The 142,393-nt window shown below is 48.7% G+C and overlaps 3 protein-coding genes and 1 long non-coding RNA gene across 4 annotated transcripts; 2 read left to right on the forward strand and 2 right to left on the reverse strand.

The window, feature by feature from the left end:
• Positions 1-26,481: 26,481 nt before the first annotated feature.
• Positions 26,482-70,883, forward strand: TTC12 (tetratricopeptide repeat domain 12). The gene is made up of 20 exons (XM_022559158.2): positions 26,482-26,640; positions 27,200-27,221; positions 27,843-27,920; positions 28,771-28,892; positions 33,193-33,252; positions 37,513-37,584; positions 41,623-41,683; positions 42,116-42,304; positions 43,516-43,585; positions 44,328-44,416; positions 49,481-49,649; positions 54,108-54,200; positions 55,271-55,331; positions 56,120-56,257; positions 56,715-56,813; positions 57,286-57,354; positions 65,184-65,285; positions 66,616-66,715; positions 67,573-67,798; positions 68,824-70,883. Exons 1-20 carry the CDS (start codon positions 26,494-26,496, stop codon positions 68,897-68,899), a joined length of 2,043 nt encoding a protein of 680 aa, XP_022414866.2. The 5' UTR covers positions 26,482-26,493; the 3' UTR covers positions 68,900-70,883.
• A 4,153-nt stretch (positions 70,884-75,036) lies between these two features.
• LOC111166925 (uncharacterized) lies at positions 75,037-87,692 on the reverse strand. The gene is made up of 5 exons (XR_016393930.1): positions 87,367-87,692; positions 87,118-87,169; positions 86,118-86,197; positions 85,160-85,283; positions 75,037-83,370 (listed from the first exon to the last, which is right to left on the reverse strand). It is a non-coding gene; the product is annotated as an uncharacterized LOC111166925 (long non-coding RNA).
• ANKK1 (ankyrin repeat and kinase domain containing 1) lies at positions 87,682-101,152 on the forward strand. Its single transcript, XM_089915542.1, has 8 exons — positions 87,682-87,962; positions 93,726-94,053; positions 95,470-95,621; positions 95,873-95,922; positions 96,546-96,701; positions 97,395-97,513; positions 98,147-98,183; positions 99,096-101,152. The coding sequence occupies exons 1-8, from the start codon at positions 87,781-87,783 to the stop codon at positions 100,307-100,309; spliced, it is 2,238 nt and encodes a 745-aa protein (XP_089771668.1). The 5' UTR covers positions 87,682-87,780; the 3' UTR covers positions 100,310-101,152.
• Positions 101,153-109,906: 8,754 nt separating this feature from the next.
• Positions 109,907-123,933, reverse strand: DRD2 (dopamine receptor D2). The gene is made up of 7 exons (XM_022559127.2): positions 123,540-123,933; positions 118,438-118,547; positions 117,240-117,376; positions 115,889-116,079; positions 114,900-114,986; positions 112,967-113,294; positions 109,907-111,254 (listed from the first exon to the last, which is right to left on the reverse strand). The coding sequence occupies exons 1-7, from the start codon at positions 123,822-123,824 to the stop codon at positions 111,061-111,063; spliced, it is 1,332 nt and encodes a 443-aa protein (XP_022414835.1). The 5' UTR covers positions 123,825-123,933; the 3' UTR covers positions 109,907-111,060.
• Positions 123,934-142,393: the final 18,460 nt, after the last annotated feature.

Raw genomic sequence — 142,393 nt, forward strand, 5'->3', positions numbered from 1 at the left:
AAAGGGGATATCGGCCGTGGGGAGAGATAAATTAGGAGTTTGGGATTAACATATGCACACCATTATATACAAAATAGGTAAACTAGTACCTACTGTATAGCATAGGGAACTGTACTCCATATCTTGTAATAAACAGTAATGGAAAAGAATCTGAAAAAGAATATACGTGTGTGTGTACATGTGTGTGTGTATAACTGAATCACTTTGCTATACACTTGAAACTAACACCACATTGGAAATCAGCTATACTTCAATTAAAATTTTTTTAATTAAATTTTTAAAAAAAACCTAACAAGTAAAAGAAAAGGGGGGTGGAGTGGGCGTCACATGTGATACTCTGGTGGGCTCAAGCAGAACCAGCATTATAGGGAACCTGGCTTTACAAACCAGAGGAACACTACTGTCTCAGAGTAGCCCTAGAAGTGGACAGTCAGGTCCTTAATAGAGGCTGGGCAGCCACTCCTCAGGCACGAGGAGAGGAGATTGAGGCATCAGAGGCACAGATGATTCTGTTCAAATTCTCAATTCCTTTGATAGCAGTGACTCTGTGCTCCTGCCACCACTGAATGTGGAGGAAGCAAATTGTCAACGTGATCACAGCCATCGTTCGAATTCACCTTTGGGGATAGACAGTTAAGTTCCAGATGGAGCAGAGGGGCTGGAGCCAGGAGGAGCCAGGGCTCTCAGGAGGGTTGAGACTTTCCAAGACAAGTTTCACCTGGCATTTTACCAGGACCTGCCTCCACCCCAAAGATGCTCCAAGCTCGACCACACTCCAAGAAAAAAGACTGTGGCATTTTCATTTACTCATTTGTTCAGTATTTATTAAGGTCGGATATTTATTGAGCACCTACTATGTGTCAGGCACTGAGCTGGGTACTGGAGGTACCGATAATGTCCCTGACCTGATGGCAAAGAGCCTGGCACAGTGGAAAGATCATGGACTCCAGAGACCAACATACCTTACATTGGACTGGAGGCTCTGGTATGTCCATGCTGTGTGAGCATGGGCAAAGTACTTAACCTCTCTGAGTATGTTTTGCTTATATCTATAAAATGAGAATTCCTACCTCATAGAAGTATTTGCAATTTAAAAGAGGCCTTGCAGTTGGCATGTGATACAGCAGTGTTAGCATTTACATTAGTCTGGGTTCTTAGCTACAAGCAACTAAAGCTGATTCTGGTGGATTAACCTCAAACAGGATTTTACAAAAGGAGACTGAATGGCTCACACCATTGTGGGAGGCCTGGAGAACAGGGCTTTAGACCAAGCTTCCAAAAGCAATGCCTGTGACGAAATTGCAGAGCTGGCCTGATGAGAAATCTGCCACTACCCACTCTCCCCTAAGCAATGCCACACCCAGGTCAGGCACCTGACCTTCAGCTGCTACCATCTGCCCCCCCCTCACCCCCACCTCCAAGAGAAAGCCAACGCCTCTGTACTCTCTGCAAGAAAAATGGCAGAACTTCTCTCCTCATGCTGTTCTCATCTCCAGACTGGGTCTCACACCCGTGAGTCTGGTCACAGGGCTCTGGGTCTCACCTACGACCAGTTGGTAGCCACAAAGAAGCCTGGGGGATGAGTTCTCAGGCTTCAACTTTTGGGCGGGTTAGGACTCAGAAGGCTAGACCTTCCTCCAATAGAGCAAGGATGCTCGACAAGTGCCTGGCAACCTGAACATGACAAATGTCCACTGGAGTCCCTTACCCAGGCTATTCACCAAATACACACCCAGCCTCTTTTTTTTTTTTTTTTTTTTTTTTTTTTTTTTGCGGCACGCGGTCCTCTCACCGCTGTGGCCTCTCCCGCTGCGGAGCACAGGCTCCGGACACGCAGGATCAGCGGCCATGGCTCACGGGCCCAGCGGCTCCGCGGCACGTGGGATCTTCCCGGACCTGGGCACGAACCCGTGTCCCCTGCATCAGCAGGCGGACTCTCAACCACTGCTCCACCAGGGAAGCCCCACACCCAGCCTCTTGCCAGTCCTGGGAACTCCTGGTGGAGATGCCCCCAACTCCCAAAGCTTCCCTGCCTCACACTGCAACCCTGACACACCAAGGAACCATGGAGATCCTTTGTGTGCATCGCATCTATGTACACGTGGCCCCCATCTCCAGCACAAGGGAGAGTCTCAAGCAGGAGGTTTGAGAAGGGCTGGGGACCCTGAGGTTCCCGGGAATGCCCAGATGAGCAGGCTGGTCAAACTGGGAAGGTGCTGGGACGGGAGCAGTATGGGCTAAGGCTGCCACCAAGTGGCCATCCTGAGAACCACAGGAGGACCAGCCTTCCCTCCAACCCCGCTGCCCAGACAGAAAACCCCACCTCCCTTGGGGCATGGGAAAGGAGCCCTTCTCCTCCCCTCCGCTCCTGAACCGTCTAAACCCACGAACTCCGAAGGAGATAATGACATCCAACATTGGTTTGGTACCCTGAAGTGTACAACATGCTTTCATGCAGCAATAATAATTACAAGACAATATTATTGTTGTAGTAGCCATCATAACTGAGGGCTTACTATATGTCATAAACTTTAAAATATCATCTCTTGATCCTCACAACAAATCTGTAGCAAACAAATGTATCTGCCCAGCTGGCTTTCATTTTCCTTCCTTCTCTCAACGGCACCTTTTTTGGGATGGGGGCCAGAGTCAGAGGGAGGATTCCCCTCCTGCTCTCAGAACTTTCATTGAAACTACTGGCAAAAAGAAACTCTGTTCTCACTGAACCCATGAGAAAAGGTGCCACCTGAGGAGAAAGCTTGCCCGAGATGGAAACCAAAGCACAAGAAGCACAGCGAATCTCAGTGACATGTGAGCACCCTGGATCCAGCCGTACCTGAAAGAGTCCTGGACTTTTCCATTCCACGAACCAATATATTCCCCTGTACTTAAGTCTAAGTAAACATTTTTTTTTACTCTAAACCAAAAGAATTCTATTAATTCCTATTTAATAAAAGAAATCAGCATGTGGAAGTAGGGTGTTGTAACAGATCCCAAAATAAGGAATTGTCAAAGGCAAGGTAGTGAGGGACATTTATTCAACTCCATGTGCTACTCTGTTCTAGGTCCTGGATATCAAGTAGGCACCGGGACAGATAAGATCCATGCTCTCCTGAGCCAACTTTCTAGTGGGGAACTCCACAATAAACAAATTAGACAACAGCAGCTGGTAATACATGCCACCCAGAGAACTATAATGGGGTGATATGACAGAGTAGGACCAGGTGAGAACTTTAGATTGGATGGTCAGAGGATGTCGTGATGGAAATGCTTTCTGTCCACTTGGTTACTGTTTCGCAGAACTCCCTTCTATATATAGTTCCAATGAGAGTTGGCCAAAAGAAGAACTTGTATGAGATTTGAAGGCAGAAGTGATGCAGTGTTCATTGCTTTGTTGAGGACTTTTTGCCATCAGCTGCAGGGATGGGCAAATGCAGAGAGGCTGGGCGAGTTCATCACGTCTTTGCTCTTCTCCAGTCAAGTCCAGCTGACCGTCGGTGTCCTTCTGATCAACCACAGCCTCAAGCCCATTGCCTGACACTTGGCTGTAGAATACACAAAGGTAATAGCCTCCCTTTGACCTCTCTATGAACACCTCCTTCACAGACCCACAGACGTGGTGGCTTGTATTAGAGAGGTGGTAGCAGTAATGGAAAGCGAACGGGTTTAACATCTGCTCCGGAGGTGGACTTGCTAGGACTTTCTGGCGGAGAGAAAGAGAGGAATCGGGATGACTCCTAGGCTTTTGCCTTAAGCAAGAGGGTGGATGTTTGGGGCCATTTTCTGAGATAGGAGGGAGCATATCTAAGGAAATAAGAGTTCTATTTTGGACATTGTGGTACACTGAAAAAAAAACAGCCATGATATTTTATTTGATTGAAAAAAATGGCTGCAGATTCTCCCAGTCATAATCACAAACTTACACAGAAGTTACGAAGAACTTTCTCTTTACTGCAGCATTTGAAGGTAAGCTTCTGACCCGTGCCCCACTATCCTCACATATTTTACTACTTCCTACAATCAAGGACTTTCCCTCCCTTACCTTGCCACAATCAAAACAGAAATCAAGAGACGAATATTGATACAATACTACTATTTAATCTGCAGTCTTTATTCAAATTTCCCCAGTTGTCTCAATAATGATCTTTATGGCAAAAAAATAATAATAATTTTGGTGTGTCTACCATTCACTCCAGAAACACACATCTCATTTAGTTTCCTGCTTCTCTAGTCTCCTTCAATCCGGAATATTCAACCTTTATTGTTTGCCATGATCTTGACATTTTTTAAACTATAAATTTATTGATTGATTGATGGCTGCGTTGGGACCTCGTTGCTGTACGCGGCTTTCTCTAGCTGCAGCAAGCGGGGGCTACTCTTTGTTGCAGTGCGTGGGCTTCTCATTGCGGTGGCTTCTCTTGTTGCGGAGCATGGGCTCTAGGCACACGGGCTTCAGTAGTTTCAGCACGCAGGCTCAGTAGTTGTGGCACGCGGGCTTTAGAGTGCAGGCTCAGTAGTTGTGGCGCACGGGCTTAATTGCTCTGTGGCATGTGGAATCTTCCTGGACCAGGGCTCGAACCCGTGTCCCCTGCATTGGCAGGTGGATTCTTAACCACTGCACCACCAGGGAAGTCTGATCTTGACATTTTTGAAGAGTACAGTCCGTTTCTCTTGCAGAATGTCTCCTGATTTTGGTTTGTCTGAAATTTTCTCACAATTAAATTCAGGCAGTCCCTCTGACAGGAACATCACAGAGGAGGTAATTGGTTTTCTCGTTGTACACTATAAGGTGACACACGATTTCCATTCTCCTGTATCTGATGGTATCCACTTTGATCACTGGGTTAAGAGGGTGTCTGCCAGGATCCTCCACTGCAAAGTTCCTCTTCTCGCCTTTGTAATTGATAAGCATCCACTCATCCTGGTGGTTAATATCATTAATTGAGGGCTTAATATGTGGAGAGGTACTTTAAACAGTTGTAAATATCCCATGCCCCATCAAACTTTCTATAGGTTTATCCTTTATCTGTATCCATGTAGACTAATGGTTTTCTTTTTTTTTTCAGCAAATTGTTGCTCTCATTATTTATTCTGATGCTCCCTTGTCTGGGAGGGCATTCAAGCTAGCTTCTGTATCAGTTTTTACAAGATCCCATCATTTTTTGAGTACCTCATTGCTTTCTGGAAAAAAACGTTCCTGGATCATCTTGTACTTTCTCCACCTGAGAATGGGAAGCAGCCATTTCTCCAAGGAACCCTGGTTCCAAGGTCTGTAGGCAAGAGGTGCTGCTGTTCCCAGGCCTTCTCAGCAGACACACGCGCATGCTCGCGTACACACACGCACACAGATGCCTTCCTCTCACTTCTCCAGCGCCACCTCCGCATGTGGACGTCCTCCTTACCCTGCTTGGAATGTAACGTCCCTCACCAGGCCACACCGATCCCCACCACACCCTCTTCACTCAGCACAAGCTCTGATACCCTGCACTGGCCCATTCCTCTGTCAGATGCCCTTGACCTCACTTAGGCTCTGACACCCCAGGCCAGGCCACTTCCCGCAAGCAGCAGGGACCCTACTTCTCCATCCGACTTCTGCTCTCACACTGTCAGGTGATGCCCCAACCTGGGGTGGATGCCCTTTGCGTGCCACTGGTGCCATACCTTCTTCATTCGAAGGCTGATTCCCTACTTCTGGCTGCTTCTTCCCAGGAATGCCTTCCTCACAACTGCTGGGGCTCAGACACCTTTCTCTGAGCCACTGCAATGGGTCTACCTCTAATGGCTTCAGCAATGAAGTGTTCAGGAAGGGAGGGTAAAGGGTAAAAGCCCTTTGGAAGTTTCCAGAATGTTGCTTTGCTAGAGAAATTTCAAGTCCAGAAAAAATAAAGGCTTGTGATTGCTGAAGCCCTAGGCCAATTCTAGATTTCCCAGCCCCAGCCCCAGCCCTGCCCCACCGTACCAATGGCAAATGAGCTACTAATGTTCACAGACCCCAGGAAGGAAAAGTCCTCTGATGCCCTTCCCAGATGAGGTCAAGGTGCAGAGTTGACAAGGGATAGCTTTCCACGGGGTGTGACTGGGGGCTTGTTGAGGAATGTACTGCATTCCCCAGGAAGGGATGACGTCACATTCCCGAACTGCAGGGTGGGATATAGTGTGTGGACCAGTGACCACAGTGGGGTCACACGTTATCAATGAGGATTTTCAGTTGCAGTTACCCGATGACTTTCCGATCATTGTGACACACCAGGCACACAGGGCTGATGACATTTATTATTTAGCTACAGGTTGTGTGACCATGAGGACTCACACCTGGACCTGACCAAAGGGTGCATACATCACTCAGAGAGCCCTGACCTGGGGCTAAACCCAGAAGTAGTTGGCTTTGGACCATCTTCCTTTGGGCAGAAGTGAATGAGTTGGTGTCTAGTGGTATAAGGGGGAGCATTTTTAAAATTACTACTTGGGAAGAAAGACGTGTAGAGTGCTGGGTAGACAAATGATGAACTCTAGTGGAATTGTTTCTCCTGCTCAGCATCTGTTTCCCTTTCTTATCATAACAACACCCTGGTTTCTTTTGGGGGAATTCACCCTTCCTCACTTTCTGTCTGTATGGATTGGGTAGTGGACCGTGGCTCTGGGGATGGCCATGTAACCCTGGCCTGGCCAGTCAGCATGTTCCATTCCTGACCTCATGATTATTCAGGTGTGGACAAGTTACCCAATCAAGCCACTGAGAGACAATTCTGGGTTTTGTTTTGTTTTTCTGGAATGATGCCAACAGAGAAAAGCAGGGCCAAAATGGGAACATAACCTAAGCCTTAATGATGTCATTTGAGACCTAGAATCTTATCATGACCAAAGACAGAGTTTTCATTTATGAGCCAGTAAATTCCTTATTTAATTTGAGTTCTAAATGGATTTCTGTTACTTTCGTTAAAAGAGTCCTAAGGCAAATTCTTTGGGGAGCAATTTTTACAGTATTTTACAGATGAGGAAACTGAGACCCAGAGAAGCTGAGTATTTGCCACAGGTCACATAGATGACGTGATGGTTAGTCTTATGTGTCAACTTGGCTGGGCCACAGTGCCCGGTTAGCCTAATGCTAATCTAGGTGTGGCTGTGAAGATATTTTGTAGATGCGGTTAACATCTATATTCAGTTGGCTTTTAGTAAAGGAGAGTCCCTTCATCCCATCAGTTGAAAGTCCTTTGAGCAAAAATAGAAGTTTCCTGAAGAAGAAAAATTTCTGCCCCCAAATGGCAACATCCACTTCTACATGAATTTGCAGCCTGCCGGCCTGGACGTGAACTTGCAAACCCCCAGTTGTGTGAACCAATTCCTTAAAGCAATACCTATCTATCTATCTATCTAATCTGTAATCATATCTATATTTATATCTATATCTACCTCCTATTGGTTCTATTTCTCTGGAGAGCCCTGATACAGATGGTAAGTGGCAGAACTGGAACTTGAATCCAGATCCATTTGACTCTAATTCTAGTGCTCTTTACTTCTCACGATTAAAGCTGCTTAAGAGAAACAGTCATGTGGGAATGTAGATTGATACAGCCACTATGGAGAACAGTATGGAGGTTCCTTAAAAAACTAAAAATAGAACTACCATATGACCCAGCAATCCCACTACTGGGCATATACCCTGAGAAAACCATAATTCAAAAAGACACATGCACCCCAATGTTCATTGCAGCTCTATTTACATTAGCCAGGTCATGGAAGCAACCTAAACGCCCATCGACAGATGAATGGATAAAGGAGATGTGGTACATATATACAATGGAATATTACTCGGCCATAAAAAGGAACGAAATTGGGTCATTTGTAGAGGTGTGGATGGATCTAGAGACTGTCATACAGAGTGAAGTAAGTCAGAAAGAGAAGAACAGATATCGTCTATTAACGCATATATGTAGAATCTAGAAAAATGGTACAGGTGAACCGGTTTGCAGGGCAGAAATAGAGACACCGATGTAGAGAACAAACATATGGACACCAAGAGGGGAAAGTGGTGGGAGCGGGTGGTGTGATGAATTGGGAGATTGGGATTGACATGTATACACTGATATGTATAAAATAAGTAACTAATAAGAAACTGCTGTATAAAAAATTAAAAAATAAAATTAAAAAAAATAAAAACAGTCATACATATGTATATGGATACCTACATGTAACCTATTGATACAGGATGCTGAAAGTATGCTAATAATCTCACATCTTTATCTCCATCCCCAACTTTTCTTCCAGAGCCCACATGTGAATAGACAGCTCTTTTCCCCAGCACCCTGAACTCAACCCATCAAAGCTCCTTGTTATCCCTTCCTTCATCTCTCCTCCTCTTCCTCTTCCTCTGTTCCCACTTGCAGAGGAGGACATGGTCATCCACTCGCTTCCCTAAATTCCATAGCTGGCATCATCCCCAAATCCTTCCTCCTCTCCCTTCCTACTTCCAATGAGTCAATGTTCTCTACTGATTTGCCCTACTAAACATCTCTTGTATGCATTTCCTCCCCTCCGTCCATACAACCATAGACCTAGTTAGGCCCTCGTCACCTCCCGAATATGCTTCTGCAATTGTATGTACTTCCTTCCCCACAAGCAAAGGCCTGGAGGCTCAGCACCGGCTGCAGGACTAAGTCGGGAGGTGAGAGTTGAGTAAAGGACATGAGTGTGTGTCTACGGAGTCATCTCCACGGGAAAGCGCCCAATCCGAGGCTCTGGATATGCTCTGAGGTAGCAAGGCAGAGAAGGACAGTGAGGGTGTGCAGGCCACGAGGCCCAGAGCCAGCCGGAGGATAGACTCAGGAGGAAGAACCCAGGGCTGAAGAGCCTGGGTCATTTCTCTGCCCACAGTGAGGGAGCCGCACCTCGGTCCGATCCTTCCTGCACAGCAACAACTATCTTTCTCCAGCGCAGACCTGGGGCTGACTTGCTCAGAAGAGGCCAGTTGTTCCCCTCCACCTACAGGATAAAAGCTAAGTCCTTAGACTGGTTGCATCTGGCCTCCCTCTCTGCCTTCACAGAGAACAACCCACCCTTGCACTGCACGCTCCTGCAAGACTGAAGTGCTCGTGGTTTCCGGGCGATGCCGCACTCTCACACGTCCGCCCTTCACACCTGCTCTCCACTCTGCCCACAGGGCCTGGTTCACCTGGCACATTTCTGCTTCTCTTTCCTCCCCTGCGCTTGTGTTGCACACTGTGCAAATCTCCACTGAATCATCCGTCCCACTGCACCTTAACTGCCTGCAGGTCTCGGAGGTTTGTGCAAAAGACTACAAGCTCCTGTCCTCTCATCACTGTCTTCACACCGCTGCCCGATCCCCATGCCAGAGAGGCTGTTCAGTGTGCGTTTGTTGAATGGATGAATGAATGGATGGGTGAGCTGGAAATTGGGAGGAGAGACTGGTTTGGGCTAGTTCTATAAATTAGATTTACAGAACAATTGCAAAGATAGTACAGAGAATTCCTGTAAAACAGAATAGGTTTACCAAAACTAGAGAATTAGCATCGGTACGATGCTACTAACTAAACTACAGGCTTCATTTTTGTTTGTTTGGTTTTTGTTTTGTTTTGTTTAGTTTTTTTGGACAGGAGATTTAGTCAAATCATAAATACAGATATCAGTTCCACTCCTGGTTCTTAATCCCAAAGAATTCTCATATAAAGGCCCACAAATGAGGATGTACATTGAAACATTCTTTGTCATGCCAAGACAGAAACAGGCTTCATTTAGATTACACCGGTTTTTCTACCAACATCCTTTTTCAGCACTAGGATCTCATCCAGGGACCATCTTACACTTAGCCATTTTATCTCTGTAGTCTCCTCCAGTCTGGGCAGTTTCTCAGTCTTTCCTTATTTTTCATAACCTTGACGTTTGAAAAGTACCTTTTGGTTATTTTGTAGAATGTCCCTGAATTTGGGTTGTCTGTTGTTTCCTCATGGTTAGACCAGGGTTATGGATTTGGGGCGAAGAATGTCACAGAGGTAAAGTGACTTTCTCATCGCATCAGGAGTGCACAACATCTGACTTATCTACTGGTCGTGTTGACATTTGTCAGTTGGGTAAGGTGGTGTCTACAGGCTTCTCCACTGTGGAGTCACTATTTTCCCTTTCCTGGTGCTGTTCTTTAGAAGTGAATCACTTAGTCCAGTGGATACTCAAGGGGAAAGGAATTGAGTTCTATCCCTGGAGGGGTAGTATTTACATTTATTATTTGGAATTCTTCTATAATGAAGATTTGTAGGACAGGAATTTGAAACTTTATTTTTGCTATGACACCACTGTTAGTCAAGTGAAGCCTACAGACTCCTTCTCAGAATAGCATTTTTAAATTTAACTTTTTTATTTTAAAAATAAAACATACAGGGCTTCCCTGGTGGCGCAGTGGTTGGGAGTCCGCCGGCTGATGCAGGGGACACGGGCTCGTCCGGGAGGGTCCCGCGTGCCGCAGAGCGGCTGGGCCCGTGGGCCATGTCTGCTGAGCCTGCGCGTCCGGAGCCTGTGCTCCGCAGCGGGAGAGGCCACGGCGGTGAGAGGCCCGCGTACCGCAAAAAAATAAATAAATAATAAATAAAAATAAAATACAACATACAACATTACAAAGGAAAAGAATTATACTGAAATACAACTATCAAAATATTTTGTAAATGAATGTGTGGTATGTTAATACATGTGTTTGTTTATTAACACATCAAAACACAAGTTCTAGCAGCATGTCTAATAACTAATTTCAAATTGTTGCTGAGCATAAATGATGACACACTACTGCTAATACCACTGAGATTTGCTGCCTATATTAACAATGAAAGGGGTACTACTTCAGTGACAGGTGTGTAAAAACAAAGGTATGATTATTTCCCAAACAAGTTCACAGGCCCCAGAATTCTATCCATGGACCCCGGACCCTAGGTTTAAAACTCCTGGATTAGGAGGGTCCCAGACCTCAGAGATTTCTTGGACTGTGCAAAATGAGGTGGAAAGTACCTGTGCAGGTGGTAAAAAGTAAAAGTGACTTCACCTTCTCTGGTAATAAATGACAGGCAAAACAATCCATTTGTCACAGGTTTATTTATCAAACCATTTACCATCTTTTAGATTGGAAAAAATTAACACTCAGTGCTGGTGAGGATGTTGCAAAACTGGCACTCTCCTACATTACCGATGGTAGGGCTAATGTGCACAAATTTGCCCAACCCCACTGAGAAGCAATTTGTAAATACCAACAGCCATGAAAAGATTCAACATCTTGATTGAGGAACCCACTTCTGAGAAGCTACCCTAAGAAATTCATCCTAGCTATGTAAAAAGATGATTTAGAGATGCGTGTTGCAGCAAAGTTTACATCAGCAAACAATATTAGCAGCAAGTAAAGATCTAAAATGATGGCAAGTAGGTAGGCGAAGTGCAGTGCATGGATACGTGGAACGCACTGCAGAGATTAAATGATTGTTACTAAAACGATACATAACATGGGACAGCCTTATGAGAGGCAAGAGCTATATCGATCCCCTCTGAGCCTCAGTTGTCTTTTCTATTAAGAGGGGGATAATAATACCATCTCGTAAGATTGTTATATGGGTTCATGAGATGACACTTAAAGCCCCTAATAAAGGGCTTAGGACATCGTGGGTGATCAGAATGTATCAGCTATTATTATGGTGATATTGTGCTATATCAATAAAGTGAAATACATAATCATATGCAAGCATGGTTACATCGATGCCCAAAAATGCAGAAAAAAATTAAAAAGGAAATATATCAAAATGTTAATAGTGATGGTGTCAGGATAAAGAGAGATCATGAATGATTTTCTGTTTTTCTCTACTTTCTGTTTCTATGGTGTGCTTTTAATATGCTATTAAATTGTTAAGACAAAAAGAAGCAAAGGTGTTTGCTAGAAATACATATTCGCCTTTCATAACAATCAACATAGAGTAAGTCACTCTGGAGCCCTATATTTCTCTGCATCCTCTTGTCTCCAAAACCTTGGAGGCAAAGAAAATCGCCCTGCACAAATTGGGTGTATCTATAATTTCTAAGTGGTGCAAATCAGCCCTAGGTGAAAGTACCCCAAATAAATGACGAATAAATGTTAAACATTCACTACAGCCTAAATCGTTGACATCATTTAATTTCCTACCCAGAGAAGGAACCTCCCCACGGCAGGAGCGGTAGCAGCAATAGAAGGAGCCTAGCCGAATACGTGGCAATATTAGGTGCTCAACAAACATCAAATAAATGCCTGAACAGGGGCTGACTGCTCAGGAGTTCCTCTGCTTTCTCTACCACCGCATTTGTCCAGGAGCAGCCAGTCTGTCCACACGGTGGCAGTGCCGCTCCACACTAGGTAGAGACGGGCCGACACACTTTCCATCTGGCACTCAACTCCCCTTCCCTTTTCAGGCAGAGATGTCCCACGAGCCACAGAAAAGGCTCCAAAGAAGGACACTGTTGGAGTCACCCTCTCTTTCTTAACGGAGTGGGAGACATGGCCCTCTGGCTACAGAAAACATGCATCCATCACCTGTGGAGGGTTGGACCAGCCTGTGAAGCACCTGGAGTACCCTGTCCCGAGGTTTATACATCCATGAGACAGAGCTAGGGCCTGAGGCTTCCGGGGTGGTCCTTGTGATACAAGTTTAAAACAGCTCTCCAGGGACTTCCCTGGGGGTCCAGTGGTTAGGACTCTGTGCTTCCACTGCTGGGGGTATGGGTTCAGTCTCTGGTCAGGGAACTAAGAGCCTGCAAGCAGCAAAGCGCCGCCAAAAAACCCCCCCAAAAACAGCTCTCCAGGGGAGGCTGATACCTGGGAGTGTAGTGAGACAGGATAGTATGAGTTGGGGGCCACTCAGACCAGGTTTCACATCTTGGCTCAGCCTCTGGCAAACCACACAACCTCCCTGGCTGCATTTCTTGTCTGTGAAATGGAAATAGGAATTGTATGGCTATTGAGAGATTGAAGTTCGATAATGCCTACAAAGGATTGAGTGAGATGCCTGGCACATTGCAGCTCAGCGAGTTAGTTACTATCGTCACTGTTGTAATTGCTGTTGTTAGTAACTGTGATGTCATTAATTGTGCATAGAAATCCCAAAGAAGACTCTTGCTCCCTATGGGCACACAGACTAAATCTGTGACTAGATCCTGAAATGATTTCTTCATCTATAATAAGGTGGGAACTGAGAGAGCAAAGCGTGTCCAAGAGGCAAGAATTTTAGCTGTTTTTCAAATAAAGGGCATAAGTTTGAGGGAAAAAAATCAAATGTGATTTTTGAATTCTCTTTAGGGAGGGAAGAGACAAAGAAACCAAGTGAATTGGTTACTTGAAGCCAAAGTAACCAAGTGAATTGTAGTCCCAGCACACATGGTGTTGGGGTTGCCCAACAGACATCTTTGTGGTCTGTCTGGTTCCTGGCTCCAGGCTGACCTTGTCTGCAACTTTTCTATCCAGTGGGCAAATGTACAATTCCTTTTATTCCTCACGCATTTGTCCTCAGGAAAAGAATTTTTTTTCTTCCTTATTTCTCCTAAGTTTATAAATTATGATTGATGAGAAAAGGCAAACAGCTAGAATTATTTACACAAAAGGAGAGCAGAGTAAAAGAGAGGAGAACCAGCTTAAATGATCTCCAAGTCCAGGTTTATTACACAGTGGAAAGTGACTAAATGTTCTCCAACTTTTTACTGAGGACATAAAGAAAAAGTAAAATTTAAGTACCACGCGAGGGATTTAGGTAGGATGAAAATAGCAGGTTCTCTAGGGGGAATATATTTGAAATGTGTCACACACATTTTAAGTCTGTTTTCCTGAATATTGGCAGACATTGACACTTAAAATATAAATCACAGTGATCATAATCTATGTATGTTCATGCACAAGGTCCCTAGATTTTGTCATTGTAGCAAGTGAAGAACAATGGTCTGAGTGGGCCTATTAGACATGAAGGGCTATGTTATGCTGTGTAACAAGCAGGTCCAAAATGTTTGCCAATCACAAGAAAAGTCTATTGCTCACTTGAGCTGCATGTCCATCAAAGGTAGATGGGCAGCTATGGTCCATGTCCTTTCACTCAGGGACTCAGGCAGACACAGACTCCACCAGACAGACTCCACCCTCTAGTTGCGGGGCAGGGGATAGGGCTGGCTATGTATGGTGAGTCACACTCTGGCCCCTAAAGGCTTCTGCCCATTTCATTTCTTCCCACCATGGCACTGAACAAAGCAAGTCACCTGGCCACAGGGAGGTGAGATCCTACTGTGTGCCTGAAAGGAGGAAAACTGGCATCTTCGTGGACAGTTTATCACCACCCAGCCTTACTAGGACTTCTGACTTTAAAGTGATCAATCTGTCAAGTATGAAGTTTACCCTAAGATGTATTTTGTGACTGCCGCAATGTTTGTCCTCTGGATGGACTTCTCCGGGAAGCCTGGGGTAGGGAAACTATAAGCACTTGTAATCCTTTTCCATCTAGAATAACTTAGATTTGAACCTTCCTCCATGCAGAGCAAGAGATTAACTCACTTCCACAACACATCTTTTCTTTTAGGCTCCAACTAAGTGCCAGGTGCTGGGGAAATTAAGACAAGATAAAAAAAAAATCCCTTCTCTCAAGAGATTCATAGTCTAGTTATCCTGTTGGATTTATCAGGATGGGGCTTAGAGTGAAGTGTGGGCTTGACAGACATCCATGTAGGAGTCATTAGGATGGAAATGACTTCGAAGATGCCACGAGTGTCTGTGCCTGCTGAGCCCTGTTATTCCAGCCTGACCTTAGAGCACACACATCTGCCCCCTCTCTTGTATCCCTCCTGCTCAGGTATCTCGCCCTGAGCCTGGGCTCTTCCTGGGCTCTTCCCTTGTCTCTTCCCTGCTTCACACTCTTCCTGTGGCTTCCCTCCTTGATACCCTGTGCCCTGCCCACACCTCTGGGCTCATCTCTTACCACTCCCGCCTTGAGCTTTTCTATTTTCTCACACACAGCACAGTGTTTCCTGACTCCAAACTTCTGCTCAGTCTGTTGCCTGTGCCTGGAGCACTGTGCAGACTCCCAGCTTCCGCATTAACTGTGCCGATTCCTATTTCTAAGGGAACTGGCCTGACACCACTTCCTCCTCCTTACTTCTTCCTTAAGTGCTAGACTGTCACTGTCCTTATCACATGGTTCTATAAGAATTTGTTTATGGGTAAACAACAAGGTCCTACTGCATATCACAGAGAACTACATTCAATATCCTACCATAATGGATAAACCATAATGGAAAAGAGTATATAAAAAAAAGAATAGAGGGCTTCCCTGGTGGCGCAGTGGTTGAGAGTCCGCCTGCCGATGCGGGGGGCACGGGTTTGTGCCCCGGTCCGGGAAGATCCCAGGAGCGGCTGGGCCCGTGAGCCATGGCCGCTGAGCCTGTGCGTCCGGAGCCTGTGCTCCGCAACGGGAGAGGCCACAACAGTGAGAGGCCCGCGTACCACAAAAAAAAAAAAAAAAAAGAATGTATATATGTATAACTGAATGACTTTGCTGTGCAGCAGAAATTAACACAACATCGTAAATCAACTATACTTCAATTAAAAAATATTGAAAAAAGAAGAATTTGTTTATGCATCTATCTTCCTCACTGGGCTGTGTGAGGACTGGAGCTGGGCCCCTGACTTATAGTATGGTATCTGGTTAAAGCAAATACTCCAACAATATTTGTTGATATTACTGTGGCAGAGAATTATGGTGAGATGATCAGCGAAAGACATTCAGGCATAAAAACGTCCTATATTAGGATAGTATTCTGCGTGTGGGTGTGTGTGTGGGGGGGCTATAAAATGGAAATATGACTGAAGAGAAAAAAATAACTTCTAACTACAAAAATAACTTCTGACATAAAACATTATTCATGTGCTTTTTAATTGTGTGATCTCAGTGTCAAATTTCTCTGGTGTTTAGAGTCCTTCGGACAAAAGTTATTTACAATTGACATGTTTATTTTAAAATATCAATATTTCTATTTTTATGCATAACATCATTTGGACTATTTGGAAGGACTTATCACCAAAAAAAATTGATATCAACTTTAAAACAGTTAGTTGAATAAATGAATAGCGTCTTCCATATCAGTTAACATTAGGTTTGGCTGGGAGTGACCGAAAACCCAACATAGCAGTGATTCTAACAAGATAGAAGTCTTTAGATTCCCAGAACCTGATGTATTGTTGGGGTTAAACAGCTTTCCTATACAGAAATATGGAGTTAGGTAGTCCAAAATCCAGTATGGTAACTCCATGATCATTAGAACACAGGCTCCTTCTACCTGTGGCTTTCCATCCTCAATATACTGCTTCTACTTCATGGTCCAAAATGGCTGAGCCAGCTCCAGCCATTGTGTCCACATTCCAACCAACAAGAAATAAAGGTAAGAAGAAGGGAATCCTTTTTTAGGACACGTCCTAGAAGTAGCACCCACCACTTCTGCTTATATTTAATTGGACTGTCATGTGTAAGGAAATAGTCATATGTAAGGAAAGCTGGGAAATACAGTCTATTCTAGGTGCCTGTGCTTTGCTAAAACTTGGAAAATCTGAAGAAGAGGAGAGTAACTATTAAAGAACAATTAATATATTCAACATCTCCACTTGAATAACTCACAGGCATCTTGAACTGAATATAAATCTGAACTCATCACCTTTCTCCACACCTGATTCTCCTCCAATATTCTCCATCTCAGCCAACAGAGAGCCCTATTCTGGCTCAAGCCAGAAACCTAATGTCATTGTTAATATTTCCCTGCTGTCAAATCCCTCTCCAAAATACATGGCACATTCATCTAATCCTCTCTATTCCCTCTACCAATACACGCTGTTGACAATCTCTAACTTCTCTCCCAGTGTCCCCCTGGCCTCGTTCCAGATCATTCTCCACATTGCAGCCAAAATGATTTTCTAAAAAGAAAACTCTGAGCATGTCACCCCTCTCCTAGAACCCCTCAAAAGCTGCCTGTGGCACTTAGGAGAGAGACCCAGAACTTTTCAAAGGCCCTGTGTGATCTGGGCCTGGCTTCATCTTGCACTACTTACTTTTGCTCTCTAAGCCGCAGCCGAGCTTGGCTTCCTGTTGGTTCCTTGTCCTTGCCAGGCTCCTTCCTGACTGCCCATCCTGCCCCCTCTGCTTCCACTTCCCTCTCCAGCTGGTCAATGCCCACTCATCCCTTAAGTCTCAGTGTAAACGTCACGTCCTCAGGGAATATCTCCAAGGTTTGAGACTCAGCTTTCATGGTACCCTTTGCTACTTTTGTTTTTCACCCTTTACTTCCTAGAGCACTTACCACAGTGAGAATTTAAGTGATTATTTGTTTATTGACCTTTAATCCCCTTACGTGACAAGCTCTTTGGGTCTGGTGACTGGATACTCGTGATGGTTAATTTTATGGATCACTGGCCCAAAGCGTGCTCAGATATTTGTTTAAATATTATTCTGGGTTTGTCTGTGTGTCTGGATGAGATTAACATTTGAATCCATAGCCTGAGTAAAGCAGATCTCTCTCCCCACTGTGGGTGGGCCTCATCCAATCAGGTGAAGGCCTGAATAGAATTCTTTCTCTCTGCCTGACTGTAGTAGCAGGAACATTGGTCTCCTGCTTTTGCACTCAGACTTGGACTGGAACTTACACCATCATCAGCTCTCCTGGTTCTCAGGCCCTTGGACTTGGACTAGAGCTCACACTATTGGCTCCTTGGGTCTCCAGCTTGCCAACTGTAGCTGGTGCACTTCTCAGCCTCCATAATCATGTGAGCCAACTCCTTACAATAAATCAATCTCTCTCTCTCTCTCTCTCTCTCTCTCTCTATGTGTCCATTGTCTCATTCTGCTCTAAATGCTATGATTCCCTGGATAATAACCATCACTTACCCCTACTGACTAGGTGCCTGGAACCTTAACCGTAAATCTTATGAGAAAGTGCCATTTCTCCATTTTTTATATAAAGGAGAACTCTGAAGATCAGAGAGATCACATAACTCTCCTCTCCGAAGGTCTCGCGTACACTAATAAGTAAAATCGGATTCACACCCAAGCCTGCCTCTCCCAAGTACGCTGCAGACCTTCCCTCTTCCGGGCCAGGGATATTAAGCTAATGCAAGTGACACACCCTCCAACCCCAGAAAACAAAGAAGCCAAAACCTGGCGCTGATTTAGGGATCAGCGCAGGTCACTCGTGCTTCTTTTGCTCCCCCCAGCTTCCCCGGTCCCCAGCGGGCTTCCCACGCCCCAGGTCGGCCTTGAACTTGGCTGCGCGCTCCGGAACTAGAACGCAGGGCACGTCAGAGCACGGGGCTAAGTCCGCCCCTGGCCCTTTGGCGCCGCCCCTCCTCAGCCTAGGTCGGTCACCGCCCGCCCACAACCGCCATTTCCTGTCCAGCTCTGGGCGCTTCAGGTCAGTGCAGCGGGGAGGCCCGGGGTCTGCCCTGGTGCTGGTCCTGATCTGGCCGTCAGAGCCAAGCAGAGGACGCTGGTTTGGGCCCTGGCGGATGGGACGGTATCAGCTGAGGGCCGCGGGGACCTCCACGGCGGGCACTCAGCCGGTGGACGCTCTGGAGCGGTTGCCCGGGCAACGGTGCCGCCGGCCCCGCCCCTCTGCGCCGGCCGGGGAGGGGGCATTTGGGGCGAGCGGGTCTTCTGGCTCCAGGCGGGGCGCAGGCTCCTTCCCGGTGAAAGTGGATACCGTCGGATGCCTTGGGCATCACCGTGCCCTGGCCTTCTCGTCCCGTCGTGGGTTCGCTGCCTGGGCATGGCGCGCCCTTAGACCCTGGCCTGGGAGCAGAGGGCTTGGCGCCTGCCCGCGGGAGTTCTGAGCCTGCCTTCTGCCTCTCCTAACCTTGGGCAAGTCAACTCACTTGACTAGGCCTCAGTTCCACGGGAGCCTGAATTGTTAAGAGCTGGAAAGAAACCTAGCGATCATTTAGTTAAGCCAGAGGTCCCCAGCCCTGTTTTATAGATAAGGATGTCTTGCAGTAACCACTCATTGCCAACCTGGTGCTTTAAATTAATCCCCAGATAGCCCTCTGTTTTTTTAAATTTATTTATTTATTTATTTTTGGCTGTGTTGGGTCTTCGTTTCTGTGCGAGGGCTTTCTCCAGTTGTGGCAAGCGGGGGCCACTCTTCATCGCGGTGTGCGGGCCTCTTACTATCGCGGCCTCTCTTGTTGCGGAGCACAGGCTCCAGACAGGCAGGCTCAGTAATTGTGGCTCAGGGGCCCAGTTGCTCCGCGGCATGTGGGATCCTCCCAGACCAGGCCTCAAACCCGCGTCCCCTGCATTCGCAGGCAGATTCTCAACCACTGCACCACCAGGGAAGCCCCAGCCCTCTGTTTGTATTATAGTTTCCATAGGACGAATGAGGCCTCTGAGGGTCAGAGAGGCTGTGTCTTTAGCTGAGGTAGCACAGCTTATAACTGGTGGAATCTCAGAGAGATCAAATAACTCACAGCTTGTTCCTGGCAGATTTCAAATTTCCAGTTAAAGGTGCCTTATTTGGCTACACTGTTATTAAACCTAGCTGTAAATCAGAATCACCTGGAGGGTGTTTAAAACTATACATTCCAGGGTACTCTCTCAGGCTTACTAACTGAGGGGCTCTGGGCTAAGGCTGAAGAATCTTATGCTAAACCAGTTTTTGGATGATTCTTGTGGTCTGTGGGTGGACCTTTGAGAACCACTGGCTGTAGCATGAGGCCTTTCACTCAAAAACAACAGAGTGGTGATCCAGCTAAAGTACTTGGAGAGGAGAAGAGAGGCTGGCGTGCAGGGCTGTCAAGTTCGAATCCCTCCATGCAATTTGTAGCTTCTCTTCACTCCTCAGAAATAAGCCAGAGGCTTATATTTTAAATAGTTTGGACATTTAGATGTAAATTGTCCCATTTTTGGTTACCTGTCACACAGCCAGGTCCAAAGCTTCTGGCTGGGCCAGCCTGTCATGATCGAAGTCAAGCGTTAGTGTCCTTCTTCATCTCTGGTGGCCTGTCAACTGCTCTCCACCTGGCCGCCTTCAAGCCGGGCCCCTGACTCACAGCAGCTGATGTTGGCTTCGTAGGGACATTTTGCAGAGCACTTTCCCCATTGAGGGAGGCTGGCAGCTTTCCAGAAATATCGCCGCACATAATGAGGGTCCCTTGGCCTTAACAGCAGTCAGAGTGTAATAGATCACCCTGCTTGTTATTCATGACTTTTATAAACACAAATCCATCTTGAAAATAATTACCTGGCTCTTAGTTTTAGAAGGCTAATCAGCCTGACAAATTCTGTTTAGAGTTTTATTATTATTAATTTTCATCATTTATGCTGCCTCCCTCAGGGATTCTGGCTCACAATGGCTGACTATCAAGAGGAAGACTTGCAGAAATTTCTTAAAAATGTAGATGAAATCAGTAAGTACCAGTAAATCATATACTAATTAAATTTTACTTTAGGGAGGTGGAGTTGTTAAAGAGAGATGATTACTCTAAGTTAGTTCATGGGTTGCCTGACAGGTTTATGACTCTTAAGGAAAAAAATGTTCTTGAGATTAAACAGAAGGGGTATTGAGAAGCAAGTAATATTGGAGCCTGGGGGTAATATTTTTTGGCTGTTAATTGGTATCAGAGAAGCTGCTAACATTCTGATTGAATTCAGGCTGACAGCTCTTCCTTGTATTTTCTCCCCTTCTGTGTAGAATCAGGTCAAAAGGAGCTTCTATTTCCCCATCACCAATGAGCCTACTGTTCCCTTGGAGAAGATCACTCAGGAGCCCCACTGATCGGTCTGAAATCCCTCTTGTTTTAGGGGAGAGCCGTTCCTGGTTTTGAGCTGCAGAGGCAAAGTCAGAAGGCTTTCCCTCAGGGTCCATCATATTACATAGATGGCTGCTGGTTGTCATACTCCTGTCTCTCTTCCTCTAGGCAGGAAGACCCTTCTTCAACTTAGACAGGTGGAATCTCAAAGGACATACTCTGACCACACAGATCACACACAGGAGATTCCAAAGCACTCAGTCCCTGCTCAGACTTCAGGGAGCTTGTTTGAGGATAGAGACAAGAATATCAGCAGTGAAACAAACCTTACATATCAAATAGAAATATATTGAAGTTGCTGCTTCTCACAGGCTGTATGGGTCCAAAGAATAAAATGGTTTTAAAAATAGTTCAGGCAACTTCATAGATGGTACATCCTTAGGGTGTTCTTTGGGTTTGTCATGGGCTTCTTCTCCTTGGCCCATCCCCCAAATGTTGTTCTGGCCTGGCCCGCTGCTCGCCTTTCTCTTCAGGTGATCGAGCCCAAGCACGTGGTTTTAGCTACCACCCTTATGATGACCCCACATCTCAATTGCTACCAGCCACTTTTTTTTTTTTTTTGCGGTACGTGGGCCTCCCACTGCTGTGGCCTCTCCCGCTGCGGAGCACAGGCTCCGGACTCGCAGGCTCAGCGGCCATGGCTCACGGGCCCAGCCGCTCCGCGGCATGTGGGATCCTCCCGGACCAGGGCACAAACCCGTGTCCCCTGCATCGGCAGGCAGACTCCCAACCACTGCGCCACCAGGGAAGCCCACCAGCCACTTTTTTTGAGCCTCAGCCTCTATGCCAACTGTCACACCCATTGTATCCCTCAAGCACCATGAACTTAATATGTCCGAAGGTTAGTTGATCATCTCTTTCTCTGTCCCCTCCCAGTGCCAAATAAAACCTTCTTCTCCTACTCTCCCATTCATTCTAGTCTCACTTGGTGGCACTGCTGTCCCCAGATTTACAAGTCACATTGGCCTCCTCTCACCTCTCAGCCCTTAATTTAATCAACCCTCAGGTTTGCCTTCTCCCTCCAGCTCCCACCTCTGCAACCTCCCTTTGTTCTGGTTCTCTTATCCAGACGATTTCAACAACCCCCTGATTGTTTTTCCCCGGCCTTCAGGCTTACACTCCCCACAGGGTAATGTATCTAAAATGCAAATCTGACCCAGCCACTTCTCTGCTTGCATTCTCCCCGCAGTCCCAATAAATTTCATGCTCTCATCAGGACCTAAGTCCTCCTGTGACCTAGGCCTTACCTCTCACCTCCCCCTACCTCACACTTGAGCTACAGACTGCTTCCGGTTCCCCACACACCCCCTGACCCTTCTTCCTCTGCCTGCTGCCTTTGTCCTTCCCTCTGCCTCCCGGTCTTTCTTTACCTGGCTAACATTCATTCGTACCCCAAGTTCATTTCCATATCATTTATATCAGTGCCGTCTGATAGAGCTTTCTGTGATGATAGAAATGTTCTATAATCTGCACTGTCCACTGTGGTAACCAGTGACCACAAGTGGCTATCGAGGGTTTGAAATGTGGCTAGTGCTACTAAAGAAGTGAATTTCTCTATTTCATTTATAAGTAATTTAAATTTATATAGCCACATGTGTATAGATTCTATACATTCATTTCTTGGGCTCTTGCTGTGTACTGAGCATTGCTAGACCCTGGAGAATACAGTAACAATGAATAAGAATTACTTTCCTTCATGGTACCTACAGTCCGGTGGGGAAAACAGATATTAAACAAGTGATTTCAAGGGTGATGTATGCTACAAAGAGAGATTGGTAAAATGCAAGAGACTCTAACTCAGATTAGGGAGTTGTCTGATGGGCTGCTGTAACAAAATATCACAGACTGGGGGGCTTAGGCAACAGAAATTAATTTTTGTCACAGTCCTGGAGATCAGAAGTCCAAGATCAAGGTATTAGGTTTAGTTTCTCCTGAGCCCTCTCTCCCTGGCTTGCAGACAACCCCCTTCTTACTGTGTCCTCACATGGTCTTTTTTCTGTGTGTGCACATCCCTGGTGTTTCTTCCTCCTCTTATACGGACATCAATCCAATTGGTTTAGGGCCCCACCCTTATGACCTCATTTATCCTTCATGACCTCTTTAAAAGCTCTGTCTCCAAATACAGTCACACTGAAGGGATTAGGGCTCCAACATATGAATTGGGGAAGAGGGGCACAATTCAGCCCACAAATAAAGGCTTCCCTAAAGGATGAGATTTAAGCACAAATCTGAAGTCTGAGTAGGAGTTGGCCACTGGAGAGAGGGTAGGGGAGTATTCTAAATGGGGAGAAAGTACGTAGGAAAGATGGAAGTTAAGAGCAAGTGTGGTACTTTTGAGAAACGGAAAGATTAAAAAGCTCAGTATAGCTGGAGAGAATAGATCAAGGAGAGAAGGGTCCCATCTGAGTCCAGAAAGGCCAGATCAGGAAAGACCTTGGAAGCCACGGTAAGGAATTCGTGTTTATCCTGAGAGCAATGGGAATCCTTTGGAGGGTTTACTCAGAGCAGAAACATGGTCAGATTTACACCTTAGAAAAGTCACTCTGGCAGTGGTACACTGGAGGGGAGAAGCAAACAGGTGCTGAGAGCCAGCTAGGAGGCTGTTACAGTGCTCCAGGGAGAAGAGACTGTGGCTGGAATGGACACAAGTAGACAGATTGGAGACATAATTCAGAGCTTACTTGACAGGCTTTAGTGTTGATGGCTGTGAAGGTGGAGGGAGAACGAAGGCTTAAGGATGAGCCTGAGAGTCTTGATTGAATGACAAGTGGATGGTTGGACCATCTGCTGAGATAGGGGCATTTGAAGGAGGAACAGTCTGGGGAGAAAGAGGATAGGCAGATGAGTAAGGCATCCCAGTGAAGATGTTCAGAAGGCAGTTGGCTTTGTAAGTCTGAGCCTAAGAGAGAGAGAGAGTGGCTGGGGAGGTCAACTTAGGAGGCAGTGGCATCTGCATGGTATTTGGAGCCGTAGGAGGGAACAGGAATTCCTGGGAAAGGTGTAGAAAAAGAGAAGAGGACTCGGGCAGAGAGTCTACAGAGAAAAATTCAAAAAAATCTATAAATAAATTATTAAAGTAAAGAAGGAAATCGAGCAAGGTTTTTGGATACGAGATTAATGTATAAAATTCAGTTGCATTCTTATATACTTCCTATATACCAGCAACACTTCATTTACAATACCAAAATAAATCCCTCAAAATATATGCAAGACCTTTATGGGGAAGGTTATAAAATTTAATTGAAAGAGCTCCCAGTGGTCAAAACTAGAACAATTTGAGCAAGAAAGCAAACAGTATTGGATTATAGCCCAAAGTATAAAATAAATATCCATGAGTCTATATGGATATAAATAAACGATGAATAGATAAATAAGTAAATAAATATGTAAGGCAAATCTCCCATACAGAAGAATTTCAAACAATTTATGTAGATATTCCTGCCTCTAGAAGGTAGAGCATAACTCTCCGCCCCTGAAAGTGAGATACATTCACTGACTTGCTTCCAAAGAGTACAGCACAGGAAAAGAGGGGAAAAGGTAACTTTAAGATAGAAAAAGCTGACAAACTCTTCCTTAGGTGGTCAAGGTTAACAGCATGATAAATCATATTGATAACGTGTACCCTTAATATGTGCTATGGTCTTCCTCCCAAAATCTTGAGAACCTCAGTCTGACTGTGACAGTAACATCAGGTAAACCCAAACTGAAAACTATTCTACAAAAAATACCTGACCAGTAATTCTCAAAACTGTCAAGGAAAACAAGGAAGGTCTGAGAAATTGTCATGGCTCAGAGAATTATAAGGAGACATGACTAAATGTAATGTGATATCCTAGATGGTATCCTGGAGCGGAAAAAGGATATTACAGAGATATTAATGAAATTAGAATAAAGTTCAGAGTTTAGTGAATAAAAATTTTAATTGAAAGACGTAAAATATCTAAATAAGTGGAGACGTATTTTATCATGGATGGGAAGACACATTTGGGAAGGAAATCTTTTCTTCTCAAATTATCCTCTACATTCAACACAATTTAGATCAAAATCCCAAAAATGTTTTGTTTAGAGTTCAACAAGCTGATTCCAGAGTTCACACAGAAGAGCAAAGGGCCAAGAATTAATCCAGAAAATTTTGCAGGAAAATAAGAAGGTGGGATCTCCCTATCAGATGTTCAAGACTCATTATAAAGCTGTAGTAATTATGCATGGAAGGTTTGGTGCTGAAAAAGATTTCATCCAGTAGAATGGAATAAAGAGCCTAGAGCAGGTTCACGCATGTAACAGGGATGGCACAACACATCGGTGGGAAGGCAGGGACTCGTCAACAAATGGTGCTCGTGCCCTATGCAAAGTCAGCTCCAGGGGTCTTCCCTGGTGGTCCAGTGGTTAAGACTCTGCACTTCCACTGCAGGGGGCACGGTTGCAATCCCTGGTCTGGGTATTAAGATCCCCCATGCCAGGCTGTGCGGCAAAAAAAAAAAAGCTCCAGGTGGATTAAATACCCTAATGAGAAAAACAGAACGTTAAAACATACAGAAGACATATAAGAGTATATTTGTAAACCTAATATACACAAAAGGCATAAAGCATAACGGGAAATATTGGTACATTTAACACATAGAAAATTTCTTCAACAAAAGCTTCCATAAAAACAGATAAAAAGACAAACCATACACAAGGAGATGTTCACAAATACATATCAGTCCAGAATATATACAGAAATCATAAGAAAAAGACAAACAACCCAATAGAAAATCGGCCAAGGATAGGAGCAGGCAGTTGACATAAAAGGAAATCCAAATGGCCTACAAACCAATGAAAAGATGCCCGATCCCAGTCATGTTCAGGAAAATGCAAATGAAAACATTGAGGAGATAAATGCATTATAGTGGCAACAACTTAGAAGTTTGACAACAAGTGTTAACTAGGATGTGGAGGCATGGGAACTCTTGTCACAGCTTATAGGAATAAACCTTGATACAGCCGTAACCTGAGGAATATGTCACATGTGTGCATGGGGAAATATGTACACAGATATTCGATTCGTCATTTATTCACTAGCAAAAAATTTTAAAACACCTGGATGTCCATCAATAAGGGAATGGATTACCTATCGTATATATAGTGATTAAAATAAATCAACTGCAACCATTAGTATCAAGAACAAATCTCTAAAGCATATTAGGAGAAAAAACTAGGTTGCAAAAGAACGCACATTTTGTAAAAACCATTCATTTAAGATGTTTAAATACACACATATACACAAATTCTCTAGTAGGTGAATAGGTTCTGGGGATCTAATATACAGCATGGTGACTATTGTTAACAGTACTGTACTATACACTTTAAAGTTGCTGAGAAAGTAGATCTTAAATGTGCTCACCACACACAAAAAATGAAATTATATGAGGATATGGGTGTGTTAACTAACCTTGGTGTGGGAATCATTTCTCAGTGTATACGTGTATCAAATCACCATGTTGTACATCTTAAACTTACACAATGTCATGTGTCAATTATATCTCGGTAAAGCTGGAAAAATAAAAGTCCTTCCCCATGAAATTTTCTACACCACCTTTTAAGTGAATGGAGTCTTTCTTTTTGAAGACCTTGCTTGAATGATTCACCTGATTTCTCCTCTAGCCAATTTAATTCAGGAGATGAATTCTGATGACCCAGTCGTACAAGAGAAAGCTGTTCTCGAGACAGAAAAGAGACTGAAGTTTACAGAGGAAGACCAAGAGGAGGACGAGTGCAGGACCACCGTGAACAAGACCATGATCAGTCCTCCACAAGCTCACACAAAGGTGCCCTTTCCCTATGGTGGAGTTATCTAAGTAGACAGAGTGAGAAGGTCTGCATAAAGCAGAGGAAGTAGTGGTTTAATCTCAGCTGCCTGGTGAGGCTGAAATAGCCTTTTGATTTTTAGATTCACTTACATTTATTTTCCACAAGGAAGTATAAACTCTGATTTCTTTTCTCGATCTTTCTGGGCCCTCCTTAAACAACCCTTTGGGTTTGTTTTAATTTGGCCTCTCTACCCACTGAACTTGTGACCATTTCTAAGCCGCTAAGGTAATATATTCTACTAATTCATATTTCCAGCTCATACAGCCACAGCGGCGGTCCCTTGACCTGCTCGCCCTTGTTTCTGCAGATGTAGCCCCATAACAATTGTGCCCATAACTAGATCTCCTGATTTACAGCAAGCCCCCTGAATTTTGAGCCTTTCAGTATGGATGGTTAAAGGAAATGACCCTACTCCCCGCTTGTAATTGATCTGCCTTCTTGCTTTGTATATGTATAAATGAGGGAGTGGTTTTTGAAATTTGTGTCTTTGTTTTTATGATAACCTGTGCCCTGCAGAATACAGATGAAATAAACGCAGGTAAGGACAGCATCTCTCTTTCCAATGTGTATTATTCCTTTAGGATCAGTGTTTATTGATTGTAGCTTCCAGACACTTAAATTATAGCCTCTGGGCTTACAAACAACCCATGAACAAAAACCTACTGATCATTCAATTCTGTTACTAGTAGTCAGAGGGGACAGTACTCAGAGGGTTTTTCCTACCTTCTCCTGGCCAGTCTTTTTGGAAACTGAATTCAGTTATTCTGTTTCATCCAATTTACTCTTAGCTGCTTAAAGGGATCCAGAGAGTTTCTCAGTTGCTCAGCTCAGAAGCTCATTATGCTAAGTGGAACAAAAAAGTCTGTCTTCAAAGAAAAACTCTTTTAAAAGGCATAATTCAAATTTGAAGCACAGACATAGTCACCATGTATAATAATACATCACACAGATTACCATTTACTGTCAAATTAAGAAAATGTCATTTTAGTTGTCTCCAAATCTGTGTGTGTGTGCGTGCACGCGTACATGTGCCTACATGTGAATGCATGAAAAGTGTGGCTCTAAAACTCTAAAGTAGCTTTTTTCTGAATTTGAGCTAAAGAACTGATTATAGTATTTGGATTTTTCTTTTTAATATTTGAAATTACGCTGTTGTCAGAGGCCTTCTTGGCATCTGTGGAGAAGGATGCAAAAGAACGTGCCAAAAGAAGAAGGGAAAACAAAGTCTTAGCAGATGGTAATTGTCAGTCTTTTCACTTTTCAATAGCCAGGGTGATTTGTGCTAGAAAGAGCAAGGAAGTCTCTATGCTAATGTCTGAGGACATCAAGATTCCCAGTGGGTGGGTTCATGATGGGTCTGAGGCAGTGGGACGTGGCCAGGCAGAAACTAGTCTGTCTCTTGTTCCCACAGGAGCAAGCAGGGAGTCAGACACAGCCGTGAGTCAGCCTCCACAGTCAGACCTTTCTAAAGCACATGGATGGATTTAGCTGCACTAAGTGATGCTTGGAACGTAGGGAGGGATGGGAGTGAGGTACTACTGTCCAGCCTGAGGCACAGATGAAGGAATGAAAAAGAAAAATGAAACAAGCAAACAAAGCTGGGAGAAGGGAGAGGGGAAATAAAGGAAAAGAAAGAACTGGGGTTGTGTGTGTGGTGAGGAAGATACACATGACAGAAGAATGCTTTCAGCACTTATTTTATACCACTCAGTGGTATGTGTGCTGCAGATCTGAACGATTCCGTATTTGCTAGAAAATTAGTTGTTTGAATCTCTTTATGAGACGTTTGAATCTCTTTATGAGACGTTTGAATGTGTAGACTTGCCCTTTGTGGCAAGTTTGGGGTGTTCTGAGCCTTGAGGCAGAAACATTTACTTGTTCTGAGAAGCTGCTTAGAAGACTTCGGGTAGATTGAGAGGACAGAAACCGACCTGGAATTATCTGCAGAGAGAAGTAAGTGACAGACCCCCTTTGGATGCATGGAAGCTCTGACCTTCAAAGTAGAGTTGGAAAATCAGGACAGTGAAGTCTGAAAGAATTTTCCAGTGTGTGGGGAGAGCTCACCCGTATAACTTCTATTCTCACAGCCCTAAAAGAAAAGGGGAATGAAGCATTTGTCAAAGGTGATTATGAAACAGCCATCCTGTGCTACAGTGAGGGTTTGGAGAAGCTGAAGGACATGAAAGTACTGTACACCAACCGAGCCCAGGTGAGTGATCCAAGGATGTGTCCACGGGCTTTCCTCAGGGAACAGTGGCCACTAACCTTGTGAAAACAGAGAAAGATGAGACCAGACGGCGCCAGTGTTGTGTTCGTAACTGTGTAATGGCTGGCTCTGGTCGGGTTGGGGGTGGGAGCTGACTTGTATGGAGCATTTGCCAATTTCCATGGTGTAGATACTTACACTGTGGTTCAATTTCAAGCTACCAACTTGGAATCATTGAAGGAGAACTTGGGAACAGCTACACATAACCAGTTCTCTCCATAGTAGAAGTCAGCTCCAGCACATCACTGATGGTACCCAGGCACTTTCCCTCGTGTATAGACAAGAAATCTAGTGGAATGAGACAGTCTATGAGACCTTGGAATTCTGCCACCACTGAAGTTGTTCAGCTTCTTTTTTTGATGCCAGTCTACACTCCTAAGGGTTACTCTCCTGTTAATTTCTCACCCATCGTTTCAATCCCTCCTTGATTAAGCTTCTGTGACTGGGGTATACTGGAGAGCTAATGGGCCTAGAGCCAATTTCTCAGAAATTTTGAGTTTCTGAAATCCCTCATACCTCCGTTTCATATCACAGACGAGCTCAGATTCCTGGAACACCAGGTAAAAACCATCACCCAGATGTTTATTATCTACTACTTAATGAAGGGCAAAATTAATAGTTCTCAGTTGAAGCAAAAATGTCACCTGTGACCTTATCTTTGAAAAGTACTTGAGTTTGTGCATGGAAGAGCTCTCTGCCGCTCAGGCCTGAAAAATTGGCAGATTCGTGGACATGATTATCCAATGATCAGGATATGTCAGCAGGACCTGGGTGAGATGAACTTGACACCATGTCATTTACAAGAGGGAGAGATTCATCGGCTCCAATTTCTATAACTCAAGATTAAGAAGATCCTGCTGTGGCATGTTGAGGGAGAGTGCAAGAAACAGGACGTTAGCAGTCCAGAAAGGCTGGGCAGTGACAGTGACTTAATGATAAATAAATCCAAGCACAACATAAGCTCATTAGTTCAGCAGTTTGGATAAATCGGACTCGAGCTGAGGTGTCATTTACCTAGCCCCATTTGTGGAGAAAAATTGTAATAAAGAAGAGAATCAGTAAATAAAATGGCCAGAGGTTGATTTCGCCATGTACTTCTTATCCCCCTAACAAGATTATAAACTTTTTGAAGGTAAAAACTGCCATATACTTTTCCCCCTAATGCTTTACTTATAACAGATGTTCAATAAATCCTTGTTAAGTTACATAACACTGGGTGGAGGCACAATAAGTCCATTTAAGGGAATGGCGTTTCTGTTGACACATCAAAAGGAACATTTAAATGCAAACAATTAATAGAATAATCATAGTTCCTTTTTATTTATCACCAAATTTGGTCTCCAGAACATTTACCTACTGATGCTTCTTCAGTCTTGTTACTCTGACGTTATTTGAAAGCTGTAAAATTGAGTTGCCTTTAAAATGTTATGTAATTCAGACTTATACTAATTCAGATGGTCTATACCCTGATTCATCTAAATTAGTTACATTTTTACTATACTCAAGTTGAAGCAGCACTTTGATTAGTTCTGGAGAATCACATTAAGAATGACTGTGGATAAAAATAAGTAAATGCAATGAAAAGCTTTGGGAAGGCAATTCCTCCCACTTTTCCCAAAGAGAAAGCTTATTCAGAGACAAATAAATGCAAAATGTGCTGCCTGGTGTTGAGAATCATTTGAACCGTTGACTATTTTTAAAATGCCTCCCTGTTTGCACGCAGTGTTAGAAAACACTAAATAAGGACCCTGTGAACTGAGGGTCGCTGCTTGCTGGAGAGAAAACCTACCCTTTCATCACCGTGTTTTTCTCCTGGAGCTAATGTTATGATCAATAAATTGCTGGTGTAATTTAGATAAATCAGGAGTTTAATTGCCATTTGGAAAAGTCATTCTTTTTAAAATGTGGAAAAACAAAAGAGAACAGGGAATTTATAGGGTGTTGGGTCCAAGCTTTAAAAAAAGAAAAAGAAAGAAAAGTGAAAGGCTCTGTAGAAAAATTGTTGAAGCCCATATAGAATTTTTCAGAGTCTGTATCCTGAATAACAGTGTCGTGAAATTATGACTACGGTTGTCTAGAAGGATGTTCGTTTCTTCCTCACATCCTCTGACTTTCTAATGAAACCCCACACCCGGAGGAAAGGGTGGTGCTTTATAGAACAGAGGGCTCAAAGAGGCGTTGCCTTCAATTAGTACTGAAGCCCTGTTAATGAAAGCACTGCATAGCAGCTTCCTATGTATTGGTGTGAAGAGCTGCCCGGCAGAAATCCCATTAGCTGGCTGTTGCCTGCTCACTCCTCACTTTGGTTGAATGCTTAGATTTCTCATGAATTATAACACTAACCTCATATTTGGCCTGTCCATGTAAATATCTCATCAGATTTATTGTTCAGTGTCACAGTGCCCTGGTACAGTTTTGATCGTGGGCAAACCTCCATGGAGTATTGGGTCTATTATTGGTGACTGAAGGGACCCTGGTGCCTGGTTTTCCTTTCTTCCAACAGGGTGATCATTGCTGCTTCTTAGTGAACTTTCAAAAAGAAGAGCCCTTAAGGTCTACTTTGTGCAACTTGATAAGAATTTATTAAGCACCTTTTATGTCCAGTAATTAAATACAGAGGGTATAGTAGCCATGGTGCTTGCTGTTAAATGACTTCATTTGTTTATAGATCACACGTCTCTGAAACTATAAATGAACTAGATTCTTAATTCGGTTTAGTTTGAGTGGATCACAGATTTCTGAGTTAATTCTTGATTTTCAAGATTTTCCCCAATTCTAGGAGATCCCGGAAGAGAGCCCCAAGGCATTTGAAACCGAGGGCTCCTGGGGGTGGTCTGACTCTTAAATGTCAGCTCATTTCCTATTTCTCTTCCTTCTTGCTGCACTCATGAGGAAAGAAGGGGAACTTTTTCTTAAGCATATTTCCATAACAGCTTTATTGAGATACAATTGATATAACCTACAATCACCCATTGAAAATGTACAACTCAGCGGTTTTTGGTGTATTTACAGGGTTGTGGACCCCTCGCCACAGCCAATTTTAGAACAGTTTCATCATCCCCCAGAGAAGCCTGTACCCTTTAAGCAGTCACTCCCCAGTCCTCCTCCCCTCCCCCACCCCAGCCCCAGGCCACCACTAATCTACTTTCTGTCTCTATACATCTGCCTATTCAGGACTTTTCATATACATGACATCATATGATGTTTATCCTTATGTGTCTGGCTTCTTCCACTTAACAGTGTTTCCGGGGTCCATCCATGTTGCAGATACATCAGCACTTCATTCCTGTTTATTGCCAAATGATATTTCATTGCCTAGATCTACCACATTTTGGCTATCCCTTCAAAAATTGACGGACATTTGAGTCGTTCCTGCTTTTTGGCTCTCATAAATAATTCTGCTATGAACACTGGTGTGTAACTTTTTGCGTGGACATATGTTTATAGCCCTCTTGGCTATCTACCCAGGAGTGAAATTGCTGGATCCTATGGTACCTCTGTGTTTTACCTTTCCAGGAAATGTCAGACTGTCTTTCCAAATCGCTGCACCATTTCACATTCCCACCAGCAGTGTATGAGTGTTCTGATTTCCTGCATTCTCACCAACACTTGTTATTACCTGTCTCTTTGATTCCCTTTCTCATCTGGCTTCCTTCTGGAACATTCACAGCAGGGTAGCCTCCAGAAGCTAGCTCTTCCTTTGTAGGGGTGGTCAGTGTGCTGGGTACTGTCTGTTTGCCTCTCCAGCTCCTTCTCTGCCCTGCTCTGTGCCCTGGGAGACTGACCTCTGTGGACTGCCCTCTTGGCTTCCCAGCTTTCTAACTGCCATTTGGGTTCAGCCAACGAGCTGAGAAGGAAGGAGGAAAGTGAACTGCGGCTTTATTCTCCCAGCTTCTGCTCTACCAAAGGCCTCAGCTCCTAGTGAGCGGCGCTCTTCACAAAGCGACCCTCTCCCGTTTTGTTCATTGCTCCTCCCTCTGCCTCTTCAGGTCTGGCAGTGGTGACGGCTATCCACTGCTGGTCTCCCTCCACCCTGCCCTCACGCTGTGAATAGTCCCTTTATTAAACTCTCCCCGGTTACCCCGTGTGAGTGGCACCTGTTTCCCGCTGGGACCCTGACTGGTACAGGTAGGGACGAGTTACTTCTCATCACCACTCTCCTGCCGGACTACTCTTTCTGTGTTGACGGAAGACTGCCGGCTACAGAGCTGTGTATGAATAGCAGCTGTTTGTGTCCTTACAGGCTTATATCAAACTTGGGGACTACCAGAAGGCACTGGTGGATTGTGACTGGGCTCTAAAGGTAAGAAGATTGTTTCCTCTTCCACGTGATGGAGCTGGGCTTGCTGGGGCCAGATGTCTCAGTCCTGAAGTGAAGAGAGGGGGGGAGCTGCCAGTGTATCATGGCAGGAAAGGGTGTAGGCTCTGCAGTCAGAGTCTCAGTTTCCTCATCTGTAAAATGGGAACGAGTAGAATTGTCGTGAGGGTTGTGATAATGCACTCGGTGCCTTGCCCGTGGGAAGTGCTCTGGAGAAGCCGCTGTTAATATGGGTCTCTCAGGGCTTGATCACAAGGGCGCACCCTTCACTGCTGTGTTAACAGGTGCTGTGCTCCACGTGGTGGCGGAGGCGCCGCCTTCTCTTTCCAGAGCTGACCTCGGGGGCTTCTTTCCACAGTGTTGCCATTCTTCCTCATCAGTCTGGGCTTTTCCTCTCCGGCTCTGATAATTTGGAAATGTATCATAGCACCCCCTCTTTGTAGAGGAATAATCAGAAGAAAGAGTTCCTGCCGTTCAGCTTGGGTACTAGTCAGGCCTCAGGCTGATAGCCTAATACTGTGCCTGGTATTCCCTCTGAAACCTGACAGAATAGATAATCAAAGGTGGAGAGGAGGAAGGACTGTTGGTAGAAATATTAGAAGGGTTTTAAAAGAGAAATGTCATGATCACTTCATAGGAACATTATTTCAGATGACTAAATATTTAAATAACCCTTAATCCACATTCCCCCAAGTTACTCTGTCACAGGGGCTTAACTAAATAACCAAAAACAGTGCTTCTCAGCCTTCCTTGCTGAAGTGCTAACAGAATAAACATGAGCCCCTGGAGGGTCTAGAAGCAGAGAGCATGAAATTTCTTTTTAGACACATGTTTTATCTTAAAAATCCTTGCAAATTTTGCATTGCATGCCATAAAATGTTATCTATTTGTCTTAATATAGCCATGTTATTTTAAATAATTTATAATCAAGTAAAGTTGAAGTGCCGGGAGAACGTGCCAGGTTTATCCTATGGCATAGCTTCCCCTGGTCCAGCACTGCCTACCCCAGCTTAATGAGCGTGGCCCCCAGACAAGAGCACATCGCAACAGCAGCACACTGGCCACACCTGCTTCCCTACATTTTGTTGAAAGGGTATGCAAGAAAACAGGGGAATTCGAAGCTCACCTTTACTAACAACGGTTTATAAAACACGAGCATCCCACCAAAATGGATATCTGGAGTGCCTGATTTCTTCACCCCCTAGAAGATACGGTGTGGGGGACACCTTGTCCCATTGCATCGTGACAGTCTTTAAGTGATGAGAGCTGCCCCAGACTGGCGCCATTAGGTTCTCCACAGCTCCGGTGGAGATCCATTAGCCTGCTTTGTCACCTTATATGATCATGACTTTTTTCTACTATCATCTGTAAGAGAAGAAAGAGGCAAGGGCGTTTTCCTCTGGTGTTCCAGCAACAACGGCAAAAGCTGCCGTTCACTGCACGCTGGCCGTGAGCTGTCTCATTGGAGCCTCACAGCCTTCTTTTCTGTTCTGGTCAATTCCACAGTTATCCTTATCTTTCTGACAAGGAAACAGAGCCTCAGAGATTAACTAAGTAAACTGTGTGGGATCACATAGCTAACGTTGGCCTAACTGTAGGCTGGTGCCCTGAATTGTTGACTATAAACAGCTTCTCCACAGAATCCAGGAAACCCCATCATCCCTGGGTGTGGCTTTCATTCCTTCTGTGGCAGAAACAAGATCTCCTTGTGGGGCTTCCAGGAGCATCTTTTCTGATCTGAAAAGGACCAAAGAGGTAGTCACAGCCTCGTGCTGATTCAGGACGACACACTGGCCCATTCCCAAATGTTCACTGAAACACGATGTTATTAACGGTGAAACCGAGGCAAAGCAGGCCCAGCACAGCTGACATTAAAAAATGCTGACACCCAGCAGCCAGCCTTGTTAAACGTCCAGCAAGGCTCCCGTTGAAGACGATTGGGTAAACACTTGGAGGGATGGGGAAAAAATGTATAAGGAATTCTAAAAACTAACAATCATTGGCTCTACGTGGAAGCTGTGAATTAAAAGAAAAAGTTTCACTCCTTTTAAATATTAGCAGTGAATGTCAGTGGCACTCCATTATTCGTAGTATTAGTACTTTCATGCCGGTTTAATATTTTTGACACTTGTGAATTGGCAGAGACAAGCCCATGTGATGACATTTCAAGACTGATCTTCCTAGTCAGGGAAGATAAGGCAGCGAAGCTGGTTTTAATTAGGATAAGAATCATTTCTTTCTCGGCAGAACTCTTCCTGCACCTTCCTCTGAAGGCAGGATTCCTTTTGAGGGGACCTGGGGTTCAATTGAGAATCCTGGTGAGGGTTGGTACCTCATCGAAGGAGAAAGGGCCTATTAGTGAGAAAATCCATTAGTGGCCCTTTGTGTTAGTGTCTGAGCAAATGTGGTCACGATGCACCCCTCGCGAAGGCACAGTGGGACGTGGACGCGATCTGGGGCTCCTTTTCCCCTGTTGGAACCCTGCCGCCCTTCCGGTGAAGGTGCTGTGAACAGGTGGCTTCTGCGAGCTGCGGTGCCAGAGTTTCCGTTCCCTTTGACAGTTCCCTTCCTGCTTCCTCAGTTCCATCCTCTGTGAGTTCTCCAGGGTTCACTGCACAGCTCCCTGCCTTTCTTCCTCCTACAGTTTCTCCCTCAAAGCTCTCGTCTCCTCTGTCAACTGTCATTCTTGCAAATGGCTCTCACATCTGTATTTCAGCTGCCCCCCACCCCGCAGGTTTCCATGTGATTGTCTTTGCATCCTCTGAAACACAGTATGTCTTTGTTAGACTGTATGTCTTCAGAGTGGATTTCCTTCTACTCAACTGCTATAGCACTTTTCTGAGGGAGATCTGGTGTAATTTTTAAGCCTTTGGGTCCTGGAGTCAAATGGCTAGATTTTAATCCCAGCTCTTCCACTTAGTTATCTATGTGACCTTGAACCTCTCCAACCCCTAGTTTCCTCATATGTGAAATGGGGTTAATAATTATCTCTACTTCATGGAGTTGTTATAAAGTTTACATGAGATAATTCATATGAACCATATGGTCAGGACTGAACAATAACGCACTAATATTATTACTGTCATTCACTTAGCAACGAATCAGGAAACGGTATTCATGAAAATGCATCTATAAAGGCCTCTCCAAATATAACAATTATTGTTACCCCTTCTATTATTCTTTAGCTTTTCTTTAAATTTTCCTTTTTGCCCTGAAATGGATTGCTTTTGCTGTAACTGCAACAACAGCAGCTAATCCTCTATTACCTGGTACCACAGTGTTTTACACACGTTCCCTCCTCACAATAGCCCGCTTTGCAGATGAAGAAAATGAGCCTCAGAAAAGCTGGGTGGCCTGGCCAGCGTGCCACTTCTGGTGAGAGGCAGACAGGGCTTCACCCAGGACTTTCTAGACGCCTGAGCTTGGACCCTTAACCTCTTTACATCTATACCCCTGATGGCATCCAACCAGGCACAATGCCTGGCACATAAAAGGGATTCAATGAATTAACTGGATGCTTTAAATTATAGTTTATGTCTTTGTGCCACATTATTCCCTCTGGAGTTATAATAATTCGAAGCAGGCAGGTGCAGGGCCCCCTGTGCAAGCGGTATCGTTTCAGCCATAAGTTTCGTAAGTTTTGAAGGGGGCATCCCTCCTGATCGTAAGTGATAGGAACGCAAGTTCTTAGTATATATGTCGTGGTTTATTTCAAGGAAGGAACATAAATATACAATAGTAACCTCAGCTGTTTACCCAGCGTAAATTTTCCTCCCTTTTAATAAACCAGTGGTTCTCAAACTTGGTTGCACATTTATATCACCTGGAGAGTTTAAAAAATTATTGATGCCTCGGGTCCTACCCACTAGTATAATTTAATTGATGTGAGTTTCAGCTGGGCCATCAGGACTTTTACAAGCACCTGGGTGATTCTAATGTTCAGCCAAGGTCAAGAGCTCTTCCAAACTAAAGGTTTCTGGTTTGTTTCCTGGTTGCCTCATTAAATGGAAATGAAAACTGGCAAGTATCGTAATTAATTTAATAGAGAGCTTACTTGTGCATCCAGGCTCCTTGCAGGCATCAATTAGTTTGGTTACAGATGCACAGAAAAGTCTGAATTGTCAACTCTGCTGGCTGTCCTGAGAATCAAAGCACTACCCTATCCCTATTAGCTGGGCAGTTGGGGGAGGGGCTGATAACTTCAAATCTTCCGGAACATCTGATCAGTGATTCTCTGTTATGCAGTGTGATGAAAAATGCACAAAAGCATATTTCCACATGGGAAAAGCCCACCTGGCCCTAAAGAACTACAGTGTGGTAAGTGCTAGAGGAACCTTAAGTGGCATGTTTGATCTCGGAGCAGTGCTTCAGATTGTCTCAGAGAAGAACCACATTCCTCCAAGTTGATGAGATATTAATCCACTTCTTAGTATTTTCCAGGGTAAATCTTAAGATCTTAGAGCTGGGAAGGATGTTGACTGTCATCTGATAATAGCCCCACCTGCTGTAGGAATCTCTTCTGCAATATCTTCTACCAGTGTCCGTCCAGTCCCGGGATGAGCATCTCTGGAGAGAAAAGACATAAGCAAAAAGATGAAAAAACAAAATTCACTTGTAATCTCATCTCCTGAAAGTAACCATGCAGAGAGATATACACACTAAGATATTGGATATTGTTAATAGCAGCTTTATTGAGATATAGTTCACGTATCAAACAATTCCCCTATGGAAAGTATACAATTCAGTGGTTTTTAGTGTATTCACAGAGTTGCACAACCGTCACCACAATCAACTTTAGAACATTTTTGTCACTTCGTCAAAAACACCTATACCCATTAGCAGTCACTCCCCTCCCCTCCACCCCGCCCTCAACCCTAGACAACTACTGATCTACTTCTGTCTCTATACATTCGCCTATTCTAGACCATTCATATAAATAGAATTATACAATATGTGGCCTTTAGTGACTGGCTTCATTCACTTAGCATAGTGTTTGCAAGTTTCATCCATGTTGTAGTATGTACAATACTTCTTTTTTTTTTTATTGCTGAACAATATTCTATTGCACCATTTGTTGAGAAGACTGTCTTGTCTCCCACTGAATGATTTTGGCACCCTTGCCAAAGATCAATTGATCGTAAATGCATAGGTTTATTTCTGGACTCTCAATTTTATTCCATTTGTTTATGTCTACTCTTATACCTATGCCACATTGTCTTGATTCTTACAGCTTGTAGTAAATTTTGAAATTGGGAAGTGTGAGCCTCCTAACTTTGTTCTGCTTTTTCAAGATTGTTTTAGCTATTCTGGGTTACTGGAATTACCATACAGATTTCAAGATCTGCTTTGTCAATTTCTGCAAAGAAGCCAGGTGGAATTTTTTTTAATTGAAGTATAGTCGATTTACAATGTTGTGTTAGTTTCAGGTGTACAGCTAAGTGATTCAGTTATACATATATATATATATACCTATTTTTTCAGATTCTTTTCCCTTATAGGTTGTTACAAAATATTGAATAGTTCCCTGTGCTATACAGTAGGTCCTTGTTGGTTATCCATTTTATATATAGTAGTGAGTATATGTTAATCCCAAACTCCTAATGTATCCCTCTTCCCCCTTTCCCCTTTGGTAACCGTAAGTTTGTTTTCTGTGTCTTTGGATCTATTTCTGTTTTGTATATAAGTTCATTTGTATCATTTTTTTAAGATTTTACATGTAAGCAATATCATATGATACTTGTCTTTCTCTGTCTGACTTACTTCACTTAGTGTGATAATCTCCAGGTCCATCCATGTTGCTGCAAATGGCATTATTTCATTCTTTTTTATGGCTGAGTAATATAAATAATAAATGCTGGAGAGGGTGTGGAGAAAAAAGGAACTGTCCTACACTGTTGGATGTAAATTGGACAATAGTATGGAGGCTCCTTAAAAAAACTAAACATAGAGCTACCATATAATCCAGCAATCCCACTCCTAGGTATATATCCAGAGAAAACTCTAATTCAAAAAGATACATGCACCCCATTGTTCATTGTAGCACTATTTACCATAGCCAACACATGGAAGCAACCTAAATGTCCATTGACAGATGAATGGATAAAGAAGATGTGGTACATTTATACAATGGAATGTTACTCAGCCAGATGGAATTTTGATGGAGATTGCATTGAATCTGTAGATCAACCTGGGGATTATTGCCATCTTAACAATATTAAGGCTTCCAGTCCATGAACATGAGATATCTTTCCATTTACAAGATACATTATTTTTAAAAAGAAATTGCCCCCGTTGTACATTTTAAAAAATTATTCTTTGTTGGATTTTAATTCTAAAAGTAATACAGACTTATTGTAATAAGGTCAAATAATAGAGAAGTAAAAAGGAAAATATTAATCTCCCCCCTCCACCAAGTTCCATTTACTTATTCATTCATTCAGTTAATTAATTCACTCAGCACATATTTAATGCATGCTTCTATGTTCCAAGCACTGTCCTAGGCAACAGGAATACAGTAGCAAACAAGACAAAATCCTTGACTTAAGGGAACTCACATTCTTGTGGTAGGGGCGACTTGTCCCAAGATAGAAGCCAAATAAGTAGATGTGTAGTATGTTAGGTAGCAATAAGTGTTACTGAGAAAACTAAATCAGGAAGTGGTGAAGGTGAGATTGGTTTTACAGAGAGTGGTCAGGGAGGGCTTCTCTGGAGGAAGGGAAGGAGTGAAGTGAGCAAGCCATGTGGATATATTATACAGTGGAAGAGTGGTCCAGATAGAGGGCTAGCTAGAATGGAGTGAGCAAGGAGGGGAGTGAGAGGAGATGAGGTGAGCAGGTTGGGGGGGATACGTGGGGGACTGATCCCCTAGGGCCCTACAGGTTTTTGGAAGGACCTTGGCTTTTATTTTGAGTGAGCTGGGAGCCATCAGAGGGTTTTGAGTAAAGGAGAGAAATGATCTGACTCATGTTTTAAAGGATCACTCTGCTGTATTGAGAATATATCTTGACATGTAAGAAGAGAGAACCAGTCAGAAGGCTATTGCAACAAATTATCCAAGTGAGAGATGATGATGGCTTGGACCACGTTGGTGATGATGAAGGTGGTGAGAAGTCCTGGGGTTCTGCTTATATACTGACAGTGAAGCCAACAAGAATTGCTGATAGATTAGAGCTAGGGTTAAAAAGAAGTTGGATACAGGGTTACTCTCTTAGACCTTTTGGGCTGCTATAACATAATACCATAGATCGGGTGGTTTATACAACAGAGGTTTATTTCTCCCAGTTCTGGAGGCTAGGAAATCCAAGATCAAGATGCCAGCAAATTCAGTGTCTGGTGAGGACCTGCTTCCTAGTTCATAGACAGCCAGCAGGGGTGAGGGAGCTCTCTGGGGTCTCTTTAATAGGGCACTAATCAACTCATGAGGGCTCTACCCTCATGACTTAATCACCTCCCAAAGGCCCCACCTCCAGATACATCACATTGGGGGTTAGCTTTCAACATCTCAATTTTGGGGGGATGCAAACATTCAGTCTGTTACAGTTACCATGTTTGATATCCTGCAACACTATTCTCTGTTTTAATGTGATGCTTTTTCTTCAGTTCATTTCTTAATCCTAATCTTTTAGATGAGCCTTGAGCTTTTAAGACATCTCAGAATGTTTCTTTGTTTTTCGTTTTTTGTTTTTTGGGGTTTTTTTTTCTGAGCCTTTTCTTTCAGTGACTGGTCGCATTGATAGCCCTGAGGACTGTACTGCCCTAAACCCATCATCATGCCCCATTAACAAGAATCTTTCTTTTCCAGAAACTTTCTATCTAACAGTGTCCTCAGTGAGCCTCTCACGCTCAAGTGTTCTAGTTGACTCTTCCATGGCCAGTGAACAGACCCCTTACCAGCTCTTTGCAGCCTGTACGTTTAAATAGGCAGTTCTCGCTTCCTGTTCCCAAGTCTCTGTCAACAGTGTTTCTAGCTTCATTTATTTCCTTATTCCCTGTGAGCATATCTGACAGGTAGCCTCCTGTTCTTTCTCAGTGCAAATATCATATCTGAATTTTGCATTTACCTTATGATTATTCTTATCCCAGCCAGACATGAGCCACGAGAATTTAGGACTGGATATTTTCCATCACAGGCTGTATCTGACAACACTATTTTTTAAAATAAAATTTGAAATAATACCTGTTGCCCCACAGAACCAAAGAAGCCTAAACAAAATGTCAAATGCATGCTGCGTTCCCCATGCCCACCTCCGACGCGGGTAGCGGGGGAGGCTGGGAGGAGATAATGATACCCTGTGCCTTTCTTATAATCACCGTTCGCCCCTAACCACTCTTCAAGACCTTGTTTCTTTCTTCCAGTCTAGAGAGTGTTATCAGAAGATCTTAGAAATAAACCCCCAGCTGCAGACACAGGTGAAAGGTGAGACTTCCTGCCGATGTCCTTGTTCAAATTGCACCTCCCCTCTGTGCCCCGGTCCTGGGGTGTCCTCCATGCCTTCTCTGCACTTGGCCGCAAGCACAGCCACGCCCAGCCCTTCACAATCACATCCTCTCATGACAGCCCAGCCTTGCTCCTCTTCCTCTGTTCTTGGCCTTCCTCCTTTTCTCCACCATCCTCCCTCCAAGCCTTCTAGACAAGGAACAGTGTTGGCCTTGAATAATTCCCAAGATGTTTTAAGATTCCTGGTAGAAACTGTACACGCCTCCTAAAATTCTCCCTGCTGAAGATGAGTCTGAATTATTTTAATGCTTTCTGCCTTTCAGCCTCCTCCCATCCTTAAAAACAGGTTGCTCCGTGTGTGGACATGTTGATTGTTAGGGTTTTGTTGTGTTTTCCTTCTTGTTTTGCTAGACTACCTGAATCAGGTAGATCTTCGGGAGAAAGCAGACCTTCAAGAGAAGGAAGCCCAGGAAGCACTGGATTCAGGCACGAATACAGCCGTGACGACCAAGAATCTTCTGGAGATTCTTTCCAAGCCTGATCAGATCCCCTTGTTCTATGCAGGGGGGATTGAAATCCTGACTGACATGATGAAGGATTGTAAGCCAGCGATGTGTGTGATCTCATGAATATTGTCAGTATAAGGGGACAGAGTTTAGAGGTCTGTCCTCATGAGGCAAAGAATCCTTTCCTCCCTTCCTTCCACCAATATTGATTGAAGGTCTACTATAATGTAGGTGCTAGAGAGGGTGCTTAAGAGACACAACCCATCCCAGCTCCATCCCCTCCTCACAGCATGCTGACACATGACACACAGGCTGTAAACACTACACAATATGACACAAAACACACAGACGGCATGCACTCCATATATACTCACAACACACACACACACACACACACAGCATGTGCTCACTGTCATGTATACTTACATACATCACACACACACACACACACACACCACGCGTGTGGGACAAATATACCACATATGCTTATATCACATACAAGCACACCACACACATTCACCCCTCACGGGTGTGCCCCACGTGCTGCACATACCCACACACCCTTTGCATACCCCACACAGACCCCGTATACACCCCCAACACCCTGCACCAGCCCCACAGGTTTCCCCCCAACCGTAGAGGAATGGAAGACAGAGTTTTGTGGGATAAACTGTAACGTTCATCCCAGTTACACTTAGTGGCAGCTTAGGATGTGGAAATAGTTTCAGAGCAAACATCAGCTGTCCTCCTGCTAACGAGAGCCACAGTGCTCTGCTTTAGTAGTTTCTGCAATTACTGATCCCAGGGCTGAAACCAGTGTTGTTACTCAGTGACAGAATGATGTTTGTACAAATGGATGGAGTCTGATTTCCTCTAGTGTAATGTGGAGGGTGCTCAAACATCCCTGCAGTAGTTTCTTGGAGATTATAGGTTCCTCTCTAGAGCCTGGAAACAGCTTTGAAATAAACATTTATTAAGAACAGATGGATATGCCAGTTCTTCTAGGAGGTTAAGCGGCTCCTGGAGACTCTCTAGAGATTACAGAATGATGAGTTGTCAGATCACTCTTGGGGCCCCCCGGGCTCAGCTCTTCTCTGAACAGGGCATCCCTCTCACGGTGGCACCAAGTGGCTGATGACAGCCTTAGGTTTCAGAATTGGAGATATTTGTTTCTGCCCAAACTGTGGATTTGGTGATCTAGACATTCCATATTGGGTTTCTGTTATCATCTGGCTCTGTGACAGTTAGACATCAGCCAGACAGTTCAGGAGTCTGACGACACGGTTTTCTCTGAACTTGTTTCAGGCACGGAACGAACTTTATTCAGAACACACAATGGATTCAGTATCATCAGTGAGAATGAGGTCATAAGAAGGTAGGGATGTTTGTAAAGACAGCCTGGCATCAAAGCAAGGAAAGACAACCAGTTCTCATGAAATCAGACACTCATCACACAGGCAGCGTGATCACTGGATGGTACTACCTTCAGTCAATACTGGGTTAGGAAAACTTCCCAGGGTTCCTCCAAGCACTTCAGAGTCAGAGAAATGGCCACTCTTGCTGGTTTCCCACCAGTTTTTGCAAGATTGCTCTTTGTTCTTGTCCTCTTTTGGACTTTGCTGATCATAACAGGAAATGAGATCAGCTGGTTCCTGGCTGATCTCATCTATCATTGTATCTGAAGGAAGACCCCTATGGCAGGAGGTAGTTTGCTAAATTTATTTTGTATTTCAATTGTTCTGGTGCAGTTCCCATGGCTTAGGACACTGGTGTGGGTTGGAGTCACCAGCACACGTTTGTGTGTGTGATGAGGCTCACGAACCCTAAGTGGTCTGCTGGCCCACCACAGTTCATTGGTCCTGCTGCAGCCAATGCCCTGGCCTCCGGCTCACCACCCTCCCTCTGTGCAGACCCAGCTTCCTTGGCTGCATCCTTGTCCTGGAGCTCTCAGTTGAGGTCCTAGCAGTCCCTTTTGGTCCTGGTGACCTGCGGCTCTGAATTAAGAAGTGACTTTCTTAAACCCATATTTGAGGAGTCTGGAGGTGAAATAAAACCAATTGAAAGGAAGATCAAGACTGATTTGCAGTTTTAATATTGCTCTACCTTGCCCACTGTAGGTGCTTTTCCACAGCAGGAAAAGATGCAGTGGAAGAGACAGTATGCATGTCTGTTCTCAGGCTCTGGCAAGCGGTGTGCAGTGAGAATGGTAAGCCAGGGAATAACCATCGATCATCGTTAATGCGCTGGTAATGGGAGGGCTACGGGGCGGGGGTGTGGGCAGGCAGGATTGTTCCTCTAGGACAGGCCCTGGAGATGGCGGTCTAGACACTCCCCTGGAAAAGCATATGGATCAGAAGCGAGACCTGCGCTGCAGTCGTGTCTCCGGCAACCTCGCAGCCGCCTCCGCAGTGGGCAAGGTCACGGTCAGCATCATGCGTGGTCTCATCACCTGGGCACTTGCCCTGGCTCTTTGCAGACTAGTGATTTCAGCTCGTGCACTGGCGGTGAGGAAGGCAGAGTTTTTCCTTTTCTGTCTGCTGGAAAATAGTGCTCCCTTTTTGCTGACCACAGTACCGGTTTCAGCATCATGAGATTTACAACCATCCCTGCCGGCCTCTTGTGACACTGATTGATTCATGCGTAATATTGGGACAGTAACATGCTATGGGGAGTTATTTACTGTAACTCTTCCTTTTTTGCATATTAGCCTCTTCCGGGGTTCACTGAGTTTTTGTACAGTCTTATCACTTTAGTGACCTCAATAAAAATTTTAGGTATTTCCCTCATTTTTTAAAACAATTGTATTTTTTTTTATACAAGCAACTCTATGCCAATAAAATGGACAATCTGGAAGAAATGGACAAATTCTTAGAAATGCACAACCTGCCAAGACTGAATCAGGAAGAAATAGAAAATATGAACAGACCAATCACAAGCACTGAAATTGAAACTGTGATTAAAAATCTTCCAACAAACAAAAGCCCAGGACCAGATGGCTTCACAGGTGAATTCTATCAAACGTTTAGAGAAGCGCTAACACCTGTCCTTCTCAAACTCTTCCAAAATATAGCAGAGGGAGGAACACTCCCAAATTCCTTCTACGAGGCCACCATCACCTTGATACCAAAACCAGACAAGGATGTCACAAAGAAAGAAAACTACAGGCCAATATCACTGATGAACATAGATGCAAAAATCCTCAACAAAATACTAGCAAACAGAATCCAACAGCACATTAAAAGGATCATACACCATGATCAAGTGGGGTTTATTCCAGGAATGCAAGGATTCTTCAATATACGCAAATCTATCAATGTGATACACCATATTAACAAATTGAAGGAGAAAAACCATATGATCATCTCAATAGATGCAGAGAAAGCTTTCGACAAAATTCAACACCCATTTATGATAAAAACCCTGCAGAAAGTAGGCATAGAGGGAACTTTCCTCAACATAATAAAGGCCATATATGACAAGCCCATAGCAAACATCATCCTCAATGGTGAAAAACTGAAAGCATTTCCACTAAGATCAGGAACAAGACAAGGTTGCCCACTCTCACCACTCTTATTCAACATAGTTTTGGAAGTTTTAGCCACAGCAATCAGAGAAGAAAAGGAAATAAAAGGAATCCAAATCGGAAAAGAAGAAGTAAAGCTGTCACTGTTTGCAGATGACATGATACTATACATAGAGAATCCTAAAGATGCTACCAGAAAACTACTAGAGCTAATCAATGAATTCGGTAAAGTAGCAGGATACAAAATTAATGCACAGAAATCTCTGGCATTCCTATATACTAATGATGAAAAATCTGAAAGTGAAATCGAGAAAACACTCCCATTTACCATTGCAACAAAAAGAATAAAATATCTAGGAATAAACCTACCTAAGGAGACAAAAAACCTGTATGCAGAAAATTATAAGACACTGATGAAAGAAATTAAAGATGATACAAATAGATGGAGAGATATACCATGTTCTTGGATGGGAAGAATCAACATTGTGAAAATGACTCTACTACCCAAAGCAATCTACAGATTCAATGCAATCCCTATCAAACTACCACTGGCATTTTTCACAGAACTAGAACAAAAAATTTCGCAATTTGTATGGAAACACAAAAGACCCCGAATAGCCAAAGCAATCTTGAGAACGAAAAAAGGAGCTGGAGGAATCAGGCTCCCTGACTTCAGACTATACTACAAAGCTACAGTAATCAAGACAGTATGGTACTGGCACAAAAACAGAAAGATAGATCAATGGAACAGGATAGAAAGCCCAGAGATAAACCCACGCACATATGGACACCTTATCTTTGATAAAGGTGGCAGGAATGTACAGTGGAGAAAGGACAGCCTCTTCAATAAATGGTGCTGGGAAAACTGGGCAGGTACATGTAAAAGTATGAGGTTAGATCACTCCCTAACACCATACACAAAAATAAGCTCAAAATGGATTAAAGACCTAAATGTAAGGCCAGAAACTATCAAACTCTTAGAGGAAAACATAGGCAGAACACTCTATGACATAAATCACAGCAAGATCCTTTCTGACCCACTTCCTAGAGTAATGGAAATAAAAACAAAAATAAACAAATGGGACCTAATGAAACTTCAAAGCTTTTGCACAGCAAAGGAAACCATAAACAGGACCAAAAGACAACCCTCAGAATGGGATAAAATATTTGCAAATGAAGCAACTGACAAAGGATTAATCTCCAAAATTTACAAGCAGCTCATGCAGCTCAATAAGAAAAAAACAAACAACCCAATCCAAAAATGGGCAGAAGACCTAAATAGACATTTCTCCAAAGAAGATATACAGAATGCCAACAAACACGTGAAAGAATGCTCAACATCATTAATCATTAGAGAAATGCAAATCAAAACTACAATGAGATATCATCTCACACCAGTCAGAATGGCCATCATCAAAAAATCTAGAAACAATAGATGCTGGAGAGGGTGTGGAGAAAAGGGAACACTCTTGCACTGCTGGTGGGAATGTGAATTGGTTCAGCCACTATGGAGAACAGTATGGAGGTTCCTTAAAAAACTACAAATAGAATTACCATATGACCCAGCAATCCCACTACTGGGCTTATACCCTGAGAAAACCATAATTCAAAAAGAGTCATGTACCAAAATGTTCATTGCAGCTCTATGTACAATAGCCCGGAGATGGAAACAACCTAAGTGCCCATCATCGGATGAATGGATAAAGAAGATGTGGCACATATATACAATGGAATATTACTCAGCCTTAAAAAGAAACGAAATTGAGTTATTTGTAATGAGATGGATAGACCTAGAGTCTGTCATACAGAGTGAAGTAAGTCAGAAAGAAAAAGACAAATACCATATGCTAACACATATATATGGAATTTAAGAAAAAAAAGGATGTCATGAAGAACCTAGGGGTGGGACGGGAATAGAGACACAGACCTACTGGAGAACGGACTTGAGGATATGGGGAGGGGGAAGGGTGAGCTTTGACAGGGCGAGAGAGAGTCATGGACATACACACACTAACAAACGTAGTAAGGTAGATAGCTAGTGGGAAGCAGCCGCATGGCACAGGGCTATTAGCTCGGTGCTTTGTGACAGCCTGGAGGGGTGGGATAGGGAGAGTGGGAGGGAGGGAGACGCAAGAGGGAGGACATATGGGAACATATGTATATATATAACTGATTCACTTTGTTATAGAGCAGAAACTAACACACCATTGTAAAGCAATTGTACCCCAATAAAGATGTTAAAAAAATTGTATTTTTTTTTTAATGAGGGGAAAATGTTTGACTTTGGACACGAAACAGTGAAAATGGGAAGAGTGATAGCTGTGTATGCCATGCACAGGCTTCTGTGGGGAGCTGTCGAGAGAGCTTGTAAATGCAGCTTGTAAACGATTAAATGCTGAATGTGAGGTAATATGATTTTTTTCCTGATTTAGTAGGGTGGAGGAATCATGTTAAATTCTACAATTCTTAAGTTCTAGAGAATCAGGGGGACTCCTCCCTGCAGGGAATTACGTTCAGACTAATAATCCTAATGAAGGCGCCCTGCTGCCTGTAGAACACTGCACCGGCTCCGACTGCCCAAGGGTTAGGGAGGCAGGCTTGGTGACCGGGCATTTCCTCAGTATGAATTGGACATGCTTCCCTCCGTGCAGCCCAACTTCCTCACCCTGCAGCCCACTTTGGTTTCTGTGAACCTTGGGGTCACATCTTTCTTTAGTATCTGGAAAAATACTGTCGGACACAGCCTGTGACGTACACGCTGTATCTCAGATCAATGAAATCTTGGTATATCCAATTCAATAAATACAGAGCTGTTTTTAAAAAGGACAAAGGAATGCTTAAAAGTAAAGACGTGGAAATATGTCTGTGATATAGTGCTGACTGAGAGAGAAAAGCCAGTTTCAGTGTAGGATGTATCATATTTTAACATTGTTCGTAAGAAGGGTTAATACTAGCCCCCTTAGGGAAAGGGCTTACCCGGAGGTGATACGGACGAGAGAAGAGGACTTTCATTTTCAGCTGTATACACGTTGTGTTATTTGAATTGTTTGCACTGAGCTACTTTTCATTTTTATGTAAACTAAACAGACTCTGCTCTTTCATAGCTTAGCCTCATACCCCAGCCTGTACCTCCGCCTGCTCTCAAATTCACGTACCTCATTAGAAAATGCACCAGGCGAAAGCAGGGTGCGGGCAAATCTGATGCCACCGCCCTGGAAATAGCTCATGGTCTAGGAAGGGGAGCATTCTTTATTAATTAATGTTCTCATGTGATCGTTCTAGTTTTCTAGAAAAAACTCAAATAGTTGCTCTGGCCATTATATGAAAATCGATGGTCTAAAGCTCTTCCACCATTTAGCTGATTTCTTTTCCTTTCCTCACATTTCTGAACACCGTACGCCAAGAGGCCTCCGGCCAGAATAGTGATAATAGCTAATGTATGTGTGCCAGCCCCTGTTCTCCGCACCATCACGTATTAACTCACTTGATCCTCACGACAACTCTGTTATGTTGGTCACCTTCCTCGTCCCACTGATAAGGAGCACAGGGGTTGATGACTCGGCTAAGGTCGTTTCTTGGTCATTCAGACCCTGCAGTCTGGTCCTAGAATCCCTGCTCTTACCCTTCATTATCCTGCCTCTCAAATGCATGGGGAAGAGTTGGGTTTCCCGTTGAGATGTGGGGAGACTGAACTGGTGTGACTGCTGTCATGGTCTGCGCTAGATGGACGTGCCCTGTGTTTTGCAGAGGAGAACCAGCGCCTGCTTGTGCTGCACCCCGACATGGGCCAGCTGCTGCCCTCCCTCTTGGCCTCCAGGGTCCCGAACATCCGGCAGCAGACCCTGGCCCTGCTGCTGCAGCTCGCGCAGACAGAGAATGGACGGAGCCTGATCATGGGCCACCTTGACCTGACCGGGTAAGGCTCTGCGCTGTGGGTGGGAGCTTCCCGGCAGCATCTCAGACCTTACCTGCCACATTAACACCTGCCTGGCTCCTGTCTCACATCTCTGACGTGAGAGGTGCCAGCCTACCAGATTAAGGTTCAGAAACAGAAAGAGCCTTTGAGAAGAACACTCCCTCATGAGGACCTTCAGGACACTCCTGTCTGAACTTGGTACCATGGACAGTGTCACTTCTCCTGAGCCTGTTTCCATCTCACAGACATTGCAGACCTTGTAAATATGGCAGCACTTCCAAAACCAGCAATTGGGAACCCAACTGTAAAATAGGCTATTTGTTTCTGCCCTTTTAGCCTCAGTCCTGGCTCTACCCTGTTCCTGTCCTTACTTTTCTTCACTTATTCCTGTTTTAGGTAATACTATCCGATTTTGCATATCCTTAAACCCTTTCTGGAGCAAGGTAGGGTATAAGTAAATAAAACACATTTCAAATACTGTTACATGTAGGTCTTTCCAAGGCTTAAGGTGATAGGAATGGAATGCTCCTCTTTCCTAAGTAAACTTTTTAAAAAATGGCTGAAGCACAGTGATTCTGCCCAGTGCTTTTCCTTCGAAAGATTATTCGTTCAAATGTGTGAAATTGCCACTTTTTATGTCACAAAAGGCTGCATGTGGTTCAACCGAAAAGAAATAGTAGCAATGATTTACCTTTGCTTTATAAATGCTGCCTATGTAACCTAAAAACAGAAGTCGGCTTCCGATTCTGTTCACTACCATGTCATGGGGAGGGAGGCAAGATAAGTGTCATCACCCCATTTCCCAGGTGGGGCAGGAGAAAGTGCAGCTACTGACTCGGGGCATCTCAGCCAGCTGTCTCCCAGGCCTTGGAGCCTCTCTCCTACTCTCTGTTCCCCAAAAGGAAAGCAATCAAATATGAAGCTGTGTCAGACCTTCTTGGACCACAGCGAGACCTCTGGGGCTGGTCCCGTGTCAGTGAGGAAGTCCATGTGCGCTGAGGACAGGATAAGCCTTGGCTGTGACTCTCCCCTTCTCAGCCCAGCTCAGCAGCCCCATGGCTCACAGGAAAGGCCTTGGCAGCCCCCGAAGCTCAACCTACACAGGCAAACGAATCGTTAGCAGAGTTAAATCCTCAAAAGCGCATTTCACATTTCAAATGACTCTTCAGTCATTTCCTCAATACCTTCATCATATGTTTTTTCATTTGGTTTTGGTCTCTTTGAGTAAATGTAGCTATAGTTATCATAAGCTTTCTCCCCAGCTATCTTTGAATCGCTTGAGTTTCATTTGAACTTCTCCAGTGTCTTGGCATTTGTGATCATCTTGTGTAGTCCTGCCTACTTTCCTTAGACAGTCAAAGAAACCTCAGTTTGTTACCTGTGTGCCCGCTCTTCTCGTTAATGACCATCTCCAGTTAAACCGGAAAGAGATGGAACGTGTTCTCTGAAATGAAATGAGATAGTCTGAAACAGGACAGGGCTGCACACAGGTTCCATGACCCTCACATTCCTCCCCAAATGAGAAAGTGAAGGGACAAATGTGCATGGACAGGAGCCGAGTGAGGGCCAGTATCCCTTTGTGAAAAGCTCTGGGGTTTTAGATTCAAGCAGTCCGGAGCCCACGTCCTCTGCTTGTCCCTTTCTACTTGTGTGACCCAGGAAAGCTGCTAAGCCTTGAAGTGCCTGGTATCTCATCTGTATCACAGACTTATGGTGAAGCTTCAGAGACATGATACCCGTATGCTAGGTAAAATTTTTTCTGCTGCATTTGACAGATTACTTGGCCAAGAGAACTGGTCTTGTTTTTCTCATGTAACAAAAAGACTAAAGATGGTAACAGCTGGTTTGGTGGTTTAACAATGGCAGGGTCAAGGTCTCTGTCCTTCTCTTGACCTTTCCCTCATGGTCACACAAGGCTGCTGCAACTCCAAGCATCACATCCCTCTTTAAGACAGGTTAGCACCAACTGGGTCTGTCCCTTTTATCAAGAGGAGCTACTGCTTTTGTTTCTCTTTGGTCAGAATTGTGTCACATGCCACCCTGGGGGGGAAGATGGCTCCAGCTTCTGTGGTAGAGGCAGGCAGGATAGAACGCAACCCTCCCGCATCCCAGTGTTTGACGTGTCTGAAGACATTGATGTTTTCCAGGTCAAGCATCCTGGTTTCCTCAACCGTTCCTCAGGTGGTTCGACTTCCAGACCCCTCCCAGAACAAGCTGCTAAATAAACCCAGTACCATAAATGTGGGTGACTGGAGGCCGTACTCCTGAATCTAAGAGCCCAGTTTGATGGGCTCTTTTCTGTCTTTATCTCCTGTTATAGCCTAATGGCATCTGGTCCTAATGATATCATCCTTCCTGGCCCTACTCCCACTCCCTACTGTTCCTTCTCGGCTCCCTTTGCAAGCCTCCTTTATGCTGTCATCTTTCCACGTCAGGGACCGCAAGACCCTACCCTTGGCCCTCTTCTTGTCCATGGACCTAATTATCATGTCTAAGTCTCTCTCAAATGTTACAAGGAAACATCCTTCTGCAACTGGGCACCTTCATCGCAATGTCACAAGTATCATAAACTTAGTGTTTCAAAAGCGGTTCTTCAAACCAGAGCCTCTAGCTGAATTTTCTGTCTTCATAGATAGCATTTCCATCCACCCTGTTGCCTAGGCCAGAATCCTGAGAGCTCCCTGGTTGGCTCCTGCCCACATCCCTGAGAAAATGGTACTTGTCAGTCCTATCTCCTCCGCATCTCCTGGATTCATTTCCTCTGGCTCTCCTGCACCGTCTCCCATCATTACTTCTAGGTCATTGTGAGGCCTCTTTCTTCTCAACTGTGCGTCTTACTCTGCCCCGTCTCAGCTCAGTCCCTTAACCTTTATTGTCTGGAAAACCCCGGTTCTCCCCCCGTTGGATTCCCTGGTTCCGGTACTACCTGCTCTGATCCGCCTGCAGCACACCACCAAAGGGATTTGTCCCAAATGCACATCTGTCCTGTTACTTTCCTGCTTAAAATGCCGTAATTACTGCCTCTAAGACTAGTTCTTGAATTTCTGAGAAAGGTAGCGCTTAGGAGTCACCTGGGGGCTTTATTAGAATACAGCTTCCTGGGGCCTCCTCTAGCTCAGAGACTGAGAGGGGTTCAAAAGCCTTCAGCCCTCCCCATACACCCCCACCAAGCAAGCCGTCCACTGCCCACACTCGGGACACAGGCTAACAGGGGAAAGTACACACATTCCAGAAGGCCCCCCGTGACCCAGGCTGGCTCTGCCCAGCTCCCCAGCCTCGCAGCTCTCTGTCCTCCCCGCTCCCTAAGCACTAGCTGTGAGGAAACGCTAGCAGTCCCCAAGTGTGCCTCTGCGGTGTATGCCTCATCGTCTTTGAGACGGCTGTGTGCTCAGCCTCAGATGCTCTGCTCCCGTCCCCACGTGCCTGACGCTGGCCTACAAGCTCCTTGGAGCTGGGGCCTTGTCTTGTTTCATCCCTGTGGCTCCAGAACCTACCACATCACCTAGCACATAATGCCCGTAAGTGTTGTTGACTGAACGGACAAAGGGACAAGTAGCCAATGCTGCACTTTCAATGATGCGGAAATGTCATCCTCATCTCCATCCTCCCACAGCTCTTGCCAGGGGGACTCTGTGCCCACTTGACATGTGTCTGTTTCTAACCTATCATCTGACACACGTCCCTGTACGAGACAGGAGCTCAGTACTGTGTCCCAGCACTGAGCACGACACTCAGCACGCTGTGGGTGCTTGGTGTGGGTTTGCTGGATGGACAAATGCCTTCTTCTCTCTTCTGACCTGGCGCCGGTCAGTCTGTTAAGGCAGCCTGAGACTGCATTAGCTTTTCGGCAGCTGCACCGGACTGTTTGCTCATATACCAGGTTTGCCACTGGCTAAAAATTTGTAAGTTTTTTTCACATGAGTCAGGTATAAACCAGGTCTCCCAATTCTGTTACTTAAACAGAATTTCCAGCTCTAAGTGAAAGACTTTGAGTTTAACTCTCTGAAATTTCATCTGATATATTCAGCAACCTGTCAAAATCTTGTTAAATCTTGATTCCATCCCCCACTTCATTAGGGGGCCTTCCCACTTAGTCATCAGTAGATTAGTAAGGGTGCCATTTAGATGTCATTTGTGTGATTCAACTTGGCCAAGCCAGAGTCCCAGGGCAGAGGCACCAGAGATTCTTTCCAAGTCAGCATCTGATAATCAGTGAACTTTGGTTAAAACTGTTAATTCCCCTGGGCCCTCCCGTTAAGTGGTAGAGCCATTCCCACGGGAGGGTGTCTGCCTCATTGGGGTGGGCAGGGGCTGGGCTTCCTGGTGGGCATGGTAAGGCCCTTTCAGCTTATTTCACTCAGGTGCTGACTCCTTCCTGGCCTCCATGCGAAGCCTCCTTGTTGGGGATGCTGTCAGCGGGAGGTCAGCCCACCCTGAGGGTGTTACGGATTTTTGCAGGTTGTTGGAAGCCCTCGTGTCGTTTCTTGATTTCTCAGATAAGAAGGCCAACTCAGCCATGGGACTGCTCACAGACTTGGCTCTGGAAGAAAGGTAATTTTTGTTTCCAGAAATTGACATTTCTTCTTCAACCTTTGTTGAACTGTCTGATCTTCTAAAACGTGAGGCACACGGGAGGCTAGACCAACTGAGCATCACAAGATTCACTGCGTAGGACAGCTGATGTCCTCAGGGGCCAGTCCCTCTAGGTGCAGGGGGCGACCCGGCCCTCAATGAGCTTGGAAGCTGTAACATACTTAGAACAGTAACTCCCCCAGCAAGCAAGTCTGCTATGCGGTGAGGCTTCTTCCCCTAATCAGTGCCTAATAGGAACTGCCTGGCAGACATGTGCTGATTAAATGAGAGAGAAAGAGAGGGAGAGAGGGAAAGAGGGAGAGAGGGAGAGAGGGAGGGGGAGGGAGGAGAAACACAGTAACAAAGTAGAGCCCTCCCGGGCCGCCAGTGGCAGTATGGGTAACCATCCCCCGTGCTTTTTTTTTTTTTTCTTTGTTTAGCTGCTGCTGGGGAAGACAGTAAAGGTCTTAGATTTTCATAACTTTTCAGTTTTTTAAAAACTGCATCTTGTTTTGTTTTTGATTTCCTCATCAACTTTAGGGCGTCTTACTTAGGAACCGTCATACAATGAGAGAGAGCTGTTTGTGCTGGCAGCCGGCCATCAGCACGGGCTGGGAGGGTGTACTCGCCTCTCTAGCTGGTGGAGGTGTGTGTGCCTCGGGGCCCTCCTCACGGCTGTGACACGTAAACATGCTTACACCGTGTCTCCTGTTTGCACGGCGCACAGCGTGTAGACTCAAAGCAAGGGGAGGGCAGGGGTGGCGCTAAGTCAGTTCGGCAGAAACCTAGGGATTCCAGCAGCTTCTGCATGAGAGAGCCACCCTCTGAGATCTGTTGTTTAACGTCAAAGGCAAGTCTCCAGGCTAAGAAAAAGTAAAGCCACATTACCTGCCCAGTGACGACCTTTTTCGGTTCCGAATGAATCATCCATGCAGGGGCAAATCACACGGGCCCAGGGTTGGACGGTCTGCTCCATCACCCAAGATGCTGTATTTATGTTTTAGTTTGCACGGGGTAGAAATAAATCATGGCTGATGTTCTCTCGACAGATTCCAAGTCTGGTTCCAGGCCAGCCTTCCAGATGTTCTCCTGGCACTGACGGGCGTGCTGGTGAGTAAGCCCTCATTTTATCACCTGTGACAGACCCTTTTGGGAGCATGAGCGGGGCTGTTTCAACACAGTTTACACCCCAGAACTCCTGTTGCCTCTCAGGTTGATTAATCATTTATTCACAGCTGGAATTTATACAAGTCTTGGTTGTTGAAACAGCTGCAGTGGGGGCAGGTGGAGATGGCATACGGGCAGAGCTGGTTACAGGGGAGGAAAGCCTGCCTGGGGGCTGCAGTAGGTGAAGGTGGAGAGTTTGTCGGTCTCCATCAGTCTTCTTCTGAGCCAAGTCCCGTCATAAGTACCACGTGCAACCCTGTCCCCTGAATGGCAGTCATCTCGGTCAGGAGGGCAGGTGTGGTGGTTGGAGCTGATGAGGGAGAAAATTGCCAGGCCGGGAGTCCTCCAGGAGAGCGTGCTGTGACTAGACCTGTCCCCAGTGAGCCATAGAAGTTTCAGGGGACCTTAGAAGGCATACTGACACGCCAGTATTTCACAGATGTGGAAATGGAAGGTCTGAGAAGGGACAGGACTTGTCCCAGTGCCCCCAGCTAGTTGATGGAGTGACTGGGATTAAGCCCCAGGCCTCCCTATTCCAGACCAAGGTGATTTGGGGTCTCCCCCTCTGTGTGCCTCCTTCCTTTCTGCCAGCGTGACCCCACCGATGTCCCCATGTGGCATAACGCTATCTGGTTCCCAGACATTTTGGTGAGTGAGGGATGCCCCTAGAGATTATTCTGGCATCATTTGTCTGCTCTCTGCAGATTCGCTTTCTCTTCATCCCCTTTTAGAAGAGAGATCCCAAGGTCACCAACACCTCAGCTCTCTGCCAGTGTATTGCCATTATGGGAAACCTCAGCGCTGAGGCTGCCACCCGAAGACAGATGTCTGCCTCTGAAGAATTCAGGGATGCCTGCTTGGGCCTCATGGTATTTCAGCTTTTCTAGTCAAAGTTGGTCTTTTACCTGCTTTGAGAGCATTGGCTTCTTCTTCATTATCTGGCTTTTCCAGAAATTCTGTTTGAGGGTGCTGGGGCCAGTGGCTTACCCCTTCTGTAACAGTAGGTTTGATGGGCAGCTGGCCTTACAGAGTCCTCCAGATCAAGTCTCTTCCACCCCGGAGATGTTCGAAGGGTTTTCTGTGGAGCTGGCTTGAGCACCCATTTCAGCAGCTCCATCTGCAGTTTGAACCCAGGGCATACAACATATGACATGAGGCGCCACACACTCTGTGCTGTAAACCGGGCTCAGACCTTCCCACATCACTTAGGTTCATGACACTGACAATTTTAGGGAGTGTGAGTGATACTGAGACCATCGCCGAGGGGAACAGATGACCGTGACAAGCTGCAGGAAGATCATTGATCACCTTGTTTTATTTCCAAAGGCCAAGTGTGAGGAGGATGTGGACCTGTTCAGAGAGGTCATGTATACCCTCCTGGGACTCATGATGAACTTGTGTCTTCAGTCCCCCTTTGTTTCTGAGGTACCGCATTCTTTTCTCCCTACCTTAACCCGTTCTGTTGCAAAGAACTGTTCTCATGTCTGCAAAGAGGATAGAAGCATGGCAGTGCTTCTACACTGGCAATGGGAATGGGGAATGCTGGGTGGATGCTCTGTCCCTGAGTTGCCGAGGGATGGATGAGTCGCTCTGTCAGGTATTGATTCTGAAAACCAGTTGAGCATCCAGGGCGCTGAGCATGGTGCTAGGTTCATCGTTTACAAAGTCAAATACAATGTGGTCCCTGCTCTCAAGGTGTCACCCTGTAGTTAGGGGAGTTGGACGTGGGAAGAAATGCGAGCGATAGAAGAAGATGTGAAGGAAATGTGGACAGACGTGGTGGTGGCAAGAGGGAGGGAGTGGAGAGTGGTCGGTTTTACTTGAGCGCTCAGAAGGAAGAGGCAGAGGACCACGACCAGGATAGGCAAACTCCTTCTCCCGCTCCTTGTTGTTGTAGGTTTGGGCCATGGAGGTGAGCCGGAAGTGCCTGTCTTTACTGAACAGCCAGGATGGAGGAATCCTCACAGTAAGCTTCTCCCAGGGAAATCCAGAAACAGCTTCCTTTGTTGTTCTCCTTTTGTTTTGTTTTGTTTTGTTTTGTTTTGAAGTCACCACACATTTCAGATTCTACTGATTCTCTGAGATATGAGGCAGATTATATACTCCTCAAAACGATGCCCATAGCACATAAATACTGAATTTGCCTATGGTTTCAGGGGATTTGGTGACACCCCCCACCAGTGCCCATCTGTGGAGGCCCTAGAGTCCAGGAACCCCAGTTAAGAATCCCTTTTCTGTAAACTGTGGCCCTTAACAGCTTATCCAAGGTAATCTGTCTGATTTGTCCTATATCAAGCCATCTCTGTGCAAATTGGACAGGCCAAATGATTTTATTTGGAATCTTTCTTCCATAGTCAAAAAAGCCAGACACATATTTTGAAGCCAGTGATTCTGGAGGTTGTTTATGCATAATGGTTTTAGCCCCCTTGGAGATATATGCTGGAATGGCTTTCTTCTGTTTCTGACATTTGGCTAAGAAAATTAAGAAGGCCTATGGTTAGCACAGTGTATCAGGAGGAGAATGTTGATATGATTCAAGAGGCTGTTTGCCATTATCCTGGGATGTGTTCTTCACTTGCATTAGGAATCACCCCAACTTTTATGCCTATTAGGTCAGGGCCCTAAACCTAGAGAAACAATTGGTGTCACATCCAGGGCAGGTCTGGGAAGCCAACCCTTCAAGGATCACAGCCTGGGCGCAAGCCTCTTAGATAGCCTCATCCACCAGAGGGCAGACAGCAGAAGCAAGAAGAACTACAGTTCTGCAGCCTGTGGAATGAAAACCACATTCACAGAAAGATAAACAAAATGAAAAGTCAGAGGACTATGTACCAGATGAAGGAACGAAATGAAACCCCAGAAAAACAACTAAATGTAGTGGAGATAGGCAACCTTCCAGAAAACGAATCAGAATGATGATAGTGAGGATGATCCAGGACCTTGCAAAAAGAGTGGAGGCAAAGATCAAGAAGATGCAAGAAATGTTAAACAAAGACCTAGAAGAATTAAGGAACAAACACCAGAAGAATTAAAGAACAAACAGAGATGAACAATACAGTAACTGAAATGAAAACTACACTAGAAGGAATCAATAGCAGAATAACTGAGGCAGAAGAACAGATAAGTGACCTGGAAGACAGAATGGTGGAATTCACTGCCATGGAACAAAATAAAGGAAAAAGAATGAAAAGAAATGAAGACATCCTAAGAGACCTCTGGGACAACATTCAATGCACCAACATTCGCATTATAGGGGTCCCAGAAGGAGAAGAGAGAGAGAAAGGACCCGAGAAAATATTTGAAGAGATTATAGTCGAAAACTTCCCTAACATGGGAAAGGAAATAGCCACCCAAGTCCAGGAAGCGCAGAGAGTCCCATACAAGATAAACCCAAGGAGAAACACGTCGAGACACATAGTAATCAAATTGACAAAAATTAAAGGCAAAGAGAAACTATTGAAAGCAACAAGGGAAAAATGACAAATAACATACAAGGGAACTCCCATAAGATTAACAGCTGATTTCTCAGCAGAAACTCTACAGCCAGAAGGGAGTGGCATGATATACTTAAAGTGATGAAAAGGAAGAACCTAGAACCAAGATTACCCGGCAAGGATCTCACTCAGATTTCATGGAGAAATCAAAAGCTTCACAGACAAGCAAAAGCTAAGAGAATTCAGCACCGCCAAACCAGCTCTACAACAAATGCTAAAGGAACTTCTCTAAGTGGGAAACACAAGAGAAAAAAAGGACCTGCAAAAAAAAAACCCATAACAATTAAGAAAATGGTAATAGGAACATACATATAGATAATTACCTTAAACGTGAATGGATTAAATGCTCCAACCAAGAGACACAGGCTTGCTGAATGGATACAAAAACAAGAGCCATATATATGCTGTCTACAAGAGACCCACTTCAGACCTAGGGACACATACAGACTGAAAGTGAGGGGATGGAAAAATATATTCCATGCAGATGGAAATCAAAAGAAAGCTGCAGTAGCAATACTCATATCAGATAAAATAGACTTTCAAATAAAGAATGTTACAAGAGACAAGGAAGGACACTACATAATGATCAAGGGATCAATCCGAGAAGAAGATATAACAATTATAAATATATATGCACCCAACTTAGGAGCACCTCAATACATAAAGCAACTGCTAACAGCTATAAGAGGGGAAATCGACAGTAACACAGTAATAGTGGGGGACATTAACACCCTACTTACACCAATGGACAGATCATCCAGAAAGAAAATTAATAAGGAAACACAGTTTTAAATGACACAATAGACCAGATACGTTTAATTAATATTTATAGGACATTCCATCCAAAAACAGGAGATTACACTTTCTTCTCAAGTGCACACAGAACATTCTCCAAGATAGATCACATCTTGGGTCACAAATCAAGCCTTGGTAAATTTAAGAAAATTGAAATCACATCAAGCATCTTTTCCAACCACAATGCTATGAGATTAGAAATCAGTTACAGCGAAAGAAACATAAAAAAACACAAACACATGGATGCTGAAAAATATGTTACTACATACCAAGAGATCACTGAAGAAATCAAAGAGGAAATAAAAAAATTCCTAGAGACAAATTACAATGAAAACACAACAATCCAAAACCTATGGGATGCAGCAAAAGCAGTTCTAAGAGGGAAGTTTATAGCAATACAATGCTACCTCAAGAAACGTCTCAAATAAACAATCTAACCTTACACCTAAAGGAACTAGAGAAAGAAGAACAAACAAAACCCAAAGTTAGTAGAAGGAAAGAAATCATAAAGATCAGAGCAGAAATAAATGAAATATAAACAAAGAAAACAATAGCAAAGATCAATAAAACTAAAAGCTGGTTCTTTGAGAAGATAAACAAAATTGATAACCCTTTAGCCAGACTCATCAAGAAAAAGAGGGAGAGGACTCAAATCCATAAAATTAGAAATGAAAAAAGGAGAAATTACAGCAGACACCGCAGAAATACAAAGCATCCTAAGAGACTACTACAAGCCACTCTATGCTAATAAAATGGACAACCTGGAAGAAATGGGCAAATTCTTAGAAAGGTATGACCTTCCAAGACTGAACCAGGAAGAAACAGTAAATATGAACAGACCAATCACAAGTAATGAAATTGAAACTGTGATTAAAAATCTTCCAACAAACAGAAGTCCAGGACCAGATGGCTTCACAGGTGAATTCTATCAAACATTTAGAGAAGAGCTAACACCCATCCTTCTCAAACTCTTCCAAAATATAGTAGAGGGAGGAACACTCCCAAACTCATTCTACGAGGCCACCATCACCCTGATACTAAAACCAGACAGAGATACTACATGAAAAGAAAATTACAGACCAGTATCACTGATGAATATAGATGCAAAAATCCTCAACAAAATGCTGGCAAACGGAATCTAACAACACATTTAAAGGATCGTAACGCCATGATCAAGAGGGATTTATCCCAGGGATGTAAGGATTCTTCAATATACGCAAATCAATCAATGTGATACACCATATTGACAAACTGAAGAATAAAAACCATATGATCATCTCAGTAGATGAAGAAAAAGCTTTTGACAAAATTCAACACCCATTTATGATAAAAACTCTCCAGAAAGTGGGCATAGAGGGAACCTACCTCAAAACAATAAAAGCCATATAAGACAAACCCACAGCAAACATCATTCTCAATGATGAAAAAGTGAAAGCATTTCCTCTAAGATCAGGAACAAGGCAAGGATGTCCACTCTCACCATTATTATTCAACATAGTTTTGGAAGCCCTAGCCATGGCAATCAGAGAAGAAAAAGAAATAAAAGGAATACAGATTGGAAAACAAGAAGAAAAACTGTCACTGTTTGCAGGTGACATGATACTATACATAAAGAATCCTAAAGATGCCACCAGGAAACTACTAGATCTAATCAATGAATTTGGTAAAGTTGCAGGATACAAAATTAATGCACAGAAATCTCTTGCATTCCTATACACTAATGATGAAAAATCTGAGAGAGAAATTAAGGAAACAATCCCATTCACCATTGCAACAAAAAGAATAAAATACCTAGCAATAAACCTTCCTAAGGAGGTAAAAGACCTGTACTCAGAACACTATAAGACACTGATGAAATAAATCAAAGATGACACAAACAGATGGAGAGATATACCATATTCTTGGATTGGAAGAATCAATATTTTGAAAATGACTATACTACCCAAAGCAATCTACAGATTCAATGCAATCCCTATCAAATTACCAGTGGCATTTTTTACAGAACTAGAACAAAAAATCTTAAAATTTGTATGGAGACACAAAAGACCCCGAGTAGCCAAAGCAGTCTTGAGGGAAAAAAACGGAGCTGGAGGAATCAGACTCCATGATTTCAGATTATACTACAGAGCTACAGTAGTCAAGACAATATGGTACTGGCACAGAAACAGACATATAGATCAATGGAACAGGATAGGAAGTCCAGAGATAAACCCATGTACCTATGGTCACCTAATTTATGACAAAGGAGGCAAGAATATACAGTGGAAAAAAGACAGTCTCTCAATAAGTGGTGCTGGCAAAACTGGACAGCAACATGTAAAAGAAGGAAATTAGAAGACTCCCTAACACCCTACACAAAAATAAACTCAAAATGGATTAAAGACGTAAATGTAAGACCGGACACTATAAAACTCTTAGAGGAAAACACAGGAAGAACACTCTTTGACCTAAATCACAGCAAGATCTTTTTTGAACCACCTCCTAGAGTCATGGAAATAAAAACAAAAATAAACAAATGGGACCTAATAGGACCTAATAAAAGCTTTTGCACATCAAAGGAAACTATAAACAAAACGAAAAGACAGCCCTCAGAATGGGAGAAAATATTTGCAAACGGATCAACAGGCAAAGGATTAATCTCAAAATATCAACAGCTCATGCAGCTCAATATTAAAACAAACAACCCAATCAACAAATGGGCAGAAGACCTAAATGGACATCTCTCCAAAGAAGACATACAGATGGCCAAGAAGCACATGAAAAGCTGCTCAACATCACTAATTATTAGAGGAATGCAAATCAAAACTACGAGGCATCACCTCACACTGGTTAGAATGGGCATCATCAGAAAATCTACAAACAACAAATGCTGGAGAGGGTGTGGAGAAAAGGGGACCCTCTTGCACTGTTGGTGGGAATGTAAATTGATACAGCCACTATGGAGAACAGTATGGAGGTTCCTTAAAAAACTAAAAATAGAATTACCATATGACCCAGCAACCCCACTACTGGGCATATACCCTGAGAAAACCATAATTCAAAAAGACACTTGCACCCCAATGTTCATTGCAGCAGTATTTACAATAGTCAGGTCATGGAAGCAACCTAAATGCCCATCAACAGACGAATGGGTAAAGGAGATGTGGTACATATATACAGTGGAATATTACTCAGCCGTAAAACGGGACGAAATTGGGTCATTTGTAGAGACGTGGATGGATCTAGAGACTGTCAAACAGTGAAGTAAGTCAGAAAGAGAAAAACAAATATCGTATATTAATGCATATACGTGGAATCTAGAAAAATGGTACAGGTGAGCTGGTTTGCAAGGCAGAAATTGAGACACAGATGTAGAGAACAAACATATGGACACCAAGGGGGGACGTGAAGGGGGGATGGTGGTGGGCTGAATTGGGAAATTGGGATTGACGTATATACACTAATATGTATAAAATAGATAACTAATGAGAACCTGCTGTATTAAAAAAATTCTTTTTTGAAAAAAAAAAAGGGTCATTGTCGGGGGACTGGTTCCAGGGTTGTACAAACCTTCCAAGTAGATCCAGCATATCCTGTTTGTGGCCAGCAAGCCCACAGCTTCTCTGAAGTCAATCCAGACTTACAGGGCAAAGCTGTTTAACCTGGGCTCCAGGAAGATGTGGTAGGTCTTCAGGTTCCCTGGAACCCCCAGCAATTATATAGAAAATTCTGAGTGTATGTGCATTTTCATGGGACTGGAGAGCACCACAGCTTTCATCAGATCCTCAAAAATGATACACGACCCCAAAAGTGGTAAGCACCACTGTTCTTGGGTACTTGGGATTTTCTGGCTGGTGGGTCTAAAGCTGGGCCTGCACTAGTTCCACACTGGCCCTTCAAGGACTCTGGGGTAGATGTCCCCAGGACTCTGCTTGGCCACAGCTAGGTGGGTGCTCACCAGCTTGTTGAGCAGGGCAGTAGCCTTAGCAGGGAACCCGGTCCTTTAATACCGTGCTGTCTCTACTGCCTTGGGCCTGAAAAGAGAGCTGTACTGTCAACTGTAGTCACATCCTAGCCCCTGTAGGAAGCAGATTAGGGAAACAAGATAGGTGATATGATAATACACAGGTTTGTCCATTCTTGCTCTGGAGACTTCATTAAAATGAGACTAAAGACATTAGGGGGAAAAAAGGCAGAATCCCACACTGACAAAGTGAACAGGCAAGAGGTCACCAAAGGGTAAGTTATTTTAGCTAGTTTCTGGAAGATGGAGAACAGCTGCCAGACTGGTAATTAATGCGGCAGGGCTAAAGAAGCCTTCGTGTAGAGGACAGATGAGGGGAGCCCAGCTGGGGGGTAGCGGGTCTGTCTTGCAGCTCCATGGAAAAGATCGAGAATTCAAACCGCCAGCTACAGCAGAGGACAGAAGTAAGAGATTGGGGGACTGTATCTGGCAGCCAGGTATCTATTCCTCAGGCATAAAATGAGCCATTTTTTCCTAAAGGAATTGAAAGACCAGAGGAAAAAGTTTTGCTTTCTAGTATTTGGGAGTGCCACCTCTCCACCTGTCAGTGGATAAACTTCCCATAAACATAGTGTACCCAAACATACTGCTTTTTTCATAAATGTGACTGGAAAGCTAAGGGTAGATCTCACCAGGCATATCAGGAAAGCCATACAGATAAATAGACGAAGCAAGGTAAGCAGAACATTTGACTCTCAAAAAATAGAGATGAAGTAGAAAACAGAAGAAAAAATTAATAACTATCACTCATGTCTTCAGAAAGATTCAAGATAGTGTTATGGCCATAAAATAGTAACAGAACTATTTTTTTAAAAAAATCAGAACTGGAAAATAAAATCAGTGAAGTCTCCCAGAAAATAGAATAAAAAGACAAAGATTTAGAAAAAATAAAGGAAAAGCTAAAAGTCCCAGAGGATCCATCCAGGAAGTCCACCATCTAATAAGGGCCCTGAACAGGTATCAGAGCCCCACGGGTGATACAGGCCAGGACTTTCTTGCCAAGGGTTGAACGCTGGTCCTGTGTGAAGCTGGAATAAGCTGGGCCTCTGTGCACCCGGGGGCAATGTTGGCGGCCCTTAGAATTGCCTACCCAGCAGCTTTATTATAAAGGACAGTACTTGACTTGCTATCAATTCCTTGGCCATTGTATTTTTAAAGTCAAGGTATTATTTTGCATCTAATACTAATGATTGTTTTTGCCTCACCAAACTACTCGTTGACTTTAAAAGGTCATCAGCATTTTAAGAAAAAAATTCCTATTGAGGTATAGTGGGTGTACAATATTATATATTTCAGGTGTACAACACAGTGATTCACAAATTTTAAAGGTTATGCTCCATGTATAGTTACGATAAAATATTGGCTATATTCCCTATGCTGTACAGTATATCCTTGTAGCTAATTTATTGTATACAAGGTAGTTTGTGGCCTTAACCCCCTACCCCTTTCTTGCCCCTCCCCACTTAAGAACGTTTAATCAGCCTTTCTTTCTGCTTCACTCAGAGAGCTGCTGGCGTTCTTAGCCGCACCCTTGTTTCCTCTCTGAAGATTGTTGAGGAGGCCCTCAGAGCGGGAGTGGTGAAGAAAATGGTTAAATTCCTGAAGGTAAAATAACTTCCTTGGTTACAACCTCCTGAATTTCCGGGAGTGTCATATTTTATTTGGGGAACAGAACTAAGGAGGGCTTTGTTCAGTTAAGGTTCTTCTATTTCCCCCCTGCTAGCTTCTAACCTTCTCGAATGGAGATTCCCTTCTGCCTGTCCACCCAGACTCTGCTCTGACCAGCAGTGTAAGATTGTTGAACAAATAATTGTTCATTAGATGCATCCATAAAAACTGCTTACCACTTAAACCTAACTTTAAAAATGTATGGCCTCTGTCCTCGAAAAAGATGCTCTGAGTGGCTTCAACAAGGTTTCTCAGGTCCTGGTTTTGTTCATGGTTTCCTGCTCATGACGCGTTATCCAGTTACCTGGAGAAGGTTGGAGATAACTCCATTTATGAGATATGTAGGCTGCAGAGTAACCGTGTGGCTTTTAAAAGGATGTTCAGATTTTCCCCGCAACATGAGTGCAGTGAAGCTACGTGAGTTAGTACGAGAGTTAACTAGATTCTCCTGAAGGGGGAGGTGAGTTACTAGGTCGCATCTCTGGGTCCCGCCAGCGATGCATGTGCCCAGTGAGGCTCACTACCCCACGTTACTGTGGTGACCCCACGGGAGACTTACTCATAAAACCCAGGCTGAGTGGCACCAGGAGGCGTGCTCTGTCGGGGGGCTGCTTCTGGGGCAGGGGCGATATTGAGGGGCAGGGTGGTGGGTGTGAGTTTAGGCAGCCACGTGGATGATGACCGTCATTCACTCTGTATAACTCTTGCACACCCACCGGAGCCTGCTGGTTGCATGCACACACATGTGCATTATGCATGCCTTCACACACACATGCATTTTAAAGACCCCACATAGGGTGATTTTAAGGGTTATGATTCGACAGTTGTCACCTCTTAAAATGATCTAGGTTCGTAATGTTCTCCATGCAGGCCTGTCAGCCTGACAGCCTTCTCAAGTCAACCCTCATTCTCAAATGGTGAAATGACATGGGAGGGCCTTTTCCTCCCTTTTTGGTACATCTGCCAGTAGACAGCACCATTCTGTTCTCAGCCACTCACTCCTAAGCCTTCCACAGGTAATTACTCAGGTGTACATGGCAGGCCTACATTCATAGCGGGGGTGAGGGCCACGTTAGGGAGGACGTGAGTGACACTGCATCCCAGCAGGGACCAGGCCCACTCGCCAGGAAGCACACGCTATCGTCAGCAGAGCTCTGGCTCAGAAGTCTAGGAAGCCACGAGCACAATCACAGCTGCTCACTGTGGTTTCTGGCCGAGAGCAACCACGGCTTTGATTTTATTTTCCTAATTTCACTCTGAAATCTAGGCAGGAGGCCAGACTGCGTCACGTTATGCGGTAAAGATCCTCGCCATCTGCACTAATAGTTATCACGAAGCACGAGAAGAGCTGATAAGACTGGATAAAAGTAAGTGATAGTTTCTTTAAGTGGAGCCCACATCAACCCAGAGGTTAATCAAGCCGTGAAGCTGCAAAGGGAACTGCCGGTGAGGAGGGAGCAAAGACTGAGGAGGATGCGTCACGCCCTCCCCGGACTCAGGCAGTGTGTATGAAGATGACGTCACCTCACCTCCAGCTCTGAAAGCTCCTAATTAGCATTCGGCCGCACACAGGTGCCACATCCTTGCTGGAAGACTCAGCTGGGAAACAGCTCAAAGATAACAGAATCAAAGCTGGGAGCTACCTCCCCACTCCAAGTAAACTGGGATTGTTTGTAAAGCATTCTGCTTAGACTGACCTAACACGGGTCCTCTTCATTCCCAGGGGAAACACCTTAGTGACCAAGGAGAATGGGAGAGGCTGAGCCTGTCTTTAGTCTAGTCACTGCCCTGTCATGCGGGGCAGGGGTCCTGCTAACGCTCTCCTTCCCACCTCCTTTGGGCCGCACAGGCGTGAACGGGGGTCCCCACTGAGTGAGGGTCAGGAACCTTTCCTGTAGAACCTGTTCCTGACCCCGCAGGTACAGGGTGCCAGCCCATGGCCTCCCGCTCAGGTGGGGGCTGTCGGGTGGAGCTGAGAGCTTCAGATTGGGGATGTAGAGAGAGCAGACCTGTCTGATGTATAGCCTGCATTCCCGGGACAGCTGAGTCCTGCCAGGCTCTGTGCCGGGCTCCTGAGGTCCCTCAGAGACACAGCCAGGAGCCAGAGAGCTTCAGAGCACTCAGTAGAGATTTGCCGAGTAAGTGACATGTCCATCCACTGCCACCTCCCTGTGCCCCCCATGTTCCACTGCCAGCCTCCTGCTTGTTCTTCTCCACCCTGTAGAGCTCGGTGTCCTGATGCAGCTGCTGGGCTCGGAGGATGAGATTCTGGTGGGCAACGCCACCCTCTGCCTGGGGAACTGCATGGAGGTGCCACACGTGGCCTCGTCCCTGCTGACCACGGACATCGTGCTGGTCTTGCTGAAGCTCGCGGGCGGCGATGCTCAGAAGACGGCCGTGCAGCTGAACGCGGGCATCGCCCTGGGGAAGCTGTGCACGGCCGAGCCCAGGTGCACGGCGCGGCAGGGAGCCCAGCTGCTTCTGTGGAGGATGCCCCCCACCCCCAGGGCACTGGGGAGAGCTCAGGCTGCAGCCGGAGAGGGAACCCGGTTATGGGACAGGGATCTTTCCGGGCACTGACGGCCGTCGTCTTCTGTCTGCTCCATTCCCGCAGTCTCCTCCAGCCACTCCTCTCTCCACCCCTCCTCCCTCGCACACCATCTCCCCTTCTCTCTGTCTCCTTTCTCTCTCCTCTGTTCTCCAGAAACAGACCTCCCCGACTTCATTTTTTTTTTTTTTTTTTTTTTTTTTTGCTTGGGACCTAAGCGTATGGGAGAATGTCCTGTAGGGTAAATTCTTGCGCTGGAGAAAACAGACGAGGTTGGGGAGCGGCATGATTAAGACCACCCAATAAGCTTGGACAGGAGCCTGCGCTTGATCTGGGTATCTTGCCTCTGTCAGCCCAGGCTTCCGCCCCGCTCTGCCCCGATCTGAGGCGCTGGAACGCCTGGTCCTCACGTTCCTGGAAGGTGCCCACCTGTGGCTGAGCGTGGTGCCCTGGCACAGGAGGGGGCGCCTTCCATGGTGGGGAGGGCCTCTGGCCTGCCTGCTTCCTTCTCGCACAGGCTCCCCCTCCCACCCCTCCTCTGGAGAACGAGAGGGTGGGCCTGGATGACGTCTACGGTCTTTTCGAGTTCTGTCTGATTGTTCAAATGGAAGGAATGGATAAAATCTTTCTTCTACAGAAAGCAAAGCACATCAGCTAGGATGGGCTCGCTGTGGCAACCTGCTGGGGAGCTCCCAAGAGCAGGTCCCTCAGGTCCCTGTCACATCTGCCACTCACATGGCGAGTGTTGCCGTGTTTTGTGGGCCTCCTGAGGGTCTCCCCACTTTGATCTTTAGGGCTCCCCAGGGCAACAGCTGCTGCCCTGTCCTGATTTCCCAGCCGGCTTCTGCCTGAGGGGGGACGCCTCTGGGGGCCAGGTGTCTGCACCCTGGCATTTATGTCCTGGAGTTTGTGTTCTGATTATGACAGGTTTGCTGCTGTACTGAGAGAGCTTCACGGGATGGAGATTCTCAACTCTACCATGAAGTACATGGACAATTCTTGAGAGACGTGGCGTCCGTGTGAGCTCTGGCTTGCTCCTGTGCCAATAAAGACTTTCTGAATATCCACTCCAGACCTGAATACTGATCTTCAGAGTGCTCGCCTGTTGGTTTCACTGGTCACAAGATTTCCCCAGACTCTCTGGGAAGCAGCGGTTCTAGATAGGAACTAGGTTCCGCCTAACACCGCACCTGCCCCTCTTGCTGTTTTCTGCTGGCAACACGCTAGAAGCGTCAGGTTTTTCAGGAGCGGTGTTTTGGCCTCTGTTTTCCAGCTCTGAAGTGCCAAGACACAGCTGCAGCGGCGTCTGCATGGTGAGCCTCCTCAGGCCTGGCTGTGGCGCACGGTCTTGAATTCAGTGGGTTGAGTGGTGGGTGTGGCTCTGCAGCAGGGAGTTCTGTAAGGTCCAGGGGAGTCAGTCCTGGAAGCACCACCCGCTGCCTTCCTCCGCCCCATGCAAGGATGTTGTGACCCCCCCTTCCCTTAAATTGTCTTCTGCTTCCAGTGCCAGAGCAGGGAGGGATCTGTTTCTGTCCTGAACTCTCACAAATACAGACATAATCTATTCCTCTAACCCACCTTGCTCTTCCACCCCACCCCCGAAAGGCACTGCTCCCTTACAGTTGCCCTCAGTCCACTCTGAAACTGACAGGGTCTCCTTTGGACCCCAAGTCCCTAAGCAAAAAGTCCAATAAGTGCCACCACTCTTCCACTTCTCAGTACCATCACTTGACTGTTTTAGGGTAGGAGGCGGGACCTGCACGGTAGAGTGAATGCCAAGTGTCCCAGACCAAAGTTCCCAAGGCCTGTGGTCCTACTTACCCTGCTGCCTGGCAGCTGTGGACTTTGGGCAAGACACTCAACCTCTCTGAGCTTTGGTTGCTGCTTTTGGAAAAGCTAGAGTAATACCTGTCCAACCTATCTCCAACATTACTGTGAAGATTGAATGAAGTTTTGGAGGTAAAGCCACGAGGAACTGCAAAATGCTACACAAATATAAGAGATTTCTAGGCTCCATCTTGAGATTGAGGGGGTTGACTTTGATGTCATCTGAGTTAAATTTAAGGCGGCTGGGAAAAGGTAAGCACACGTCCTTTAAGGAATCAGAACTGGATGTTTTTGGACCACGTAAGAAAGGAAATCCTCTTCCTGAGAGATTTTTTTCAACACACCCAAACAAATGGGTCTTCGCAAGTGTGATAGCCCTTGGAAACCAAGAGAGAGAATTGTCACTTTGTGGGACTGGAAGGAAATCAGTAGCCCTGAGAGTCTCACTCTGGGATCAGGCTCACTGGAGTACTCTGTGTTGGTGCCCTATGGTCCCTGGGTGGCAGGCAAGTGACAGGCCACATTAGAGAGGCTGGGACTTGCCCACTCAGTCCCATCATGCGAACAAACACACTTCAAGAGGCTACTGAATTGCAGAGGGAGATGGCTTGGTGCTAAATAGAGCACAGAGAAGAAAATTAGAGGCTGCAAAATTTGCTGGGTTTGGAGAGATTCAGGGGAGCTTTAAAAATGGAAAAGCCTGCCTGTGTACGTAACCAGCAGGCTTGTCTCCTCCGATGTGAAGTTCAGACCCCTCCTCCCTCTCTTTGGCTGCACTCCTCCTCCGCGGCTCATGAAAACGGCTATTATACATGTAACCTCTTCCCCGAAGAGTGGGGAAAGCCAAATTATATTATTATCTTTGCCTCGGAGAGCCTGCCAAGAGCAGCCATCCCTCTGCTTTGGAGGAGGGTCTGGCTGCACCTGAGGAGTGCCCTTCTCTCGCAGGTGGAGAGAGATGTTTACACACTGGTGTCTCCGTCTCGCTGCGGAGCCAACCCGCCCTAGCCTCGTCACCTCTAACACACGCTACCATACAGGGCTCCCAGGAAGCCTGGAAGAAACTACCTGTGTGTTGAAGAAGGGGCTCCTCTCCTCATGACTGGAGCCCCTGCACCTCCTAACCACCCTCAGGATCGTGGCTTATTCCGAGAAGGCGGTCTGTTGGTTCCACGGGCAGTGGGATTGTCCATCCTAAAGAGATGTGACCGAGATGGAACTTAATAACCATCCTGAAGCCACAGCAGAGGTGTCAGGTCACGGATGGTGAACACCTGTCCTAGATTAGGTGACACCGGCTCTTCTACAGGGCAGCAAGGCAGGATTGAGGTTAGATACTGGGAGGAAATGACAGGAAAGGGTAGGACATGCTATTGTAGGCACTTTGCTGAGGATCTGTTAGGACAAGACCTTCCTGGCTTGGAAAACCGAAAGAAGAGAGTACCACCTGAAGTATCCTGAGGCCAGGTGACGTTTACTCCTCCATGACTTTTTTCAGCAAAAGTTCTCATTTTCTAAATGCCTTGAAAATGCGGGCTCTTCAGAGGGCCCAGTAAGCGGAGAGAGTATTTGGAGGTGAGGAAAACATTTACAAGTCACTCCCTTTCCCAAGGCAAGAGGCTCTTGGTCCTCCTGGGCGGCGACTGGCCAGCCTGTTCTGCACCAGGCACTGTAACAAGTGCCTGAAGATCCAGCCCGTATAAGCCTCACGAAGACCCAGTGGGGTGGGCATGAGCTCCACTCCGTGGGTAAAGAAAGTAAAATGTGAAGACAGTAAGTACTTCTTACCCAGGATCACCTAGCAGGTAGGTTAGGGAGTCAGAATTTGACCCCAGCCTGGATTTTAACACCTTCTACATTAAAAATATACCTCCACTTACTCAACGTGGTTTGAAGGAAAATTACCTAGTTTCTCCAAACCTCAGTTTCCTCTCTGTCAAGTGGGAGGAACGGTCCCTACTTACAGAGTTCTTGGGTTTGGATATAACATATATGCAGTGCCTCGCACAGGTGACTGGAAGAGCGAAGGCATTTCCTTAAGAGTGACTATTATTTTGAAGCCTGAAATTACCGTGATCACGCTATCTGCCGCCTTCCACCCTCACCTATCTGCTCATCCTCCTAGGTACTCATCTCAAGGCAGGCAAGCAGCTGTGTGGCACTTATGTTTGCTCTTCTCCCCCTCCTATGCCTGATGGCAAACGTGAGGATCCCTCCAGACTCGGCTGCCGACCTGCCTTCTTATACTACCTCGGAGGCAGGGAGGTCTGAAAGCCCCAGGCCTGGGCAGGGTGGGGTTCTGAGTAGAGATCACCGCAGCTCAACGGTGCTCCTTGCCAGCAGCAGTGTGACTGGGGCCTTCGAAGACCTGGGACCGAGCTGCATTTATGCCAGCAGGACCCAGTGTACAGTGGGCTGGGAGCCCTATGCAGGAAGGGCCATAGGTGCTGGGATCAGTGCCCCAAAGTCCCCTCCCCAAACAGATGCTCCCTGTCACTTGCTATTTGACCTCAGTTTAGAATCAAGAAAACCTATTGATTCCAAGGACTGTGCCTGCAGTACCCACTCATCAGGATATTGATAGTTCTTTTTCCCTCAAGCCCAAGCCCTGAGTGCCCTGGAAAGGAGGTGTGGGTCACAGAAGGACCCACAGGGGACAGCTCCCCCTCTTGTTGCTGCCGCCATGTGCCAGTGAAGAGCTGGGTTTCTGTGATCTGAAGCCTGCTGGATGACATTCTATTTTAACAAGACCTCAAATTTGATCTCCATTTCAAGAAGGGGAAATGAAGAATGGGTTCCCCCTGGAGCCAGTCTGCCCCTTGGTCTGATTTAGCCCTGAGGCCAGGATGCCACTTCTCTGGCAGCTCTCTGGTCTCAGCTCTGGCCGGGGGTGGGGAGAGGGCCTTGGGCGCCAGCTGGGCGTGGGAGCAGTGACTGCTGATGCGCCCTGACAGCCACCCCAGCCTCAGGTCGGCCCAGCTCCGGAGAGGGACTCCCAGCCCCTCATGAGTGTGGCTGTCCGCCAGCTGTGCCTGATCGCACTCAGCCTGAACATCCCTCCCCCGTCACATGTCTGTTTGTCTCCAGCTTCACATTTGCACTTTTAATCTTCAGCAGCTCTGTCTGCTCATTTAGATCCCTCACGTCCCCTCAAGCCACAAGTCCACCCAGACACACGCACACACAGGCAGACTTCACGTGTCTGCATCCGAGAGATGAACTTCCATGTAAAATGGATGAGTTCACACGCAATGGGGATTTAGGCTAGATCAAAGGCACGGCAAGAGAGTGAGAAATGTTGGAATGAATGATGAGGACAAAGGCTCCTAGAATGTCCAAGCTGAAAATAATTCAGGGACCATCTACTCCACTATCAGCTTTATTGGAAGCCATCTGATTTCAATTGCTAAATACAATTCACTGCTCAAAAGTGTGTCACCCAGCCCCATTTTACAAATAAGGAAATCAAGATTCCAAAAGGCCAGGTGAGCCGTCCTCCATGTATGAGAGGCCTCTGAACCAAGGTGCAGAGAAGGGCAGGGACCCAAGGGGGCCGCTGGGAAGCAGTAAATGCAGCGGCTGGAGTGCAAGTGCCCCGCATCCTGATGCCTGGGTTCAAAGCCCAGCTTCACCTCTTACAATTTCATACCTTCAATTGCCTTGTCTGTAAAAAGTGGGGGAGGTATGACAGCTATTTCATGGGTTTATGGTAAGGATTAAATGAGATGATTTCTGTGAAGTTCTCAGCATCATGCTGGGCACACAGTAAGCCCTCGGGAAATGGTAGCTACTATTGTTGTCATTATATTGGAGTCAGCTGCCTCTATGGATGCCCCCTATCTGTGCCTGTGTGTATATGAATAAAGGGGTAAGAAGAATGCTTTTTCAATTTTCTGAAATTTTGCTGATAAAGCGTTCACATTATTTCACTTAAACTACTGTAAGATTTATACATATTCCTTACACTGGATATGAGTAAGAGCCATGATTCATAAGTTTTAGGTATAATTTAAAATAAGCATATCTATTATTACCCCTTAAATATTACCAAAATTACACATGGCCTTAGCACATGACCCATCCAGGGTGATCTCACTGAGTCTTGGAGTTGGCTTAGTTTTAGGGTCATATTCTGGCACTGTTACCATACCAAGCTTGGGTCCACTCGCCTGCGCACAGTAGAGCCAATCTACTGACACTGGGTTGTGGTGAAGGAAAGTGCAGCGTTTATTGCAGGTGCCAAGCAAGGAGTCCAGGCTGCTCATGCTCAAAAGACCCAAACTCCCCAGTGGTTTTCAGGCAAAGGTTTTTAAAGACAGGGTGAGGGAGGGCAGGGTTGTGAGGTTCATGATCAATTCATGGACATTCTTCTGATTGGTTGGTGGTGAGGTAATCGGAGTCAACATCATCAACCTTCTGGTTCCAACCAGTCTGGGGTCTACCTGCTTGTGGTCAGCATGCAGTTAACTTCTTCCACCTGGAAGGGATTTCAGTCTCTGTAAAACAGCTCAAAGGATATGGCTCAGAATATGGCCTCAGAGGAGGAACTAAAGGTCCTTGACTTTGATTAATGGCTAAACTATTATTATTTTGTCTTGCTTGACTGTTTTCTTTTCTGCATTTTCTCACTTTTCTGATTAAATTTATTCTTTGGAAATCAGGGAAGGCCTAGGAGGCTAAAGTTTTTCTACAGAGAAGAGGCAGGCAGAGGACATGGGTGGGGGGTCTTTCCCAGGAAGGTCCCATAGGGTCCTGCTGGGTTACAGGACTGACCCTGGCTCCCACGTCTTTGTGGTTCATCATGGTGCTCCAACACCTCCAGGAAGCCTGAGGAAGATTTGCTGAGTGGTAGTGCCCCATCGTGCCCTCTTTTCTCTTAGGCCAGCTCCCCAATGTGTTCTGTCTGCATATATTCTTCTCATTCCCATCCTCTTGATTCTGCTTCTGCTGTTCCCCCAACTCAAAAGACCTTCTTCCCTTTCCTTAAATCTTACACATCCTCAAAGCGCTAATGTAATAAAAATGGCAGGTACCTTTCATTAAATGCTTACTAGGTTTCAGATCCTGGCTAATGAGGTGGGCACTATAATTATTCTCTCTTTACAGGGAGGAAACTAAGGCATGGAGGGGTGAAGCAACTTGTGGAAGATCGGTCCCTGAAACTGAGTCCCCCTAAGTCTGGGTTCCTCTGCTGAGTTTATGATTAACCTTTCTATCCAAAACTTTACTCCCTTTCTTTTCCTGAATCTGTTCCCCTCAAGATTGAGGAGTATCAAAGAAAAGGGGGGATTGAACAAACCCCTGTGTCCCTGTCCTTTGAAGTTAAAGGCTTTTGATTTAGTCTCCCAGGCCTCAAGGGAGACTCTTGCTGGCTCAAGAGTTAATGATTAGGAAATGTGAAGATGTAGAAACAAAGGGCAGCTGTTGGGCTGGAAAACTGGTAACAATTTAGACTATAAATCCACCACACAGCAGAACCACTGAACTCCCAGTTCCCTGAAAGATACAGACAAAGGCCTGACACACGTTCCTAAGTTGTTTTTACAGGAAGCAGACCCCACCAGATGGAAACTGCTGACTGCAGGCACATAGACCCCAGACTGGTTGAAACCAGAAGGTTGATGATGCTTGAAACTTCACCTTGATGCCAAACAATCCGGGAATTGTGCACAAGCTGATCGCTCACCCTGCAGCCTCCTCCCTCACACTTCCTTTAAAACCCCTTCTCTGAAATCCATCGGGGAGTTTGGGTTTTTGAGCATGAGCTGCCCATTCTCCTTGCTTGGCGCCCTGCAATAAAGTCTGTACTTTCCTTCACTACAATCCAATTGTCAGTAGATTCGCACTCAGGTGAATGGACCCAAGTTTATTTTGGTAACACCCTGGGTCCTTCCAGGCACTCATACATTTGCGCCAAGCCCTTTCCAGCCCACACTTTTTTGTCCTTCTTCTGAATTCCTGTCTCAGTGTGCTGCACTTTTAAGTACTTTGATGTGAAATTCTTTTCTGTGTCTTTATTTTTTCTCTACAACTAGAATGTAAATTCTAGTTGGAGGACCTGGAAGATTTCTCCCATGAGAAGTCTTGTGAACAAGAAAAAGAGAGTTAGGCATAAACAGAAGGAGTTTAATGACCTTATTCAAAGGCTATGTCATCTGGAGGGCACATCCTTGAGTATGTGCTTGGCTCTGTCCTCAAGAGCATGTGGGTGAGTCACCAGTAGTGACAGTGGCTTCCCTCTCAGTCATGACATTATCTTGTCTGGATCCAAAGCCACTGGGTCCCCGACTCCTCAGAGGAGTATGTGGCTGCTGCACATTTCTTTGTCATAATATCCACAGGACATGGAATGAGATGGTCCCCCTTTGTGTTTCCTCTTGTTACCAAGTCCAAGCTCATACTCCTCTCCACATGACAGGCCAATAAATTCAGAGATGAGGTGTTGGGGCAAGGAATAAGGACTTTATTTGGAAAGCCAGCAGACTGAGAAGAAGGTGGACTAGTGTCCCAAAGAACCATTTATCCCAGCTTTGGATGTTAGTTTCTTTTATGGAACAAAGAGGAGGAGGTGAGGAAGTAAATTTTAAAAGGCAATAAGTTGTTGCCATTGTTTCCTGGCTCCAGTCAGACTCTGGTGGGGGTGTGTTAATTTCTTCTTTCCTGCAGCCATTCCTGGGTGGGCCTGGTCAGGATGTTTCCTGTGAACTAAACAAAGGTATTATAGCTCAATGCTTGGGCATGGGAGAGAGGGTTCCCAGAGATTATGTATACTTTAAGTTATTGGCAGCATCCCTTTAGTGGTTAACTTGTCTCAAAAGCAATAGAATACAAAGGTTAAACTAAAAGGAACAGATCCAATATGGAGTCAGATATGTTCTTCCCTGTTATGCTCTGGGCAAATGTAAGCCAAAGAGCCTTATTCAAAAGTCCCACCCAGCAGTCCTGGTGTCTCAAGCAGAGGCTTCAGTCCTGCAGTCTGTTTCCTGTGGCAGGAAAATAATAGCCTCACACAGGGAAGTACTTTTAACTTCTTTAAAGGGCTTTCATGTCACTGCTCTCATTTCATGTGTACAATACCCCTGTCAGGTAGGTATTATTATTTCCCATTTGAAGCTAAGGAAAGAGAAGCCCAGAAATTCAATGTCTTGTCCAGAATTTCCTGAGGAAACCATGGCTGGGCTGGAACCAGAATCTGGCCTTTCCCTTGAACCTTGTTGCCCACCACCCAGCCCTGCCTCCCCTCTCATTCACTGTCGGTCCCAAACTACGGCAACAGTGAAGCAGCAGTTCTTCCCCCTGAGCATGGGGGAAAAATGAAACTCTAACCCCTTTAAGGTTTTATCTGAAAGCCTTGCTAATCCATCAGCAGTCTGTTAGATAGCAGCTTAAATCTCCCCACCACTAAGAAGTACCCTCCCAACAGATTCCCAAACACATTAGAGGAGGTGTGAGGTGGCATGAGCGTGGAAGTTGGGACACTTTCTCTGAGAAATGGAGGTGCTCAGATTTCCAGACACTGCTGTCCCCCCTCAGACAGGGTGGGGGAGCCCAGGGTCTGTCCAAGCAACTCCTCAGCCAAGGTCACTTAAATGACAGATTGATCCTGAAAAGCTCCTCATTGATCCTGAATAAGCTCCTTATTCATTCAGTAAGCACCTACTATGTGCCAAGCACTGTGCTGGATACTGTAAAATGACTCTGGGTGAAATGGATGATATTTCCTCATCCACTGCTATGATAATTATAGCAGGGCAGTATCAGGGTGACAAACAAATCAGACACAAGCAAAAACTCTCCTTGGAGCTAATGTGATCTTGGCTTCTGATCCATTCACCTGACCTCAAGGATTAGAGGAACATCCACTGAGGGCAAGGATCCTCCAAACCCCAGCCCTTGGATTACAGGGGTTATCACTCCAAAGTCCAGGTATGGCAAGGTGCCTGGTGTCCTTCAAGCAAAAGGAAACATTTAGAAGACTTCAGAATTCTGTGGGAGTGCTCTCAGTATTACAGTTTATAAATGGAGGGATTATATGTCTGATGAAACAGATCCTCTCCTATATGGTCTTTATTCCTACTGAACTCAGCTGTGACTTTTTCTCCCAAGGGCAGTTTGGAAGTGCATCAGGAGAAATGTGGTCTTCCCTCTTTACCCAATCAGTGGAAGGCACTGACCCCCTCTGAGCACCAGTGAATAAACTCTGATAACTAGAGCTAGACTTGGTCTCACCTTTCCCTTAGACGTTTGCTGGGGACAACCTCCTCCATGAAAGTGCTATGTGTTTAGGATCTCTAGTCCTTGTTGGACCACACATCTGAGGCTCTGCATCATTAAAAATGCAATTTTAAAAAAAGGGCCTTTTTTTTTTTTTTCTCAGAACTGGCAGAATCAAATTCAGGTCAGGCACTGAAGCAGGAATGGTGTTTTTGAAATACAGACTTTCAAATAGTTGGGCTGTTTCCCGCTGTAACCAGAGTCATTGAGAAAAGAAGATCAGCGTCTGCAGGGGTGGCCAGGGAATACTGTGTGTTCAGCAACAGGAGGCCAAACAAGGTGGCCCCAGTGGGTTCTTTCTGAAGGCACTCTGGGACCAGCCTGGACCAAAAGCCTGAGGTCCAACTCTGCCCTAGTCATGTTTATGACCTCAGACTGACCAGCTCACTTCTCTGGGTCAGGACCTTTAGATTTGCTATTTCCTTGTAGACTGGACAGTCGATTTGCTTGCCCAGCACCCATTCCCCGTGTTGTACAAATGACACCTCAGTCTTCCTTGGGGAACCACTCCTCCCCATGCGTGGACCACATGATTTAGATGGAGCTGATTTTTTGTTCGTTTGTGGTACGTGGGCCTCTCACTGTTGTGGCCTCTCCAGTTGCGGAGCACAGGCTCCGGACGTGCAGGCTCAGCGGCCATGGCTCAAGGGCCCAGCCGCTCCGTGGCATGTGGGGTCTTCCCAGACGGGGACACGAACCCGCGTCCCCTGCATCGGCAGACGGACTCTCAACCACTGCGCCACCAGGGAAGCCCTAGATGGAGCTGATTTTAACCCTGGTTCCAGAGATGGGCATGGAATGTAAGCCAATCATAGCATTGTACATCCCTTTCATCATAGTGATTGGCTCAGAGGTGGTCATGTGACCTGAAGAGGGCCAATCAGAGCTCGGCCCAGACATGGAGAACAAAGGAAAGAGAGGAGCACTTACTTTCACTGAGGTTGCTCAGAAGACTAGGACCCGAGTTTGGAGCTGTGCTGGTGGAGATTTTACCATCCTTGAGAAGACCTTCACTGAGAATGGAGTCAGCATAGAGGAAAGGAGAACCAACAGATGGAGTTAAAGAGAGCCCTGACATCATTGTTGGAGCCCCCGGATCCAGCTGTGCCTGAGGTTATCATTGGGCTTCCCAGTTATGTGAGATAACAAGTCCCCCTTTTGCTTCAGCCAGTTTGAATTGTCACTGTTACCAAAAGAGCACTTATCGATACCCTCCACCTGATTCCCCTTGTCTCCTTTACCTTGCTTAAGATCTACTTACCCTAAAATTGTCAGTGTAAATGTTATGTGCTTCTGCAGCTTGGCCCTGGGGTGTGGGCAGAAGTGGAAACTGTAACAGGAGGAGGAACTCACTGGGAAAAGAGAGGACCCTGGAGAAATGTCAGAGGGACCCCAAAAGTCAGCCTCTACCCCTGAGCTTCGCCTTTCCATTTCTTCATTCCTTCCTTCGCTGTCAGATATGACTTGAGCTCCCTCCAAGCTATATGCCATGTGCTGAGAACATAGCAGTGAACAAGACACACCACAATTCCTGTCCAGGAGCTTACATTCTACTAGTCTATTTGAGGTTTGACTTTTAAGAGTTGTGTTCTTCACAATCACCTAAACCAATTGGTGAACAAACAAACAAACAAAATCTTTTTTTGGTTTCTTTTAGTGTGCCCAAAGTAGTCTAATTTTCCAAACCTTAAAAAAAAAAAAAAAAAAAAAAAAAGGAAGAAAGACGTTTACTAAACAGCAAGGTAAACAAAAAAGAAACACAGTACAAGAAGCATGAAATGAGTCACATCTTAGAAGTTCTTCTCTTCTCCTTCAGAGCCAGCAAGCTTCCAGCACTTCCTATTGTACTGTTACCTACCTGGGTTCTTGGACTCTTTAATCAAGAGGAATTGATAAGAGGCCACATGAGGAATTCAGGCAAGGTTTTACTGGGGCCCCTGCTGCAGCATGAGAGAGCGAGAACAAGCAACAGGTGCCCTACCTAGCTCGATCCCTCAAACAGGGTGAGGGTAGAGACGGATCTGTGTGTCGGGCGGCAGGCGTGGCTCAGGTGGTCTGCCCATCCCCTTGGTGGTGCCGTGTGCAGAGATCATGAGCAGTACCCTGCTTTTGCTCTGGGCACCTCGGCACCTTGGAAGGGCAGTTGGGTTTGGCCTTTCTGTATCTTGTTCATGATTTGCCCCAACTGCGCATGCACGCAGTTATTTTAGTCCCTTATAGTTTCTTTGTATTCTGTTGCTCGAGGAGATGTTTGTCCAGGTGCAAGCACTGCAGCAAAGGCCCCAGGTCCCAGGTCCCAGCCTGTCTTGGTACAACCTGAGAAAGCCACCTTTTAGCAATTGGGTCTCTCTCTGGTCCCACTCCTCTTGGCTCCCACCAACCCTGGAAGGGCCCAGAGGAAAGAGGAGGCTGGCCGATGCCCAGGCAGACAATCCAGCCCCGACCAATCTCAAGGTTGACGTCTGGGGGAGTATTTTCCCTCCAGGGTCCCTGCTAAAGGGAGTCTCAGTTTCTTTCTTCACATCTCCCTGCCTGACTTGTCATTAAATTAAAAGCGTTCATATTTAAATTCAAAGCCCCTTTGTAACTCCTGGAGAAGGTATTGACCATGATCTCTTGGATCCAGTGTAGAGCTCTAAGCCTGAGGAGGCCCAGTGTAAGCCCTGGCCATGGCCAAGCGTTTCTTCTAAGCTGATTGAGGTGGCAGGGTTCTTGGGACATTTGTTTCTTATTTTGATATGGACCCAACCAGGATCACAAGCCCCCAAGGCTACAAAGAACCTGTGGTCATAATTATGACAATGAGAACTGTCTTTCCTGAAACACAGGGTTTCCATTTCTGCCTTCTTGACACTTAAAATAGTTTTTATCAAAAGCTGTTCTAAGGGGAACCTGGTGTTTTACATCAGGGGGAAAGAATGGATATCCTGCCAAATCCAGAAATGCTTGTACTCCATCCTTGGTTTATCCCATTCTCACTCCTGCTTCTGTACTCATTTTGGTCCTAAGGGGGGCTCTTCTTCTGAAGAAATAAGACCATCAGCCTGGGTAGAAACAAACCCAGCAGACATATATGCCAGCCCCTCGCCGTCGGGCCCTCCTGACTAGCAGCAGGCCAGGTGGGGACACCCTGTGGCCCCTGTGAAGCCGTGCTGGTGCCCCTGGCTTTGCAGCCCAGCCCACACCTGATGCCTGCACATCTCAACTGCTGGACCACAGTCTCACAAGCCTCGGTGAGGTATGCTGAATAGAGAGCACTGAAATAATTCTGAGAATGGTAAGTAGATCTTTTTTCTGGCTTTCTCTGAAAGACTATTTCAAATTTGGTTTATCAGATGTAATTCTGGTTTTATCCAGAAGTACCAGCTTACCTGACCAAATCACCTGGGTGAGAGTATTGAGTTTTAGAAGGAACTGGATGGCTTCTTCCCACCATCCTCTCCTGCCTCAGACATTTTAACACAGTGACCTTTGCTCTCCCTCTTTAGGGCTTCTGTGTGTCCATGGGGGGCCAGGTATTTTCCAGGCTTTCCGTGGTAAATGTTAGGTTACTCACTCTCTTTCCGCTGTAATGGAAAGAGTTTTCTTCTGAGAATGTAATGTTGCCTGGAAATAACAAGGAGAAAAAGGAGGAGGAGGGGGAGGGGAAATGAGAGGAGGATGAAGAAGATAGAAGGAAATTAGAGGACGAGATGGAGGAAGAGGGTTTTACAGGCACTGTTAAAACTTTTTGTTTTGAGATAATCATAGATAAACATGCAATTGTAAGAAATAATGCAGAGATCCCTTGCACCTTTCACCAAGCGAATGGTAACACCTTACATAACTATAGCACAATATCACAACCAGGAAATTGACAATGATACAATCCACAAATCTTATTCAAAATTTCACCAGTTTTAATGCACTCGTGTGCGTGTGTGTTTTCATTGCAGTTTTATCACTTGTGTAATTCTTGTGACCACCACTAACCTGTTCTCTATCTCTAGAAATTTGTCATTCCAAAAATCTAATATAAATGTAATCTTTTGAGATTGGCTTTTTTCACTCAACAGAATTCCCTGGAGATTCATCACGTTGTTATGTGCATCGCGAGTTCCTTCTTTTTTATTGCTGAGTAGTATTCCACAGTATCCATATCCCAGTTTGTTTAACATTCACCTGTTGAAGGGTATCTAGGCTGTTTTCAGATTTCAGCTACTACAAATAAATTTGCTATGAAAATTGAGGTTAAGGTTTTTGTGTGAACATATGTTTTCGTTTCTCTAGGACAGATGCCCAACGTGCTTTTGCTAGGTGGTATGGTAACGGTATGTTCAGTTTTATAACAGACTTCTAGAGTGGCTGTACAATTTTCCATTCCCACCAGCAACATGTCAGTGATCCTCACTTGCATTTGGTGATGTCTTTTTTTAATTTGAGTCAGTCTCATAGGTGTGTCGTGATGCAGTTTGCATTTCCTTAATGGCTAATGTTAACATCGTTTCATGCACTTATTAGCCATTGTTACTGAATGCAAGTTCATGCACCCGACACACAGTGAGGCTAAACAAACCAAAACGTCGAAGGGTGGAGCAGAGAAAGGTGTATTGGAGGGCCACGCAAGGAGATGGCTGGCTTATGTCCAAAAAACCCCAAACTCCCTGAAAGTTTTCAGCAAAGCATTTTTTTTTTACATCTTTATTGGAGTGTAATTGCTTTACAATGTTGTAATGTTTGTGTTGGTTTCTGCTGTATAACAAAGTGAATCAGCTATACGTATACATATATCCCCATATCCCTTCCCTCTTGCGTCTCCCTCCCACCCTCCCTATCCCACCCCTCTAGGTGGTCATAAAGCACCGAGCTGATCTCCCTGTGTCATGTGGCTGCTTCCCACTAGCTCTCTATTTTACATTTGGTAGTGTATATATGTCCATGTCACTCTCTCACTTACCCTTCCCCCTCTCTGTGTCCTCAAGTCCATTCTCTACATTTGCATCTTTATTCCTGTCCTGCCCCTGCCCCTAGGTTCTTCAAAACCTTTTTTTTTTTAGATTCCATATATATGTGTTAGCATACGGTATTTGTTTTTCTCTTTCTGACTTACTTCACTCTGTATGACGGACTCTAGGTCCATCCACCCCACTACAAATAACTCAATTTCGTTTCTTTTTATGGCTGAGTAATATTCCATTGTACATATGTGCCACCACTTATCCATTCATCTGTCGATGGACACATAGGTTGCTTCCATGTCCTGGCTATTGTAAATAGTCAGCAAAGCATTTTTAAAGGCCAGATGAGCGAGGGGCATGGTTGGTTGTTGCACACTTCTTGGTGTAGGAATCCTTTGTTCTTGCAGCTGTCCACCTAGGTCAGGTCACAATGTTCCTGTAAACATCCAACAAGACAAATGTTATTCTCTGTTCTGCACTTTTTATCTCTATTTGAATGGAAAAGTGTTATACCCTTAAACGTCAGAGACTTGAGAATGGGCTATCCTGTATATTTCAGTCTACAGGCAACATTCTAAACTTGAAGCAAAAGCAACAGAATACAAACATTACAGTAAAAGAAACAGACCTAATATGGAGTCTGGTTTGTTCTTCCCTATCACACCATCTGTATATCCCCTTCATTGAAATGTCTGTTCACGTCTTTTCTCCATTTTCTAATGGGATAGCTTTTTCGTTTGTTTGTTTTTACTGTTGCATTTGGAGGGTTCCTTAGATATCTAGAAAATTAGCACTTAGTCCAATATGTGCTTTACAAATGTTTTCTCTTCATCTGCAGTTTGACTTTTCATCCTCATCCCAGGATCTCTCACACTGTGAAACTTTTTAATTTTGAGTAAGTTCAATTTCTCAACTCTTCCTTTTGTGGGTTCTGCTTTTGGTGTTAAGCCTAAGAACTTTTTGCCTAACCCTAGGTTCAGAATATTTTCACCTATTCTTTTTTCTAAAAGTTTTATAGTTTTACATTTTACATTTAAGTCAATGATCCATTTTGAGATAATTTTTTGATAATGTGAAGTTGAGGTTGGTTCATGTTTTTGCCTATGGGTGTCCTTTTAGGTATATTTTTAAAAGGTTAATCCTTTCAGCAACCATCTGAAATGAGTATTGTATTATATTATCATCCCATTTCACAGATGGAGGAACCTAGAGAGATGTGGTAATGTGACCAAGGCCCGACTGCTGACAGGTGGTAGGAAAAACGCCATGGTTTGAAATCAGGTCTGCCTGACTCACATGCTCTTGCAGTTAAGCCCTGCTGCCACCGCCTCATTCCTTCCCTTTCTTTCTGGGAGAGCCTTCCTTCCTGGGCAGGTGTCCCAGTTTCTTGAACTCATTGCTTCATCTTGACTAACCTTGCCCTCACCTCGGTTCATGGGCTACCAGACGTTGGAGCCTGCCACAACTCATCCAGGTGTCCTCCTGTGACATGTTTGCAGGGTGGAGAATGGGGACAGATTGGGGAACTTCCCTGTATGCAAAGAGCTTGTCATTCTGGTCTGGGGAAAGGCTCATACTGGATTTCAGCATCTTTCAAAGTATTGCAGAGCTGCACTACCAACTTGCTGGTCTGGGGGTGGCAGGCCCTCCCCCAGAACAATCAGACACCAAAATTCATTTAATAATTCTGAGTCCAGAAAATTTTCATCCCTGATCTGCCAAAGTAAAATATATTGATAGAGTCAACAGGAAGGACTCGGAGCATCTTGGAGCAAAATTCCTATGGTTAGAACATGTTTCTTGCTCTTTCTGGTGGGACTGGATCATGGTCAGACTACCCTAGTAGTTCATTTCCATTCATCACACCCATCCCCGTTCATGGGTAGGAGGGCAGTGAATGTGGAGCTTTCCTCTCCAGCTCTCTGCTCTCCACCCACTGGCTGTGGACTTCCTAGGCAGGCAGGACCTAGGAACTTCTGCATTCAGACCACTGGGGAAAAAAAATCAGCAGTCTATAGATTGTCGTTGTTCTTTCCCAGATCCCTAAGTATCACCCTACCTATTAATGAGGGATCCAGGAACTCTTTGCCTCTGTGACTTTACATTCAGAAAAAGCCCCTCCCCTTACTTCTCTCAGAGTTTTTCCAAAGACTACTAGGCTTTTGTCCTGGCCCACTTTAGAGAGCCCAGCTACAGGTATATATCTATTTTGTAGTTATAGGTACATGCACATATCTATTTTGCCAGATTCTTCAAAAGCCTCGGAGGTGCCTGATCCCTCAGCTTGGCTGTTTCAACAGATAGGTCAACAGTAACACATGCCAGGTCCTTTGTGTCCTTCCGCCCACCCTGTAAAGAAATGAAGAAGAGTTTTATTCGGGATTCTGACATCTGCCTTGAACCCTGGGTATCTCCTCCCACGGGGACGATTCCCCCAGCACTCCTGTGACGGTCTCTGCAGAGGGCCAATGGCAGCTTCTGGTTTCTTGCTCTCCCTAGAGAGCCACTTCAAGTGTAACTGGTCCAAGGGGAATTTCCTTGATGGATTCAGGCCATTTGACCCTGGTATTTCCCCCAGTGGCCTAGATAGATCATGTTGAGGGTCAGAGATCAGAGTCAACCTTCCTTAGGTCCAGTGGGCCACCTTCCCAATCTCCATGCTCACCCACCCAGCAGAAGCTGAGAAGCATTGTCCTTGGTCTCCTGATCTCCTTGACAATAATATCCTCTGTCATCTTCCAAGCTTCCCTGGGGGAGGGTCTGAGACTTGTCAGGAGTAGGCAGGGCTGCTCCAGGGGCAGTAAGTTCTGTCGGGCCCTGTCTTGTTCCAACCAAAGCAAGCCAGGGCCTCCCTCTGACATTGTCTTTGGGGGTATGTCTCCTGCTCTGGAACAGTTTCCATCGCCTCCACCCTCTTCCAGGGAGCATGACCCCCTTCCCTCCTTTTCCCCCATATCCTTTAAAGGCTCCTGTTATGCCCAACCCTTTCCACAGGGACCAAACAGACCTGGGTTTGAATCTCAACTCCCACTTACTAGTTATGTGGCCATTCACTACTTACTGTCTTCAAGCCTGGTCCCCCCATCCCTCACAAATGGGGAGATATTAACCTCACGCTGTTGTTGTGGATTTAAACAAGATCATATCTATAAAGTTTGTACAGCAGGTAAAGGAACTACTGACCTTGGAACAAAGTTAAGGCTCAATAGTGGCGCTGTCTCCGGGCCAATCTTCAGTTTTCACTCTGTCCACCAGAATTCATCCTGGGGAAGGCAGGTAAATTGTTATGGGAAGCGCAAGTGCCCCAACTCCCACAAGGGGTCCCTGCTCACCTATCATGGCCATGCTGCTCCCCAGGAGTCTGGTAGGAGTCAGGATATAGGGCTCTACAGGTTAGGGCCAAAGGCAAGGCATGTCCTCCTCTGGTAGGCAGGCTCCTCAAACTTGAGGATGGTCACCTGGGGGTTCCCTGTGGACTTTGGCTCACCTGCCCAGCTGCAGGTGAGAAGTGACCTACCCTCCACTGCTCTGTGACAGTTCCTTTAGCAGCACCTGCCCTGGAATGGCCCTGGGAAAGCCACCTGTTCAAGCACTTATAATTTTCTCTGTTCTGGGGGTCTCTCAGGTGAGAGGGCAAGTCCATGGACCCAAAACCCAGAAACACCCCGCGCCCCGCCCAGGTTCAGCACCAGGAAGCTTTCCAGTATCCTCACTTGTACCCCCAGACAAGGACCAAGGGACCTCCCACAGTGGATGCCAGGAAAGAGGAAGGAAGTAGGGAGTTCGGAGAAAGGAAGGGGAGGCCACCCAGATGTGCTTCCGCAGGACACCTCCCTTCCCTCTGCCACTGGCTAACTTTACCCACCAGGACAGCTTCACATCTGTCCAGAAGCCACGTTTGCCTCTGCAGGTGCATCTTCTCCCCTCCTGCCCCGAGTCTCCGCACTGAGCCCTTGACCAGATTCCTCCACAGCCCCACCCTGCTCTGTGTTCGTCTCCTCCCAGGCTGCCCCAGTCATGCTCCAGCTGCTCCCTGAGCCTCATCTCTGGCCCCTGGCAACAAGCCACCCCAGTAACTGGGCTAAGGAGTTCACCTCCCCCGTGGTCAACCCCAGACCCAGCACTCATCCCTCTCAGGTTGGGGCCAAAAGCAGTGCCAAGAAGGGGAGCTCCCGCCTCTCACCCCATGGGTCCTGCTGACTCCTCCTTGGTGACCTTTTGCATGCAGAGACTGACTGGCAAAGAAACAAACAAAAAGCCATCAACAACAAAGGAAGCGTTAAGTCAGCCAAGCCAACTGATTCAGACCAGAAAATCCGCATTACAACGTTTTACTCCAGACTTGCTATGGAGGCCTGGGTTCCAGGCCCCTAGCTCTACAATGGAGACCCCTGGCAGAGCCCTGAACCTTTTATAAACCCTCAGGACTTACAAGTTGAATGAATAAATGAATCTACTTCCGCGTAGAGTTAGGTCCAAATCAAAGGGGGCCAACTGCTCTGGCCAGACTCCTGTTTCTAATTTCAGGACACCTTCCACTCCCAGCACCTACCCAGGATCAAGCTGGGGGGAAAAAAATCACAGGCCGAGACTGAGGAAGGAGAGTGGGGCGGGGCAGAGTCTTTTGGGGTGCTGCGCAGAGACGAACCCTCTTTCCGGTCCGCGCCCCCATCGCTGCCCGCGGCCTCAGGGCTCACGCTGGCTTTCCCCGCCCTCGCAGGGCTGAACCAGTTCCTCCCCGCTCGCAACCCCACCCTCCTGGAACCTGCCTCGCAGGAAGCGGAGGGTGCAGCCCGGCCGGCCGGGAGCGCGCGGCGCTTGGAGGGCCCGGGCTGTGCCGACCCCCATGGCCGCGGGCGTGGAGCAGCGGCTGGGCGGCCTCCCCGTCTTCACCCGCGACGACTTCGAGGGCACCTGGCGCCCAGTGGCGAGCGGCGGCTTCAGCCAGGTGTTCCAGGCGCGGCACAAGCGCTGGCGGACCGAGTACGCCATCAAGTGCTCCCGCTGCCTCCAGCCTGACACCATCAGGTACCCGCCTGCCTCCCCGCTCCTTTTGCGGAGGGAAGCCCGAGGCCCGGGGAGCTCCCGAGGGAGGGGCGGCCGGGTTGCGGCTGAGAATTGTCCTCTCCACTTTTCTAAACTCTGTCCTGTGCCCTGAGCTCCCCAGGCACAGCCCTGTCTGTTTACGGCTCTGAAATAAACTTGGCTCTGTTTGTGGAATCAAACCTATGTGTGAAATCCACAGAGGTCAAAGGTGAGCAGGAACTACCCTCCAAATACGCCTTTGTTCCATTCAACCTCCCAACCTGGTCGCGCCTCCTTCTTTCCAGCCTCACCTTCCTTCCAGGTGTCGGCTTGGTGATGACTGCTCTGGATGACCCTCTGCCACCCTCCTACCCACCCCCTAACTCGCAGCGCAGGCAGGGCTGCGCTTGCTCAGAGCCTGTGGCACTTGGCTCAGTGATGCTCAGTGACCTGGGGGGAATCACAGGTCCCACACCAGGGGCAGCTCCTGTCTGGTGTGGTCCCAGCCCAGCCCGTGCAGGCTGATGGGGGCTTGCAGGGGGTGGTGGTGGAGGCTGCCCAGCCTGCTGGCCTGAGAGCCTGTCCAGCCCTCACACCGGCACTGCCAGCAGGTCAACCCTGGGATGCTGCTGTCTCCGTCCTTGTTTTTGTCTCTGGCTTCTCCCAGGTCCCATTATACGTACTATGACCACTCCCTGGCAGGCCTCCTTTTCCCTCTTACTACCTCTTTCCCATTGCTTCCACCCATCTCTGCCTTCCCATTGCTTCAACCCATCTTTGCTGGTACTGGCTGTGCCCTCGCCCCTCGTGCAGCCATGGAGACTCTGGGATGTGAAGTCTGAGATGATAACCATGTCCTCCTCCCAAGCCTCCTGGGACATCACCTAGAGCGCCTTGGGGGTGCAGGGAGCAACTCCTATTGGCATCTTTTCTGGTCATTCTCTGTGGTCACTATGCAAGCTCCCAAGACACAGCCTCCGGTCCCACACACCCAAGTCCCTTCTCTCACTCCCAGACCCCCACCTGCTTAATGAATGAGGGCAAAGTGAGATAGCCCCAGACTCACCCACCTTCCTCCCTCAACATCCTGGCTTGGGAGTAGAGTCAGGTTATTCTAGGATCTATTCAAATCATTTACAGCCTTTGAAGCATTGACAAGACTACTCATGAGACATTGACAGTAACTCCCATCTCAATTCCCTTCCCAATTCCAGGAATCCTTGGGTGGAAGGGACTAAGGGATTTACGGTAATCAATGCCTGCCACATGTGGAGTGCTATACGAGGAGTTTCATGAGTATGACTTCACTGAATCCTCCTTCCATCATCTCAATTCATTTGTCCTCCTGATGAATGTTTATTGCTCACCTACTATGTGCCAGGCTCTGTGCTGGACCCTGAGATATAAAGATGAATGCCACAGATATAGCCCTCTAAATATTCTCCAGGAGCTTGCAGATAGGGGAGAAAAGACATTAATCAGATAACCCCACGTGTAAATGTAAGTGTGCTGCTGTGAGAGGTGTAAGAGAGGAGAGAGTTGTGGTTCCATGAAGGCTTATTATTGGAGTCGGAGATCAGAAAAGGCTTCTCTGAGGAAGATACACTTGAGCTGAAATATGAAAGATGAGTCTGAGTTAAGTGGGTGAAGAGAGGAAAGCTTTCCATGTTGAGCTTAAGGTGCCTCTAAGCAGCCAAGAAGAATTGTCAAGTAGACTTCAGAGTAAAGCTGTGAGCTAACAGTATTAAAATTTGTGAATCATTTGTTACGGGTGTATTTGAAGCTAGGACATAGATGACGTTCACTCATTCTAGGCACTAAGTGAACGAAACAAAGTCTCTGCCCTGGTGGAGTTTATAGTCTAATGAAGGAAGACAGAAAGCTAACGAACAAGCAAATATTTTTATCTGTATCCCTTACAAACCACCTGGCATTTTCTTTGGTTAAAATACCTGAGGAGAGTTGAGTAGTCTGATCTTCCAAAAAGAAATTTTGATCTTCCAATAAATAGTAATTTGTGGGCTTTTTTGCCCAAAATGTTAAGATTTTATTTACCAAGCTTCTTTGTTGTACAGAAAGGAAAAATGCTGTTACAATCTCAGTGTAAGTGGTAGCCACACATGGTTGACTTACCAATCGCAGCTCTCCACCCTACCGCAAGGGTCTTACACGAAACTCTGACAATGCTTATAATTTTGTCGTCGCCTATAAATTTGTTATAATGCTCGGTGGTAGATTTCCGAGAGGGACTAAATGGGTGGAGGCAGAATGTCACAGGAACTCTTCTTTGGTTCTTTGCGTGGGTGGGTGTCCTAGGGTTTGTATCACAGCTACCTTAAAAGAAAAGCTACCAACTCCATTTGAGCAGTCCAGCCAATACGGAACTCAAGAACAAATAAAGCAAGGTAGGGTTTTGTGCAGGTTGTTTGGAGTCTTTCCTTCAGCTTTCCTAGTTTCTTCCTCCCCTTCATCCTCCTCATTTTCTTCATCTTATCACCTTCTCCGTCACATCCAAATTCTCCCCTCCCTTCACTTCATCCCCTTCCCCTTCTGCATCTTCCTGTTCACCGTCAGACTCTCCCTTCTCACTGTTTTTCTCATCTTCCTGTGGGCATCTTCTCCTCCTTCATTCTCTTCTGGGGGGATAAGGATTGATGGAGCAGGGTTGCTATTTTCTATAGGCTTGAAATCCTTCCTAATTAAGTACTATTTGAGAATAAAGATTTGAAGCAAAGAAAGAGCAAACCATGTGGCTCTCTCAGGCTCTCTTAGTGTTCTAGGCAGAGGGACGAGCAAATGCAAAAGGTCCTGAGGAGGGAACAAGCTTGACATGGTGGGGCAGGTCATAGAGGGCTTTGTAGGCCATTGTGTGGTGGAGGGGAAGAGAGAGAAGCAAAGGCACCAGTTAGGAGGCTTGGGCCAAGATGCCAGTGGATAGAGGTGGTCACCAGTGGTCAGATTCTTGCTATATTTTGAAGGTAGAGCTGACGGAATGTGCTGAGGGGCAGCTTGTGGGAAGGAGAGGAAGAGAGGAGTCCAGGATAAGCAAGATCTTTGAGGGCTAGAGGGATGGAGGCCCCGTTCACTGAGATGGAGAAGGCTGAGGGGGGAGCGGGTTTGAGGGGAGAATCAAGAGTTCAGCTTTAGACACGTAAAGTGTCGAATACCCAGTTGGAGATGCTGAGGTTGCCTAGAGACAGAGTACGGAATGAGAAGAGGAAAGAAGAGGGCCCGGGACTGGGCCTAATGATCAGGTCACACAGTAGGAGCCCGCAAAGTAGGCACTGACCCTACACTGAGAACGAGAAAATTGCTTGTAGGCTCCAGCAACATGGGGGTCATCGGTGACTAGCAACAGCCTGTCAGTGAGGTATTAAGACCATAAACCAGATGAAAGGGGATGGGGGGAGATGAAGAAAAGAGAAAGACAACAGGTGTAGCAAACACTTTCAAGAAGTCGGGGTGTCCAGGGGAGTTGTGCAAGTTACTGTTGTTCCCATTTTACAGTTAAGAAACTGAGGCCCAGAGAGTTTGCTTGTTCAAGGTCATACAGAGAATAAGGTGAAATTGGGATTCGAAAGCAGGGCAACGTGATCCCAGATCCCTTGCTTTTTCCACTTCATGACAGGTGTCTTCTCAGTTCTTGTGACTTCAAAAGTACAAGAGGAGACAGATAAAAGAAAAAATATTGCAGAGGTTTGAGGGGGAGAGTCCTTGAACAGTAAAGCAGTAAAGACAAGAATGGCAGAAACCAGGACTAGCCAACCTGTCCAGATGCGAGGGAGAGCAGGTGCTTTTCCCTGGAGCAGAGGAGTCTCTGGCTGGCTTCCCAGGGAGGCCCTGTGAGCACATTTCCAGCAGCCTCTGACTGCAGTGCCAGTGCAGCTTTGCAAATACTCTGCTTTTTAAAGATGTCATTTCTCCTCAATCTTCATCCCCGCAATCCCAGAACAATTTATAACAATTTGCATATTTGCTGTTTTGTGGCACATACAGTGAAAAGAGTGAAAAGTTTGCAAATGCTTATTTTGTAAGGCTTTCCTTTAAGTATTGACTTCTGTTCAGTTCAACAAAGATGCCTTGTGCTGTACGTGGCCATGTGCTGTGGGGAGTACCAAGATGAAAACTTATACTTCATCTCCAAAATGGAATCCCGTGCAGCCATTACCGAGCTTGCTTTGAGAGAATAACGATGCAGGAAGTGCTCCGCTACACCAACAGGGAAAAGCAGATCGCAGAACAGCCCACACTATGTGATGGCAAGAGGGAGTGGAGGAGAAAGGAGTGACAGGGAGGGAGAAAAGGAGAGAGGTTCCTTGAAATGTATTGTAAAAGGATACGCTAAATTATTAAGAGGCCAACTCTAGAGGGTTGGGTTAGTGATGATTTAATTATTATTACAATTTTTATTATTTTTTTTTGGCTGTGCCATGAGGCTTGCAGGATCTTAGCTCCCCGACTAGGGATTGAACCCAGGCCCCACAGTGAAAGCACTGAGTCCTAACCACTGGACCGCCAGGGAATTCCCTAACTTTCTTTTCTATTCCCTAGATGTTCTACAAGGTATATATATTACTTTCACCATCAAAAAGTCAATAAATGATATATTTTTTCAATTTTTTTTCAATGTTTTTTATTGAGATATAGTTGATGTACAATGTTGTGTTAATTTCTGCTGTACAGCAAAGTGAGTCAGTTATACATATATATATACATTATTTTTTTAATATTCTTTTCCATTATGGTTTCTCATAGGATATTGCATATAGTTCTCTGTGCTATACAGTAGGATCTTGTTGTTTATCTGTTCTCTATATAAAAGCTTACATCTGCTAACCCCACTCCCACTCCATCCCTCCCCCAACTCCCTGCCCCTTGGCAATCGCCAGTCTGTTCTCTGTGTCCTTGATTCTGTTTCATAGATAGGTTCATTTGTGTCATATTTTAGATTCCACATATAAATGATATCATATGGTATTTGTCTTTCTCTTTCTGACTTACTTCATTTAGTATGATAATCTCTAGTTGTATCCATGTTGCTACACATGTGGCATTATTTCATTTTTTATGGCTGAGTAGTATTCCATTGCATATATGTTCCATATCTTCTTTATCCACTCATCTGTCGATTGGCATTTAGGTTGTTTCCATGTCTTGGCTATTGTGAATAGTGCTGCTATGAACATAGGGGTACATGTATCTTTTTGAGTTACAGTTTTGTCTGGATATCTGCTGAGGAGTGGGATCGCTGGATCACACGGTAGCTCTATGTTTAGTTTTCTGTTTTCCATAGTGGCTGCACCAATTTACATTCCCACCAAAAGTGTAGGAGTGTTCCCTTTTTTCCACATCCTCTCCAGGATTTGTTATTTGTAGACTTTTTAATGATGGCCATTCTGACCATTGTGAGGTGGTTCCTCAATAAATCATATTTTAAAAGAGAAGCAGGAGGCATAATTTTGGTCCTCCATGGGCTTGCGATCTCCTAGGGGAGGTAGACATATAGAAGTGGCCAGAATAAATGGCAGGCTTTTTGTGGCCGCCTCTGTAGAATGGGCTGGCTCCTAAATTTGCAGACCCCTTTACTTCCTGTCTTGTTGCTGGAGCCATCTGGACCCTAATCTGTGCATCCACTGGACATCCCCTCGTGTCTCTCTTTCCCCCTCCATTACCTTGCAAGCTCCCAAGGCATCTCTGGGCCTGCACAACCTGGTATCAAGTCTAGTTTGTGTGTCCTGCTAGTTGCTCTTGTAATTAAAGGGTCAGCTCCTTCCGTCTCTCGCTCCTGCCCCTCCATAGCTCTGATGTGAATTGCCTCATTGAAGAAGCAACCAAGATGGAGAAGATCAAGTTTCAGTACATCGTGTCCATCTACGGGGTATGCGAGCAGCCCCTGGGTGTTGTGATGGAGTTCATGGCCAACGGCTCCCTGGAGAAGATGCTGCCCACTCACAGCCTCTGCTGGCAGCTCAAGTTCCGCATCATCCATGAGACCGGCTTGGCCATGAACTTCCTCCACAGCATTAACCCACCACTTCTCCACCTGGACCTCAAGCCAGGCAACATCCTCCTGGACAGCCACATGCATGTCAAGGTAAGGACCCTAGTGAACCCCTCTGCCCCCTTTCACTCCAGAGCCTTCTCCAGATGAACAGGATTTTTTACTGCCTGACTGGCCTGTCAAGAGTTTTTGTTGTTGTTGTTAATATTTATTTATTTGGCTGCACCAGATCTTAGTTGTGGCATGTGGGATCTTTAGTTGCAGCATGCGGGATCTTTAGTTGTGGCATGCGGGAGCTTTTTAGTTGCGGCATGCATGTGGGATCTAGTTCCCTGACCAGGGATCGAACCCGGGCTCCCTGCATTGGAAGTGTGGAGTCTTAGCCACTGGACCACCAGGGAAGTCCCCTGTCAAGAGTTTTAAGCAGCTCCCTTCACGGACAAATGCCGAAGGCAGGGATCACACCTAAAACAGATAGATGCACAATGAAATTTGGTGCATGAAACTGGGTATCAGGACGTCTGCAAAACCCCTCTTTGAATGCCAGTCTTCCATTTCTAATGTGGGTAGAATAATCTCGATCCCATTCTTTGCTTCAGGTGAGAATGTGTGTAAATGAGATGTTCTTAAGAAAGGTCATGATGGCCATCTTTTCAGTTCCTAAAACACGCCCCGCTTTCATTTCTGCCCCAGGACCTTTGCACATGCTGTTTCCACTGCCAGGAACAGTGTTCCCCCACTCCCTCTTTATCCAGCAAAGGCCTACACATCTTTCAGGTCTCTCTCAGCTTAAACAGCACCTCCTCAGGGAGGTTTTCCCTGATCCACCCCCGTGGGCCCCTGTTATATACCCTCACCGTACCTCTCTTTTTATACTGCTAACCCCAATTGTAAGTATATAGTCATTTGTGAAACTATTTCATTAGCGACTATACCCCCTATTTGAATAAGCACTTAGGAGAGTAATGGGTGCGAGGGTTTCATCATTCTTATCTGCTCCCTGATCCTCAGTATCCAGCCTAGCTGGCACTCAGTGAATTGTCAGTTTATTGATGTATGAATGAATCAATGGATGGAAGCAAAGTCAGAGATAAATATACATGGTGTCATTGCTTCAGGGCCCGTGAAAGTGGGATGAACAGAAGCTCACCAAAGACGCCACTTTTTCCACAGTCCCTTTGGGTAATGGCCACACCTTCCAAGCACTTACCATGTGCCAGGCACTGTTCTAAGTGCCTTTTGTATATTTCCTTATTTAATGCTCATGCTAGCACTGTGAGTTAAGTACTTACCTTGTTTCCCTTTTATAGATGAGGAAATGGAGGTTCTGAGAAAATGAGTAGCTTGCTCAAGGTCACCCTGTGGTACATGGCAGTGCTGGGAGAGGGCTTATGGTCTCAGCGGCTACACTACCCTGGCAGTGAAGACAGTGGGAGGGATGTGAAGCTCAGGCAGTTTTCTAGAGGCAAGACTGTATTTCCCCCCATCCCCATCCGGGCTTCCTCCCAGGTTTCAGACTTTGGCCTGTCCAAGTGGATGGAACAGTCGGCCCAGATGCAGTACATCAAGAGGTCAGCTCTGCAGGGCACCCTCAGCTACATCCCCCCTGAGATGTTCCTGGAGAGCAACAAGGGTCCAGGTCCCAAATACGATGTGTACAGGTGAGATGGAGGCTGGGCTCCAGGCCACATACCCAGGGCGTAGCTTGTTGTCAACGCCCTGCCTGGACCCCAAGGCCCAAAGGGCAGGGCAGGACAAGGATGAGGTCTGGCCCCTCCCTGCCCACGTGGGAGGAGGAGGGATGCGGGGGGATTCTGGCTGGAGAGGCATTGCCTAGGTTTGTGTGGTCCGTGGGGCCCCCCTGCTGGATATCTGAGAACGCCACTCAGGGGGCACTTTCCCCCATCTGCAGCTTCGGGATTGTCATCTGGGAGATCCTCACTCAGAAGAAACCGTATTCAGGTAGCACGTGACAGTGGCACCGTCAGATGGGGTCCTGGAAGGGGCTGGGAGGCTGGGGGTTCGTGGGGGCAGGGGCAGGCGGCAGGTTTTTCTTGGGGACCGTATTGCTCTTTAAAGGTTCCCGTCCTCTCACCCTCCTTCCTTCCTCCCCCTACTTTCTAGAGCTCACATGACGGTGAAAGAAAGGGCAACCCTTAGCCCAGGCCATACTCTCTGCCTCTAGTTCCTTTGCTTCAAAGTGTTCTTTCCTGTTTCTCTCACCCCCAACCCTGCCACCCAGGTGTCAGGCAAATAGATTGTCAGGGAATTTGGATAATCCAGCAAAGTTCGAAATCAGAGCCTGTAACTAGGCCTGCTGGTCAGTCCTGCCATCTTTGGACAGCAAAAGCCCGCAGTGAGGGGCCATGGCCGGTCTCGGCCTGGGAGGGGTTGGAGCTGGACCAGAGACCCAGCTGCTCAAATCTGAGCCTCAAGTCAGCCTGCAATCTAGTTATTAACTTACTGTGCATTTATGGGGCCCCTGCTGTGTGCACCACCCTGTCGGGATCCTCAGAGCCCCCATCCCCTGCCCAGCCCCTCTGGCCCTGCCTCAGTACCCGCATAGCCTGGGCCCCCTCTCACAGGCTTCAACATGATGACCATTATGGTGCGAGTGGCTGCAGGCCTGCGGCCCTCCCTGCAGCCTGTCTCTGATGAGTGGCCGGCGGAGGCCCAGCATATGGTGGACCTGATGAGGCGCTGTTGGGACCAGGACCCCAAGAAGAGGCCCTGCTTTCCAGGTTCTCATCAGCCTGATGTACACAGGGATGAGGGAGATGGGTGGGGCTGGGGGGGCCCACGGGCCAGGAGCGGTGGTTGAAGCCCCGGGCCACTCCTGAGAGCTCTGCAGGGAGGGCCCTGCATGGCACTAGGGCAGACTCTGTACCACAGTGCGGTGTTGGCAGGGGGTGGGAGGGTGGGGGGTGTGGATGGCAGAGGGCCAGTGGCAGCTGAGGACTGCGGTCTGGTCTCTTTGGGTTAATGTGTAACCTTATGGGAGGTAGAATAGAAAACCTTCATTGCTGGAAGGCATCTGGGCCCGGCTCTGAGGCTCCAGTTAGCCTGTGTCCTCTCAGGCTGCAGTGTCCTCATTGGTAAAATGTTCCCAGACCATGAGATCACAGGCGTGATGGATCTTGCGGTCATCCACTCCTTTAGGAACTATGCAAATGTATGCACGTGTGTAAGCGTGAGCATCTTAGCAATGCTTTATGGAACAGGTCTGACCCTCCAAAAGGGCCAGGGACTTGCCAAATGTGGCCCCACTGAGCCAAGGCAGGACCCTAGCTTGCCGGCCTTCTGGTGCGCATGTGTGGATGCCCCTGAGCCCAGGGATGGGTTTTGGGAGGGGGGACATGGGACATATTAGGGTATTTAAAATGGGGAAGAACTGCAGCCCAGCCTGTCACTTTCTTTTGCTTTTTTTGGAGCAGACATCACAGTGGAGACAGACACGCTGCTGTCCCTGCTCCAGAGTCCTGTGGCTGACCCAGAGAGCGAGGCCCTGGCCAGGAAGGTGTCCCGCACAGCGTGTCTGCGCTGGCCCCGGGAGGTGAGCGTGGGGCGGGCCTGGTCTCCGGCAGGCGCTGAGGATGTGCGCACAGGTCCCTCCTCATGAGGCTGCCTGGCTGAGGGGCAGGTGGGGACCGGAGCCAGTGCACGCTCTGCTCGCCAAGCTGGGCAGCCACTCGGGGACACCTTTTCTTAAGTTGCTCGAAGATGCTCTAAGGGCTGGTGGTAGCCGTGGCTCAGAGCCTCTGAGAAGGACGTGCCATCCCTCACATGCGTGACATTAAACAGAGCCTGTCCTGCAGAGGGAGACCTCGGCTCTCCCAGGCTCTCACACCCTATGGGTCAGCGTCATCCTGGCTCTGCTGTCCTTTCCCTCACCTGGGAACCAGCTGTGGGCTTCCGTGGGGCTCCTGGCTGAACCCACAGGGCCGCCCTGCCTTCCCTGTGGCCCAAGGGGAAGTCAAGGCCCTGGGCCACCTCTTTCTGGCAGGGCCTCCTCTGCTCGGGGCTTTCCCCTAGACACAGCTGGTGGCAGGGATGAGAGAGGAGGGGGTCTCCTAGGACAGGGTGGAATGTGAGTCCTGACAGGTGAAGGGAGGAGTGGAGGCCGGCATAGGCCAGGACTGCCCTGATCCTCTGATCCGCCCCCTGTCTTCTGGTTCTCCCTCCCCAGGTCAGTGAGGAGATCAGCCAGGAGCTAACAGACAGCGGTGAGTCCAGAGTGCGCAGCTGGAACCAGAGAACCCACAGCGGAGGAGAAAGTGAACTCAAACCATATCCTGTCCCCATCCTCCCTGGCCCCCCTTCCCCTCCCAGGCCTGTCACAAATCAGGAGTCCGGGTTCCCTTTCCTGGCACCCGGCCCTGTGCTCCAGAAATGCACATGCCCCCGGGGGCCTGGCTCTGCTTCCCCTTCAAGTCCGTGTCCTTTTGAGGCCGGACTCCTCCCTTCCTGGCCGGGGAGGAGCATTGGTTTTCAACTCCGGTTGCGTATTAGAATTACTTGGGGAATGAAAAAGTATACGATGCCTGAGCCACCCTAGAATAATTTAATCAGAATCTCTGGGGGTTTGGGCTGAGCAGTGATTTTCATTTGTTTGTGTTTTTTGTTTTGGAAATTGTTGCTTTTAATTCTAATACACCACTGGGTAGAGCAGGAGGAAGTGGGTCCTTAATGGCTCAGGAGGAGTTCAGATCTCGGAGCTCAGCTGCAAATTCATCTCCAATTTGTATTTATTTACTTTGTGCCAAGCACTGCTGGGGGAGTTCTTACCTACATGATATGATTTGTCCTCCCAGTGGTAGCATGAGGTTGGGCATTGTTCGTGTCCCCTTACGGATCAGGAGCTGGAAACTCAAAGAGGCAGGGAACACGTGATGCCAAGAGGTAGAGTCAGGATTTGCACCCCGGCCTCTTTCTGCCTCATCCTTACGGGAAGAGCTGCCAGAGTCAGTTCTCTAGGGCAGTGGAGCCTGCATAGAGATCCGGGATGCTGGGAAAGACGTTGCCCTCACTCCTATGTCTTTGTTCCTGGCTGGTACTTCCAGGAGGCAGGGGGATGGCCGAGATGACCTCTGGACAGGTTAGAGGTCCTCTTCTCAATCTCACCTTCGTCCCAGCAGATTCAGGAGACTACTTGAAGCGGGTCCTGACTCCCTCAGACAGTGAGAGCCTGGTCCTGAGTGATGAGCAGCTGCGCATCCGTGAGAACAAGGTCACTGCCCTCCACTTCCTGGTGGCTCAGGGCCGCCTGGAGCGGGTGAGGCTTCTGCTGGCCCAGGAGGTTGACGTGGACTGCCAGACGGCCTGCGGCTACACTCCCCTCCTCGTCGCCACCCAGGACCAGCATCCCGACCTCTGTGCCCTGCTCCTGAAGCATGGTGCCAACGCCAACCTGGTGGACGAGGACGGCTGGGCCCCACTGCACTTCGCAGCCCAGAATGGGGACGACCGCACTGCCCGCCTCCTCCTGGACCACGGGGCCCGTGTGGATGCCCAGGAGCACGGGGGGTGGACCCCGCTCCACCTGGCTGTACAGAACAACTTTGAGAATGTGGCACGGCTTCTGGTCTCCCGTCAGGCTGACCCCAACCTGCAGGAGGCTGAGGGCAAGACCCCTCTCCACGTGGCCGCCTACTTTGGCCATGTCAGCCTGGTCAAGCTGCTAACAGGCCAGGGGGCCGAGTTGGATGCTCGGCAGAGAAACCTGAGGACACCACTGCACCTGGCGGTGGAGCGAGGCAAAGTGAGGGCCATCCAACACCTATTAAAGAGTGGGGCGGCCGCTGATGCCCTTGACCAGAGAGGCTACAGCCCACTGCACATCGCCACTGCCAGGGGCAAGCACCTTGTTGGCAAGATGCTGCTCAGGTACGGCGCCAGCCTCGAGCTGCCGACCCACCAGGGCTGGACGCCCCTGCATCTAGCAGCCTACAAGGGCCACCTGGAGATCATCCACCTGCTGGCTGAGAGCCACGCAGACGTGGGGGCTCCCGGAGGCATGAACTGGACCCCCCTGCACCTGGCTGCCCGTCATGGGGCAGAGGTGGTGGTGTCCACACTGCTGCAGTGTGGGGCTGACCCCAATGCTCCCGAGCAGTCAGGCTGGACGCCCCTCCACCTGGCAGTCCAGAGGGGGGCCTTCTTGAGCGTCATCAACCTCCTGGAGCACCATGCAGACGTCCACGCCCGCAACAAGGTGGGCTGGACGCCTGCCCACCTGGCCGCCCTCAAGGGCAACATGGCCATCCTCAGAGTGCTGGTCAAGGCCGGTGCCCAGCTGGACACCCAGGACGGGGTAGGCTGCACACCCCTGCAGCTGGCCCTCTGGAGCTAAAAGCAGGGCATTGTCGCCTTCCTCGAGGGCAAGGAGCCCTCACTGGCCATTCTGGCCGGGGCTGAGCCTGGAGCCCAGACGGAAGTTTAGACAACCTGCAGTCTCCTTACCTGTAAGGAAGAGAGGTTGGTGCAAGTGACGCTGGGCTTCTGGCAGGGCCCCTTCCCTGTCCTTGCAGCTGCCCCTTAGACCTTGAGAGGAGACGGGAACCTGGTCCCCTGGGTGGTGGAGGGATAGGGAGAGGAACACTGAGGTTGTAGCTGGGGAAGGGACCCCCGGCTCAGAGATCTCCTTTCAGCCCTTCCTCCACGTGTGTCTCTAGCCAACTCTCAGCCTCTTCCTCCTGTACCTGGACTCAAGCCCCCAAAGTGAGTTCCCTCTTTATTCCCAAGGTTCCTGCCACCTTTAATCACTTGCCCCCGAGTCCACAGGGGCTCTTGCATCCTAGAGCTCTCTCTGAAGAAGGAGGGAGGCACAGAGGAGAGGGAAGTGTTCCCTCCCAGCTCACGTCTGTGTGACTTGGCCCCTTTCTTCGGGCGCGGTCAGGACAACCAGACGCCCGTGCTTTGTGCAAGGGCAGGAGCTGAAAGTTTGGAGGAGTTTTCCACTTCCAGTTGAAAGCCCCGGCCAAGAGCCTGTTGCTGCACCGACCGCCTTCCTGGTGGCTCTGGTCCCAGGGCCCGGGTCTGCCGTACAATCTCTTGCGGGGAAGGAAGGGTCTGCTCCAACCGCCCACGAGTGATCCTACATGGGTCCTGGTCCCCCTGCCTCACCCTTCACCCTTTGCTGTGTCCAGTTATATGGCCGGTTTCAAATCTGACTATCATAAAGCTGTGGATCTGAGTCCCTGCCTTAGAGGTGGACTGACCCGTGGCGCCAGGCTGGCTATGGGGGCTGGTCTGGCGTATGCATGTGCACGTGTGCGGTGCGGTGTGTATATGATCGTGTGTGAGTTCCCGCTGGGGAGGAGGCGGGGGCAGACGTGGGGAGGTGGGTGGTGGTGATGTCACCTGGAGGGGAGGTATCTGGGCTTGGTGTGGAGCTTGCCAGGCAGGGACTTCCTCCTTGGCAGCGGCTCAGGGAGCTCTGTCCTGCCCCCATCAGCTGGCCTGGCCTGGTCTGCGAGTTGCAGGGCAGGTTGCGGCGGGCCTGGGATTGCTCAGACTGGCCTTGTGTGACCAGTCCTGGGCTCAGCGGCCAGCAGCTTCTCCTTCCTCTCTGGCTGTGCCAGGGCTGGCCCACCGTTGGGAGGGGACAGGGCGGGACTGCAGGTGGGAGCAGGGCAGGTGCCCTAGGGCCCTCTACGTCTCCTCTCTCCCTCTTCACACTGCTGGAGCAGCCCCTCCAACTCAAGGATATTGTGTAATTGTCAGAGAAGAGGGATCTTCTGCCCCAGCCACTGGCCAGCTCCAACCCCAGCCAACCCGCAGGCTTGCCTTTGAGTGTCACCCTCATGGGCTGAGTGTGGGGCCACCAGCCACCAGCGTCACGTGGGCATGGGGTAAGAGAGGCGGAGCAGAAGACACCTGTCGCCCCACGGACATGCTGAGTGCGAGTCTGTTCTAGCAGAGCTGGTGGCACAGGTCTCCCATCCTGTGGTCTCTGGGCTGTGGTGCCAGCCTCATGGACACCTCACCAAGCCACAGACTACAGCCGCCACAGAGAGTCCTGAGAGCAGCTTTGAATGGGGTTGTGCCCTAGAACAAAGGCTATAAATCAAGCCTGCACATTAGGATCTCCTGGGTGAGGTGTGGCAGGGTGGTGAGGAATGGAAGGGTTTTTAAAGTACCCGGCCCTACCCTTGACCAGTTAAACCAGAATCTCCAGGGCAGGATCCTGAGAGAGCAGCCAGGGCTGAGGACCACCACCAGGGGGCGTCCCGTGGTTTCTTGCTGGGCCCTTCTTAGCATCGCCATGAAGACAGTCACCAGCCGGCAGCCTGGGTGGTGGTCTTTTCCCCTCCTGGTTGGATGAGTGGAGACTCCTGAGGGCCGGGGCAAGGCTCACTCAGAGGACTGCTTCATGCCCCTGCTCCCTGCTAGCTGCCTGGCCCATTCTCCTCTTTCTCGCTGAGACTAAGCCTCGGGCAAAACTTGTAGTTAAACGTGCCCCTGGGAGTTCTGTCTTTCCTAGAACGGCTGGGGCAGGAAAAGGAAAGGCAGAGGGTACAGCGCTGGTTGCTTCTCCTCACACCCTGAGGTCTGAGTCTAGCTCCAAGGCGAGAATTCTGCACGAGCCAGAGAAGGGGCGTGGGGCTGCATGTTCAAAGCCAGGCGAGCTCAGAACAACCGTGCGAATGTCAGGAGTGAACCACAGAAGGACAATGGTGTCTGGCTTATCCTGGTGGGAAGAGTTTGAGGGAAGACTTTGAAGAATGCAGTTAGAAAAGGTAAATGATTTTTTTTTTCTTGCACCTGTGGTCCTATAAATGGCAGAGGTCCCATGGAGATGCACATGGGACCATGCCTAGGATTCATTTCAACTCTGATGATCTCAGGGTCTAAGCAGAGATCCTCAGACCCCTGCTTTCTCTACTCCCTTCCTCCAAGCGATAACTGAGGTCACAATTTCAGGCCAGCTCCAGCCAACACAGCCCTATCATTGCTTTTCATCACCACCTTCTCCCTTCCCAAGCCACCCCTAGCCAGACACAGACCCTACAGACACACACAGCATCTACCCTGAGTCCCATTTCAACAGAGCTGCCTTCTAGAGGTTTCCTAGGGATGTTTAGAATTGGATTTTAGTAAGGCCTTTGCAATTCCCAAGGAGAGGACCTTGGTTGAATTTTGAACCTGTTTAGGGGAGATTAGGGTAGACGAGGATGCGAACCCCTAATTTCCTACTGGACATTTCCACGTGAAGATCCTATAGACCCTTAAACTCAGTGTCCCAAACTGAACCTCCCCGTCCCCTCCCAAGCCTGCTCCTGGTTCTTCTTAGCTGAGGGGACTCCTAACCCAGGAGTCTTTCCGGACCAGCACTGTCCAACAGAACTTTCTGGGAGGACGGAAACCTTCCACATCTACCATTAACTCCACGTGCTGCTGAGCACTTCAAATGTGGCTGATGCAACTGAGGAACCCATTTTTGTTTTGTTTTGTTTTGTTTTGCGGTACGCGGGCCTCTCACCGCTGTGGACTCTCCCGTTGCGGAGCACAGGCTCCAGACGACGCGCAGGCTCAGCGGCCATGGCTCACGGGACCCAGCCGCTCCGCGGCACGTGGGATCTTCCCGGACCGGGGCACGAACCCGTGTCCCCTGCAACGGCAGGCAGACTCTCAACCACTGCGCCACCAGGGAAGCCCAGGGACCCAATTTTTAATTTCAACAAGTTAAATTTAAGCAGCTACAGGTGGCTGGTGAACAGACAGCGCAGTCTACACTCTTCCTCTCCATCTCCCCCCATCCAATCAGTCACCCAGCTGAGTGGGGTTCATCACGAAGGGCTTTCCGGAAGCTGCAATGTTAGAGGAGGACAAGGGCATAGCAGACGAGGGGCAAGACCCGGACTAGGTGGGAGAGGCCGGGGCACGGGAGACTGGGGAATGTGAAAGAGCAATCAAGCTGTTTGTGGGTGCAGACAGCACAGCGGAAGAGCGGGGGCGGGGGAGGGTGGGTACTTCATTAGGAGACCATGACACCATTCATGATTCCAGAGCTTGGACTCAACACGAGGGTCAACTGTGAGCTCCGAGCAGAGGGAGTGTGCTATCGGAATGAACCGCGTATTCCAAAGACCCCTCAGCCATGTGTAGGGTAAGGAAACAGGTGGTGGAGAAGGGGGTCCTGCCTGTGAAGGGCCTTGTAGTCTGGCAGAGCTGGGGTGAGGTCTTTACCTAGACTGAGCACCGCCTCTCTCCTTGTAACGCGTATCATTGAGGGGATGGAATTAGATCATGCACATCCCCGGCTGGCACTGGGACTCCCTTTACTTTGCTTCTCCACTGTTGTGGTTCTGTCCTTTCTCACCATTATCCTGTCCACCCGCTCACTGCCCTTTATCTAGACAGGAGCCTCCTTCCCCATTCTCAATGCTGCTGCTTAAGCCAATCCATCCCTCCCCAAGGAGGGCCCTGGGAGATGGCACCACCTATCTGGCTGTCCGCAGAGATGCAGACAGCCCTGTTTGCTCTGCCTGGGAGGCCTTTTGTGCTGGGAGGAGCCGTCCCTCAGGGGGCTTCTCCTGGTTGTGAGGCCAGGAGACCAGAAGGGACAGGGAGGTTGGCAAGCTGTATCAACAGGAGTTAAAGTGCAGCATGGAAGTCCAAAGAGGCTTCTGTGATGTCTCAGCAGGCAGGCCGGCTCTGGGAACCAGTGGGGCCTGCCCCCGAGTCCTGACACCTGTGTAACCTCACACTGCAGTCACCAAGGGTTCCCCCAGGGATCAGCGGAAAATGCTTTGGACTGAAAAGGCACCCTAGAAGCATCAAGGAAATGAGGGGGCTGGGAGACTGTGTCCCTCCGAAGCCGACCTGGGGGGTGGAGCTCCTGGAAAGAGTGACAGGGGCTGGCGGAAGAGGAGGCCGGTCTCTGGGCCTGTGGCCGGGAGTGGAGGAGGGGGCAGCCAGCGGGCAGAGCACCAGAGGGGCCCCAGGGCTCCCTGAACACGCGGAGGGCAGCTCTGGTCCTCTGTTCGAGACCATTCCTTCCCTCCCTGCCCCCACCAGCGCCCATAGAACACAACTCCCGCCGTGTTTGGGCCTCCAGCAGGGGCTCCAGCGCCCCCAGGCCAGAGTTCCTCTGGTCCTACAGCTGGTCCTGCCACCCTGCTCACAAGCACAGGCCCCCTCCACCCGCCCCCCATCCCCCGCTGTGCTCCTGGGTCAGGGTCCTGCCTATTCTTCAAGACCCAACTTGCCTGTCCCTGCATGTGAAGCCTTCTCTGACTGCCCAGCTGGAGATGGTCACTCTGTCCCAATACCCGCTGCGGTGAGGTTCCTGCCTGGTTGTGAGCGCATCACTGCCTCGGCTTCTTTCCGCATTAGACCCGGTCGTCCCTCTGCCCTCCGTCTGTACCTGCTGGATAGGATACAGACAGCGGGGTTGTTACTGTAACTTAAGGGAGAGAGGTAGCTGCCAGTCTGGGCTGAGATGAGGAGGGAAGCTGTTGGGGGCTGGGTAGCGGAAAGGCTCTGAAGCTGGGCTCTTAGCTGGCTGCTAAGACTTCCTTAGACTTGGCTGCATCATCTAACGGAGATAATGCTTATCTCATTGGCTTGCGGTAATGATCGACCCGGATGCCCTGTGGTCAGAGGGCAAAGCTGTTAGTAAGCACTCAACACAGTATCTTGCAGTTTGTCCCAAGTCAGAGGAATTTTTCTCTTGGAAGGAGGCACAGACAACCTAGCCTCCTGCAGCCTTTTGGCGAGGATGCTCTTGGAAGCGGCTGCCTATTTTTCTTTGCCAGCCTATTCAGGGGAGGAAGGGCCGGTTCTTCTTCAGTGCCTTGGTGTGGACTGAGACTCTGAGACCTCTTGGGACACTCCTAAAGTAGTGTCAGGTCAGCTGTAGGGCAGGGCAAGCCCCACCAGTGGGTCATGCCGACTGACACACAGCTGAGAGGCCCCAGGAGCCAGACAGGGGGTTCAAGGTCAGCAAAGCAAGGTGGCCATGTCTGCATCTACCAGGAGAGGGTAGGGTCCAGGGCTGATGTTCCGATGGGCAGAGACAGCGAGAGGGCTCAGCCTGCACAGAGAGGACAAATGGATGAAGACAGCAACTGCACCGTGGGTAGGGTGCAGGGTGGGGAGAAGAGGTTTGTACATGAGGCTGAGAAGGGCCGGGTCAGGTCCCTGCTGCGGGGAGAACTAGACCACAGAACGTGCCTCCTCCAGGCAACTTCCTCGCTCTCTTGCCCACTCCATCTTTTCCCTGCCCCGGGTGCAGCCCAGAGCCGGACTATTCTCATGGGGCCAACAGGACAGTGTTTGGAGTGGGGCCTGGTCAGGAAAACCCAGAAGTTGTGCATGCTGTAGCTTTGTTCCTACAAAATCCCCTGCCTCTCCCATGTCCCAGGTGGTACCACCTCTGTCCCCCGCCCTGCTTCATCGGCAACATCTGACTCCCACTGCCCCTGAGGTTCTGGGGAGGCTGCCTCCCTTTCTCCAGCCTCACACACACATCTCCAGGTTTCAGGACAGAGCCGGGGTGAAGACTGGAGAAAGTGCGGGCAAGTGTGGTGGTCACACAGCATTTCCTGCGGACTCGGAGCTGCATGGCTCCAACCACGTAAAAGGCCTTTCCAGATGCCCTCCAGGCCAGGGGTTCTGCCCAGCAGCTCTCACCCTGCTTTATTTGCCAAGTAGCAAAGGTGGGATGGGAGAGGGAACAGGAAGCTGTTCCTACCAGCTACCTCCTTCTCCCTGCCCCCGATCACCCCACAAAGCCAGAGTGGCTCTCCCTCTGCAAAGATGGTCTGCTCTCTTCCTGCCAGCTTCCCGCTTCCCTGGATCCCCCAGAAGCAGAGCCAGGGGCACCTGGTTGGCGGGAGAGGAACTTCGGGTGCATGGATGCACAGAGTCTGGCCTCCCACTTCTGAAACGCCCACTACTGAAAGCTGCTCCCCCTAACCTGCGCCCCTCCCACCCCAGCACCTACTCATTTACTCTTGCAGCCCCAATGGCCATCAGGCTGTTCATAGTCACCCCAAGGGCCGCATCCTAAAAGTCTGGTCCCAAATGGTTTTTCTTTTTCTCTCTCCTTTAAAAAATTTTTTTTCTGACTACAGTAGCCTCTCGCAACTTCACCTGGGGCTGGTCAGGGAAAGGGCAGGATGAATAATAAAAGGTGCAGAGTTGAAAGACCTGGGCAACCACCTTCCCTGTATGAAAGGCTTCTCCTCCCCCAGGGGTTATGAGGACAGGACAGCACTTGGGGTGAGGCCCACGCAGCATAGATGGTTGCCAACGTTACGGACACAGCCTGGGTCCTGGGACCAGGGAGGGCAGAGAGACAGTGGGGCACAGGGCCTGGCCACACATCCCCAGGACAGGGGTGGCGTGGGAAGAGATCCCCAGATAGGTGAGCACACTAGAAAGGCCCCCAAGGTGTGCCAGTCCTCAAAGTCCCTGTGTGCAGGCAACTGACTGCCCTGTTCTGAGCCCACCAGGCAGCAGGCTATGCGCTTGCTTCTTTGGGGGGGCTCCTGCCCCACCATTGAGGAAGTCCTCTACCGTCACACTTCTTGCCCTCACCAGGTCCCTACCTACTTGTTCCGGGCCAAGGCATGCCGGGGCTGCTGTCTCCCACTCAGCCTCATCATCTAGGTTAAGAGCGCCCTGGGGCGGGGCAGCGTGTGCTGTGGCAGTGGTCGCCACACCCAGCCGGGGCTCCGCCAGGAGCTTTTACCACTATCGTGTGATTGTGGGCAATGCCCGGCGTCCACTGGATTGTGAACCTGCAAAGGTAGGGATGTTGACCCCCTTTTCCACTGTTCATTCCCGGCACCTCGCTCAGGGTCTGGAGCACAATAAACAGTTACTCAATAAATATTCACCGAGTGAGATGGATGGATGAGGCGATGCAGTTTATCCTGCGCTACTGCCTTCTCAATTCCCAGGACACCTCCCCAGCCCATCGCCACCTGGGACTTCTCCAGAACCCACTAGGGGACGAATAAGGGCCTGAAGCTTGAAGACTTGCAGTCACAAACGGACATCTGAGAGGATGATGCAAAGTGCTCCACTGTGCCTGACCAGGAAGGCTCACACCTTAAGTGGGGCTTCCTTACTGTGCTCTGGGAGAGGGGGCTGGGGGGTGCAGACTCCCCCTTCTGTAAAGGCAGATCAGTGATCCTTTGATTAAAAGGCATTCTACAGACAAAGACGAGCACAGAGGCAGAAGCACAGGGACAGGCAGTGAGGAGAGAAAAATCGGAGCTGCAGCCTGCCCAGCCGCTGGCTTGCTACTGCCCTCGCTGTCAGGGCCTCTTGCAAGACAGCCAGAGCCTGGGCCGCCCCCTTCCACTTGGCGTTCCTGGGTCGCGCACCATCCCTCTGCCCCTGAAGCACCGAGTGGGGAGAGGGGGGAGCCCAGCCCTCCCCCTGCCCACTCCAGCTGTCAATCTGCTGTCTGGAAGAAAGACTTGAAGCTTCATGACAGCTGTGGGCAACTTTCCCTGCCCCGCCTCCCGCCCCTGCCTGCCCTCTTCCCCTCTGCTCCCTGTCAGTGCTCTTCCCAAACTGCTTTCAGGCTGCCTTCCCTCCTCCCTCCCTCCCTCCCTCCCTCCCTCCCTCCCTCCTTCCTTCCTTCCTTCCCTCCTTCCTTCCTTCCCTCCCTCCCTCCCTCCCTCCCTCCTTCCTTCCTTCCTTCCTCCCTCCCTCCCTCCCTCCCTCCCTTCTTCTCTTCTTCTCTCTCCATCCTTTCGTCATCTCTTACAACTCCCACAGCTAATAAACCTATGTGACCTCCTGAGATTTCTAATGATGAGCTTTTAAGCTCCCATCCAGGTCAAGATCATTCATAGACTGAGTGTGTGTGTGCGTGTGTGTGCGTGTGTGTGTGCGTGTATCTGTGTGTGTGTGTGCACGCGTGCACACGTGCGCCTTGGCTATGGGGTGGGTAACAGAGCTGACAGGTCTCGGTGGGGGGGTTCTAGCCCCCTTGGGGGTCTGGTGCCTTCCGCAGGAGGGGGTCACTGGGTTATTGACCCCCCGTTCCAGCTAGACCAGGAGCCTGTTTTGCCCACCTTCTGGAATCGGGTATTCTGGGGACAGGAGCCTCTCCCAGGGCTTCGTGCTACATTCAGGTTCAGGGAGAAGATCAAAGTCCATAATTAAGTGTTCAGGGCAAGTTAAGTGCTCCAAACTTTGGTGCTAAAAATATTGTATTTAGCATGCAAATTATGCCCTGACAGCTCCCCGGAGCCTGAGCCCGTGGGTGCCAGCACCTTGTTTGTTATCACCGCTGTTATTCTCAAGGTGGTAAGAATATTCCTCCTTCACTGGGTTGATTTACATTTCATTTTTAAAAAGCCAAATTTCTGTTGTTGGGTCAGTGCCAAGTCGTGGCCCCAGAAGGCTTGGAGCTGTGACTGGTCTGGAGGCCAAGAGGCAGGAGGACACCAGGCCACGTTACGCAGGGCCTCCCCCCCTGCCCCAGAGGAAGGGGGTCCTGATGCGAGACAGGGGAAGGGGCAGACACAGACGTGGGCACAGCCGCACCTCGAAGGCCACCTTTCCCACAGAGCCTTCTCTGCCCTGGTGGACGAGCAGGGCTAAGGACTGGGCCTGCAGAGGTGCCAGGACCTGGAGAGGAGGAGAAGGGAAGTGGGGATAGCCTGGCTTGCCTCTGGTAGGACCCTGCTGCTCTGGCAATTAGGGGACCCGTGGGCTACTGGAAACGTTCTCCCCTTCCATCTTGGCTGGTGGTTGAAGATCAGGACCACCCAACTGCAGCTCTGAGAGCGCTCACGTCCCTCGGGAGGAGAGGACTGGATGAGGGGAGAAACACACAGGCACACACGTCTTCTCCTTGGCCCTCCTGCAGCAGCTCCTCTCCTCCTTTCCCCCGAAGTCCTGTACCCTCTGATGGTGGCCAGGGCCACCTTCTCTGGAGGGTCTGCAGAAAGCCTCTCCAACTCTAACCCCCAGCACAGACACGGAGCTTTGGCCACACCGGGTGCAGAGATTGGAGGTGACACTGCACCCTCCGCTTGAGGGGCCCTGGATGTGACTCTTGTCAAAGTTTTATTAGTTTGGAGCATGTGTAGTGATGTTACAGAGTTTGGGGCCTGGGGGCTCCCCCAAGCTGCAGCTTCCCCTCCTCCCTCTGGCAGGGCCAGGGCAGGCCGAACGGTGTTCTGCAGCCGCTTAGCCGTGGGCTCCTCTGAGGCGGAGGCAGTGGAAAGAAAGGGGGACAAGAGGACTGGGGAGTGGAGAGGCGAAAGGAAGAGAAAAGGACGTGGTTTGCGGCAGAGGGTGTCAGGAGCAGTCTCCCATAGGACCTCAGACACCCCCAACCAAGCCCCAAACATGTCATGTGCCCGCCTTCCCAGCCAGCTCTCCCAGGTTGGCCCAACATGTGCTACAGAGAGGCACCCACGTCCGTCAGGGGGGCAGTAGAGTGGGCTTGGGATAGGGGTGGTCCTCTCCCCGCAGACCCTCCTGGGCTCTTGGAGTATGGAAACCTCACGGGGAGCTGGGTGGGGTCGGGACCCACTGCTGTGGATGGAAGTAGCAGCTCCTGCCAGGCTCAGTGGGGGAGAAGGGGTGAAGTTTTGGGCTTGGGCTTCTCTGGGGTCCATCCAGACCTGGTATGTACATGGGTCTCCCTGGCCTGAAGTTGCCTGGGGCCTTGGCAAGAGCTCTGGCTTCCCTGGTGTAGGCCTTGGGGGCTGTGAACTGTCCATCGCTCCCCCCTGCCCGCTCCAGCACAGGCCTGTGAGACCAGGCCAGCACGGCCTCTGAGCTTTGACACTGGCCCAGCAACCCCAGGGCCCCAGAGAAGGCGGCTGTGTCTTTGGTGCCAAGGAGAGGGGGTCTGGAAGTGGGAGGGGGCTCCGTGAGCTGCCTCTGAGCCAGGGGTCCGGCCCGAGGGCTGGCACCGTGCCTGGCTCTCTAGCACTGCCCTGGTAGAGCGAGGGTGTGCGGTCAGTGAGGGCCGTGGAGCCAAGCTAACGCCGCAGGGCCTGCGGGCAAGGAGAAGGCCGAGTCTGCCCTGTGTCCCCCTGCCCACGGCTCCCAGGGCCCGAGGCAGGGCCGCTGGGCAGGGAGTTGGGAAGCAGGCTGCTGTGCAGGTGGGCAGCTGGGTCAGCAGTGTAGGATCTTCAGGAAGGCCTTGCGGAACTCAGTGTTGAAGGTGGTGTAGATGATGGGGTTCACGGCGCTGTTGACGTAGCCCAGCCACGTGAAGGCGCTGTACAGGACGGGTGGGATGTCGCAGTCACAGTGTATGTTCAGGATGTGGGTGATGAAGAAGGGCAGCCAGCAGACGATGAACACGCCTGGGGGAGAGGGCGGCAGTCAGGGGTGCCCGGGGCCGGGCTGCGCCGGGTGGGGCAGAGGGGGAGGACCCGGATCGCGGGCTTCAGGCCCCGCCCAGGCACCAAGGCTGCAAGAGCACCGCAGGGGGAGCCGCGGTCTTGGATGCTGGACCTGCCTCTGACCCCAGTTTGCAGTCATCTCACCTCCCTCGGCCTTGTTTTCCTGCCTGTGCAGTGTATATAACGATACCCACCTCATAAGGGAGGATAAAGGGCTTGAAAACAAATCCGAACACTTAACATCCTGACACAGGTCAGCTGGTAGAAATGGCTGTATCTACTCTACTTCCTCGTCGCCTTTGAGACGACCTTCCGCAGAAGCTGGGAGTGGAGAGTCTGTTCACTGCCGTGGGGAACGCGCGGTTGGGGCCAGAGGGAGAGCTGGATGCACAGCCACTTAGTCCTCTTGGCATCCCCACGAGGAAGGCGGAAACCGAGGCTCGGGACAGCTCTGTGATGTGCGCAAGGCCACTCCACTCTTGGTGGCAAAGCTGAGATCTGAACTCCAGTCTATCAAGGTCCCCAAGTGGCCAGGCGCTTGCTACGCTTTCCCCCAGCTTCCCCAGCCCTTGGTGGACACCCCTTGCTAATCCCCGCCTGGTGACACAAGGCTGTCACGAGTCCGACCTCCTGCCCACCTCTCTGCCTGCCTAACTCAGGACCTCCGGTTCGGTGGGACGCTCCGTGGGGAGGCACCGTCTGCACAGAATGCCACACGGGCACACGGGAATTCCCCGGGGATGGAGCAGTGCCTGGGAAGGGCGGGGCCGCAAAGCAGAGACCCCCAGGACTGGAGCAGAGGCCCTGGCCAGAGCCCGCTCTGCCTCTCCCAGCCGCGTGATCACGGGTTGGTCCCCTAACCTGCTATGACCACGAGCTCTCATTTGTAAAACCAGAATAGTGACACCTGTCCTTCTCATGTCATAAGACTGTTGGGAGGCCAAAGGGATGGTGGGTGTGGGTGGGCATCACAACTCCCCTGGGTGCTGCCTGGAAGGCAGAGACACATCAGTCCCTCCATCCTGTCCCCGTCACCCATATCAGTCCAGCCCTGGATTCTTGACCGAGAATTTATTCTAAAGCCTTGTCTCACTCACCCTCATTTAGATCGGGGGCCCCCTCACAGCCCCGTTTATCGTTCACAGCTTTGGTCCCACCGGGTCTTGGTGGAGGCAAGTGAATTTCCTGATTCCTCGACAATAGCAATATTAGCAACGCTTGTGTGTGTGGCTTTGTAGTTTGTAAAACGCTTTCAACACCGTGTATCGTTTGATGACCACAACCCTGAAAAGTAACCTACCCTCTACTGACGGGGAGATGAGAGAGAGAAGTGACCTACCCAGGGTCACGAGGTTCTGGGGGTCATTATGGTAAACTGGTCAAGTTCAGATTCTGAAGTGGGACTGCCTGAGTTTAAATCATGTGTCCTCTTTGATCAAGTGACAAAAGCTCTCTGAACCTCAGTTTCCACATCTTTAAAATGAGCATAATTATAGAATCTACCTAGTCAGATATGTCAGTGGGCTTGACCTGTGCCTGAAAAGTGCCAGTCCTGTGACCTACCAGCCGTGATTAGGGAGCGATGGTAAGTAATGGGACCCACAGTGATGGGTCCATTTCTCAGCCAAGGCTGGGCAGAGGCGGGCTGTGTCCAGCAGCTAGGGCCGACTCACCGAGAACAATGGCGAGCATCTGGGTGGCTTTCTTCTCCTTCTGCTGGGAGAGCTTCCTGCGGCTTATGGTCTTGAGAGAGGTCCGGGTTTTGCCATTGGGCATGGTCTGGATCTCAAAGAACTTGGCAATCCTGGTGTGGTCTTTGGCATGTCCGTTCTTCTCTGGTTTGGCAGGGCTGTCAGGTGTGCTGTGGAGGCCGTGGTGGGATGCGTTGGGGAGGGTCAGCTGGTGGTGGCTGGGCGCGATGGGGCTGTACCGGGTCCTCTCGGGTGGGCTGGTGCTGGAGAGCATCTCCATTTCCAGTTCCTGGGCTCGGCGGGCAGCCTCCTGCACAGAGGCAGAGAGCTCTGGGTAGAGCCAGGCAAGTTCTCAGCCATAGCCACCCAGCCTCACCCGGCCCCTCTGGCCTCACCTGGCCTCACCCAGCCCCACCCGGACCTTCATTATCCCCCTACGGAGACTCCTACAAGCACCACAGGGTCACTCTGCCAGCGAGGCAAGGGGGATGATCATTTTGGGAGGCAGGGACTGTCTGGGGGCAGGACCCAGGGCCCAAGGCAGTCCCCACCTGCCAGGTCAGCCCTGGCTCCCTTCTCAGAGCAATCCCCAGGCAGCCTCAGCGACCCCACCACCATTCTATGGGGGCTTTGTACCTGGCACTTCTCTTTTAGGAACTGAGCAACACTCACTGAGTGCCAGCTAAGTGCCAGGCGCCAGCCGGCTGCCGGGAGTAAGTTACCGATTGGCGCCAAGTGCCTGCCTCCAGGACCTCATGTTCTAACTGCATGAGGGCAACCCTGTTCTTCCTGCCGGGCTGAAACAGGGGCTGTCAGGCTGACCCGAGGTCCCTGTACCAGCACTCACAGGTGAGCTCCATTTCTCCTGGTAGACTGACGCGGGGGCCGAAGGGTGGACCCCTGGGTCCCCACATCTTCCTCGCTGGGCTGATCTTGAGGCCCCTGGCCTCAGGTCCTTCCTCATGCTCTCTTATTCCAGGACTTAGGGTCTCAGCCTGAGCTTCTGAAACGCAGCCTCACTGCGTGCCCAGGTGCCCCGATCCTGAGTGCCTGTCTCGGCCCCTGTATCTCAAACGGTTGCTTGGAGCCCTGCCCTTGCAGGTGAACAGTGAATGTTCAAGGGAAGAGCAGGGGCCCTGCTTCCTGAGAACACCTGACCTGGACTTGGTGTGCAGTTCTCTGTGGGTTCCCTGGCCCATCCTCTTCTCACCCCCAGGGGATGGGACATCTGCTGCTTGGACCCTGGTGCTCCTGTCACTGAGCAGACCCTGGGGTCTGCTGGGATTCTGCATCTCTGGGCTCTACTTACAGGTTGCACTTTACTGTGAGCCCCATGCCCGCTCTGCTCCCTCCTCCCCCAGCACCCAGCCTCCAGCCCCAGAACCTGCCTGTCTGTAAGGCAGCGTATGCAACTAGAAAGAACACGGGCGTGGATTTCAGAGAGTCACTTAGGTCTGGACTCAGCTATTCACTCTCTCACTCACTGTTTGGCCTGGGTGAGTTACCTAACCTCTCTGAGCCTCTCTTTCTCTTCTATAAAATGAAGATCCATAAGATCAAGAAGACTTAACCTCTCAGGGTCGCCGTGAGGATTTGATGAGATACTAGAAAGATGGTAGGTGCTCAGTTAATGGTCATAGCCATTATTATTATTGTTATTGTTATACGGCCAAGTCCTTTCTCCCAACTATTTCCTTGTGCTAGGGGTCCCTCTCTGTGCCTTGCAGAATTGAGCTGTCTTGCTCCTTGCCTGCTTACGAGTGTGTGTGGTAAGCCTGGCCTCGGCTGAAACAAAGCGGGGGATCCTGAGAGGTGCTTATCCCTTTGAGCAGCTGGTGAGGTCTTCGAGAATCATGGCAGGTGCATTTCCCTAGAGGCAGAGACCAGGCTCCAGGTCCCTGAACTGGACACTTACCACTCTCCGCCTGTTCACAGGGAAACTCCCATTAGACTTCATGACAACGGTGCAGAGCTTCATGTCCTCGGGGTGAGTGCAGTTGCCCTGTGGAGTGAGCCAGCACATGGGTCATGACGGGGAGGGGGCTGGGGGCAGAATCCCAATGCAGGATAGTCAGACTGGGCACAGGAGCTCAGAGGAGGGCAGAGATTAGGAGGCTGGGGGCCTGAGGAGGCAATCGAGGCAAGGGTGAGGCTCGGTACTGTGATGGGAAGAGGTGGGCAGAATGAGGGACAGCAGGGCCCTGACTTTTGTGTGGCACCTGCTAAGGGTCTGGCACCCTAGCAGGCATGCTCAATCCCTCTCACACCGAATCCTCAAGACCACCCTGTGAGATCTGTATTTTGATTCACGTTTAACAGATGAGGAAACAGGCTCAGAGAAGTTAAGCAACTTGCCCAAGGTCACTCAGCAAAAAAGTGGCGGTGCCAGGATTTGAACCTGATGTGTCTAAGCCCAAAGCACTTGTTCCTTCTGTGCCCACATACCGTCTTCCTCAGGGAGGGCTGAGCGGAGGGAAGTCACAAGACACAAGTATGGAAAAGAAAGGGAGGCAGAGGAGGGAAGTAGGCGGGAGCAGGTGAGGTAGAAGGGGGTTTGAACAGAAGAGGACAGAGCATGGGAGATAAAGGAGATGGGATGGAGGCCTCAGAGGGGCAGAAAGGGAGACAGAAGGGCCAGAGTGAGGAAAGGAGAAAGGGAGGACAGCAAAGCCGTGGAGTTCCAGGAGCTGCTGGGTTCAGACAGTGGTCTCCATGCAGAGTCCTCTCCTCCCAGGTGGTCTCCACCCGCTCCCCACCTCCGACCCCTGGAGATTCAAGTCACCCACTAAGGTCCCAGCCTTCGAAATCTGCCCGCGCCCAGCTCCTCGGAGCTCCTCCAGCCTGGACCCCATGCACCCCTGGGTCACGGTTAGGCAGGGACATCGGGGGAGGGGATCTCGGGACCTTGAGCGGGGCCTTCAGGTTGGCCCTGAAAGCCCGGCTGCTGCGCTTAGTGTTGACCCGCTTGCGCCGCCTGCGGAGGACGATGTAGATCTTGATGTAGACCAGCAGGGTGACGAGGAAGGGCACGTAGAAGGAGACGATGGAGGAGTAGACCACGAAGGCGGGGTTGGCGATGATGCATTCGTTCTGGTCTGGGGGGGAGGAGAGCCCCAGGTGGGTGTGTCAGCAGGCCCCCCGGGCCACAGTGCCTTCCCAGTTACCGAGAACATGACTAGATGCCTAAGGCGGCCTGGAAACGTTAGATGTAAGTAAATGTGCAGCATAAATCAGAGTATTAAAAACAACCATGAGCAAAAAGCCAAGCTGTGATGACTGTTTCCAAGTGTTTCCATTAATAGCCCCTCGTTACTTCATCATTAGTTTTGTCATCCATGAGCACACGAGTGGCGCCACGGTTTTGGGGACAAAATGACGGAAGAAAATGATAGAAGCAGAGTAACCTATTATTGTAGCCTTTCCTGTGTATTGGCGGGAGGTCTGACACCTTTTAATTTTAGGGACAAGATGACTTGGTCCTCTTTGCTGAACTCACCTGTGTTCCAATGTCTTTCCAAGTTCCCTTCCAGATCTAGCAGATGTCTATCCTCTCTCCCAGGGCCTTTCCAGATTAATCCAAGCACGTTTAGCCCTATTCCTGCTTCTTGGAATTCCCATGACACTTAGATCTTGAACCGCATGCTTTCAAGGCTTCCTTGTGTCCTGTCCGGTGATGGTCTCTGGAGGCACACCGGTGTCATCTATCTCCCTGACGGTCGCTGTGCCTCTTCTGTCGGAGGCGCTCCTGACTGCCTTGCACAGGACACAGTCACAGTGAGCTAGCCTCCTACTTGTTTCTACCTTTCCTGCTCCAGGTGGCTCAGGCCTGGCCTGGGATTGGCCGGCCCGGAGGCTGCAGCTTCATTATACAAACACTATTATCAGGGGTGATGGAGGCCCAGCAGCCTCCTACCCTGTGTGCACGCACACAGACTGGCACACACGTGCATTTTGCAAGGCTGTCTGGTCTGCTTCAATTCGAAGTTGAAAATGGCCAGGCATCCTCCGGAAGCATTATCCCCACTCCTCACCCAGCTCCCTTGTGCCCCAGGCCATTGTTCCTCTCTGACTTTACCAAGTACGACTTGGAGTCGGGCTTGACCCAGGAGGCTCAGCCTGGCCTCAGTCCGAGGTGGCGAACAGGCTCCTGATGGGTCACCACCCGTGTCCGCACCAGGGTTTAGCTCCCTCAAGGTCCTGCACAGGGCCAGGGCTGGGGCCAGCTGAGCCCCAGGCAACCAGAGGCAGGACTCACCTGTGTTGTTGAGTCCGAAGAGCAGCGGGCAGGAGATGGTGAAGGACAGGACCCAGACGATGGTGATCATGACGGTGACTCGGCGCTTGGAGCTATAGCGCGTGTTGTAGAGCATGGGCATGGCCACAGCTGTGTACCTGTGAGGGCACAGGGTGGGAACCTTGAGTCTGGGGTGCAGGCCCAGGGACCACTCAGTCCACAACATTGGCACAACAGAGACACGCCACTTTGGGAGGATGGAAAGTTGGTCCACCTCCTGTTTACTCTAAATCAACCCTCTCCCGCCCCCAACTCAGACAGCAAGGACAGTTGGTGACTGCCAATCAAGTGTTGGATGACTGACCGGCTACCATTCAATCTTGGACCGTATCTTCCACTCCAGTCTCCCTGCTTGGATTTTAGGCTTTTCGAGGGGCCATGGCCTGGGTCTTTGCACCTTTGAAACTGTACCCCCTGCACCTGTGCTGGGCCCGTGGCGGGTAGAAGTGTTTGTTGATGGATTGGTAGCCAGGACCCTCAGAGCAAGGGTTAGGTCTCATTCAGCAAAAAATCATAACAATGGTAATTGTTTGTGATGTCACACATCGCCCTACCCAGCACTTCTGCGACATTAGTTCCATTCATCTTCCAAGAATCCAGCAAAGGGTGTAGAGCCAGGGCCTCTGGGAGTCCATGTGGCCCATGTGTGCAAATTAGTAAAAGGCTCTGGGGGTAGAGCTTAGCCAGGTGGGCAGAACCTGGGCCCCCTTGGCCTTGTGCCCTGTGCTGGACGCAAAATGCACAACCAGATACGAGACCCGCACGTGGGCAGGTGCCATCATGCTTGGTTTGTAGACAGTGAAACTAGGGTTCTGATAACATCTGCAATCTGCCCGCGGTCACGTAAGTAAGAAATGATAGGGCTATAGGGCTTCAGTCAGGTCAGGGGCTTTCTCCTCTATGCCCGTCCCTGTCTGGGTATTCTTTGTAGCATCACTGCCCATAGACAGTCTCCCTTTAGGGGGTCTGTCCTCTCCCACACACGTGCACACACTCACGCGTGCACGCGTACATGCACACATGCACACACAGACACGTGGACTCACAGGCACACAGCCAGCCGTATAGCATCATGGACAGAGCCTGACCCTGCAGAAGAGGTGGGGCAGCCCAAGAGGTGAACGGTCTAGGTCACCTCCCCCACCCTGGCTGGGCTCACCTGTCGATGCTGATGGCACACAGGTTCAGGATGCTTGCTGTGCACATCATGACATCCAGAGTGACAAAGATATCACAGTGGATCCTGCTGAATTTCCACTCGCCCACCACCTAGGACAAAGCAACATAATGGGCGGACAGGAGAGGAGATTGACTCAGGCACTGTAGCTCGGTGTCCCGGGGCAGATCGGGCCATGGGCTCAGTGGGGGGTCTCGTGGGGCTCTGGCCGAGGGAGGAGAGGGGCAGCCATGGGGAGCTGTACCCACAGGTGTCTGAGGCCCTTGCCCCGGCCCCTTCTCCTCCTAGGCACATAAGGCCACTTTGTGCCAAGAACTTTGCTAGAAGAAAGATGACCAACTTACTCAAGTGCCTCAGCTTTGAACCCTCACCTGTAAAACGTTTGTGTGAACACCCTGTGATCCTCATGTTACCAGTGAGGAAAGCGAGCCTCAGAAAAGTGCAGTGACTCGCCTAAGGCCTTTCAGCTCAGCTTCTGCCCTGCCCTGGCCCAGGTTTCTAGGGGAGCCGGGCTGCTCCTTGGTGTATGGCACAGAGTTGGGACCCAGTAAGTGCCTGTTAAGAACAGTGGTGAAGACAGTGACTATGAAGCAATGAAGACGTTTCTGCTCCTTGTTACACTTAGAGAGTAAAAGAAGGCAAGCCTGGACTAACGCTTTCAGAAGAGCAGGGCGGGCTGGGAAGGTGTGTAATGACACATCCCTGCTTCAGTGTAAAATGAGGAGCCCAGCTCTCGGCAAGAGCGTTTTGCACCCCTCTTCCCCCCCGACAGACACATTCCTACCCCCCATGCACACCCACACCCCGACACCTCCCATTTACACACACAGGCACACACACTCACACAGCAGGCTGGCCCTGGCGGCCGTGGAAGGTTGGAGCAGGCCCCATCCCTGAGGACAGAGTCAGGACAGAGAGATACGACTTGCACTACTACCTATCAGAGAAAAGGGGAGCAGGAAAGCCCCTCCCAGTGACGGGGGCAGAGCAGGACCCACTCTGTGGGGCACAGCAGGGCAGCAGGGCTAATTATAGTGCTTACTCTCAGCACGGGCCTCTTAGCTGCTCTCAGGCATAAAACCAATTGCTGGCATTTAAGCACGGTGACGGGAGCTGCTTGGAGGAAACTGCAGCTTTTCCCAAAAGACAGGAGACCTCTCGTGTCGCCACGCTGGCCAGGTGAGCTGGATATCCGGGGGCCAGGGAGGCGGGCACAGGTGGACGGGGATAGAAGGGGCTTCCCTGGCATCAACAGAGTCTACCTTTAAGACACTACTGAGAGGGTCCCAGGCCCACATGGTCTGTGCTCCACGTTGGCGCCCTCCTAGGACTAGTATTTCCGAACTGCTGTCATTCCCCTGGGGATCTAGGTCTGAGATATCAGGGCCATCTTCTCCATCCTCCCTGCTTCCTTCCGTCCTCCCTGCCTTCTCTTCTACAGACACTTATTGGACAACTTACTATGCGTCTGGCTCTGTCCTAGACTCTGGGGCACAGTGGTGAACAACCCTGACACAGCCTTCAGGGAGCTCTCAATTCCTGCCCGCCAAAAGCCTTCCTGGAGGACAGAAGAAGGCGGGGCTTCCTCCGAGGTTCCAGGAGCAGCTGCTCGAGAATGCAGTTAGGGGCTTCTGGATCAAAGGCTCAAGAAAGCGTGTTGATAGCCGCTGTTTACAGAGCGTCTCCTGTGGGCACATACTTCATCTCATTTATTGTGCTTAAAGCTTGGACAAGAGGGGATCGCTTATGCCCATTCTTGGATGAGGGAATGAAACTCAGGAGTACGCCCAGCTAGCACGCAGCAGGGCTGGAATTTGAAGCAAGCTCTTTGGGCAGCACCTCCTATGTATGGTCTCTCCTGAGCCGCCTTGGAAGGGACAATCTAGCTTGTCAAAAGAGGAGATGATTATGTAAAAAGTACTAGATAAACACAAAGTGGGAAAGGAGAGATTGTAACTGCAAGGGCAGACTAACGGGGTCAGGGAGAAAAAGGACTTGCCCAAGATCACCTGATCATTTAGTAACAAAGGGAGTACCATCCCCCAGGTATACTAGTCCCACTTCAGGGCTGTTTCCTCCGCACCTTTGGACAACATTCCTCAATATTCTTGCACGGGATGAGACCGGTGGGATGGGCCTCAAGCTGCCTTGGCTAAATCCTAACAATAACTTGTACACATGTGTCAGGCACGGTTCCAAACCCTTTACACTCATTTCTATGGAATGTGACAGCAAACCTCGGAGGCCACCGCCCCTCGAAACCTCCAGCCAGCTACGCCCCTGCCCCTACACCCCACTCTGGGGCTTTGCACACTTTTTCCTCTGCCTGGAGTGCTAGTGCCTTTGCTCCTCTCCTGGCTAATTCTTCTGAAAGCATCACTTCTGCCTGCGAGCCTTCCCCAACGCCTCCAGGCCTGGTCCTGTGCTCCCTGCCCCGTTGTGCTCCCACATCTCCTGTGGAAGCTGCTCCCTTGTCATCTCCATCGGGCTGCACTATAATGGCCCTGCCAAGGCCTTGGAGCCCAGCCCTAGGAATGGGGCAGGACGCAGACGTGCTCATACCTGTTGACTGAGTGAGTCAAGAACGGGGTTCTGAGTCTGCCCGCTTTCTCAATCGCATCTGCTTTTCTGGAAAATTCACGAGGCAAAGCCTCCCCTCAAAGGCTTGTGAGGCCAAAATGGCCTATGCAGACAAGCAGGCCCTGGCTCTCTTCTCTCAGTGTCTCCAGGTGGAAAGTGGCAGCGTCAGGAATCGAACCCGGTTCTCTCACTCCAAAACCAGCGTGCTTCCCATACACTGAGCAGAATAAATGATGCACATCCAGCCCCACCTAGCCGGATGCCATCATGGCAGGCTATCAGAGGCATTTAACATCCCTGGAAATGGAACAGGATGGAAAATTCTGGACAACGAGATTGTCTCTGGAGAGGGTATGGTTGGGAGGATACTTTAACAGGATGTTAGGATAGGGTGAGACTCCACTTGAGACATTCTCTAGGGACAATAAGTACCCGAGACAATGTCGCAGGGCCCACTGTCCAGCTCTTGTTTGATGGGAGAGTTTGAGCACTGCCCTCTGAGATGCCATTCTTCACCCTCCCCTGAATCACTGAGCTTCACCTTTAAAATAATGTGAACAGGTATGTTTAAAATATGTGTGTCGAGAACCTATAGATTCCTAGGAGCCCTAAAGCACAGATGTGGCTCTCCCTTAGAGGCTCTGGGTAGGGGTGGTGGGTCTGGAAGCCCCAGATCCCACACCCAGAGTCCTGGGCAGAGCAAGCCTCCCTCTGGAAGAGGGCAACTCTTTGCCTGGGCATGGCGAGGGTCCTTCAATGTGCAGAGGTGTGGCTACCTATCAGCATCTTTATCACCGTTGTCATGACTACTTTTACATGGTGCTTACTATATGCCTGCTGCCATTCTAAGCACTTCTCATATATTAACGCATGTGATTCTCAAGCAATGCTATGACATAAGCATTGCGATTATCTTCATTTCTAGATGAGGAAACCAGGCGCAGAGAGGTTATTTGCTTGGCCAGATACCCATCATTTTTTACCTGATGGTCTGCGGCCTGGGAACCTCCTTTTCAGGGGAGCAGGCGGGGAACAAGTGTAAGAATCAAGAAGGGGTTCCTCAGGGAGAGGCCCTCAGACAGGATGTGGGATGGACAGAGTCTAGGGGTCTCCACAAACGTGCAGTCATGGAATAATTGGGCGGCTGGCAGGTGGCGCCTGTATGCTTTTAGGTTGTATTGTATCTATTGTCTGTTTCTTGTTGGTTGTCTCTTAACATTCCGGTCATTTTGAAAGTTCCAGCCTGTCTGAGCCATGCTAAAGGAAACCAAGGGAGTGATGGCCCAGAGCTCCATGTGGGTCCGTGTGGTAGTGACAACAGGAGCCCCTGGGGACGTGGAGACCGTAAGACCAGTCTCTCCTCCCCACCTCTGCTTCTTCTGCTAGATGTCTCCTCTGCTCAAACCTACAAAGGTTTCATGTTTTCTTTGAAAGGTGGAAGCCTTCCCTCCCGGGCAGGGGCTTGTCTCTACGGCACAGGTAAATTCCCCTCTCGTCCGGGGCGGGGAGGTAACAGCTCAGAGATCTTAGCGACCTTGGCGTTGGCTTTTTCCTGAATGCCTGGTCAACTTCCCTTGAATCCAGACTCCACCCCCAGAACCCAGGGCAGAGAAAGTGGCGGGATCCAGCCTGTGCCCACCCAGATCCCCCAGGCCCTCCCTCATCTGCCTGCCAGCTCTGGAAAGTGTCCTCCTGGAGGTGGGTCCCCACTTCAGGACTTCTCAGTGATTTCCCCCTTTGCTGTGTGATCCAGGTAAAGGCAGGCAACTTCTCAAAGCTTCTGTTTCCTCTTCCTTAAAGTGAGAAGAATGATATCGAGTCAGAATCAGCACGAGTATTTGCTGAGTATGTGTCCGTGGAATGCCTGGCAGCACCTGGCCCACAGCAGGGGCTGCCTACTCACTATTCCGGGCTCAGGGCTGGGCTCTGTTCCCGGCCGAGCAATGCGTCACCATGTGGTCCTTTCCCAGGAAAGGGGGTACAGCACAGTTCACAGCGGCCTTGAGCTGGAGGTCCCAGACACAGCCTAGGACACACAGAGGAGTGGGGAGGGCAGGGAGGAGAGCGTGGAGCAACAGCCCGCATTCCGAAGCGGGGAGAGAAGGGTGAAGATTTCAGGCCCGGGAGCACGAGCCTCCGCCATCCTCAGGGATCCTTGTCGATGACTCCCGTTCTCAACACGACCTAATGAACCAACTCTGGGGCCCGAATTCCAGCCGCTGTGTGAGGCTGGAGAAGTCACCTAATTTCTCTGACCATCTGGCTCACCATCCAGAAGATGCTGTGAGGGCTCGGTGGGGAGATGCTGTATGTGAAGGACTAACGCGAGGCCTGGCACTTACTAAGCACCTTACAACGGGTAGTCGGGATTGTTAAGGAGACGATCTACCCATTTTGTAAGACTGAGCCCGGAGTGGAGGAGAAGGCGCACTCTTGGAGGGAGCCAGTGAGGAGCCTGGACCCTCCCGGGGAAGGCGCCCGAGCACAGCAGGGCCCAGACCTACCTCCAGGTAGACCACCCAGGGCATGACGAGCGTGGCCACCAGGAGGTCGGCCACAGCGAGGCTGACGATCAGGTAGTTGGTGGTGGTCTGCAGCGCCTTCTCGCGGGACACGGCCATGCACACCAGCACGTTGCCGAAGACGATGACGAAAATGAGCAGAGTTAGCAGCATGGCATAGTAGTTGTAGTGGGGCCTGTCGGCTTTCCCTTCAGACCCGTTGAAGGGCCGGCTCCAGTTCCGGCTCTCCAGATCGTCATCGTACCAGGACAGGTTCAGCGGATCCATGGGAGCAGCGGGGCCACTGGGTAGCCAGGCTCTGGCCAGGAGAAACGGACACAGGGCGTAAGCAGGAGGGCCTCCCAAAGCATGCTGCCACCCACAGAGGGCTCCGGGGCTAAAACGTACCACGGGAGGTTAAAAGAGAATTCTCCAGCCTCAGGATTTAAGGTTTGCATCCCCAAATCTTTTTAAAACATTGGGGCCTGCTGCCACTCTTCTGCTAGCAAGTTCTTGCAGATGGTAAAACAAATGAGAAAGTACAATTTTTTAACTATAATAAAATAGATGATCTTCAAAAGAGCTGATCATTCATTCACCCATTTATTCAACAAAAAATTAAGTGCATCCCATGCCCCACACTTGTTAGTGAGGAGTTCAGCTTCTAGTGGGAAGACTAGAGATATGCATTCATTCATTCTTAATTCTATAAATGTTTATTGAACATTGTTCTGTATAACGCTAGAAACATAGTCAGGAACAAAATATACATAGTTCTCCAGCTCACATTCTAAAAGGAACAATAGGGGCTTCCCTGGTGGTGCAGTGGTTGAGAGTCCGCCTGCCGATGCAGGGGACATGGGTTCGTGCCCCGGTTTGGGAGGATCCCACATGCCGCGGAGCGGCTGGGCCCGTGAGCCATGGCCGCTGAGCCTGCGCATCCGGAGCCTGTGCTCCGCAGCAGGAGAGGCCACAACAGTGAGAGGGCTGCGTACCGCAAAAAAATAAAAAAATAAAAATAAATAAAAGGAACAATAGCCAATTAACCAAGCAATTAAATCTATGGGTGGTAGGCGCTAGGAAACGGAATGGGGAGAGAGACACAACCTAGTTTAGGGATTCAGAGAAGGCTTTCCTGAGGAAGTGATGTCCAACTGACACCTACAGGATGCAGTCAGGTAAAGAGTTGGGAGCCAGGGGAAGGGTCCACATATAGGAAGCAGGTAAGCAAATTTCAGAGCTGGAGAGTAGGTGCCATGTTGGAGGGCTGGCGGGAGATTTGGGACAGCTGGAGCACAGAGGGCTTGGGATGGGCTGAACTGGAGGCTGCAACAGGCTCCACCACAGAGGGCCTTGTAATTCACTCTAGGAGTTTAGACTTGACCCTAAGGGCAGCAGGAGCCACACGATCAGATTTGCCTTTCAGAGAGAAGAGTCTGCTGCGTAGAGAACGGAAGGGTGGCACTCAGTGGGGTGGCAGGACCAGCTGCAGGAACCCAAGGAAGAGCTGATGAGGTTCTGCATTTGTGCACTGAGAGCCCTGAGGAATGGGCGTCTCAGGGGGGAAACACTTCCTGAAGGAGGCGTCATCAGAGATGAGGTAGAAGGAGTTAACCGGGCAACTGAGGGCAGGGGAGATGTTCCAGCCAGAGAGAACACAACATGGTCCCAAACAGCAAATAACTCTGTTTGGCTAAAAATGTAGGGCATGATGATGAAGCTGGGGAAAATTAAACTGGAGGGCTGTTCTTGGGCCAGAATGGGTCTTGTAAGCTTGGAGCCCCTGAAAGCCTGGGTGCAGAGGAATGACTCCATTGGATTGCTGCTTTGCACAGGTCGCTGGCTGTGCAGTGCAGAGGGGATGTTAGCGGTAAGTGAGGTTGTGACTGTAATTCAGGTGAGATGGTGATTGTCTGAACGAAGGCATGGGAATGAGCATGGAGAGGCGTGTTCAGAGTCACTAGCTAACTTGGAAGTCAATTTCATGGAATTTGGTCATTGGATAGGTGTGGGGTGGGAGAGGGGAGGGGGCAGGCAGGGAGAGAAAGGAGACGAGGATAACTCCGGATTTCTGCACTGCGCTCTTGGAGGCTCGGTGATGCCTGCTCACTGAGAAAAGCAAGCAGAGGGGCTCAGAGGCAGTGGGCATTGATGAGCCTGACAGCCTGTGTTTCAGTTGTGATTGAAACATAACGCACATATAATATAGTTGGCTTTCCTGCTAACAAAAGTGTTCCTCCTTCACACAATGGAACTAAATGATCAGTATTTCAAGGCATTCCACACAAAGCCCCACGACTTCCAGGTGCTTTGCTACCCAAATGGATTTGAAATCCAGCAACTTATGCCATTCGATTTGAACATGGTACCATGTCCAAATCAGGGAGGAGGGCCCACCAGCCGCAATGGGTCAGAGGGGACGCCGGAGAAAGGTCTGCCCACCTCTACACCCTCATCCCTCTGACACATCTGCTCCGCCAGCTCTCAGCAGAGGAGCACAGATGATGTCCAACCCAGCACCACCACTCCGGAGCCCCTTAGAGAAAACAAAATGCCTAATTCCATGTGGGGTGACATGGAATGCCACCATGCAACAAGTCTTCCAGTTCCACGGTAGTGAAGCACTATGTCATACTGATGCTGCACTGGGCAAAGCCCGCTGGTACCTTTTCCCATTTGGAGCACACAGAGGGAGACCTGCACGTATGTACTGATCAGGCAGCAGGGGCTGATCCCGCCATTCATTTGCTCAGTCAGCATCTCTTGAGCTTGCTGGGCATAAAGCATTGCGCCATGCACAGTCAGGGGCCTGGAGACTCGGAGACACACTCCCCTCCCCCAGGATCCTGCCTGTTCCTCTCTGCCCCTCCTCCCACCTCTTTAGTCCCTCTCTGGGTAGGGCCGGGAGCATCTGATGGGGACTCTCAGCACCCTGTCTCCCCCACCCCACCCATTCTCCATGCCCAACCAGACTACTGTTTCTGCAGCAGGATCCTGACCCTGCCCTGTGACGACAGCTTCATCTGCTTGCAAAGGAGATGACAGTTTGCCAAGTTTTTGTCTTTTTGATATAGTATCTCATTTATCCTCAAAATAACCTCGAAGGCTTGTAATTCTTATCTCCACTCTACAAATCAGAAAAGTGTCTGGAAAACTTCTTTTCCCTTGCCCCTACTGGCCAATCCCTACCCATCTTTCAAAGCAAGCCTTGCTCAGAATCCTCCTGCCCTGGAATCAATCCCAAGTCCTCCTGGCTGGACCATCTCCCATCTTCCTCGGGGCTCCCAAGGCATTGTCTCATGGCTCCATTCTGGAACATTCCCCATTTGTGTGTCTGTTTTGTTACACTGGGGTGTAAACATTTCAAGGACTACACAGTGTCTTGCTCATGCCTCATCTTATTCGTGGAATAAACAAAAAAGCATACTCTCTTATCTTTCTCTTCCGACTCCTAATGCTGTGATTTGCAGGCAGTAAGTGTTTAACAGCTGTTTGCAAAATTGAATCAAAGGCCCTGTGAGTCCAACTGGGAAGAAAACCCCTCCACACTTGAAATGTAACCGTTAACATAACCCATCAGATCAACAAGTGACCAAAGAAAGATGCAGCCTAAGAATATCATGGGTGTTACATGTCGGTCCCCAGAAAGCAGACTGAGGAGGAGGGCAGCACACAGGAAATCTGTTGGGGATACAGGGATGCTCAGACGCCAGAGAGCATGTGCGCATGGGCACAGCCAGAGTGTTCATGGAAGGCTTCCTGGAGAGGGGAGAGCTTCAGCTGAGACTTACACGATGGGTACAGCTTCAATGGCAAATGTGAGCGTTGCTGGTTGGGGGTGGGGGAGGGGGTGGTGGCTGGTGGTTAGCACTTATTCCTCTGCGCTGCTGGTTACTCTGCAAAGCAAGTCTCACCAAGGCTAGAAAGGCCCCATGCATTTAATTGTGAAACTGAGCATTCATTCTCAATTGTTCTTGTTGCTTTTTTGCTGATACAAATGTAATATAATTACATTGTAGAAAAAATGAGAAAATATGCAATATGCCTAAATACCTGTAGACTCTATTAACCAGAGCCCAGGGTGAGCTCCAGCTTCTCCTGTGTCCTTCCGAGTTGGGGCTGACACCTCTCACCCACAGGGGCTGCCTGGCTAGCTCTCAGGCTGATCTGGGATTCGGGCGTCAGCAAACCCACCTCCACAAATGGGGTACTCCGGCATAAGAGACACTAGTATAACATAGGAGCTGAAGACCAAAACGCCTGGGTTAAATCCCAACTCTAGCCTTACTAGCTCGGGGGTGTTGGCCAGATTATTTGGCCTTCCTGAGCTTCAGTTTTCCCATCTGCAAAATAGGGAGAGCAATTACTGTTGTGAGGATTAAGTAAGATGATGCATATGTGGCCGGCACAGGTGAACCCTCATGGAAAAACCAAACCAGGCTAAATAATTCAATGAAACAAGCAATTAGACAACAAGCCTGAGGCTCCTAGAGATGAAGTGGCAGGCGCTGTCCAAATACAGCCCATCAGAGTCACAGGTCCTGCTGGGCTCCTCCTGTGACATCCTGTTGCCTCCTACCGCTTATCCTTGAGAAGTCTATAGACTTTTACAGGTCTAGACAAAGGGAGAAGGATTCCAAGATGCAGCAATCGAGCCCTTGGGAAGGAGTGAAGGAAAGAAAAGACGAAGTGTATTCCTGGGCAGTGGTTGCAGGATGAATCTGAGAGACCCTCGGTATGGGGTCGCAGCTGGCCTGGAAGAGTCAGCTTTCCCAGGCCACCTGCTCTAACCAGAGACTGTAATACCAACTGCCATATTTCTTAGGCTTTAAGACAGAATTAAATGTAAGATGCACCATTGTCTTAGGTACCCCTAGGGAAGAAAAAATGCCATCTTAACTCTGATACTGCTTTAAGATAGGGTTGATCGTGAAAATGTGTTCTGATTTCAGAGACATCAGAATGTTAGAGAGGATATGCATCTTAGAATGGATAAAAGATAGTGACCTCCTGGAATTTCTCTTCTGGCATTTTTCTCAGGAGGCCTGAGAAACCCTGCTGGTCCCCAGGCTCCCCCTGTCCCATCCCCAGCCCCTCCTCTTTTCCTCCTGCCCAGGGCTCCAAGGGGCATCAGTCAGAAGAAAGCACAAAGGAGAGGTCAGGCTATGGTCTTCCTCGCTCCAAGGGCACCCGAGGGACCCCTCAGATCCCTGCCCCTGCCCTGCACCTCGGACTTCTCCATCTGTGTCAGAGCCTGTGCCTGTCGGGGAAGGGGAGGGCTCCGGTAAATCTGGCCTGGTCCCGGGTCTGGAGAAGCCAGGTGAGATCAGTGCCTACTCTGGGGCTCCTGGAGGTGGGAAATGCCGCCCAACAGCTCACACCCTGGATTTGCCAGGATGGTCCAAATGTCTTGATCTTTTTAAAAAAGGAGATTGGCTAAATGTATGACCCAAGGAGAATTATTCTTACAGTTAGAAGACCTCAGATAAATAAGATCCCATATCACAGAAAAAATTTCTTTTGTGAGAACAAGCCTTTTGATTTGGGATTATGAAAATATGATCAACTTGCTCACCAACCTCCACATGCCACCTCCACCTTCCTCCCAGGTGGCTCCTGCCTCGTGCGTAAAAGCTCCGAATCGCAGTCCCCAGTCAATGTCATTTAGTGAGCTCCAAACACATGCATAGTCACAGCCATTTCTAAGCTCTTAGCGGGTTAGCTACTGGGTCCTATCTCCTCGGAGAGGGATGGATGATCTGAGCCTGCTGCTGTGGACTGAACCGTGTCCCTGCAAGGTTCGTATGAAGTCCTAACCCTCCATGTGATGTTCTTTGGAGATGGGGCCTTTGGTCAGGAGGAGGTCATGAAGGTAGGGTCCTCACGATCGGATGACTGCCCTTATAAGTAGAGACACTAGAGAGCTTGACCTCTCTCCCTGCCATAGGAGCAGCCATGAGGAGAAGCCATCAGAGAGCCAGGAAGGGAGGGCTCACCAGAACCTGACCGTCCTAGCACCCTGATCTCAGACTTCCAGCCTCCAGAACTATGAGAAAATAAATTTCTCTTGTTCAAGCCACCCAGTCTAGGGTGTTTTACGAAGGCAGGCTGAGCTGACAAAGACCCCTGCAGATGCAGGCCTCACTCACGGAGCGGCTCCCTCTCCCCCAGAGTACCATCCTCACCTTCCCTGGGCAGCAAAGTGGGGCAACTGCTGTTCCCTACCCCAGCTTCGTCAGCAGAGGTTCCCAGATGAGGATCCAGGCATGCTCTGGGGCCACCTAGGCTCTTCTTTCTTAGCTGCCCTGGCATGTGGGAAAGTGGAGGGAGCCGGAAGCACAGGGAAACTCCATCTATGTGGGTGCCAGAAATCACCTAGGCCTCACGTGTCTCCAGGACTCATTGCCCTGCCTCCATGCAGAAGGGCAAAGACCTACTGAAAGATCTTCCAGAATCATCCATGCTGGTGGTCAGTAGCCCTCCGTCAAGTTCTCCCTAATGGCCCGCCCAACTCTAGCCTGCCGTGGCACCTGCTCTCTTCAGAGCCTACGCAACAGAGCTCCCTCACGAGCTGTCTGGGATGATGGAGTTGTACAGGGTTATCGGGGCAAGTGGAGTGTGGGCCCAGGTGTGTCCAGCCCCCAGTGCCCCTGCCATTACCCTACCTGCTTTCCAACTGTTAGCATTTTCTGTGTGTGCTCTAATTTGAAAACTAGCTAGCTCTCAAGTTGAGGAGTGCTGTGTGAGCCCAGACAGCCACCCGGAGCTGAGCTGGCCCACGGAGGCGGCCCAGGCCAGCGGCCCACCGTGCTCAGACCAGTCACTGCACAGGGGGTGGGGGATGCTCAGACCAGCCACTGCACAGGGGGTGGGGGATGCTCAGACCAGCCACTGCACCGGGGATGGGGGATGGGGCAGATACTGCAGCTGGGAGAGGGTGGCCAACCCCCAGCCTGTAAACAGAAACAGCTTCTCACAAGTGTGTTGGAAGAGAGAAACTCCTTTGGAGCTCACAGTTCGAGGCTGACACCCCGAACTGGTATTTTCTCTTAGGAGGGACTTGGAGGCCGGTCCCTGGTCCCTAGCCGGGTGGGGTGGGGCGAAAAGGGTCAATCTGTTAGGGCACCTGGGACCCTGGAGGAGAGCTGGGTGGTCTGGAGGAGAGAGGAGAGGATTCCATTCTCTGGTTTTGACTCCATCCGGCAGCGAAACTCTGGGGCGCCGGCCGGGGGGAGGGGTGCAAGGAACGCTTGGTGCTGTATAAACTCAAGCAACCTGTTTCCCTGGTGCTGCCTCCCCCGAGAGGTTGGCATTTAAAGGAATCAAATTGTCTAATTAAAATTTAACAATCCCTTATCGGGCTCGATGGCGGGTGAGACACTGCTGTCTTAAACACATCACTTTTCCCTCTTTTCTGAGACTTGAAGCATTTCAATGAAAAAGAAGGGGGGGGCAGGGAGAAGCGCTTCGCATTTGCATTTCAAAAGCAGCTTGCTGGAGTTGGGTGGGAATTGGGAGTGAGGGGTAAGGGGTTCCTCCCCACGACCCTGGTGACTCAGGTCACCCTCTGCACCTCCAGACAAAGGTCCAGGCTGTGACTTGGGTCTGGGCCCTTCCCCAGCTCCTCAGGCCGCTCTGGGAAAGAAGGGTGGGAGGGGAAACGGTAGGGAGAAGCCCCGAGTTCCTTCTTTCTCCAAAGGAAAAAGGAGAAGAGTCACCGAATGAGGCCTCACTTACTGAACCCAGGAGGGTGGCCTCAGCAGGGGTTCCCAGAGCCCTGGGTCAGGCAGCCTCGAGAGCCCTCTGGGCCCAGACCTTGGGAAGGCTGGTGACGGGCACAGTCACGTCTTACCTGGAAAGGCTGCCCAGCCGGGGGCTGGGGAGGTGGGGAAGGATCTGTGGGAGGAGGGGTAGAGGAGGAGTGGAGAGGAATGTTGGGGAGGAGAACAGGGGAGACTGAGCTGTGAGGCTAGGGTGAGCATCTTTCTCCTCGCCCTGAGCGTCTTTCCCGGCGTCCCGCGCAGGGGAGCTGGGTGGTGAGGCGTGGGTCTGGCTCAGGCAGCAGCAGCTGGAAGAGATACGGGTTGCATTTTTGCAGCTGTTGGTGTGGGACCCTCCGGGGCTCGGGCAAGGTCCAGCTCCCAGGAATTCCTAGGCTCCACGAGCTTAGGAGTGAGACTCTCCCCGTGGCTGCCACACCCACCCCCGGAACCTGAGTGCTGCTGTGGGCTGGGGACAGATCTGGACTGCTGTAAGAGACCTAGACTAATGGGAAAACCTGCCTGTGGTGGCCTGTGGGGAGGGGAGGCCACACACTGGCACCACCCCCAGGTGCCAGGCCTGGAGAGCTGCCCTGGTCCAGCCTGAAGTTCCACAGGGGCAGCTCGGCAGCAGAACTTAGGTTATCTCTGGCGAGAATTGCCCAGGTTTCCTTAGAAAGGGTGGAACAGCTCGGGTAAATCTCTCTCCCATTCTCTGGCTGTGTCTGGCTCCACCCAGCTGGAGCCAGGATGGTGGGCACTGTCTCGAGGGCCGTCAGGGGACCAACCTGAAGCTGGTGAGCTGGTGATGCTGCTTCCAGGCCAGGCATCGCCTCCCACCTCACAGCAAACAGAAGCTACCCTGGCACGCCTGCCCATTCCACTTCCTGTCGTCAGATCCACCCACGACCGACAGAGGGACCACCTGCTCCCGCCCCTGGGCTTCCAGTGTCCTGACACCCAGCAAGGCCCAGGCCTTCCGCCTGGGCTCAGGGCCCATCCTGGCTGACCCCCTCCTCCCTCCCACCTTTCAGGACAGCCCCTCCCCATGGAAGGCTCCCTGATGCTTCAGCTCAGAGCTGTCCCCTTGCTCAAGGCCCTCCCAGCGCGCGTGCTCCATGGTGGCAGTGATCACAGGTGTAATTAAGTTGTTACTTGTCTAATTATTTGTTTAGTGTCTGTGCTTCTCGCCAAGGTGTGAGCTACACCAGTGTGCGGCTCACGGCTGTCTTATCATGGTTTTCTCACCTCCCGGCAGGGCGCCTGGCAACGGCAGGTGCTCCATAAATGTCTGAGAGGCGTCCACAGGAGCTAGTATCTCACTCCAGCGTAAAGGAGTCAGCTCCTAGGTCTTTTCCTACCCCGGTTGTTGTTTCTCCCCTGGGTCCTCCTCATGGGGTACCAGGAGCCTCCTCTGAGATCTCTCCCTGGCCCCCTGGGTCCCAGTCACGAGGTAGCCGGGCTTGGGTGCCCAGCTTGTTGGGACTCATCCACGGAGCCGTCCAGGTGGGCCATCCCTGGGCACGCAGTGTGAACAGGTCTTGAAAGGAAAAGAGAATGCCCCGCGTGAAGGGGAGTGTAGGTATGTGGGGAAGTGGGTGGGAGATGACCTGAATTGTGTAGGAGGAGGAAGCACAGAGCGTGGTGGGGATGGCTTCTGGGTGGCAGGAAGGCCTGGGGACCCAGGGTTTCACAGCGTCTAGACTAGCGCCCCCTGTGGGCGTGAAGCCTCAGCCGGCCAAGGCAGGGGCCTGGAGCCAGCTGCTCACGGAGCACAGCCTAGCGGCTGTAAAGCCTTCCCAGGGGCACACTGGGTGCAGCTGACACTCGGCCCGTCAAAGGGGCCGCAGGGGGCAGCGTGTCCCAGGGAGAGGCTTTCCACCAGCTGTGGAAAGGGGGCCCTGAGTGAGAACTCGTCTGAGAGCAGGAGACCAGAGCAGAGGGCGACCGGGCCTCCTCACCTCTGAGGCTTCAGCCCAGACGCCCCCTCTGCGGTTCTGCTTCTTCCCTGGGTGGCCAGTGTCCCTGGGTCTGGCCATGTGTCCCTAGGTATGTGAAGTGCTTGGAGAGGACTTCAGGGCCTCCTGGCCTTGCCCCGGGTCTCCCGGGGGCTGGGCCTGGGGTCCCTGAGTCTGCAGCAGAACGAGGAACGTGTGCAGGAAGGGGTGTCTGCCTGACAGCCCCATCCCTGTGGATTTCGATGGTTCCGTAAAAACGTCTCCTCACAAACTGTCAAAGTGTCACAAATTAATTAACTGTTCGCGGGAGTGACTCGGTGGGGAGGGGTAGGGAGTGTGGCTCCCGTACTGCTAAGGGGTGGGTGATGGCGGCACTGCTCTCTACCTGCTCTGCCTTCCGATGAGGAATCCTGGGCGCTCAGCGCCGTGCAAGGGAAGGGGCAGAGCCGTGGGGCAGCTCACGTGCGAGAAGCAAACGGCAGGTGGGAAGCAGGGTGGAGGGCGTGGGGCTCAGGACCCCCTCCCCGAGGAAGAGCACACGGAGGGGAGGGAACGTCTAGACACTGCTCAGGGAATCTACAGTCAGAGCGGAGTCTACAGGCTGGCACTGTTTTCTATTTTCTTTTCTCTCTCTTTCCCTCCCTCCTCAATTCCCCACCCCCACCCCCGGGGAAGAAAAGAATTGGGAAGTTGAGCTTGGTTTGCCCTGGGGCCTGGGCCGGGTCACAGGAGTCCAGGAGGCAGGCCCACTTAGCTGCCAGCTCTCCAGCTGGAGAGGAGGGAGGGCGGGGGCTCAGACCAGACTCCTTGACCTTTACTTTAATTTCAGGAAAGAACTGAGAAAACATGCTCTTGAAAGTCAAGAGGGAGACAAATCCTGAACCTTATTGCTCTAGAAGGACAAAAAACAGTCCTCGCTATTTGGCAGAAAATGGCTCTGCTTTATGAAAAGACACCCCTGCTCATAAACACAGAGAGAGGGGCCAGTCCAAATAACAGCCAACATCCATCACGCTGCTGGGAACCCTCGGGAAGCCCCTTTCCACGTCCCCCCATCCTTCAGCTCCAGCAGGCTTGCTCTGGGGACACTGGGGACATTTCCACAAGGGATAAAGCCCTTTCTGAAAGGGGGTGAGGTGGCAAGCAAGCTTTAACTTTGTGACACCCACACAAATAGCTATTTGGTGTCGGTATCTCAAAGACAATGGAGGGTAAAACTTCACTGCAGGAACGCAATCAGCAACATCCAGATTGTGGAACACGTGCCAGAGCAAACGACCTGGTTTCTTCCAAAAATAAATTGCAAGGAAACAAAAGAAAAAATGGGGGTGGGGACAGAACACTTATAATAACAGAAACTTAAAAGCCTATCAGCCAGTTGCAACATGTGGACCTTATTTGAATCCTGATTCAAGAGAAACCAACTTTTCACCATCCTTGACATTCATGAGGCTACTGAATATTTGGAGTACATTTTTTGATGATATTAAGGAATTACTGATACCAATTTTTAGGTGTGGCAAAGGCATTCCAGTTAATTATTTTCAAGGCCTTATCTTTTAGAGATATACACTGAAATATTTACAGTTGAAATTAAATGATGTCTGGGATTTATTTGACAATAATATGAGATGGTGTGTTGAAAGGTGCAGATGAAACAAAATCCTCTGTAAGCTGATTGTGGCTAAAGCTGGGTAATGGATACATTGGGGTTCATTGTACTATTCTTTCTAATTGTGTTTATGTTTAAACTTTTCTATAACAAACTATTTTTAAAAATCGAATCTGCTCTTTAAACCTCACCACCCACTCTCTTTCCCCACCCGCCCCACCCCCCCCACGCCCCCCCACACCCCCACACCCCCCCACCCAACCCCTGGCAAAAAACACAGATGTAAGCCAGCCTTCAAGTTAGCCTTCTGATCCTGTTCACTTGTCATAAATGCTGACTTCCTTTCTTGCCTGACGGGCCATCCCCCTGTCCCCATCACTCCTGTGCCCTGTCGAGCAGCTGGAGCCCCGGGACCCTTCCTTGGTCTAATGGGCTGTCTCTTCCCTTTCACAGAGGATGAGGCTTGGCTGGTAGGGACGGGAGGTAGGGGTGGATGCCCAGTTTAATGACAAACGTAACGGCTGCTGAGCTCCTATTCTATGCCAGTCACGGTGTGAAGCGCTGAGCACATGCATTTCATTTTACCTGCACAGCAGCCCTATAAGATTAGATATTATTTCCATGTTACAGATGAAGAAACAGGCACAGAGAGGGTGAGTAACTTGCCCAAGTTCATCCAAGTGCAGTGGCTTATGAACACAGGTGTATCTGCCTCCAGAACCCAGGCTCTTCTCCTTGTACCAGGGGTTGAGTCTGGGTCTAGCAGGGGTCTAGAGTGGGAGGGAGTGAGGTCTGCGGGCCCAGGTCCCACATGCACGCAGGAGAGCGATGTCTTTATCTCACTGCAAACACAGCTCCTTCAAGGGCGTGTCCAGAGCCTCACTTCACCAGGCTGTTAGGTCTCAGACCGGTATTCACAGGAGACCTCTAGGAACCCCTCACAGCCTTATAAAGAGGGAAGATGAGGTCCAAGCCACACCCAAGTTTCCTCAGAGTCCTGAGAGCCCTTAGGCAACCGGGTGTTTTCCAGAAATCGACACTCCTGGAGTCTCCAGAGCATTAGGCTGCCTGGACCAAGTGAGGCAGAGGAGGGCAGATGCACAGGATTCTGGGTAGAGAGGAAGAGAGCTGGCTGTCTCCAGGCTCATCCCTTTGGGCCAGTTCAGCCCGCCTTCCTCCTGCTCCTTCCTGGGTTTCCTTTCCTTCCATGGGGTGCGGCTGTAGACCCACCAACAGGGGCGGCACTGTGGGTCCGGGCAGCTAGCCCCACCTGGGCTGCTGGCACCTCACTCAGGTGAGGGGCACACGGCACAGCCACGGAAGGCAGCGGAGACAGTTTCCCGGCTGCAGCAACAGGCTGGGGGTCCTGGGCAGAGCCCCTACCTTCCTCTCCCACATGACGGAAGTAGGTCAGAAGGGCAGTCTCAGCGATGGGCACAGAGTCCTGATGGCAAGCTGTGTGCCCACTGGCACTGCATTACCCTCCCCCCCATCCCTGTCCTCAACATTGAGGCTTTTAAGCAGTGCTGACCAGAAAATAAAGAAGAGTGGCTTCCTTCTATCCTGGGAATTGAAGGAGAGCAATCAATATGGCCTGTTTTTTTCTTAATCAGACACAAAGATAGACCCAGGTTTCAGTCTCGTCTCCAACACTTGCTAGCAGTGTGGTCTTGATGGTGTAATAGCTCTGGGCCTCAGTTTTCTCATCTGTAAAATGGAGACAATAAATCTCTCCTCATTGGAGCGGTTGTGAAATTAACTGAGAAAATGCAAATGAAGAGGCCAATAAGATGCTCAGCAATCAGCAACTAATATCACTGCTGGGGGTGAGGGGTGCGGTGGGGAGCTCTGCCGGGTCCCAGCAAAAGAACAGCTGAGTGTCTCCTCTGGGCCAAAGACTATGTTAGAGTCTTGATGTATCTCGTTTAACCTTCACATTAACTCCATGAGGAAGGTGGTCTCACCCTGTTTTAGAGCCACGCAAAGCAGCACTATTGCTGTCAACGCCCACCAGCACTACCAGCAAAAGACCCACGCTGGGATGAGGGGCCCTGAGAGAAAGAGACCCCCTATTTCTCTGTGGCCCCCAATCCTCTGAACACTCTGGAGAGACTCCAGCCACAGCCAACATTTAGTTCCCACCAACCAGCCCTGAGCTAAAAGCCCTGAGATGTTGGGGGCACCTGGCAGGTGACCTTGGTTACAAGTCTTCTCAGCCTGTGCCACGAGGATTTGCAGCAACCTTGCCTCTTCCCCCTAAATCTTCAAGGAAAAGCCCTACTTGGCCTGGAGCCTTCCTTATAAATTCTATGGGTACAACAGCTATGGGATGTCTCTACTAGTTTGTTTTTTTTTATTGGTGTATAGTTGTTTTACAATGTTGTGTCCGTTTCTACTCTACAGCGAAGTGGAGTTCCCTGCACTGTACAGCACTCCTCATTAGTTATCTATTTTATACGTATTAGTGTATATATGTTAATCCCAATCTCCCAATTCATCCCACCCCACCCTTTCCCCTCTTGGTGTCCATACGTTTGTTCTCTACATCTGTGTCTCTACTTCTGCCTTGCAAACCGGTTCATCTGTACCATTGTCTAGATTCCACATATATGCGTTAATAGACGATATTTGTTTTTCTGGGACGTCTCTACTCTTGAAGGCAGAGGTGGGCCAGGTACCCAATGAGACCCCGGGGACTCTGAGGTATCCAGCCACCATCAGCACTGGATTATTTCATCTAACTGCAGGCACCTGACAGGCAGAAAGAGAAGGATAATCCAGTTCCCTTGGATGAGCCAGTTCCCTAATCCTCAATTTAATAATTAATAATAATTTGATGAGAGCAGTCATACCTAATTTCAGAGAGCGGTGGAATAATCACATAAATTGACATATATCAAAGTGTCCTACAAAGTCTAAAGTCCTATAAAAATGTTAGTGTGCTATTAGCACTTCAACTTAGACCTTCCTTTGTCGTCTGTAAATTGATCCTACTGACATCCTCACTAAGGCGGCACGGAGGCTGGTGCCGTTCGCTGGCTGTTTGCACATGTTCTTTGGTACTTCCTTGCTTCTGTGTCTGTCCCAACCCTGTGATGTGTCTGTGGGGCTTGATGGGCAGAGGTTGTCTTAGACCCATGTATATCCTTAGCGTCTACTGAGAAGGATACCAGCTTGCTAAGTGTTAATGTGTGTCGGTGGTGCTGGTGGGCGTTGACAGCAATAGTGCTGCTTTGCGTGGCTCTAAAACAGGGTGAGACCACCTTCCTCGTGGGGCTATTTTGAAGGTTAAACGAGATACATCGAGCTTTTAGCATAGTCTCTGGTCCAGAGGAGACACTCAGTTGTTCCTATTCTCTTGATGGCTAACCTGGAAAAATGTGGAGTATTGAATTTTACTCATCAAAGAAACCTTAGAAAATATCAGATGTAGCCCCTTTATTTCACAGATTAAAAAAACTAAGACCCAGAAAAGTGAAAGGACTCACTCAAGTTCACAGAGCTGGTTGCTTTCATTACCGGGATTGCAGTTAAGGTCTCTAGATGGGTCCCCTGCATGACCCTACTTGGCCCTCTCTGTGGCTCATACAAAGGGCTCAATAAATGGCAGGTGCTAGCTACTGACACGGCCACTATCGTCGTCGTCGTCATCTACATCTTCAAGCCTACTGTCAGCTAAAGGAGAATGACTCTGGAGGCTCTGTGGGTATCTCTCCTGAGTCTAACCTGAATTCATCCAACTTCTTGTGTATGCTCATCTCTCCCAGAGATATGTCAGCAGAGATGGGCAACAGCCGGCATCCGGGAACCTGTTACGTATCCGGTCCCCACCCAGCCTGTTCACCCCCTGGAAATAATCCTTTCTTTATAAGGGTTGCTCTCTAAGTCTGACACTCTTCTCTTGCTTTCCTCTGGATGTCGATGAAGCCGTGTAGACCACAGGTCATGTGCTCATGGATGGTGTCTTGAACATCTGTTCAGGGAGCAGCCCAGGGCCACGGGGCCTGTTAGGTTGCTTTGCGGGATGCTGCTCCTTGAGACAATTTTTGGGGAGGTTTTCCTATCCTGTTCTTCCCCAGGAGTCTGGGGAAAGGGCCGAACCTCTGGATTTGTTGCTCAGCAGCCTGACATGGGCAAGGGTGGAGACAATACCAGAGACCAACAATCCGAATCCAGGAATGCTTCATGAGACACGGAGGATTCCCAGTCAGGAGAGCTGCTCAGCTACAGAGGATAATGGATGTGACCAGAAACCCTGTTCACCCAGGCCCTCTTTGGGTAACTTTAATCCAGAGACCCACCTATGGAGTCGGGGGAGAGAGGAAGGGAGGGAAGGAGAGACGTGAGGAAAAAATGCCCGTCGGGAATGTCACTAAGAAAACACCTCTGGCTCGAATTGTGACACTGGCTTCCCATCCTGAGAATATCTGAGGCAGAACATAAACACTTCAGTCTTATCTTAGGACTCCTGGGACACAGATGAGCTAAGTTTTCTGAGCCCGACATTGCAAACAACATAATGTCGCTAATCAAACTTCCGGTGCGCCCACCCTATTTGATAAATCAGCCAGCTTTTCGATGCACTAAGTGAAGATGAATTAACAGTAATGAGGCTGTGACAGCTCCCTGAGGCACAGGCTGACGGAGAGCTCTGATGGCTGTGGCAGGAGGGAGGGGAAGCTCTTCTCAGGGATTAGTTCGAGCTGCCAAGTTTGTGAAAGTAACTCACTGATGCCAAGGCACCTCGGCTTCTATCCGCAAGCCACGTGCTCTCACACACACAAAGTCACTGTCCAAGAAATCTAAGCCATTGGGTATCTGAGAAACAGAATTGGCTATCTTCCTCCAGTGAGCCACACGCCATAAGCAGTAATGACTTTGGGCAGGCCAGAACACACCAGAACATACCAGAACATGGGATCGATCCATTTTGTTGTATGGGAGGCTGGCGATGACAGGCTAGTAAAATCCTTTCTATTTGCAAGGTTGCCAACTACTTAGTTTAGTTTCTGCCAGCCCATTAACAGAGACTCGGCACTGGTTAGCTAACCCTTTCATACCAGAAGTTGCCACATTTAGTTTGCAGATATGTGTTGTTGGGCTTACATAACATTGTTGAAAGACTGTAATTTGTTGCCAATATTTAAAATTTGGAGATTTCACGTGAGAATACGGGTTCCCATCAAAAGAATCACAGGATTCTGTAAACACTGGGTTAGCATTCCCAAGAGGCGACAACAAGCCGGGGTCAATAAACGCGGCCCTTTTTACACAGAGCACACACTAACTGAAGAAGGCGGTGGCCCTCGCCGACCAGAGGAGGGTTCAGCTTTGGGGAAGAGACTGTTTCTGCACTCCAAGGATGGAAGCGGGGGGGAAGGAGCTACATCTCTACCCCATGCTCTTCGCCGCTGCAATCTCCCCACTCGCCCCAGCTTGTAAGGGGTGAGGGCCGAGGCTTTGGCAGAGTGCCCCTCCTCCTGTCACTACATCCTGCCCCAGCTAGCTGGGGCACAGTGTCCTCGAGTTTACCACAGTCCCCGCCAATCTTTATAACCCTACACCCAGCTGTCGTCACTCAGTTTACGTCTGTTTCCAGGCCCCAGCATACATTTCAGTTTGCATCACCTGTTTTATAACAGTATCCAGGGTAACCAAGTCGCAAAGACATTGCTGGACTACAAAGGCTGGTCTGAACGGTGCTCTAGTATCTTCCCACCTGATCCTCACTATTAAGGCTGGTGGCCGCAGCAAGATGGGAGCCTCAAGGCTGGGGAGGCTTTAGGAAACACTGGTGCCTTTTGGACAAAGCAGAGATTTTTCTACCACTCCCCAGCCCTGCCTGAAGACTCCAGCCCTCTCTCTGGAGGCCCCTGTCCTACTGTTTCCGAAGCACAGACCCTCTTGGGGCCCTTTCTGCCCAGCTGATATTCAAAGTGACATAGGAAAAACAAACATCTCTCCCCCAAGTCTGCCTTTGCTTTAGACTTTCTCTGGTTGATCATCTAATTACATTTGTGGCCCAGAAAGCGGTAATCTCTTCAGCAACTGGGGTGCACACCGCAGGCTGAGACAAAACATTCCATCTTCCTGGCATGTGACAAGCCGAGGTCTGGAGTTTACCTTGTGTACCAACCTGATAGGCAGGCTGGGCTGCCCCCGGGGAGGTGCTAGGCACGTTATCTTTGCTGCCTTCTTCACTCTGCGGTGCTGGGCTCCCTGAGGGAAGACTGGCTCTCTCGCCTCCACCCTCCTTCCTTATCTGTAATTCTAACAAATATGCCAGGGTTTGCTTGCTGTCGCCTCCAGTATAGACGGGAATGACAGTAAACAGCAGACGCACCTACTGCTGGTGCCTCCTGCTTCCATTTCAGGGAATACCAGCATCTTGAATTTTTTGAGAGGATGATGCTCAGTGGTCCCTGCTTCTTCCAGATTCCTTTCTCACTCGTGGTCTCTGAGGCCACCTCCTCTAAGTAGCCTTCCATGATCTCCTTCAAGGGAGAATTACTTGCTGATTCCTCTTCCACTTCACATACAGGATTTGTTCTTTTTGGCGTTTGTGGTATCAAACCCTGAAAGTCTGTCTCTTCCCTTCTCCTGTGCTCTTTCATGGCAAGGTCTGTATCTTCTTCTTCTTTGGCTCCTCCAGCATCTGGTACATGAGTAGGAGCCCCACAGATAACAACTAAATTAAGATGAAAGATCATGTACTTTAAAAGCTCTCCAAGGTCCTCCACGTTGTTGGCCCATTGGATTAGTCATCACTCTCAGGAAAGGATGCTTGAAGGGTGCCCATGGCACACAGCCTGTTAACTGTACGAAGCTGTGCTCTGCCTATGCTCCCGGCACACCTGGAGAGCTGTCTGCTTTCCTGTCAGTTAGATCTGCTCCCAAACCCGTGCCTGCTAGTTGTCCTTGTAATTGCCATTAATCTAGTTCACTGTTTAATAAACAATAAAATATTAATACCAAGTTAAAACATTGATTCCATTAAAACTAATTTGAATGGATTGGGGACATTTTTTGATAAAGAAAAATCGCTTAAAACCCTGACTAGTTACTTGTGAATGAGATGACTCTAAAAATTCTGAAAATCTAGGAGTCTACACTTACGTTCTTTTGTAAGTTTAAATCTTTGCTCTGCTTTTAAAAATAAAAGTAAAAATACTGGAAGTTGTAAATAAGGCATTATGGGGATTCTAATGCAAATAAGATGAGGCAAAACTCCAGTTGGTAGACTCGTAACTCAAAGAAAAAACTCAAGGTATACACCGAAAGTCTAGTAAATTAGTGGACATGAGTGTTCTGAGGTCACATGAAATGTCTGAAGCATCCTTTTTTAATGCATCTTCTCTTTAATGAACTTTTTCAACTGGTCAATCCACCATGCTGGGCAAGAGGGCTTCTACTGTACTGTCTGGCCAGCACGTTAGCTTTTTCTGTCTGTTTACAGAAATAGCCCTGTCTCCCTAACAGGGCTATTGAGGAAATGGCATACCTGACACGTCTATAGCCCAAATGCCT

Source organism: Delphinapterus leucas, chromosome 7 (genome assembly GCF_059928025.1).
Source record: "Delphinapterus leucas isolate spDelLeu-1000000601 "Yukka" chromosome 7, BTC_Dleu_Yukka2, whole genome shotgun sequence".
Classification (NCBI taxonomy): Eukaryota; Metazoa; Chordata; class Mammalia; order Artiodactyla; family Monodontidae; genus Delphinapterus; species Delphinapterus leucas.

Coding starts and splice junctions, on each gene's coding strand:
- TTC12 (XM_022559158.2), top strand. CDS start 26,494: ATGAATTCTGATGACCCAGTCGTACAAGAGAAAGCTGTTCTCGAGACA. Junction 42,305..43,515: donor GACTGACATGATGAAGGATT/GTAAGCCAGCGA, acceptor AACTTGTTTCAG/GCACGGAACGAACTTTATTC. Junction 56,814..57,285: donor AGTCCCCCTTTGTTTCTGAG/GTACCGCATTCT, acceptor TTGTTGTTGTAG/GTTTGGGCCATGGAGGTGAG.
- ANKK1 (XM_089915542.1), top strand. CDS start 87,781: ATGGCCGCGGGCGTGGAGCAGCGGCTGGGCGGCCTCCCCGTCTTCACC. Junction 97,514..98,146: donor GTCTGCGCTGGCCCCGGGAG/GTGAGCGTGGGG, acceptor CTCCCTCCCCAG/GTCAGTGAGGAGATCAGCCA. Junction 98,184..99,095: donor CCAGGAGCTAACAGACAGCG/GTGAGTCCAGAG, acceptor TCGTCCCAGCAG/ATTCAGGAGACTACTTGAAG.
- DRD2 (XM_022559127.2), bottom strand. CDS start 123,824: ATGGATCCGCTGAACCTGTCCTGGTACGATGACGATCTGGAGAGCCGG. Junction 116,080..117,239: donor CTTCGGACTCAACAACACAG/GTGAGTCCTGCC, acceptor CCTCCCCCCCAG/ACCAGAACGAATGCATCATC. Junction 113,295..114,899: donor CTGTGAACAGGCGGAGAGTG/GTAAGTGTCCAG, acceptor GCCTCTGTGCAG/GAGGCTGCCCGCCGAGCCCA.